The following is a 110271-nucleotide window of genomic DNA, read 5'->3' on the forward strand; positions in this document are numbered from 1 at the left end:
ACTATTTAACAATGTTCATTTCTTGGGTGTATAAATGACTTTGTTGGACCAAAGCTTAGCTATAGAAGCTCCCATACCAGTGTTCTTGGTAATACCTAGAAAACTTGTGTTCTTCATTGAGTTAACTCAGCAATTTGCTGCACTACCAAAAGGGGGAAGGAGTGAAGCTTCAGGAACACTTGGGTTTTTCCTTAAAATCTAGTCTTTATGGCAGCATAACATAGGATCAAAAGCGTAGGTTAAATGTGATGATATAATTTGAGAATGGATAAGTGTGATGGCTGGACAATACAATGAACATAACATCACTGAGCTGTACATGTAAAGATTGTTGAAATGTCACATGTTTTGTTACATATATATTTACAACAATAAAAATTGTATGTTAAAAAAAAGCGAAGACTCTAGTCAGACTGGATGGTTAATCCTAACCCCTTGTGCCTGAGTTTCCTCATCTGTAAAATGGGGATAATAACAATACCTACCTCATTTGGGATGCTAAAAGGATTAAATGGGCATACGTTAAGTTCTTAGAACTGTGCCAGCAAGGAGTATGCTCGAAATAGATTTCAGTTCTGTTGTGGAGAAGAAATCCACTCACTCAGTCCTTGAAATAAGCTTAAGAGGATTAGGTAAAAAAAAAAAAAAAAAGGAAACATTTGAATGCAGAGAGGCACCAGTTTGCAAAAGTGAAAATGAATGGCTCCTGCAAGAGAGCTTCTAACTGGAACAGATAATAGTCCAAAGAACAAAGGAATTATAATACAATCATTTGATTAGTTAGTCTTTGGTTGAGATCACAAGAAGGGTGGTTTAGAAAGTGGGCAATGGGCTTCTTTTGGGTAATGGGATACAGGAGGAAGGCTCTCACAGTGTTGGGTTTCAGGAATTAATTACAGAGTTCTTCAGTCATAGTCTCAAATGCTTACATTACATATCCTTCAGGAGGGGTCTTAAAAAAAAAATCACAGTTTGAAATAAAACGGTTCTAACCAAATGGCTCAGAAATTTATGAGAACTACTTGGTACTGAGGCCTCATTTCCCAGAAACAGCTTGTTAAAATCTTTTTAAGTTGTCCGGGAAACTTCATGAAACTAATTCCATGACTTTTTGAAACAACTTTTATTACACCACTGTCATAAAGAAAACATCTCTCAGCCCACTTTAAACAAAAGACACCTGTGTAAAGGTTGCTTTCCTTAGATTATATTTCTTTTGCATCCTCACTTTATGGCAGAGATAGAAACTCTTCTTCAGTTACTAGCAATTAGGGAAAAAAATGGCAAGTGTTTGTCCAAAAGCCTGCGCTGTCTCTATTGAAATACAGCTAGGCAATTAAAGTGTTCTAGGTAGGAATGTGAAGTAGTTTAATCTAGCAAAAACTGAATTTTAAGACTTGCATGAGCTTCTCTTTTGAGTGTACTATTTTCTTCTTCCATTTTCCTGACATGATCATACAGAAAAGGCAAAATATATTTTTCCTTGATTCCTATGGTAGCTAATTTAGGGAACTCAGTGACAAAAAATTGTGAAAATTTTGAGCTAATGCCATTGTCAGAAAGATCAGTTAATACGACTATTATTCAAATTTACACACCAACCACTAAGGCCAAAGATGAAGAAACTGAAGATTTTTATCAGCATCTACTGTCTGAAATTGATTGAACATGCAACCAGGATGCATTGATAATTACTGGTGATTGGAATGCGAAAGTTGGAAACAAAGAAGAAGGATTGGTAGTTGGGAAATATGGTGTTGGTGAGAGAAGTGATCAAGTGATAGAACTTTGCAAGACCAATGACTTCTTCATTGCAGATACCTTTTTTCACCAACATAAATAGCAACTATACACATGGACCTCCCCAGACGGCACACACAGGAATCAAATTGAATACATCTGTGGAAAAAGATGATGAAAATACTCAATATCATTAGTCAGAACAAGGCCAGGGGCTGATTGTAGAACAGACCATCAATTGCTCACATGCAAGTTCAAGCTGAAACTGAAGAAAATCAGAGCAAGTCCATGAGAGCCAAAATACAGCCTTGAATATATCCCACCTGAATTTAGAGACCGTGTCAAGAATAGATTTGACACATTGAACACTAATGACTGAAGAACAGACCACTTGTGGAATGACATCAAGGACGTCAAACATGAAGAAAGCAAGAGGTCATTGAAAAGACAGGAAAGAAAGAAAAGACCAAGGTGGATGTCACAGGAGATTCTGAAACTTGCTCTCGAACATCGAGCAGCTAAAACAAAAGGAAGAAATGATGAAGTAAAAAACTGAACAGAAGATTTCAAAGGGCAGCTCAAGAAGACAAAGTAAAGTATTATAATGATATGTGCAAAGAGCTGGAGATAGAAAACTGAAAGGGAAGAACACGCTCAGTATTTCTTAAGCTGAAAGAACTGAAGAAAAAATTCAAGCCTTGAGTTGCAATAGTGAAGGATTCTATGGGGAAAATATTAAACAACACCAGAAGCATCAAAAGAAGATGGAAGGAACACAGAGTCATTATACCAAAAAGAATTTATTGACATTCAGCCATTTCAAGAGGTAGCACATGATCAAGAACCGATGGGACTGAAGGAAGAAGTCCAAGCTGCACTGAAGGCATTGATGAAAAACAAGGCTCCAGGAATTGACAAAATATCAGTTGAGATGTTTCAACAAAGGGATGCAGTGCTGGAGGTGCTCACTTGTCTATGTCAAGAAATATGGAAGACAGCTTCCTGGCCAACTGAATGGAAGAAATCCATATTTATGTCTATTCCCAAGAAATGTGATCCAACCAAATGTGGAAATTATAGAATGAAATCATTAATATCACACGCAAGCAAAATTTTGCTGAAGATCATTCAAAAATGGCTGCGGCAGTATATCAACAGAGAACTTCCAGAAATTCAGTCTGGTTTCAGAAGAGGATTTGGAACCAGGGATATCACCACTGATGTCAGATGAATCCTGGCTGAAAGCAGAGAATACCAGAGGATGTTTACCTGTGTTTTATTGGCTATGCAAAGACGTTTGACTGTGTGGATCATAACAAATTATGGGTAACATTGCGAAGAATGAGAATTCCAGAACACTTAATTGTGCTTGTGAGGAACCTTTACATAGATCAAGCGGCAGTTGTTCAGACAGAACAAGGGGATACTGATCAAGGAAGCAAGTCAAAGGAAATCACAGCCCAAATACCCATATAAGCTGTGGGAGACTATCCACTCTGTAAGTCTCTGGAGCAGCTGGGACTGAGAATGCCAGGTATGAAGGAAGGCAGGAGTGACATGAGCCTGACACACTAGTTGCAAGTCTGTGCATTAACAGTCTACCCCTACTCCATGATCAGAATACTTGACAGACAGGTGTTAACTCTGAGGCTAAAAAATTAGAGAATTCTTCTCTAAAAATGTTGAATAACTTGTTTTTAAGAGACATAGAACAGCTAATGTGGGCATTGTTATTAGGTGCAGTTCAGTCAATTCTGACTCATAGTGACCCTATATGACAGAGTAGAACTGCCCTATAGGGTTTCCTTGGTTGTAATCTTCACGGGTTTGAACTGAAGATCTTTCAGTTAGCAGCCAAGAGCTTAACTGCTCACTGCATCATCAACACTCCTCAATGTGGGCCTTGGCATACCCAAACAGAGTCCTTCAAGAACTAGCTATTTTCCACAAAGCAACCCTCAACAAACCCCAAAGCACTGAGATAATACAAAGCATCTGTTCTGATCACAGAACCAAAAAAGTAGAAATTAATAACAGAAAGAAAACCAAAAAAACCAAACCCACTGCGGTCAAGTCTATTCCTACTCATAGTGACCCTATAGGACAGAGTAGAACTGCCCCGTAGAGTTTCCAAGGAGCGCCTGGTGGATTCGAACTGCCGACCTTTTGGTTAGCAGCCATAGCACTTAACGACTACACCACCAGTGTTTCTAATAACAGAAAGAGCAAGGAAAAAAAAAATCAAATACATGAAACCAAATAACACCCAGCTTAAAAACCACTGGGTAATAGAAGAAATCAAAGATGGAATAAAAAAATTTCTAGAGTCAAATGAGAATGAAAACACATCATACCAAAATCTGTGGAACACAGTAAGGCAATGCTCAGAGGTCAATTTATTGCAATAGGTGCACACATCAAAAAAGAAGAAAGGGACAAAATCAAAGTTAGTTGTACAACTTGAACAAATAGAGAACAGCAAAAGGAGCTCACAGACACCAGAAGAAAGGAAACAAATATCAGAGTAGAAATAAAAGAGAATAGAAAAACAATAGAAAGAATCAACAAAACCAAAAGTTGTTTCTTTGAAAGGATGAACAAAATCGCCAAACCCATTGGCCAGACTGACAAAAGAAGAACAGGAGAGGAAGCAAATAACCAAAATAAGAAATTAAATTGGGGGCATTAAAACAGACCCAACAGAAATAAAAAAAGATCATAACAGAGAACTATGAAAGACTATACTTCAACAAATTTGAAAACCTAGAGGAAATGGACAAATTTCTAAAAACACACTACCTACCTAAACTAACACAAACTGAGATACAAAATCTGAACAGATCCATAACAAGATAAGAGACTGAAAAGGTAAAAAAAAAAAAAAACACTCCCAACAAAAAATAGTCCTGGCCCAGATGGCTTCACTGGAGAATTCTACCAAACATTCAGAGAAGAGTTTGCAACAGTACTACTCAAACTATTTCAGAACATAGAAAAGGAAGGGATAATTGTGAATTCATTCTATGAAGCCAGCAAATCCTGATACCAAAACCAAGCAAAGATACCACAAAAAAAGAAAATTACAGACCAATATCTCTCGTGAATATAGATGCAAAACTTCTTAATAAATTTCTTGTCAATAGAATTCAGCACCATACGAAAAAAAAAATACACCATGATCAGGTGTGCAAGAATGGTTCAACATTAGAAAATCAATCAACATAATCTACCACATAAATAAATGCGTGATCATCTCAATTGACACAGAAAAGGCATTCAATAAAGTCCAACACCCATTCCTGCTAAAAACTCTCAATAAGATAGGAATAGGATGGAAATTCTCCAACATAATAAAGAACATCTATACAAAACCAAAAGCCAATATTCTCAAGGGAGAGAGGCTGAAAATATTCCCCTTGAGAACAGGAACAAGACAAGGATGACCTTTATCACCACTTCTATTTAACAATATTCTGGAAGTCCTAGCTAGAGCAATAAGGCAAGAAAAAGAAATAAAGGGCATCCAAATTGGTAAGTGTCTTAGTTATCTAGTACTGCTATAACTGAAATACCACAAGTTGATAGCTTTAACAAAGAGAAATTTATTTCCTCACAGTAAAGTAGGCTAGAAGTCCAGATTCAGGGTTTCAGCTCCAGGGGGAGGCTTTGTCTCTCTGTTGGCTCCGGAGGAAGGTCCTTCTCATCAACCTTCCCCTGAACTAGGAGCTTCTCTGTGCAAGAACCCTGGATCCAAAGGACGTGCTCTGTGCCCAGCATTGCTTTCTTGGTGGTATGAGGTCCCACTGTATCTTTGCTCACTTCTCTCTTTTATATCCCAAAATAAACTGGCTCAAGACACAATCCAATCCCATAGATTAAGTCCTGCCTGACCAACACAACTGCTGCCCATTCCCCCTCATTAAGATCATAGAGGCAGGATTTACAACACACAGGAAAATCACATCAGATGACAAACTGGTGGAAAATCACACAATACCAGGAATCATGGCCCAGCCAAATTGACACACATTTTTGGGGGACACAGTTCAATCCATGACATCCTATTCATGGGTGATATGATACTGTATATAGAGAACCCTAAAGACTCCACAAGAAAGGTACTGGAATTAATAGAAAGATTCAGCAGAGTAGCAAGATACAAGATAAACATACAAAAATCAGTTGGATTCCTATACACCAATAAAGACAACTACAGAAAGCAAACCCAGGAAAGCAATACCACTTATAATAGCCCCTGAAAAAATAAGATAAAAAAAGGAATAAATCTAACTGGGGATGTAAAAGACCTATACAAAGAAAACTACAAAACCGTACTGCAAGAAACCAAGAGAGACCTACATAAAAGGAAAAACACCATGGTCATGGATACGTAGACTCAACATTGTGAGAAAATATCAATTCTACCCAAAGCAATCCATAAATACAATGCAACCCCGATCTGAATACCAACAGCGTTACTTAAAGAGATGGAAAAACTAATCATTAACTTTATATGGAAAAGAAAGAGGCCCGGGGTAAGTAAAGTATTATTGAAGAAAAAGAACAAAGTAAGAGGCCTCATGTTACCTAACCTCAGAACCTACTATACAGCTACAGTAGTCGTAACAGCCTGGTACTGGTACAACAACAGACACATTGACCAATGGATGATAATCAAGAACCCAGTTGTAAATCCATCTACCTACAGCCACCTGATCTTTGAGAAAAGTCTTTTCAACAAATGATGCTAGCAAAACTGGATGTCCATTTGCAAAAAAATAACAGGACCCGTACTTCACATCATACACAAAAACTAATTCAAAATGGATCAAAGACCTAAATATAAAACCAAAAACTGTAAAGATCATGGAAGAAAAAATAGGATCAACTTTAGGGGCCCTAATTTATGGCATAAGCAGAATATAAACCATAATCAACAATTTACAAATACCAGAAGATAAACTGGATAAATGGGACCTCCTAAAAATTAAACACTTCTGCACATCAAAAGACTTCACCAAAAGAGAATCTACAGACTGGGAAAAAAAATTTGGCAATGACACTGACAAAGGTCTAATCTCTGAAATGTATAGGAAAACCCAACACCTCTACAATAAAAAAAAAAATAATCCAATAAAAAATGGGCAAAGTATATAAACAGACGTGTCACCAAAGAAGACACTCAGGGGGCTAACAGACATGTGAGGAAATGCTCAAAATCATTAGCAGTTAGAGAAATGCAAATCTCGCCCCCCGATATTACTGGCATGAATTAGAAAACCAAAAAATAACAAATGTTGGTGAGGTTGAGGGGCAATTGAGCTTTTATGCACTGCTGGTGGGAATACAAAATGATTCAACCATTTTGGAAAACAATATGGCGCTTCCTTAAAAAACTAGAAATAGAAATACCATATGATCCAGCTATCACACTCCTAAGGATATATCCTAGAGAAATAAGAGCTGTCACACAAGTCGAGATATGCACACCCATGTTCATTGCAGCATTATTCACAATAGCAAAAAAATAGAAATTACCTAAGTGCCCATCAACAGATGAATGGACAAACTATGGTACATACATAAAATGGAATACTATTCAATGATAAAGAACAATGATGAATCTGTGAAACTTCTCACAACATGGATGAATCTGGAAGGGCATTATATGCTGAGTGAAATAAGTCAATTACAAAAGGACAAATACTGTATGGGACCACAATTACAAAAACACAAGAAAATGTTTTCTCACAGAAAGAAACACTCTTTGATGGTTATGATGGTTATCTACTAGATAGTAGGTAAGAGGTAACTTTGGTGAAGGGTAAGACAGTATGCAATACTGAGGAAGTCAGCACAGCTTGACTAGAGGAAAACCACAGACACATCTAAGTGCCTTGAGAGACCAAGCAACTGGGCTGAAGCCTGGGGACCGTGGTCTCTGGGGATATATAGCTCAACTGGCATAACATAGTCTATGAAGAAAACGTTCCACATCTGACAGTGATGAGTAATGACTGGGGTCTTATAAGCCTACAAGTGGCCATCTAAGATACATCTACTGGTCCCATCCCAGCTAGAGCAAAGGAGAATGAAGAAGATCAAAAACACAAGGGAAAGTTTAGTCCAAAGGACTAATGGACCTCAACTACCACAACCTCCACCAGACTGAGTCCAGAGCAACTGGATGGTGCCTGGTTACTACCACTGACTGCTCTAGCAGGGATCATAATAGAGAGTCCCAGACAAAGTGGGAGAAAAATGTAGAACAAAATTCAAATTCACTCACACACACTAAAAGACCAGGCTTTCTAGTCTGATGGAGGCTGGAGAAACCCCGAGATTATGGCCCCCAGACCCTTTTAACTCAGTATTGAAGTCACTCCTGAGGTTCACCCTTCAGCCAAATATTAGACAGGCTATAGGGCCAACCATAACATGTGAGGGTCATGCTTCATAGCTCAATCATATAGATGAGACTAATGGGCACACTAAGAAGGCAGGAAGGGACATGAAAACTGGACGAATGGGAACAGGTAACCTGGGGTGGTTGACATATTGAGGTGTTGGCAACCAGTGTCACAAAACAATTTGTATATTAACTGTTTAATGAGAAACTAATTTTGTCTATAAACTTCGACCTAAATCACAATTTAAAAAAAAAAAAAAAGAACTGGCCATTTTATCTTCAAGGAACATCCTCAAGTGAGAGCTTAGCTGCTGGCTTTGTCTTTACCTGTTGAACCTGTTGTATCCAGTCAATTCTGACCTTTAGTGACCTATTCATATATATATATTTTGTCTTTACAGGTAACTTGAAATAATTTTTTCTAAAGTGTTTTCCTGATGTAACCCTACGGGAATGGGTCCTGCCAATGCGACCCCTTGAGTCAAGTGAGAGATACCAGGCCTTTGACAAAGAGGATGTTATTGCAAGCCGGTGAAGCAAGGAGCTCGGAGACTAAGTCTCAAATCAAGCTCTCTGAATTTGGGGATTTTAGGGCAGTTACAGTGTTCTGGATAGTGGACTTATGCATAATTCATAAAGTTTCTGGGAATAGGTGGGCAATTTCAGGAACCAATTAACATGTATGGGGGTGCAGTGGAGGTGCAGTAGGACTGCTGGGGGTATGTATGACGCATGAAGTTCATCTAAGCACAGCTTTGCTTTCCAGCTTATTGCTCATGTCCGAATGGAGGGGTGGCGGGGCAGTTGGTGAGGAGTGAAGCGGCCTTAAGCAGAGAAGCAACAGTAAAGACCTTGTGTTGTTACCGAGACAACACAGAAATATCAGGAAGTCAGAGAGCCTGGCTGGGATGGGAGTAGGAGGGGGGAGCAGTTTCATCCTGTTGGTTACACTGACATTTACAACTTCTCCAGGGTAAACTCAGGCTCCCTAATCTGCTCACCATAACGTGAAGGGCCCAGGTTCCAGTCACACTCCTGTAGCTCTTAATTAGGTTTTTTTCAAACGTATTTTGACCGATCAGTCTTTAAATTGCCTCATTCTTGAACATGAATTGAAAACCAAGGATCATTAGATATTCGAGGAAAGCTGGCAATGTGAAAAACAAACACTAAAGCAAATAGTAATGATAACATTGGAGGTAACAGAGATAATTCAGAAAACAAAGAAGTTAACTATTGGTATCCCCAGAGAGATTCAGGAAGATTGTATTGGTTAAAAAAAAAAAAAAATGGATGCTATGAAAATAAGGAACAAGAAAGACCTATGGGATATTAAAAGTTTAATTGCTCAAATTAAAAAATGCTATTGGAGAGTTAGGAGCCCTGGTGGCACAGTGGTTAAAGTGCTCAGTGGTTTAACCAAAAGTTCTGCGCTGACAAAAAGGTTAGTGGTTCTAACCCACCAGCCAATCTGAGGGAGAAAATGTGGCAGTCTGCTTCTGTAAAGATTTACAGCCTGGGAGCCCTATGGAGGTAGTTCTATTCTGTCCTATAGGGTTGCTATGAGTCGAAATTGACTTGGCGGCAGTGGGTTTTTTGGGTATTAGAGAGTTGGAAAATAAAGGAGAGGAAATCTCCCAGGAAGTAGAGCAAAAATACTGAGAATATATGAGAAAACAAAAAGATAAAAGCTTCAATTGAATAATGGGAATACCAGAAAGACTGAACAGAGAATAGCAGACAGTCAGAAATGATCAAAGCAATAATAGAAGATAATTTCCCAGAGCTGATGAGATGCCCAAGTACTCATACTGAAAAGGCCCACTGAGTGCCTGGTACAATGAATGCGGAAAGACCCACCTTAGACACAGTATTTTGAAGTTTTAGAACTCCAAGAATAAAAGAACCTAAAAAATACCAGGAAGATAGAAAAGGTCACCATTAAAGAAATAAGCTTTATACTAGCAGTATAATTTCCTTGCTTAAAAACAAATCTTAAACTATTTAGAATAGAGTACTTCTGTTGTGGGACCGGGTAGGTTTTGTTACTCTATTGGGACCTGACAAAGCCCTGTTGACGAAATACCTTACATTATTTACTGGTGATTTCTCAGACAGTGTGAAATTGGCTTTGTGTTCAAGTTCCTCAAATATTTTCTTATTGCTTCTCATTAAAGGACAAACAGAGAGCATTCATTCTCCGTCCACTTGAGAGGGATTCTGGATAAACCTCCGGTAAGAAAATTACCATCTACAGCAAAGGTACTTTTCTTCCACGCCTCAGCCTATGGCCATCTTATTTCTTTTTCTTGTCTCTCTTGTTGGAGGCAGGGTGGTTTGGAGGAAGAACAGGCACAGGAGCCACACAATTGTTGTTGGGTGCCTCGAGTTGATTCTGACTCATAGCAACCCCATGTTTTACAGAGTAGAACTGCCCATAGTGTTTCTTTCCTATGCTGTAATCTTTACAGAAGCAGATCTCCAGGTCTTTCTCCCTTGGTGCTGCTGGGTAGGTTTGAACTGCCCACATTTTGGTTAGCAGCCAAGCACTTAACCACTGTACCACTAAACTTGGGTTTAAATCTCAGCTGCATGACATAGTTGCCTTGATGGCCCCCTCAGTACTTGTAAAAAGACTATTAGACCTAGAAAAAAGACCTAGAAAGGGCCTTGGAAATCATCTCTCCTACCTAGAAATGGCCTCCAAAAAATCAAACCCATTGCTCTTCGAGTCAATTCCTACTCATAGCAATCCTATAGGACAGAGTAGAACTGCCCCATAGGGTTTCCAAGGAGCGCCTGGTGGATACAAGCTGCCAACCTTTTGGTTAGCACCCAAGCTCTTAACTCTATGCCATCAGAGCTCCATTAATGGCCTCAGGACCAGCAAAATTGACCATTGAACTTTGTTATGCAAATACAGGATTGGTCTCAGCTGGGCTGTTGCAACACTGTGCTTATTTATCCCTGGGAAGGCCTGGAGCCATGCTGTTATCCCTTGGCCAAAAAACCAAAACCAAACCCATTGCTGTAGAGTCAATTCCAACTCATAGTGACCCTGTAGGACACAGTAGAACTGCCCCATAGGGTTTCCAAGGAGCGGTTGGTGGATTCAAACTGTTGACCTTTTGGTCAGTAGCTCTCTCTCTTAACCACTGTGCCACCAGGGCTCCATATATAAATTTTCTTTTTTTAAAATTAACACTCTATGGGGGAGGTAGCAAGACATAACCAAAACAAGTTGCTATTCAAAGAGCTAAGTAATCTTGTGGACTGATACAGAGAGCTTCCTGAGGAACCACTGCTGAAATGGATTTTATGCACGGGTGACAAAGAGACTGTTTTCCTTGCATTAAAGCCCACTGCCATCAGGTCAATTCTGACTCACAGTGACCCCATGTGTATCAGAGTAGAACTATGCTCCATATGATTTTCAATAGCTGTGATCTTAAGGAAGTAGATTGCCAAGACTTTTTTTTAAGTTGTGCTCTAAGTGAAAGTTTACAGTTCAAGTTAGTTTCTCATACAAAAATTTATACACACATTGTTATGTGACCCTAGTTGCTCTCCCTATAATGTGACAGCACACTCTCCCTTTCCACCCTGTGTTTCCCATGTCCATTCAACCAGCTCCTGTCCCTCTCTGCCTTCTCATTTTGCCTTGTGTAAGGCAAAATGACAGGAGCTGCCCATTTAGTCTTGTGTATCTGCTTGAGCTAAGAAGCACGCTCTTCACAAGTATCATTTTATGTCTTATAGTCCAGTCTAATCTTTGTCTAAAGAGTTGGCTTTGGGAATGGTTTTAGTTTTGGGCTAACAGAGAGTACGGGAGCCATGTCTTCTGGGATCCCTCCAGTCTCAGTCAGGCCATCAAGTCTGGTCTTTTTACTGCATTTTGGGTTCTTAACCCTACTTTTCCCCTGCTCTCTCAGGGACTCTCTGCTGTGTTCCCTGTCAGGGTGGTCATTGGTGGTAGCTGGACATCATCTAGTTCTGGTCTCAGGCTGGTGGAGTCTCTGGTTCATGTGGCCCTTTCTGTCTCTTGGGCCAATATTTTCCTTGTGTCTTTTGGTGTTCTTCATTCTTCTTTGCTCCAGGAGAGTTGAGACCAACTGATGCATCTGAGATGGCCACTCGCTAGCTTTTAATACCCCAGATGCCACTCACCAAAATTGGATGCGGAACATTTTCTTAATAAATTTTGTTCTGCCAATTGACCTAGATGTCCCCTGAAATCATGCTCACAAGACCCCTGCCCATGTTACTCTGTCCCTCAAAGTGTTTGGTTGTATTCAGGAAACTTCTTAGCTTGGTTTAGTCCCATTGTGCTGACTTCCCCTCTATTGTGTGTTGTCCTTCCCTTTACCTAAGATAATTGTTGTCTACTATCTAGTTAGTAAATACACCTCTCACTATTTCAGTCAGCGGCCAAGTGTGGTTAACAGTTTGCACCACCCAGGAACTCCACTTGACACACAGTAGGTGTTTAGTAAATATTTGTTGATTGACTAAGTGGATGAATACTGTTGCTTTATAATTTCCCACTTTTCTTTTGACTTGAAAATCCAGCCACTCCTTCAATTCCTGCCTTCTTCAGAAATGATGGGAAGTGCTCTTTATAATAAACATGTTACTATACTCAGTCAACCTACTTTTCCTTCCCTTTCCAGAAAATGGCCACCCAGGAGAAGCCTCTAAATGAGATTTCCTAGTTTGATTATGCTTTGCTGCCAGACCGTCTGCCCTTCTGGGCATAGATGCAGTTCAACTCGCAAAGAAAATAGAAGAGGAGGAGCGGAAAGACCAAGCAAAAATGCAGAAAGGCTTTAACTCAAGAATGCGCAGTGAAGCAAAGAGGTTAAAGTCTTTTGTGACTTCTGAGTCATATAGCTCTTGGACCCCTCAGAAGATGGCAGCTGCTGGGTTTTATTTAAAGGGAGTAATATCTGGGATTCGGTGCTACTGCTGTAGCTTAATCCTCTACAGTATCAGCCTCAAGAGACTCCCCGTAGAAGACCTCAAGAAGTTATATCCAGACTGTGAATTCCTTTTGGGCAAAAGATGTTGGTAACATTGCAAAGTATGATATAACGGTAAAGTATCTGGAGAAAAACTTGAGAGGGGACAAAGTAAGGTACCAAGAAGAAGAGGTCAGACTTGAATCCTTCAAGAACTGGCTGTTTTACACTCAAGGAATATCCCCAAGTGAGCTTTCAGAAGCTGGCTTTGTCTTTACGGGTAACCTGAAATCATTTTCTAAAAGTATTCCTCTGGAGTTTTAAGATCAGGTTCCATATTTCAGTTACTTTTGCAATATTTTGTGAAACTTTCTTCACGAAACGAATAATTTCTTCTAAAAGGACCAGCACCAAGCTGGTTCCTATGAGGCGGAGGTTAAAGATGTCCTAAATGTTCAACTTTTCCAAACTCCTGTACCACTCCATCATCTCTAACGTGAACTACTCCCCCTCCCCTCAGTACCCTTCCTCCCATGTTTGGGTCCCCTAACTCACTCCAACATCTCAAAGAACTCACAAATCGTATAAAGAAAATGACTCACATGGTTGTGGAGGCTGACAAGTCCCAAATTCCAAATTCGTGGGTCAGACGTAGGTTTCTCCTGACCCATGTGGCTGCAGGAGCTGACGAATCCAAACACAGCCTGCTGGCTCATAAGGCTACGGAAGCTGGCACATCAGGTCACATGATAGGCCTCAGGCCCAAGGGGCTGTAGAGGCGGGTGAACTCCAGAATCAGCAGGTCAGACAGCAAGCCTCTGGCTTGAGTCCCAAGAACTGGAGGTCAACTGATCATAAACTGGACATGGGATCCAGATGCAGAGAGAGAGCCCTGTCAGGACACACACGTATATCTTAGATGCAGGCTACATCCCAGGGAAAGGCACAACTTGAGTAAGGGTGGGACTTGGGTCACACCCTCCTAAGACACACCCTATACCAATCCTGCCTCATCAGCATGTAGGGGTCAGGATCTACAACACATAAAATGGAGGACAACCATACAATATTGGTAATCATGGCCTAGCCAAGTTGACACACGATCCCAACCATCACAGGTTCCATATACCTTATTTTCATAGTCCCACTTAATCACCACGTATGTGTCACAAAGGCCATGCTAGGAGGGCCACATTAAGTGATTCATTATGCTGCAGTCATATTAGGTATAAGATCTATTTTATTAAAATTTAACTTTAGAAATTTTGCTTTAGTTTTGCTTTGGGTTTAGTTCAATGTGTTAATTTATCAAGAATATATGCATATTATCAAGGAGCCCTGGTGGTACAAAGATTAAGCACTCAGCTACTTACTGAAAGGTTGGTGATACAAACCCATTCAGCAGCTCCGTGGGGGAAAGACTTGGTGATCTGCACCCATAAATATTACAGCCTAAAAAACCCTATGGGACAGTTCTACTCTGTCAAGTGGGATCGCTATGAGTCAAAATTGACTCAACAGCACCCAACAGCAAAATGCATATTACCAGAAAGTTATTTTTCCTGAAATTTGGGCCTTAGGAAATACTGGCTGCTTTGTTAAGGCCCTAAAAATAAGTCATGAGACCAATCTGACCCCAGTCTCCTTCTCACTCATCCTCCTTCCTCTGCTCCTACATGATCTTTGATTCTCTTAACTGCTATTTGGTATTGGAGGGTTTAGTTTAGTTTTTTTTTTTTCAATCTGAGGGCCAACTCTAATGTGCAAAGCAAGTTGCGTTTCACGAAGTTGCACTTTGAACTGTCCTAGCCACGCCACAGATGTTATGACAGATGTGGATGAGGACTGTAATAACAGCAACGATCATTTACTGAGTTCCTACTTTATGTTAGGCAGGTGATTGAGCACTAATTCTAATCCAACAAATTTGCCCCCCCCAAAGAAAAAAAAACCCTTGCTGTCGAGCAGATTCCAACTCATGGTGACCCTATAGTACAGAGTAGAACTGCCCCCATAGAGTTTCCAAGGAGCAGCTGGTGGATTTGAACTGCTGACCTTTCGGTTAGCAACCGTAGCTCACCAGGAAGGTGAGACTGGTTAGTTTCGTCTTGACCACTATGCCACCAGGGTTTCCTACAGTTTTGATCTTTCTCTATCCAAAACTGGACCACCCCAGAATTTATTCAAGCAGGAATGGTCTCAGTACAATTGTGAAAAGTTTGAATTACATAATTTTAAACAGCTTTTAAAACATTTTTTTATGACTCCCAAATACATTAAGTATGTTTTGTCAAGTGACAGCTTCAGGATCTGCCTTAATAAATGGAAATAATTAGCATGGGGTAGTATAGTGTATGAAAGAAGTTTGAAAATGTAAAAACAATGTTTAAAACATTATTTCAGATGGTTTCATGCACTGTTGAATATATCCCAAACAAAAATGTTTTACTTCAAAAACTCAGTCAGACTTTTTATTATTGCAGTGGTCTTTAGTTCCCTACTAAGAAAATGAAGTGATTAACTTTAATTCTTTTCAATAGTATATTTACTAGTATTTTCTATATGACTTTCTTTGTTTTTACTGAGTACATTGTTCTTTTAACAATTTTTAACCTTTTATTATGGCAAATTGCAAATATATACATAGAGAATATCCTAACAAATATTTATCCATATGGAACTCATACTTCATCCACCTTTTTTTCCCTTTGAAATAAAAATAATAATCAGATTATTATTTTAAAACAAATCTCAAAGAATAATTTCATTTGTGAATATTTTAGTATGTTGTTGTGTGCCATCAAGTTGATTCTGACTCATAGCGACCCTATAAGTCAGAGTAGAACTGCCACATAGGGTTTTCTCGGCTTTTATCTTTAGGGGAGCAGATCGGCAGGTCTTTTCTCCCGTGGAGCAGCTAGTAGGTTCAAACTGCCAATTTTTTGGTCAGCATCAGAGCTCTTAACCATTGCGTCACTGGGGCTCCTGCATATTTTAGTATGAAGCAAATGACTCAGTTTCCTCTGAGGATTTCTTACTTTGAAGAAATTCACACCTGTAATTATAAACATAATTAAAATTTACCCCAATACTATAATAGAAATGTCCTATATCATAGTTGTGTTTGTGGCCATACAATGAATATTTGTTAAAACTTATTGAATTATACACTTAAAATTGGTGAATTTTATTAAAGTTAAATAAAACTGTCAAAAATTTACCCCAAAATTTATTTATGAGAATTACTGCTGTTCTCATATAATTGTTCATTTCTATTAGTGACAACATGTGGTAACTTAAAATGAAATCTTCAGATTATCTTCTCTCTTGAAACAAAACGTAATACAATCAAAGACTGGATATACAGTAGCATAGAAGCTGAAGTTTTTTGCTTGTTCTTTGAATTTTGTTGTTGTTTTTTCTGTTTCTATGTGTAAAATTCTTTCTATGTTTGAAATTCTAAGTCAAGGCAAAGAGAATGATAAGGAATGCCACAAACAATCTGTGATGACTGAATCTAGTTCCTATGGTCCAATGAAAGTTACTGGCAGTAAAGAGAGCTATATAAAAATAATAATAACATGTTTTATCTAATGAACAAAGCACATCACCACACTTAAAACATGGAAATTAATCTATGAATTTTGAATTTTTTAAAGAACATATTGAATATCTTTTTAAAAATTGCATTCCTTTTCCACAAAAGAGAAGCAGCTTTTAAATTAACTTAAAAAAAAAAAAAAAAAACTTCTAATTCAAATTTAAGTTTTCTTTCTAGTGGTGGTATACTAAGGAGTGGACAGGGAGTCAAGAGGCCTGAGTGCTAGTTCCTGCTCTGCTACTAATGGAGATGTGACCACATGGACAAATGGACTTCATTAGATGATCCACGCATTTCTCCAGGATTGCCGTTCCAGCCAGACTCCCCAGTCGTCAAGTATACAAATCCTTCCAGAGATCGCCCTAAATCTGCACATATCCCATGTATCGGGGAGAGAGAAACACACACACACAGACACACAGAGGGTGGGACAGAGAGAGGGAGGGAGACACAGGAAAGAAAAGGGGGAGAAAGTTCTACAAATTAAAAACATTAAGAGACATATCAACTAAATGTAATGCATGGACCTTGTTTGGATCCTGATTCAAATTAACCAGGGGGGCGGGGGGTGGGGAAAGGGGGAGAGAAACAGAAAGAATGAGAATTGTGGACATTTGAACACTGATATTTGGTGACAGTAAGGAATTACTGTTAATCTTCTTCTAGGAGAGACAATGGTACTGTAGCTTTTTTTTTTTTTTCTTAAAGATATTCTTATATTTTAGAATGACATGGGTCTCTGAAAACAGTGACCCTGAGAAGGCCTGTTTTTTCTAGGGTCTAGGTAAATAGTCACAAATCTTTTTTTTTTTTTTTGCATTACTTAAACAGAATTCTAACATTAATGGAAATAAACGTTAAAGGAATGATTCTCCGACAATCCTGCCACTCCATCTAATGAAAGCAGTTTTTTCCACTAACGTCCTTTTTTTGTTCCAGGATCCATAAATGGAGTTTTCATCTTTGTTTTTCATTCTTTAGGTTCATTTTATTTGGTTTCATGGGTGAGTGCTAAATATACCCTCATTCCACCAAATTCCCTGGATATCCCCACCATTGCATTATAACTATTGACATTGCTATTGCTGAGAGCCACAGTTTAAACGTCTTATGTGATAATGACACTGACAGAGAGAATTACTGGAAATGTTAGTTTTATACTTAATTCTTGCCATTAAAATTCTAACAATGTGTTTAAACACCTAGTGCAAATGCTTAATTGCATAGAACTATTTTTATAACTCTTTTCTTTTCTGCATAGCTGTCAATTTCTCCAGAATATGAAGTCCTCTGCAGAAGTGGTTCCATACCTTCAGAGCCATGGTGAACTTTCTGAAATAATGGTAAAGAACAACACCATTTTGTTTATTTTAGCAGCAAGTGATCACGTGATTGAAAACTGATTTTGAACAAGAATTGCTCATCATAAATAAATATGTAAATTCTACAAATATCTATTAAGCACCTGCCATAAACATGTACCGTGTGCTAGGTGCCATCAGGGATACCATGGTAAACAAGAGAGACACCTAGATACCTAACTTCAGGAAATGTGTAGGGAATCCCTTCTACTTTGGGGTGCAGACTTCTTTACATTTAGAGTTAACATCCCAGTTACCTGGATTCCATCTGGGATCTTCTCTTGGAGGGCAGGAAGGCCTGAGTTACTACTTAGCCTTTCTCAGGACTGAGAAGATTTTTATTTTTTTGACAAAAGTAAATGACCAACCAAATTTAAACCCAGATAATAGTTTGACCCTTTAAGTTGAGAAATTCTACATAATTCTGTGAGATATAAGCCACTATCAATTTAGCACACACACACACACACCACCTTATTTTGAGGCTGTGTATTAGGAATGTTTGCCATCCCACAAAAAGAAGACAAAGCAACTTGTTTTTCACTGGATGCATCTTTTATAACTGTGAATTGGAAAATAGAATTGAAGGGGAAAAAATGGGAATATATAAAAATTAATTTTTAAAGAAAAAACATAGCCTTTCTATATCCCAGGTGTATAATATTGAAAACGTAGTTAATAACTAAGGGCAGAGGCTGTGTCTAATGATCTTTGGAGGATCCTTTTTGCCTTAGATGCTACGATTCCAATTACCTGTATAGTATCCACTGCCAGGAACACATATTCTTGCACATTTGCAGACTATTTCTTGTTTTGTATTTGCAATACCCCTCCTTTTGACAAGCATAAGTATTTGAGGGTGGGCTGCATTTAGAAGATGTTTAGCCTCCAAATATAACATGATGCCCTAGCCTCTTATTCAATTTTTTATTTAATAAAGCCTTTTATTTTTCACAGGAAACCACACGTGAAAGCAATCTTGAAGATTCAGTAGCAATTAGTTCTATAGCGCCAGGTAAGAACTGTAAAGTAGCACGTGGAATTTTATATATGTTCAAATATATTTGTATGTAGAGGATTTGAAAAGAGAGAGTATTTGTACTTGTTGGAAGAGCTGCCAGCGGAAGAGCAGTGTTGAAATGCAGTGTTGTACGTGAGAGAAAGTCAGGGTTCTTGTCACATCGCCAGAGCGAATGAAGGACCAAATTGATAGTAGCCAGTGTGTCTTGAATAAAAACCAACTGGTATTTAAAGGGACCATTCAGCAAATTTCTTTGCTGAAATTTTTAAATGGGAAATTATAGGATTCCATGTGCTCATGTGTTCATGTGTTCATGGAAAGTGGGGTACTTTGGGTACATGCTCCCCATACTCTGACTTTGTGGCTAGAACAGTGGACTCATCCCAATCTGGGAGTCATAGAAGCCTGTGAAAGATCCTAATACATCAGTAGTAGAGACAGAATCATGTAGTGAAAAGAGCATGGTATTTGGATTGGGAGAGATGTGACTTTCAGTCTCAGCTGTGCCACTTTGTTTTATCTCCACAGGGACAGCACAGGGGGAAACCCAGTGGTTTCTGGAGGCAAACGGTCTGAGTGAGCGACTAAGAGCAGTTTACACCAGCGCCAGTTTCCACCACATGTCTTTGTTTAGGGTCTCTTCCCATCTAGCTACTGACCAGTTGCTGAGTTGTGATCTGTCCATTTCTTCACAGCACATCAGCAACCACGTGCAGGAGCCCCTCGTGTTGCCTGAGGTATTTGCCAAACTGAACTGTCATGTGTGATGAAGGCGAAGCTGGTAGAGGAAAGACAACCCTTCTGAAGAAAATAGCTCTTCTCCGGGCATTGGATGCTGTCCCCTGTTAAACAGGTTCCACCTGATCTTCTCTCTCTCTCTTACCTCTGCCAGACTGGTCCAGATTGGCCAACATTGTCTGTGACCAACTCCTAGAGACAGAAGGATCTGTTACTGAACTGTGCCTGAGGAGCATCGTCCAGCAGCTACAGAATCAGGTGTTATTCCTTTTGGATGACTACAGAGGAATGTGTTCAATTCCCTGAGTCACAGAAAAACTAAAAAAAAAAAAAACCATTCATCAGAGACCTACTTACTGATTGCTGTCCGTACGAACAGGGCCCAGGACATCTGCTGATACCTAGATAAGATTCTAGAGATCAAAGAGTTTCCCTTCTATGATGCCATCTATATATTATGGAAGCTGTTTTCACACAATATGACCCGTCTGCAAAAGTTTGTGATTCACGTTAGAAAGAACGAAAACTTGCAGAGAATTCAGAAAACTCCCCTCTTTGTGGCAGCGGTCTGTGCTAACTGGTGTCGGTATCCTTTTGACCAGTACTTTGATGATGTGGGGGTTTTCAGTTCCTATATGGAATGCCTTTTCTTAAAGCACAAAACTGAAGCTGAACTTCTCAAAGCGATTGTGTCCTCCTGTGGTGAGCTGGCCTTGAAAGGGTTTTTTTCATCTTGCTTTGAGTTTAGTGATGATGACCACACAGGAGCAGGGGCTGATGAAGATGAAGATCTAACCATATGCTTGATGAGAAAATTCACAGCCCAGAGACTGAGACCAGTCTATCAGTTTTTAAATCCTGTTTTCCAAGAATTTCTTACAGGAGGAGGCTGATTGAACTCCTGGATTTGGAGAGGCAGGAAGATCAAGATTTGGGACTTTATTATTTGAAACAAATTAACTCATCTATTTTATGATGATGATGATGATGGCTATAGGTCTCTATAACAATTTTCTGAACTATGTCTCCAGCCATCCTTCAACAAAGGGAGGGCCAAAAATTGTATCTCATTTGCTTTATCTGGTTGATGATAAACAGTCATTTGAGACTGTATCTGAAAATGATGACTATCTGAAGCACTATCCAGAAATGTCACTGAAAAAAAAAAAAAACTGAAGATGGAGTTAATTAGGAGGTTGTGGCAACTACATCCTCGAGGTTACCTTTCATTGGTTTCAGAATATTTACTGGCATTTGCCCTAAATATTGCTTATCAAAGCAACGCTGCTTCTGCATGTTCTCTATTTATTTTGCGATTTCTTCAAGGGAAAACACTGGTTTTGATGTGCTTGACTTACAGTACTTTTTTGACCACCCAGAAAGCCTGTTATTGTTGAGGAGCATCCAGGTCTTCATAAAAGCAAACAAAAGACCACCCAGAGCAGATCTTTCAGTCCTGGAAACATGTTTGGACAAATCACAGGTGCCAGCTATAGATGAGGACTATGCTTCTGCCTTTGAACCTATGAAAGAATGGGAGCAGAATTTAGCTGAAAAAGAGGAGAACATGATGAGTTTTCAGAATATCCGACTCAGTGCATCACCAGACATCAGCACTGGCTACTGGAACCTTTCTTCAAAGTAGTACAAGATTCCTGTTCTGGAGGGACATGTGACTAATAGTGATGCTATTGACCCGAGGATGCTCAGGTTCTGAGGACAGTCTTCTCAGCTTCGCAGCTTCACAGCACACTGAAATCCATTTTCAAACACAGCAGGGCCTTTATTGAAAGCATCTGCCTGGCTCTTGAGCTATATAAGGCCTCTCTCACCAAGTGTTCCATCAGCCAGTTTGAGCTCAGTGCAGCAGAACAGAAGCTGCTTCTCACCCTGACGCCCCTGGAGTCTCTGGAAGCCTCAAGGATAACCAAGTTAGAAGGTATATCTCGATATATTTTGGATGAGTGTTCTGGTGTCTAATTTTACTTTCTTACTCTTATTTAGTTTTAGGCGGATAAAAGCTTCTGAAGGTATGAGACCATAAATGCTTGCTGGTAGAATAAATTTAAAATAAAATGTCACTGATTTTTTTTTTTTTTTTTTGTCAGTAGCATTTATTAGTAAAAGGCCTAAGTAATAGAATGGTTTTTAAGTAACTCGGGCAAAATTAATAAAATAGTATCTAATGAAAACCCACAATAAACAGACATAAATTACTTATTATTATTAAAAGAATGATCTACATGTGAAATGATGCTTGAAAATTATCCTTCAGTTAGTTAATGATGTAGCTGCCCATTGTTGTTGTTGTTAGGTGCCATCAAATCAGTTCCAACTGATAGTGACCATATGTACAATAGAATGAAACATTGCCCGGTCCTGCGCCATCCTCACAATCATTATGTTTCAGCCAATTGTTGCAACCACTGTGTCAGTCAATCTCATTCAGCATCTTCCTCTTTTTTGCTGACCCTCTGCTTAACCAAGTGTGATGTCCTTCTCCAGGGACTGATCCCTCCTGACAACATGTCCAAAGCATGTGAGACATAGTCTCACCATCCTTGCTTCTAAGGAGCATTCTGGTTGTACTTCTTTTTATCCGTTCTTTTTGCAGTCCATAGTATATTCAATATTGTTCTCCAACACCACAATTCAAAGGTGTCAATTCTTCTTTGGTCTTCTTTATTTATCATCCAGCTTTCACATGCATAGGAGGTGATTGAAAACACCATGGCTTGGATCAGGAGCACCGTAGTCTTCAGGTGACATCTTTGCTTTTCAAAACTTTTAAAGAGGTCTTTTGCAGCAGATTTCCCCAATGCAATGTGTCTTTTGATTTCTTGACTGCTGCTTCCATGGATGTTGATTGTGGATCCAAGTAAAATGAAATCCTTGACAACTTCAATCTTTTCCCCATTTATCATGGTGTTACTTATTGGTCCAGTTGTGAGGATTTTTGTTTTCTTTATGTTGAGGTGTAATCCATACAGAAGGCTGTGGCCTTTGATCTTCATCAATGTTTCAAGTCCTCTTTACTTTCAGCAAGCAAGGTTGTGTCATCTGCATAACGCAGGCTGTGAATAAGTCTTCCTCCAATCCTGATGCCCCATTCTCCTTCATAAAGTCCAGCTTCTGAGATTACAGATTGAATAGGCATGGTGATTCAGCATACAGATTGAATAGGCATGGTGAAATGATACTAGCCTGACACACACCTTTCCTGACTTTAAACCATGCAGTATCCCCTTGTTCTGTTCAAACTGCCTCTTGATCTATGTACAAGTTCCTCATGAGCACAGTTAAGTGTTCCCGAATTCCCATTCTTCACAATGTTATCCATAATTTGTTATGATCCACATAGCTAAATGCCTTAGTATAGTCAATAAAACACAGGTAAACATCTTTCTGGTATTCTCTGCTTTCAGCCAGGATCCATCTGGCATCAGCAATTTCATCTGTGGTTCCATGTTCTCTTCTGAATCTGGCTTGAATTTCTGGCAGTTTCCTGGTGATATACTGCTGCAGACACTTTTGAATGATCTTCAGCAAAATTTTACTTGCATGTGGTATAAATGATATTGTTCGATAATTTCCACATTCAGTGGGCTCAATTCAATTCCTGGAGCCTTGTTTTTCACCCTGGTGGCATAGTAGTTAAGTGCCATGGCTGCTAACCAAGAGGTCGGCAGTTTGAATCCACCAGGCGCTCCTTGGAAACTCTATGTGGCAGTTCTGCTCTGTCCTATAGGGTCGCTATGAGCTGGAATAGACTTGACGGCAGTGGGTTTGGTTTTTGTTTTTCACCAACGCCTTCAATGCAGCTTGGACTTCTTCCTTCAGTAGTACCATTGGTTCCTGCTCATATGGTACCTCCTGAAATGGTTGAACGTTGACCAATTCATTTTGGTATAGTGACTCCGTGTATTCCTTCCATCTTCTTTTGATGCTTCCTGTGTTGTTTAATATTTTCCCCATAGACTCCTTCAGTATTGCAATTTGAAGCTTGAATTTTTTCTTCAGCTCTTTCAGCTTGAGAAATGCAGAGCGTGTTCTTCCCTTTTGGTTTTGCATCTCCAGGTCTTTGCACATGTCATTATAATATTTTACTTTGTCTTCTTGAGCTGCCTTTTGAAATCTTCTGTTCAACTCTTTTACTTCATCATTTCTTCCTTTCGCTTTATCTACTCAATGTTCAACAGCAAGTTTCAGAGTCTCTTCTGACCTCCATTTTTGTCTTTTCTTTCTTTCCTGTCTTTTTAATGACCTCTTCCTTTCTTCATGCATGATGTCCCTGATGTCATTCCACAATTTGTCTGGTCTTTGGTCTTTAGTGTTCAATGTGTCAAATCTATTCTTGAGATGGTCTCCAAATTCAGGTGGGGTACACTCAAGATCCTACTTTGGCTCTCGTAGACTTGTTCTAATTTTCTTCAGTTTCAACTTGAACTTGCATATGAGCAATTGATGGTCTGTTCCACAGTTTTGTTTTCTTTTTTCCCACAGTTGGCCTCTGGCCCTGTTCTGACTGATGATATTGAAATTTTCCATTGTCTCTTTCCACAGATATAGTTGATTTGATTTCCGTGTATTCCATCTGGTGAGGTCCATGTATGTAGTTGCCGTTTATGTTGGTGAAAAAAGGTATGTGCAATGAAGAAGTCGTTTCTCTTGCAAAATTCTATCATGCGATCTCTGGCATTGTTCTATCACCAAGGCCATATTTTCCAACTTCTGATCCTTTTTCTTTGATTCCAGCTTTCACATTCCAATCTCCAGTAATATCAACGCATCCTGATTGCATGTTCGATCAATTTCAGACTGCAGAAGTTGGTAAAAATCTTCAATATCTTCATCTTTGGCCTTAGTGGTTGGTGTGTAAATTTGAATAATAGTCATATTAACTGGTCTGCCTTGTAGGTGCATGGATATCATCCTATCACTGACAGTACTGTACTTCAGGATAGATTTTGAAATATTCTTTTTGATAATGAATGCAACGCCATTCCTCTTCAAGCTGTCATTCTCCGCATAGTAGGCCATATGATTGTCTGATTCAAAATGGCCAATACCAGTCCATTTCAGCTCATTAATGCCTAGGATATCAATGTTTATGCATTCCATTTCATTTTTGATGACTTCCAATTTTCCTAGAGTCATACTCCGTACATTCCATGTTCTGATTATTAACGGCTGTTTATAGGTGTTTCTTTCCCATTTTGAGTCATGCTACATCAGCAAAGGAAGGTCCCGAAAGATTGACTCCATCCAAGTCATTAAGGTCCACTCCACTTTCAGAAGGCAGCTCTTCCCCAGTTGTCTCTCTCTCTCTTTTTAATATTTTTATTGTGCTTTAAGTGAAAGTTTACAAACCAAGTCAGTCTCTCATACAAAAATTTATATATACCTTACTATATACTCCTAGTTGCTCTCCCCCTAATGAGACTGCACACACCTTCTCTCCGCTCTCTATTTTCACGTCCATTCGGCCAGCTTCTGACCCCTTCTGCCCTCTCATCTCCCCTCCAGACAGGAGCTGCCCACATAGTCTCATGTGTTTACTTGATCCAAGAAGCTCACTCCTCACCAGTCCCAGTCGTCTCTTGAGTGCCTTCCAACCTGAGGGGCTCATCTTCCGGCACTATATCAAACAATGTTCCACTGCTATCCATAAGGTTTCACTGGCTAAATCTTTTCAGAAATAGACTGCCAGGTACTTCTTCCTAGTCTGTTTTAGTCTCGAAGCTCAGCTGAAACCTTTCCACCATGGGTGACCCTGCTGCTATTTGAATACTGGTGGCAAAGCTTCCACTATCACAGCAGCATGCAAGCCCCTACAGTAGGACAAACTGACAGACACGTGGGGGATCTGCCCATTAAGTCTGCCTAATTGTTCAGGACCTAGCATGGTGGCTGGCATGTGATACGCATTCCTTCAATATCTCTTTAATTTTTTAAATTTCTGCATGAAAATAATTTCTATATAGTTGGTACCTAGACTTTTGGAAGATTAGTAAAATCTCTGTTACCAAAGCATAATTGAATAGGTGTGTGTGGGGGTGGGGGATTAAGTCTGCAATTATTTTGAGATTATCAATACTATAGTATTGTAAGTATTGGTACTACTTCTAATAATAGTATCAATTCAGCCATTACTATTGACAAACACTATGGTGAGATTTATATACATTATGTCACTTAATTCTTTCAAAAAGTGTATATGAAATAGAAACAGTTTTTATCCTGCTATTTCCAAAACATATTCCAGTCTTAGACCTGGTTTTCTTAAAATAATGATAAATTCTAAATTATTTGAGCCCAGGTCACTGGTGATTTACTGTATGTGGTGCAGTGGGTTTCTCTTATGTGGCTTTTCTGGCTCTGGGTTTGTAATTCTCCCAGAATGATCAGTCAGGATGAAATCTGCCAGAGAATTGGTCAGTTTGCTATCCACCTAAGCAGTCTTGCAAGGGTTGGTTGGTTTGTTATCTGCCTAAGTGGTATGCAACCCACCCAAGAGAATTGGTTGGTTTACAGTTTGCCTAAGGGACTGGTCAGTTTATGAAAGCCACACCTTGAAATTAACAAGGAGTTTTCCAATATAACCAGCCAATCCCCCAGAGCTTTGGGGGGGGACTTCTTGATCAACAAGAGCCTGGAGCCTGTCCAACTTGGTGTCGCTGCACTGAGAACCTCCTAGATCTGAGTGAAAGGGTTGTACTGAGCTGGTAACACTGAGCTGATAACATTAAAGAGAAATGGCAGCAAGCACAGCATAGCTGAGCAGCAGAGAAACGGAGACAGCGGTGCCAACAGCATGAACCAGTGAACCAGCAGATAGCTCCAGTGGGCAAGCTGGCTCACAGAGCAGAGCTGAGCACCTCTGGGCAAGAGTTGCCAAGAGAGTTAGAGGCCTGTAACGGAAAAGCAGCCACAGTCTGGGCGCGTGCAGGTGCATGACCAAGCAGAGAATGCAGCAGAGTGGGGGCCGAGCCGGCCTGCCTTTGGGGACAGATGCACCGGCTGTGCTGAGAGCTGTAACCCTGAGGCCAAGAGGCCTGTCCAGAGGGGGCCTAGAGGAGGCCTGTCTTGAGGGTGCCAAAAGGTATTCCCACAGAGTCTTGGGCATATACACCGTACAGCAGTTGCCCGTATAACAGTTTTGCCTCAAGAGTTGTAATGCCAGTCCAAGCCTGGCACTGGCCCAGGGTTGTCCTGAAGCTGCTGGTTGCAAGCTGGACCAGTAAGCACAGGGAGCCAGAGCCAGCCAAGAAAAGCCAGAGAGAGAGAGAGGGAACAAACACAGTCTGCTGCACCTGACTACAGCAGACAACACACCAGCTGAGCAAGAGAGAAACCTGCTGACCCCTGATCCACAGCGTACCTGATCAGTGACACAGAAATGGACAAAGGTAACTTGGGAAGGGTGAGCAGGTCCCCTTTTAGACATAAGAAGATTCTTCTCCTATGATGCTAAGTGGGGTACTCATGGGAGTGGGGGGGACCAGTTCACCTCAAATCTGTTCCTGTTACTTTTTGCTTTCCGTAAGTGATTTGTTCTTGTTGTTTACTTTCTATAAGTAATAATAGCTTCCAATTGCCAACACTTTGTAAAGTGTCTGTGTGTGTGTGACCCAATCAAATTGGATAGTAGAGGCCTTATCCTAGCAGCCTCATGATTGCTTGGGATTTAGAGGTACAACATGTGTGTACACATACAAGCACACAGCTTACTGTATTAACAGAAGGGGAACTTCTGGCATCAGGGACAGCTTCGGCCCTTAGAGGTAAAACTACCCTGTACCCTATGGCTACAACCTAGTCAATCTAAGTCATACCCCCAACTCCCACAAGTTACACTAAAGCTTTACAGGTAAACAGGAGGATGAAAATATGTGATACACTGCTATCAAACATGGCAAATTGTACCGATGTTTAAAATGATTTCCTATAAGGAGGGGGAGATCATGACGGAAGAAACAAGAATTTTAGCTAGACTTCTTTGGATATACCTTGTTTGGTAAATTTTACTTTGGAGCCATGAAAATTTTTAATAATTATTTAACAAAATTAAATTTATAATGCAAAAAAATAAATAAATAAAATGAAACAAATGAATCAGAATGCATAGCCAGGTGGTGGTATAACCACATAGGAAGAAACTATTCCAAATGACTTTAAAATATGATAGTTATACTGTAGATTCTTCATAGAATAAATCTTAAGGATTTCAAAAATTTAAAAAGTAACTTTTTCAATATCATGTATATTTTTAATAGACTTTTTTTTTTAGAACAGTTTTGGGCTTACAGAAAAATTGTGCAGAAAGTACAGAGAGCTCCTGTATACCCTTCTCTCCTCTGCACAGTTTCTCCTATTGTTGTTGCTGTTAGGTGCCATCAAATTTGTTCTAACTCATAGCAACCCTATTATCTTAGTAATCTAGTGCTGCTGTAACAGAAATACCACAAGTGGATGGTTTTAACAAAGAAAACTATTCTCTCACAGTCTAGGAGGCTAGAAGTCCGAATTCAGGGTGCCAGCTCCAGAGGCAGGCTTTATCTCTGTTGGCTCTGGAGGAAAATCTTCCCTGGTTGAGGAGCTTCTCAGTACAGGGACCCAGGGTCCAAGGACGTACTATTCTCCTGGCTCTTGTTTCTTAGTGGTATGACGTCCCCGTTTCTCTGCTCACTTCTCTCTTTTATATCTCAAAAGAGATTAATTTAAAACACAGCCTAATCTTGTAGATTGAGTCCTGCCTCATTAATATGACTGCCACTAATCCCACTTCATTAACATCATAGAGGTAGGATTTACAACACATAGGAAAATCACATCAGATGACAAAATGGTGGACAATCACACAATACTGGGAATCATGGACTAGCCAAGTTGACACACATTTTTTAGGCGGACACAATTCAATCCATAACACCTATGTACAACAAGAGAAAACGCTGCCCGGACCTGCACCATCCTCACAATAGTAGGTATGTTTGAGTCCACTGTTGCAGCCACTGTATCAATCCATCTCTTTGAGAGTCTTCCTCTTTTTCCTGACCCTGTACTTTACCAAGTGTGATGTCCTTCTCCAAAGGTTGAACTCTCCTGATAATATGCCCAAAGTAAGCAAGACTAAGTCTTACCATCTTCACTTCCAGGGAGCATTCTGGCTGTACTTCCAACAGAGATTTGTTCTTTCTTCTAGTAGTCTATGGTACATTCAGTATTCTTCGCCAACATCATAATTCAAATGCATCGATTCTTCTTCAGTCTTCCTCTTTGATAGTCCAGCTTTTGCATGCATATGAGGCTACTGAAAATACCATGGCTTGGGTCAGGCGCACCTTAGTCATCAAAGTGGCATTTTTGATTTTTACACTTTAAAGAGGTCTTTTGCAGCAAATTCGCCCAGTGCAGTATGTCGTCATTTGATTTCTTGACTGCTGCTTCCATTGGCATTGATTGTTGATATGAGTAAAATGAAATTCTTGAGAACTTCAATCTTTTCTCTGTTTATCTTGATGTTGCTTATTGGTCCAGTTGTGGGGATTTCTGTTTTCTTTGTGTTGAGGTGTAATCCATACTGAAAGCTGTAGTCTTTGATCTTCTTCAGTTAGTGCTTCAAGTCCTCTTCGCTTTCAGCAAGCAAGGTTGTGTCATCTGCATATCATGGGTTGTTAATGAGTCTTTCTCCAATCCTGATGCCCTGTTCTTCTTCATATAGTCTAGCTTCTCAGATTATTTGTTCAGTATGCAAATTGAATAAGTATGGTGAAAGGATACAGTCCTGATGCACACATTTTCTGATTTTAAACCAGGCAGTATCCCCTTGTTCTGTTCAAACAACTGCCTCTTGGTCTATGTACAGGTTCTGTATGAGCACAATTAAGTGTTCCAGAATTCCCAAAATGTTATTGATAATTTGTTATGATCCACACAGTTGAGTTCCTTTGTTCAGTCAATAAAACACAGGTAAACATGTTTCTGGTGTTCTCTGATTTGGGCCAATATCCATCTGACATCGGCAATGATATCCTTTGTTTCACATCCTCTTCTGAATACAGCTTGAATTTTTGATAGTTCCTTGTTGATATATGCCTGCATCCCTTTTTTAAATTATCTTCAGCAAAATTTTGCTTGCATGTGATATTAATGATATTGTTCTATAATTCCTGCATTCTGTCGAATCACCTTTCTTTGGAATGGGCACAAATATGGGTCAGTTGCAGACCCCAAATTCTCGTAAAAATACCAGACCTAATGGCCTGACTGAGACTAGAAGGACCCCGGTGGTGATGGACCCCAGACCTTCTGTTGGCCCAGGACAGGAACCATTCCCGAAGCCAACTCTTCAGACATGGGTTGGACTGGACAATGGGTTGGAGAGTGATGCTGGTGAGGAGTGAGCTTCTTGGATCAGGTGGACACTTGAGACTATGTTGGCATCTCCTGCCTGGAGGGGAGATGAGAGGGTAAAGGGGGTTAGAAGCTGACGAAATGGACACGAAAAGAGAGAGTGGAGGGAGAGAGCAGACTGTCTCATTAAAAAGTAATTGGGAGTATGTAACAAGGTGTACATAAGTTTTTATGTGAGAGACTGACTTGATTTGTAAACTTTCATTTAAAGCACAATAAAATTATTAAAAAAAAAATATGGGTCTGTTGGACTATTAACTGTCTTTGAAATTTCTTGGCATAGTCAAGTGAGAGCTTCCAGCATTACATCCATTTGTTGAAGCATCTCAATTGGTATTCTGTCAATTCCTGAAACCTTGTTTTTCACCAATGCTTTTCAGTGCAGCTTGGACTTCTTCCTTAAGTACTATCGATTCTTGACCATATGCTACCTCTTGAAATGGTTGAATGTTGACCAATTCTTTTTGGTACAATGATTATGTGTATTCCTTCCATCTTCTTTTGATGCTTCCTGCGTCATTCAATATTTTGCCCATAGAATTCTTCAATATTGCAACTTGAGGCTTGAATTTTTTCTTCAGTTCTTTCACCTTGAAAAATGTTGAGCATGTTCTTCCCTTCTGGTTTTCTAACTCCGGGTCTTTGCACATTTCATTATAATACTTTGTCCCTTCTTGAGCTGCTCTTTAAAACCTTCCGTTCAGCTCTTTTACGTTATCATTTCTTCTGTTCACTTTAGCTACTCTACATTCTTTCAGAGTCTCTTCTGACATCCATTTTGGTATTTTCTTTCCTGTCTTTGTAATGACTTTTTGCTTTCTTCATGTATGATGGCCTTGATGTTATCCCACAATTCTTTTGATCTTAGGCCATTTGTGTTCAGTATGTCAAAGTTGTTCTTGTGATTATCTCTAAATTCAGGCAGGCTATATTCAAGGTCATATGTTGATGCTTGTGGACTTGCTTTAATTTTCTTTAGCTTCAATTTGAACTTGCATATGAGCAGTTGATGGTCTGTTCCACAGTTGACCCTGGGCCTGTTCTGACTGATAATATTGAGCTTCTCCATCATCTCTTTCCACAAATGTAGTTGATTTGATTCCTGTGTATTCCATCTGGCTAGGTCCATGTATAGTTGTATCTTATCATTAATATCTTGTATTAGTGTGGTACATTTGTTATGATTGATGAACCAATATTGATACATTATTATTAATTAAAATCACAGTTTAAATTAGGGTTCATTTTGTGTTATACAGTCCTCTGAGATTTGACAAATGCATAATGTCATGCATCTACAATTACAGTGTGATGAAGACTAGTTTCACTGCCCTTTGAATGTCCTGTACTTCACCTGTTCATCCCTCCCCTTTTCCCCTGACCAGATGACAAACACTGATCTTTTTACTCTATAGTTGTGCATTTTCCAGAATATCATGTAGTTGGACTCATACATCATGGAGCTTTTCAGACTGACTTCTTTCACTTAGCAATATGCATTTAAGGTTCCTCCATGTCTTTTCTTGGTTTGATAGCTCATTTCTTTTTATCACTGAATAATACTCCTTTGTATGGATATACCACCATTTGTTTATCCATTCACCTATAGAAGGATGTTTTGGTTACTTCTAATTTTTGGTAATTGTGAGTGAAGCTGCTATAAACATTGGTGTGCAAGTTTATATGTGGACATGTGTTTTCAACTCATTTGGGTAAATACCTAGGAACATGATTGTTGGATTGTATGATAATCCTATGCTTAGCTTTGTAAGAAATTGCCAGACTGTCTTCTAGAGTGGCTATACCATTTTGCATTCCCACCAGCAATGAATGAGAGTTCCCGTTACTCTATATCCTCGCCAACATTTGGTGTTGTCAAGTATCATATTTTTCATTGTACTGTTCATATCATTATTCTGACACCATTTGGGGTGTAACGTGGATGGAGGAAATGAGTAATAAAGGGATATGCTAATTCTATCATCTCCAATGACCTTGAAAACTAGGACACTTGATGTGGGAAAAGGGACATACAAAGATAGTTAAGTAACACCCTCTAATTCTGAATTTGAATTGGAAATATCGGTATAAATCATGAGATATTTATCTTTAAATATAAATATATGTATTTCTTATCTCTGTTCACTGAAAATATGCCTAAAATCAATACCTAAAAGTATCAATAAGCATCCTAGTGCTGTCTTCAAATAGCCATTCTCCATTAAGAGATATTAAGGCTTTGTGGAGAGATGGTTGATTTAAAGTCTAGGGCAGGAAATGATTAGCATGAGCTTAGAACATTTTGTTTTAACAGAAAGCAAGGAAGTATAAAAGATTACTAGGGTTGTATCAAAAGGACTCACTCATCAGCCAAGTTGAAGAGGGTCCTACTGGCCTAAGACAGAACTATCTAAACAATAATAATGATAATAACTGTAAGTAAATATTCATGTACCACATACCATATGCAAAAATTATTTTGAGATGGATCATAGACTAAATATAAATGCTGAAACTATAAAGCTTCTAGAAGAAAACACAGAAGAATATCTTCATGATTTGTGGATAGGCCAAGATTTCTTGGATGGGACACAAAAGTCACTAATCATAAAAGAAAAATGGATAAATTGGATTTCATCAAAATTCAAATTTCCACTTTGCAAAAGATACCATGAAAAAAATGAAGCTAAGCAAAAGAACCTAGACTTAAAAAATACATCCTGTGTGATTCCATTTATAAGTCCATGACAAGCAAAACTAAGCCTGGTGCTAGAAATCAAAGTGATTGAATGGGCAGGGCAAGATTGACTAGAAAGAGACAGGTGGGAACTTTCGGATGATGGGAAATTCATTCTCTTGACTTGAATGTTGGTTTCATGGGCGTACACATTTGTCAAAACTCATTGAACTGTACATTTATGAATGCTAACCTATTGCCGTAGAGTCGATTCCAACTCATAGTGACCCTGTAGGACAGAGCAAAGCTGCCCCATAGGGTTTCCAAGGAGCAGCCAGTGGATTCGAACAGCCAACATTTAGGTTAGCAGTCGAGCTCTTAACCACCACACCACCATTATTCCTCCATACAACTGAGAGAAAAAAAAAAAAAAAAAGAGAAATCTCTATGTGTATTTTTATCACAGCACTTGGTACATTCCATAATTATCTATCTGCAAGTCTATCTTCCTGGCTAGACTGTGAGCAGCTTGCAAGGCAAAGCCAGTGTCTTATTTATTTTTGTGAGTTAAGAGAGTAGCACAAACTTTCCATATAATAAAAAAACCAAAAAACCAAACCCAGTGCCGTCGAGTCGATTCTGACTCATAGTGACCCTATAGGACAGAGTAGAACTGCCCCATAGAGTTTCCAAGGAGTGCCTGGGGGATTCCAACTGCTGACCTTTTGGTCAGCAGCCGTAGCACTTAACCACTATGCCACCAGGGTTTCCTTCCATATAAAAAAAATATATATATATAATAAAAAAGAAAAAAAATTTTTTTTTTTAAATAGGTATCAATAAATGCTGCAAAAAAGTGTCTTCATATATGAAGTTCTGAATATATTTTATGGTAAATGGAAGGTTTTCCTTTTAAAATATGAAAACAGCTTTATGAATTAAAGTGACAGCTTAAAAATTATTTATCTAGAATGCTTTAGATTAATGATGGGAAACTGCTGCTTTCCAGACCAAATCTTTCCTAATTTGGACAAGTTCCTGTGCCTGAAAGAACTGTCTGTGAAACTCAATGACAAGCTAAATGTTTTTTCAATCATTCCTGAAGAATTCCAAAATTTCCACACTATGGAGAAATTACTGATCCAAATTTCAGCTGAATGTGATTCTCCCAAACTAGTTAAGAATGGCGCTTTGATTTACATGAGTACAGCTACTTGACCTATAATTTATTTACAAGTTAAAGCCTCTGTGGATTTGAGGCTGTAGTCTGCATGGTACATTATGGAAATAGCACTCTTTCTCATTAAGGAAACAGATATTTGTAATTATAGAAGTGTGAGACTTCAGAAATAAAGGACTTTCTAGTAATCAACAGTGTGCTGTGCTAAGAAGGGGTCAAAGGTTATGAGAGTGGTGGCTTGTGAGGCTGAGGGCTGTGAGGCAGATGTTGAAATCACTGAGCACAGCAGCATGAAGCAGGTTGGAAAAAGGTTGGAAAGGAAGGCTGCTGAAGGCATTGAGGAGTGAGGGGAATGTCCTGGGGGCCTGTAGCAGCTTCAATCTTAAAGAGGAAATGGAGCTACAGTAGGCGGTCTGGACTTCAGTGCAGGAGAGGTTGGTCAGGGGAAGTTGGAGGAATGGTTGTCTGGAGGCAGCAATGCCTTTGGAGAGGAAGAGGAACGGCCTGCATGCTACATGGGGCCTAGGGTCTCCTGGGCTGCGCATGACTTTGAGGCTATAGGTTACCATTGTTGTGGGAACAAAATAGCACAAAGAGAGTAGATTTTTTTGTCTCTTCTGATAGCCTACACTTTAGGTTCTCTCAGTAACTTCGAAGAACTGATCCTTCCTACTGGGGATGGGATTTATCAAGCGGGTAAGCTGATCATCCAGCAATGACAGCAGCTTCGATGTCTCTGAGTTCTCTCATTTTTCCAGACTTTGAATGATGACAGCGTGATGGAAACTGGTGAGTTATCCTTAAATTAAAGCATTTCAGCTTGCTTGTCGGTGGTGTTATCCAAGCTTTCTACTACAGATGCTGAGGTCTACAAAATGTCTACTAAAAAACATATTCCCTTTAAAACATTTTTCAACTCAGTTCGTTTTCTCTGTCGTATTGTTCCCTCTAGTGCCCATCTGTAGATTTAGGTTCATTCTGGTAAGATTTGGAAGTGCAATATGGCTTCCCGTTTGAGGTTATACAAGACCTCAAGCCTGTGTTCTTGACATCCACCTAATGTTTCAGTTAGTGGGCCACATATCCTCCAAACACTCATTACAGAAATTTTTTTTTTTAAAGTTCAAGATTAATATACGTAAAGTGCACAAATCATAAGGGTACAACACAACTAGTTTTCAGGTGAACATACATTTGTAACAATCACCCAGATTAGAAGACAGAACATTACCAACAGCTCAGAAGCTTCCCCGTGTGTCCCCTCTCTGACACTGCTTTCCCAAGGTGGCCATTATATTGCTTCTTAGCATCATAGATCGCTTCTGCCTGCTTTAAAACTTTATGTAATGGAATCCTACACAGTATGTACTCTTTTGTGTCTGGCTTTTTTTTTTTTTTTTGCTCAACATTATATTTGTGATATTCATTCATATTGATTTATGTAGCTATAGTCCATTGATTTTCATTGCTATATATCATTTCACTCTATGATGATATATACTCCAATTTACTTATCTTTTGATGGACCTTTGGGTTATTTCCAATATTTGGCTACTATTAATAATGCTGATATGAACATTCTTATACATGAATTTTGGTGCCTGTATGGAGATATTTCTAGGGGTGGAATTTCTGAGTCATATGGTATACACGTTGCTGTCGAGTCGATTCTGACTCATAGAGGCCCTATAGGACAGAGTATAACTGCCCCCACAGGGTTTCCAAGGAGCGGTTGGTAGCTTCGACCTTTTGGTTAGCAGCCATAGCTCTTAACAACTGTGGTTTTTTTTCACTTGTCTAAAGTTTCCCATAATATAGTTTTATGATCTTTTTAAAGATCTGTAGTAATATCTCCCTTTTTTAATTCTTGATAATATTCATACTTTTTCTCTTTTTCCTTGATTGGTTTATACATTAGTTTTTTTTTTTTTCCCCCAAAAAACCAACTTTTGGCTTTGTTTTCTCTACTGTCCATGTTTTCATTCATTTCAGCTCTTACCTCTATTATTTCCTTCTACTTTCCTTGGATATAATTTGTTCTTTTTTCCTAACTTCTTGAGATGGATAGTTAGATCACTGACTTTGGCTTTAGCTGCCTCTCAAATGTTTTATATGTTACATTTCATTCTCAGTTAAAAATATTTTCTGTCATTGCTTTGACACATCAGTTATTTAGAAATGCACTGCTTAATTTCCACATATTTGGGGATTGTCTAATTATCTTTTTGCTAATGATTTTCAGCTTTCTTTCACTGTTCTCATAGAACATAGACTGTATAATTTTTGAAATTTGTTGAGATTTGTATTACGGCCCAACATATGGTCAATCTTAATGTTCCATTTGTACTCAAATGTGTTTTCTGCAGTCAAATCAAGTGTGTTAAAGGTATTGTTTGAATCTTCCATAACTTTACTGATTTTTTTGGGGGGGGTCTGCTTGTTCTATCAGTAATTGGGAAAAATATGTTAAAATCTCTCATTATGATTGCTGATTTGTCTTCCTTTTAGTTATAATTTTGCTTTATATATTTTGAAGCTAAGTACATTCAAATTTAGAATTGTTAGATCTTCCTGGTAGATTGATCCCCTTATCTCTAGTGATGCTTCTTGCCTTAAAGGGTTACTTTGTCATATACTAACGTAGCCACAGCAGTGTTCTTTTGCTATTCGCATCTTATGTCTTTTTCCTTCCTTTTACTTCAGTCTATGTCCTTATATTTAAGGTATGTCTCTTGGAAAGAACATATAGTTAGGTTTTTTAAAATCCATTCTGTTAATCTTTTAGTTCTAATTGCAGTATTAATCTGTTTATATTTATTTAATGATATAAATTTGTATCTTTTTTATTTGCTATGTTTCCCATTTATACTTTTTCTCTCCTTTCTTGCCTTCATTATTCTATTTTTTCCCATCTGTTAGCTTATTAGTTATACATTCTTAAACTATTTTTTAGTGGCATCCTCGAGACTACAACTTGCATCTTTCAGTTATTAGATACTAATATAAATTAGTACTTTTACCACATCATGAATAAGGACTTCAGAACATTTTAACTGCATTTACCTCCATCTAGACCTTTTTGTTGTTCCTGTCATTTAATTCTGCATAAATTTAAATCCAACAAGACGTTATCATTGTTTCATACAATTATTTAGATATACCACATATTTACTGTTTTCTGTTGCTCCTTAGTCTCTTCTGCATTTCCATTCATCAGGAATCATTCATTCCACCTGAAAAACTGCTTTAGCATTTCCTTTTGTGTGGGTCTGCTGAAATTCTCACTTTTTGTCTGAAAATGTCTTTTCTTTTGCCTTCATTATAGAAATATATTTTCAGTGAATACAGAATTCTATTTTGGCACTTTTTTTTTTTTTGAATTAATTTTTATTAAGCTTCAAGTGAACATTTACCATTCCAGTCTGTCACATGTAGGTTTACATACATCTTACTCCCTTCTCTCACTTGCTCTCCCCCTATTGTGTCAGCCCTTTCAGTCTCTCGTTTCGTGCCAATTTTGCCATCTTCCCTCTCTATCTTCCCATCCCCCCTCCAGTCAAGAGATGCCAACACACTCTCCAGTGTCCACCTGATTTAATTAGCTCACTCTTCATCAGCATCTCTCCCCCCCCACTGACCAGTCCTTTTACGTGTTTTTTTTTCACGTTTCTAATTTCCATCATTTATTTTGTTTAGTTGGCAGTCAACCTTTGTTGGTCCTTTGAAGATGTCTTTTTCTCCCCCTGAACCCCGCCCTGTGGCCTTTAGATTTTTGCTTTGCTTTTTTTTTTTTTTAACTAGTTTTAGTATAATCTGCCTGGGTGGGGTTCGCTTTGTATTTATTCTGCATGGCGTTTTTAGAATCTGTGGCTTAATGTCTTTTTATCCATCTTGGGAAGTTCTTGACCAATATGCATACAGCTTCTGTCCAATTCTTTTTCATTCTTTTTCTCCTTTCCTTCTGCATATAGCAGAAAGACTCAAGCTATATAGGATATATTTAAGGAGATTTTTAAAATATTATACTGGGTATTTCCTATATTCAGTGGTGGTGGTGGCGGAGGTTGGACAGGAGATTGGTTGAAATAACCTAGTCTGCCATTATTGATACAGATGTACTTATGATTCTAATTTCATAAATATTTTGTTTTCATAGCCAAGGTAGCAATCAGTGGAGGTTTCCAGAAACTTGAGAACCTAAATCTTTCAATCAATAACAAGATTACAGAGGAAGGATATAGAAATTTCTTTCAAGAACTTGGTAACCTGCCCGACTTGCAAGAATTGAGTTATCTCAAGGCATTTCACAGAGTGTATCAAAGCTCAGGCCTCAACAGTCAAGTCTTTGGGTCAGTGTGTGTCACGGCTGCCACGCTTGACCAAGTTTAACATGTTCAGCTGGCTCCTGGATGCAGAAGACATCACATTGCTTAATGCCATGAAAAAAAGACACCCTCAATCTAAATACTTAACTATTCACTGGAAATGGGTACTGCCATTCTCCCCAATCATTCAGAAATAGAAGATTCAGCTAAAAACTGCTGAATCAAGAAGTTTTTTCTGTCAACAGTTCCAAAAACTTGTCTGAAAACATTTCAATAAGTATTACATACAGACAAAATTAATGAAATGTGTAAGGCATGTGATTAAAAAAAAAAAAAAAACCCTGCATACTCAATCACTCAGCTTAATAGATCATTACCAGTACCTCTAAAGTTTCTGAATCATCCTCCCCGAGTAAAGATTAGCCCTTCAATGAAGTTTATGTAGCTAACCCTCCATTATTCAGGGTCAAGTATCAGGTTTCCAGGTTAACTATGGTAAAGACAGTAACAAAGTCGCCGAGGAGGGGTCGGGGAGAGGTGCACTGACCTATCTCAAAGGAACAATGTGGAAGAAGTGCTCAAGTTATACATGAGATGACTGACTTAAGGAGCGAATTAGTTTCACATACAGATGAATGAACAGCTGACTTGAACACGCGGTCCAGACGAACCTTCTGTGGACTAAGAGACATTTCTTAGTCCTTTTAAGACTAGTCATATATTTAATATACACATACACTAGACTTTACTTACACTTTCCCTTTATCTGATGCCAATGTGAAAAAGAAATAGGGCTTAGGGAAAAACGCCTTTTTCCAGAAGCTTTTGAGTCAACATTTATTACACACTAAAACCTGTGAAAGCCGTAATCTGTATAAGGTGAAAACCTGTCAGAGAAGGAAAACTAAAATATTTTCCACTAAAAGGACAGAAGAGTGGTTAAGACTGCACCCTGTCAAAGGTGGAAAATTTGCGAGATCAGGAAACACAAGGTGGTCCCATCAAGTTCAAGCTGTCAGTTTCACTGTATACATGTAAAATACAGAATAGAATTTAGCATTACTGAAGATCAGCTGCTTTCCAGAAAACTGACTATTAATGCTTTTTTACATAACCATGTTTGAGAGTTCACCATATGCTATAATGGCTTTATAATTTTCTTATGAATCCACTCTACTCATAGAAAACACACTTTAGTGACTTCGTATTACTCCAGGTAGTCCGTTTGAATGAGTGCCTAAATCTACGTCTGTGTCCAGAATTTCAACAGCAGTTTCCTGGATGGCCAGAAGACAATTCTAAATTCATGATGCTACTGTAAGTTGCAAAGCAGTGACTATTTTATCCTCATTTTTATTCTTACCAGAGAAAAAGCCAATTTTACTCCCCTATTCCCTAAGTACGAAACATAAAGACTGTATGTCTGGTATGATCCCACTTCTTAAAATAAGTACTCTCATGTTTGTAGATGCATTAGGATTTTCTAGAAGGATATGTAAGAAAATTTTAATAGTGGTTACTGGAAGACATTTTTACCTTTCACTTTCTCCCTTTTCTACTGTTTTTGATCTTACAAGTACCTGTATTATTTTTATCTTTAAAATTAAAAATAAAACCAGTTACACTAAAACATTAATGGGCTACTTCTGGAAGATGGGATTACGAGGAGGAGATGGGGTTATCTTCCTGCTCGTCTGATTAAATATGCAATACTTCTGTAATCAGAAATGTTTTTAGTATTGTATATCAGAGTCCAATCAGGAGACAGAAACCACAAAGTAATTTGACCAGCGAAGATTTAATATAAAGAATGAACTATAACAAAGGGTTGGCATAATGGAGATTGGATAAGGAACAGAGACCTCTAAGCAGATACAGAGAACAGCCACCAGCCCTTAGCTGAGACAGAGCACCCAAGAAAAGAACAACAAGTCTCCCCCAGGGCTGAGGTCCAGACCTCACTGGAGCCACAGCCCTGACTCACTGGATGACAGAGGGGCTCGCTGAGGCTGCAAGGTTTGACCTGAGGAGGTGCTAGGCTGGTGGAACTTTGCTGAGAAGGTGCTTCAGGGAAATTATTCACGGAAGGTGCGGCGTGCTGCTGGTCATCAGGTACTGCTGAAACCAGACACTACACAAGATGTGTGCTGGTGGAGCCACACTGCAGAGCTGGGTGCTATGGAAGGCGGGTACACGTGTGGAGGGATCTGCCTAGAATAGCTCACTGGAACCAGGAAAAGAAGCCTCTTGCTGCTCCAGCAGCTACCAGCACCCTCTACTGACAAAGTGTTACACTCTGCCTGCTGACAAGGGTCCAGATCCATTACTGCAGAGTAGGCATGAAGGATGGATTTGGAGATGAGACTCAGTAAACTGAAAACTGGCACAAGTATAACGTTAAATTCGACAGTGTGAACCTAAAGAAAAAAGAACCTAGTTAAATTTCTTAAAACTGAATGACAGGATGTACACATGCATGTTACACATTCATAGAAAACTTTTCAAGTGATATACAAGAAAACATCTAACAGTGATTGACTTCAGAGAGGGGAACAGGACAGCCGGAGGACAAAGGTAAAAGGCAGGCTACTTTTAAAGGCTACCAATTAAAAATAATAATTTGAAAACAAACAGGACTCCATGAAAATTATTTGTTCAGAGCTTCTGTTAAGAGCCTCTTAGTATAGTGCAGTGTCATCAAAGTATGGCCCCTGGACTGTTTTTATACGGCCCTTGAGCTGAGTCATTTTTACATTTTTAAAGGGTTAAAAAAAAAATTGCAACAGAGACTATGCTGCCCACAGAGCTAAATACCCTCTTTTTCTTTACTGGATCGTCCCTCATTGTCCAGCACTCACTCTTCTGGTTCTAAACTCCCCCTCTGTGATCACATTTCCCAAGCCTCTCAGCTCCCTAAATCCTCCCACTGTGCCCACTTTGGGTAAAATCCCACATATACTCAACCTCTTCCTTGAACATTGATTCCCTGCACTTTCTTGCTTTAACTCCATATTTTTTAAATAACTTGCTTATTTTTTTGTGGTTGATGAGAATATACACAGCAGAACATACACTAATTCAATTTCTGCATGTACAATTCAGTGACATTGATTACATTCAAGTTATGCAATCATTCTCACCCTCTTTTTCTGAAGTGTTCCTCCTCCGTTAACATAAACTCACTGCCCCCGAGTTGCCTACCTAGTCTTTCATAACTCCATATTTTTCAAACTTTTTTACCATGACCCACAATAAAAAATATATTTAATATTACAATGCAGTACACATACACACACCACCAACATCAAATACATATCACATACACAGGTACGTAACTGAAACAAGTTGCACAAAATAACACCCTTACTAAAATAAAGCTGTATCAAATATGATTTTATTAATATCCAAATATAACAAAAACTCAGAAGTAAACAATACAAAATTCATCTACATGCACTATCTTCAACTGTTCTCTCATTCTTTCACTCCCTCCCTTCAGGCTTTCACCTACATTATTCCACCAGAACAGCCCCCAAGGTCACCAATGACCTCCCATTGCCAAATTCAATGGGCACTTCTCAGTCCTCATCTTACTGGGCCCATTAGCAGCATGTGACCTATTGGTAGCATATGACATTCCCACCTCCTCAAAGTTTGTTCTTCACTTGGCTTCCAGGACATCACATCCCTCCTCATTTTCCTAACTCACTGGGGGCTCCCTTCTTGGTTTCCTTTGCTGTTTCTGCTCATATCTCTGATCTCTAAACACTGGGAGTACTCCTGGAGTTTTTTCCTGACAACATCTTCATTTAAATTCACTCTTTGCCTATCTCATCCTGTTGAATGGCTTTAAATTCCGCCTCTGGGTTGACTTCTAAATTTTCATCTCTAGCCCAGACTTTCCCCCGAACTCCTTACTCATATGCAACTCCTACTGATGGGCATCTCAAATTTTTATGTCCAAAAGCCAACTCTTAACCATTCCTCTCCAAAAAAGTACTCTTTATGTAGACTTTTCCAGCTCAGTAAATTCCAACTTTATTCTTCCAGTTGCTTAGGCCAAAAAGCTTGGAGTTATCCTTGACTCTTCTCTCTCATACTCCACATCCCATCTATTGACAAATCCTGAAGGCTCTACCTCAATATACATTCAGATGCAAACAGTACTACCCACTGGTCCTAACTAGTCTGCCTGCTTCCTCCCTATGGTCTATTTGCAACATAGCAGTCAGAAGGCACTTTTTATGTCTCATCATGCTACATCTCTAGCTCAAAACTTTCCAATAGATTCCCAGCTCAAAGTAAATACTGAAGACCTTACAATGGCCTACACGTGACCTGGTCCCTGGTTGCCCCTCTTAACCCCATCTCAATTTCTTCCCCCATGTTCATTCTACTTGAGTCACACAGGTCTCCCTGCTGTTCCCTGAACATGTGAGGCTGAGTCTTCCTTAGAGTCTTTCATTCCTTCAAGCCTTCACCTGTCATCTCCTTTGCCTAGAAGGTTCTTTCTAGTTATCTGAATGGCTCTCACTCTCATTTCATTCCGATCTCTGCTCAAATGTCATGCCAACAAGGATTCCCCTGATTTCTTTTTTTATTCATGGTAAATAATTTTTAAATTATGGTAAATAATAAGCCTCTGCCATTTCAACCATCTCTACTTGTACAGTTCAGTGACATTAATATGTTCATCATGTTGTTCAACCATCACCATTAACTGCTCCCAAATTTTCCCATCCCTGACCATTTTTTTTTAAAAAGCACCCCCCGCAATCTCACTTTCCCTGCTTCTCTTTTATCTATAGCCTTTATAACCATCTGTCACCTTAGACATTTAACTTGTTTACTGTCTGGTTCCCACCACTACAAATTTCATGAGGGCAGACTTTCATCTGTTGTGTTCAGTGTTGTCTTCCAAGCACCTAGAACGGTGCTAGCACAGACACAAAATTCAATAAATATTCACTGAAATGAATAACTTGGTTGAACTTAAAACCATTTTCCAATTGTATTATGTATTTAAAGCAGTAAAAATTACTTAAAAGCAAATAAGCTACCTTCATAACTAAAATTAAACTCAGACAACTGTGCTGAATCTTCTTTGAGGAAATGGGCCAGGCACAGTTGAGAGAGGAAGCAGTTGGGAGAGAGGAAGTAGGGAAGAGAGCGAGGGAGAGGGAGAGGGAAGGGAAAACGGAGGCGGGGAGTCAAACAGAGAGACAAGGACAGAGACAAAGACAAGAAAGAGAAGGTACAGAGAGGAAAATGACAACAAGACTCCCAAGAAGCAGACAGAGTCTTGGTTCCTGACTGGGCAAATCCAGTCCTTGTGACACTCAGCTAGCCTTTGTTTCTTAACTTTGGATTATCAGTGAGAGTGCTTTACAACTGGTTGTACCTTTTCAATACTATTTTACCCAATTAGTCCAAGTAGTTTCCTTCCTACATCTTCAGACAGATTTAACCTCACCATATATATTCCAAAGAAAAATATTCATGTATTTCAGGTTTAAAAAAAAAAAAAGATTTATCACATTTATTTTTAAAAGTATCAATAAAAAGTTTAACATACAAAGGAAGTGACAATATAAAAGCATGCTCAACTGTAATTTGACAGATGACTTTTATGCACTATATGCAACCCAGAGAATCTTTTAACCACCCATATTTGCACTGTCCAGTTATTCAAACTGATTATTCCCTAAAAACACTTCCTTGGTTATTAAAGCATGGAACACATGCGACAACTGAAAAAATGCAGAGGACTGTGCTATCCAACCAAGTGTTCATGAAGAAAATGATGAAGCTTTTTTCACACTGACAAGGGAACATCAAAATACCATTCTCCGTGGGAGAGAGCTGTACCTAAATTTGAAAGAAAAAAGTCTAGATATAATTATATTTTAAAACCTATCATCTTATAAAATGATAAAGACATGGTAAAACCAGAATAAAAATATGCTAATATAAAGATTTAATGTAATATTAATTTCAGTCTTCATGGGATACTTAAATAATTAGGTAAACTATCTGCAAAATTCATTTGGAAGAGTAAATGAGCAAAAATATATTTTAAAAACTTTTAAGGCATACTAGTATTTGATCTGCCCTACCTGATTTTAAAACATATTACAAAGCAGCAATTATCAAAATCATGTGTTAAGTTGGCATATGTATATACAAGTTTGTGTGTGCTGCATACATATCCACATATATAACAAAGCACATAGGGGGCAGAGAGACAGAGGCTTCCTAGACATATCCAAACAACTCCTGGGATCTGTTACTGGGACGAGGGTCTCTGGGAACAACTTAGTTGAATTTTCTCCAACTCAAGAACTGATTTATTTCTAAGGACAAAAAGGAAACATGGTATTCTCATCTAGTTACAGTCATTCAACATGAAGGACTTCATCATACAGTATTTTGTGATAAAGACCTGAACAAACCTGTTTTGTTACAAGGACATATGACAACATTCTTTCATCTTTTATGATACATATGCACCAAAATTTACTTGACAGAGTTTAAGCAGACAAATGTTAAAGACAGCTGTGAACATAAGGTACCCGGAAGATGATACAGAAATGGAAAAAATGGACGATCATTGTAACTGGTGTTTATAAATATAAAAATGAAAATCTTTGCAGTTATGAACGAAGATAGCCATCATATATATCTAGTCAACAAAATTATGAGCCATCAAAGTCTTCCAAAGTATTATGTTTTAATGAAGCAAGTGCAAGAAGAATCAGAAGCAATGATAAATTAGAACACATTAAAGATGCATTTGAAATCTGGAATCAGTATTTAAAAGATAGCTATGTTCCAGGTTCATACATAACAGCTGATGAACAGTTGCCTATTTTGGATACATATATAAATAAACTTAAAACTGAAAAAATATGCAAAATCTGAGTTTGTTGTATTTGAATTCTCATTAAAATTGCTAATAGTTTTCACTATCCCTTTATTTTTACTTCTGTAAATTGTAAAATGACTTAAAAAGAAACAGATGAAGCTTTATAAGCAAAAAAATTAAAAATAGTTTAAGCACAAATACCTAAAATAAAAAATGGTAATAAGAAAATAACCATAAACACAGGGAAAATAATTTTTTATAAATAGAAGCATTAGAAGAAAACTCAAAAGCCATAAAAAGGACTGTGAGAATTAAACAATTTAGCCGCATAAAAATAAAACATTTCTGTCAAAACAACCACTACCACCATAAGCACACTCAAAAGAAATGACATGCTAGAAAAAAAGAAACTCATATCACACAGAGATGGTTTCTCATATAAAAAATTCTTACAAATCAAAAAGGACAAAAAAAAAAAAAGTTAAAAAAGCGCTTAAAGGTAATGTTCATAAGGTTTTCCAAAAAAGGAGATAGATAGCTTTTAAAAATAAACAGAAAGACAAATAAAACATAACCATTTTTCAAGTTTTAGATTGACAAAGACCCAAAGGTTTGATAAACTGTCAGCTAGATGGTGGGAAACAGGAACTCTCAAACAATGTTGGTGGAAATATATATGAACACAACCACTACTGAGAGCAATTTGGTAAAAATCTATCAAAATTTCAATGCATACACTCTTCAATCCAGCAGTTTTACTTCTAAATACTTAATCTATATTCCTAATTTCTACAAAAAGAACTACATAAAAGAAAACTCATTGTAGTATTAAATAGCAAACAGTTGTAAACAACCTAAATTTTCACCTACAAAGGATCAATAAATATGGTATACTATACATAAGAACGTGGAAACCCTGGTAGTACAATGGTTAAGAGCTACGGCTGCTAACCAAAAGGCTGGCAGTTCGAATCCACCAGGTGCTCCTTGGAAACCCTATGGGGCAGTTCTACTCTGTCCTATACGGTTGCTATAAGTTGGAATCGACTCAATGGCAATGGGTTATACATAAGAATACTCTGAAGCTGTTAAAAAAAGAAAACGAGATAGCTTTACATAGCAATACGGAGTGCTCTCCAACATACAGTAAGAGGAAAAAGCACTTACCCATAAAAGTACACTGTACGAGTAACCTATGAAAATAGAATTTTAAAAAGGTTTAAAGAAATAATGAAGATAGATACATTTTAACCAGATTATTTTAATTACATGTTAGTTTTTTTGTTGGTGATAAATGTACCCGGCACAAAAATTATAAAATTAAAAAAGTCTCTCTCACATTCTTCTGTTTTCTAGTCCCCTTTTAGAAGTAACTTACCATGAGTATTGTTCTTGATAACCAATTCTCATACAATCATACACATGATTTATATTAAATACATATTTGTACAAACAACAGGAAGCATAATATACACAGTTTTCGATTTTTTTCATTCAAACATAAATCCTATCAGATTCCTATACATATAATGAGGCAATAATGACTAAAACCATGTTTTTAATAAACAAACAAAAAATGGTCAAAAAACTTTGTGGGCATCTCCTGTCTGGAGAAAAGATGAGAGGGCAGAGGGGGTCAGAAGCTGGCCGAACGCACATGAAAACAGAGTGGAGGGAAGGAGTGTGCTGTCTCATTAGAGGGAGGGAAACTAGGAGTATATAGCAAGGTGTATGTAAGTTTTTGTATTGAGAGACTGACTTGGTTTGTAAACCTTCACTTAAAGCACAATAAAAATTAAAAATAAATGATCAAAAGAATAAACTGGATGTTTCAAAAACTAAATTGAAACTATTTTGCAACTTTTACATAACCAAGAATAACAACAGAGAATGAAATAATTCTTAAGTAAACTATAATAAATAAGTGTGAAGAATGGGGGCATTAACTCGTTTATTTTTGGGAGGGAGCATATGACAACATGTGATGATCTACAGAACTAAGTAGAATCTGTGACCCGGTACATGAAATTAATCATCAATACACAAAAATACTTCTATGAAATTATGTTAAGTAAAAAAGCCCAGAATAGATTCCTCATTGCTATGTAAAAATATGTATCAACAATCCCAACTCTGACATTTAACTCTTACGTACTTGAAAGGTAGAGTGTACTGTTGTCATTCAGTGTGTTTTAATCACCACAGTGGACAAATCTTTCATGAAACACGCAACTGAATACTGTTCCAAAAATGGGAAAGGTGATGTAATGAATTGTGCCATTCAGCCAAGTGTTCATGAAGAAAATGCAAACATTTGTTTACACCAATTAGGATTTTAATAAAAAACAGGGGAAGTAGCTAGTAGTGGACTTGCTCTCCTGCCATAAACTATAAAGGTGGCCAGGATATATGATACAACTGTTTTCAGGCACTGGACAACAGATAGCACAGGGCTATGACTCTTGAAAACGGTGAACACATTACGTGAGCTTCATATTCACCCCTTTCTGGTGGCAGGATGGAAGGTGGAGCGTGAGCAGAGCAGTGGTCTTCCTGAGTGGAAGAAGCAGAGATTGGAGTATGGGCACTGGAATAAGGCAGCTGGAATTTGAGGAGGCACGGTCAGGAGAGGAGGGATTTGCAGAGAAAGAGCTCCAGAAATCTGTGTAGGAGTTCCACTTGAGTCCTTGTCCAAATCCTAAGTTATGCATGTGCAGGACAAGACTCCAAGGGGCCTGGCAGACACAGCTGCTAGGGGCTGAGAGCTGGACAAAGTTCAGAGGCCGTACATAGTTCCACCATTTACTATGTGGCCCAAGGCAAATCATTTCTGTGAGTCTGCTTTCTCATCTGTAAAATGGGAATAATAGTATCTAACTCAATCAGTGCTATAAAGATTAGATGAAATAACTATTAACTATGCCTACTACAAAGTCATCACTTAAAAAGTACACCTATTATAATCACTAATAAAGGGGAGATAAATATCATGTAGCAGTTTCTAGTTTCCTTTACAACAGAAAGCCAAATCTACTAACACATACCCAAGAGTCTCTTGAAACCAAGATCCATAAGATTTTGTTCATTCTTAACCAGAAGTCTGTTATCTAAAGACAAAGGCCCATTAATGCTCAGCAACACTGCTTCACATTTGTCATCTGCTACCTGGAAACCGAGAACTAGCATGTTTTATTAAAAGTGGCCTATAGCGCTACCCTAAATTACATGCCATTTTTAAATATAAAAGGTCAATTTATGTGTCATGATAACCAAAAATAAAAGGATCAAAGCTTCAAAGTTCAGACCAGAAGAACTAGTTGGTGGTCGGCTACAACCGATGACTGCCCTGACAAGAAACACAGCAGAGAACCCCTGAGGGAGTAGGACAGCAGTGGGATGCAGACCTCAAATTCTCATATAAAGACCAGACTTAATGGTCTGCCTGAGGCTAGAAGGACCCCAGAGGTCATGGTCCCCAGACCTTCTGTTAGCCCAAGATAAGAACCATTTCCAAAGCCAACTCTTCAGACAGGGATTGGACTGGACTATGGGATAGAAAATGATACTGGTGAGGAGTGAGCTTCTTAGATCAAGTAGACACATGAGACTAGGTGGGGAGCTAATGTCTGAATGGGAGATGAGGGGGTCAGAAGCTGGCCGAATGGACATGAAAATGGAGAGTGGAAAGGAGTGTGCTGTCTCATTAGGGGGAGAGCAACTAGGAGTATATAGCAAAGTGTATATAAATTTTTGTATGAGAGACTGACTTGATTTGTAAACTCTCAAAGTACAATAAAAGCAAAAAAAAATTCTCATAAAAAGACCAGACTTAATGGTCTGACTGAGACTAGAAGGACCCCAGAGGTCATGGTCCCCAGACCTTCCGTTAGCCCAAGACAGGAACCATTCCCAAAGCCACCTCTTCAGACAGGGATTGGATTGGACTGTGGGACAGAAAATGATACTGGTGAGGAGTGAGCTTCTTGGATCAAGTGGACACATGAGACTATGTGGGCAGCTCCTGCCTGGAGGGGAGATGAGAGGGTAGAGGGGGACAGAAGCTGGCTGAATGGACATGAAAATAGAGAGTGGAGGGAAGGAGTGTACTGTCTCATTAGGGGGAGAGCAACTAGGAGTATATATTAAGGTGTATGTAAGTTTTTGTATGAGAGACTGACTTGGTTTGTAAACTTTCACTTAAAGCACAATAAAAAATAAAAAATCTTCAAAGTTCAGAAACTAGTTTCTCCAACTATAATACTTGATATTTTCATAATACGCTACACATATTATCTAAGAATGTTAGCTGAACTCAAGTAACTATATCTTAAAAGTAATGCTGTACAAGAGTCCCCACAGCATGATTCCACTATATGACATTCTAAAACAGGCAAACTACTCTTTGCCCATAGAAGTCAGAAGAGTGGTTACTGGGGGTGAGAAAGGGGCACAAAGGGATTTCCTGGGTTTAGAGATATGTTCTGTATCTTGATTGAGGTGTTTGTAACAAGGGCACAGCTTTGTCAAAACTGATCAAACACTTCCCTTTAAATCTGTGCATTTTATTGTAATTTAAACCTCAAAAATGTATCAGAAAGGAACTGATTCTGTATAAGCGCTCTTGAATACTCTTCAAAAGCATGATTCATAAATAAAAGTGATCTAATGTCTAATACTTAGTGAGATAACTGAGTACTGAATGTCTTCTACTGATTGCTGTATGTAAAACACAGGCTTTTACAGAAGCAGGAGTTGTTCTTGTTGAACTTTAAGAATTTGACTTCTGGATTGAATCCACTGTTTTTCCATTGGCCAAGAGCTTCAAACTACTTATGACTTAAGTTTATAAATATTCAAAACCATTAACCCTGTAGCTTATTTCTGTTAATGGCAACCACTTAACGCCATTTAACTGACAACAACTGTCTAGACATACAGTGTGGTGGTGGCTTTGTTCTCTCTTTACTTAAGGGGAAAGGTGCTTTGTTATTCAATATTTAAGTTAAGGTAAATTGTGCCTAAAAATAACCTAGGTCAAATATGATTACATTAACTCAACTTTCAAAACCATTCACTTAAGGAAGAATTTGTTATTTAAGAAGTCTTTCTTAAAACTGACAAGAGTTAATTTGGAAATAGAGTGATGGGATATACACATGATGAACCATACATGTAAAATGCTAAAATTGTACATGTAAAAACTGTACATGTAAAATGCTGAAATGGCAAATATTTTTTTGTATATGTATTTACCACACATACACACACACACAAAGCTAGCAAAAGTGGAAAAATGGGAAATCCAATTAAAGTCTGCCATTTAATTAGTAGTATTGTACCAACGGTAATTTTAGTTTAGATAAATGTACTGTGGTTATGACAGATGTTAACATCATAGGAAGCTGGGTAAAGAGTATAAGGAAACTCTGTGTACTACCTTGGCAACCCTCTGGGTATTTACAATGATCTCAAAATAAAAAGTTTAAAAACAAATAAAACACCTTTAAAAAGAAAAGGAAAAAAAAAAGCAGCAAAAAATAGAAGTGATGCCTAACCCTCCACGATGAGTGAAAGATTTGATCTGGGAACTCTGAGGTCTCTTTCATATACCATTTTCCCTCTCATGACTTTCCCTCCTCCTCCCTTCATGCTTTAAGCACATCCTACACTTCATTCTAAAAAGTGTGCCAGATACTGAAGACACAGTGAAGACCCAGACATAGGACCTGCCCCCTCTGAGTCAGACAGATATATAAACAATAATGATAATACAGTGTGAAAAGTTACGTCTTAGAAATAAATAGAGAATACATTCAAAGAGGGCGGAAATGCCACGAATTGAGCAGGGGAGGTGGATAAGGGCGGATGGGTTGTATTAGGATTAGTGATATGACATTTATGCTACCTTATGCCTCTAAACACACTGTACTCTGATCCTTCCAGTTTTGTACGTTCTCTGCCTAGAACAGAAACCCTGGTGGCAAAGTGGTTAAGAGCTATAGCTGCTAACCAAAAGGTCTGCTGTTCGAATCCACCAGGCACTTCCTGGAAATCCTATGGGGCAGTTCTACTCTGTCCTATAGGGTTGCTACGAGTCGGAATCGACTTGACGGCAATGGGTTTTTTTGGTTTTCTGCCTGGAACACTCTAACCCATCTCATCTCCTTGGCTAAATTTTCTATTCACTCTTTTAGACTTGGTTGAATAACCCACATGAAGAACTTCAATTGAATGCAGTTTAATCAAAAAGGAATTATACTCTTAAATGTGAAAATCATACAATAAAAAAATACGCTCCTCTGCCAGGAATGCATCTCATTCTGAAAATGTGATTTTCAAAAACTTGCTTTTCAAGGCAACATGGAAACATCTACCACAAATCATTATAAATTTATAGTGATGAGTGAAAAACTTTTATCAGACAGTCACATAACAGAGATTCAACCTAAGGCTATGACAGAAAAGAATCAGATTATTACATATTTGAAGATATTTACTGTAACATTATCCAGCCTAGTAAAGCCTACTGAACTAAAGGAATAGAGGCATACCATGCAGGCAAATGATTTGACAGATATGGGCCACAAGTACAAAATGAAATGCAACAACTGGAATATTACAGACATACAATTTTTTAAAACGTAGTTTAAAAATATTGAAAATTTTTATTATGCACTTTTCAAACATACAGAAAATAGAAAAAAATGGTACAGTATATACATGGCACCTAGATTCAGTAATTAACATTTTGCCATATATGTTTCAGGCAGACACACATACACACACACACAGTTTACTAGGCCATTTTAAAAATATTAGAAACATTTTAACACTTTTAAATACTTCAGTACAAAAATTAAAAAAGACATTCTCCTATAAACTATAACGCCCTTATCACAGCTCAAAAAATTAGCAGTAATTACCTAATATCATTTAAAATCCAGTCCATGTTCAACTTTCTTCAATGTCTTTTTCTCCTTCCCCCCACGTCTTTTATAGATAAGTTTCTCAAACCAGGGTCCAGTCAAGGACCCCACACTGCATTTGGCTGTTCCTTCTCTGAAATCTCTTAATCTAGACTAGTTATCCCTCCCCCCGTTTTTTTTTTTTTTTTTCTCTTTCTTTCATGACACTGATTTTTAAGGAATGAGGGCAGTTATCTTCTGTTCCACATTCCACATTCTAGACTTGGCCAATTATTTTTGTGTTGTCACGTAACTTGATCCTTTATCCCCAGTATTTCCTGTAAATGGGAAATTAGATCTAAAGGCTTGATTAAATTCCCACACACAACCATCCAGCAAATATTTGGTGACATGATACTTCAGCACCATGACAGTTCTAATGGGGCTGGGATCAATCTCTCATCTGTGAGTTTTGGCATCAAAGCATCTTTAATACTGTTATCACATTAAATTTTCAATTTTTTAACATTTCATTTTTTAATGATTTGATTTCCACAAATCACAAAGTATGCGCCAAAAAAAATAAAACAAAAAGTGAGATTCACTTGTTTAGTGACAGCAGACTTACTCCTTAATTGAAATGCGAACACTTTCCTTCTTTTTGACTTTGTCTGTAGCCCTGTAAAAAAAAAAAAAAGTAAAGGAATTCAAAAGACAAGCATATATACTTTATACAGATGTTTAAAAGTATTTTTTTTTCATATAGCACATTCTGCTAATGTTATTTAACAAAATACCATCATAAAAAAGTTTACAGCCTTCCAATGTCCTTTAAAACTAATGCCAAAGTAAAAAACTACTAGGCTGCAATTAAGAAATTTTTTCTTCGTTCAGTAAGTCTAGGGATACGCCTGAGCTCCTTATACCTTATTTCCATCAAATAAAATATACAGTGACCTAAAACTACTTGTCACACCTATTTATCAAGACAAAGCCATTAAAGACCAGTACACAATGAAACCAGTGAAGAAGTTAAAAAAAAAAAAAATCAATACTCAAATATTTGTTACTTTTCCTGGTGAGAGCCAACCCAAATGTCCTCTCTCTTCTGAACCTCAATGTCTTTTATCTTTTTCTACATTATAGGGTCATTATGAGTAGGTATCAACTTGACAGCAATGAGTTTGGTTTCGGATTTTACATTAAACTAGCTTTTACTAAAGCAGCAGCTTTCCACTTCACTATTAATCTACACCCAACTGGCTGTAAGGTGTAGTGAAAATGATTTGTTACCAATGAGTATCAAAGTTACAGCCTATTTTATGTTATTCCAACAATATTGCTCTTAGTTATTTATATTCTGATTTTTTTTTCCTATGGTAGATAGATACACATAACAAAACAATTGCCATTTCAACATTTTTCACATGCACAAATCAGGGACATCAATTATGTTTATCATGTAATACAATCACCACCACCATCCGTTTCCAAATTTTTCTTGAAAGAAAAAATGGTAGAGGTAAGAGCTGGACCCAAAAAACAACATATTGTATGACTCCATTTATATAAAATGTCCAGAATAAGCAAATCCATACAGACTGAAAGTATATTATGGTTGCCAAGGACCGGAAAGAGAGGGGAATGGGAAATGACTGCTAATGGGTTGTGGCTGTTAGCTGCTGTCCGACTGGCTCCGACTCATGGTGGCCCCATGCATGATCAGACTGTTGTGATCCACAGGGTTTTCATTGACTGAGTTTTGGAAATAGTTCACCAGGCCTTTGATTCCGGTTGTCTTACTCTGGAAGCTCCACTGAAACCTGTTAAGCATCATGCAACACAAAAGCCTCCACTGATGGACAGGTGGTGGCTGCACTTGAGGTGCACTGGCCAAGGATCGAACCTGGGTCTCCTGCATGGAAGGTGAGAATTCTACCACTGAACCCCTGCCCTCCTGCTAAGGGGAATGAGGTTTCTTTTTGGGATGATGAAAATGTTTTGGAATTAGAAAGTAGTAATGATAGCACGACTTTGTAAATATATTAAAACCACTGAACTGTATACTTTAAAAGGGTAAACTGTATGGAATGTGAATATTTCAATGAAGCTATTAAAAAAGAAAAATAAACGTTTATAGCCACACTACTTATAATAGCCAAAAATTGGAACCCACACAATTATCTATCGACAGTAGAACAAATAGATTATGAAATGCAATACAAATACTGAACAAACACACACACACACATATATGATTCCACCCATAAGAAGTTTAAAAATGGGCAAAACTCATCTACTAAGTTAGAAATCAGAAAAATGGTTATCCTTGAAAGGGAGAAAGCTAATGACTAGAATGAGACACCAGGAGGCTTCTGCGGTTGAGATAATGTTCTTTTTCTTGATACTGACACTGATGACCCAGGTGTGATCATTTTGTGAAAAATTATCAAGCTGCAAACTTGTAATTTATGTACTTTTCTGCATGCATGCTATATTTAATAAAAATTTTACATTAACAATAATACTGATCAACCAAAAACCAGGACCTTATGCACAATATGAACCTGAATATAAGTCAACATAAGGTGCATCTAGGTGACAGAGTTATGATTTTACTCCTCTAGCTTTCCCTGTCTAAAAATTTTTTTAATGAACACAAAGTATGTTAATACCATATATGTACACATTATATGTGTTATTTTTCAAAATATTTCATAATTTAAAAAAATGAGAAAAACAAACTATTGAAAACACATACAGAAACTTAAAGTATAGAAAGGGAAAGGTTAAAGAATTAGAGTGAGATGACTGGTCTTAAATTAAAACCAAAACCATCCATTAAATAAGAATATTAAATGGGGATATGTACAGATGATATACGTAAAAAAAAAATTACAGCTTCAATTCAGTTGTTAATTTTTTTCTATTAATTAGCTACAATCACACATCATAATTTCAGATGGCACAACAGCTTCCTTTTAAAAAAATAAGAATAAATTCCCTGCTAAATTACAATAGAACATGTATGCAACAGACTGATGTATGAAATGACAAGTCTGAAGTCCAAGTCTCCAAGCTCCAGTTTGGTACCTATTACCCTAGACCTTCCTCTATGCACAAACAGAATCTAATTTTTCTTTTCTTTTACAAAATAAAAAAAAAAAAAATTACCCATTATTTTTCCATATACTACAATCTATATAACTTCAAATCATATCACAAATACTAACGAGTTTGGAAAATAAAGTGTCATTCAAAATAGAAAATGTATAATTAAAATAATCTAACAACAAAACTGGTCTAATAATGTGTTTAATGCTTCTGTTCTACCTCCTAGTTCGTTGTGTAGCGCCTACTGTTTTAAAAGATTGCCAGCAGCCATCCAAGGCACAATTGGTCTCTATTTGCCTGGAACAACAGAAGAAGAAGGACCATCAGGAATAGGAGGATATGGGAAGTATGGCTAATTGCCTCCATGAAGAACTACCTCCTTTGTCATGAAACCAGGAGAACTGGATGGTGCTCCACTATGATTACAGAACATTTTGATCAAAGATCCCATAGGATAATCCTGATCAAAACGGGGGAAAATGTAGAACAAGATTTCAAATTCTCATTAACTCCAGACTTCCTGGAGCCATGAAGGTTGGATAAACCCCTGAAACAACCATCCTGAGATAATCTTTAAACCTTAAACCAAAAATATCCCCTGAAGTCTTCTTAAAATGAAATACTAGTTAAACTTAACTAGTAAAAAACGTCTGCCTTGAGCATTATGCTCTTTTAAGAACTATCTATATGGGATAAAACTGACAATAGCAGCTTGAAAGATTAGATAGGAACCTTAGGGGGCAGTGAATTTATGGTAATGGGGGAGGAGCAACTCAGAAAAGGAGAATGAAAATGGTTGCCCAACTCGCAGAATGTAATCAATGTCACTAAATGGTACATGCAGAAACTGCTGAGTTGGTGTGTTCTGCTGTGTATATTCTCAACAACAAATAAAATTAAAAAACAATCTAACAATGCAATGAAAGATTTCTAAATGCACTACAATTACACTTAATGGGGCTGATGCAAGAGCAACTTAATATTTTTTAAACTTTCAAGTAATTTTTACCTTTGGAACTTACATGACAAATGACTTTTTTTTTAAACCGCTTTATGGGGATATAATTCACATAACACACAATTCACCTATTTAAAGTATACAATTCACTGGTTTTCAGTATATTCACAGAGTTGTGAATCCATTAAGTTTAGAACATTTTTATTACCCCAAAAAGTAACTGTATCCCTTAGCCATCACTCCCCCAATACTCCCATCCTTCTCCCTCCCCCTACCCAACCTAGATACCCACTAATCTAATTTCTGTCTCTGTAGATTTGCCAGTTCTGGACATTTCACATATGGGATCATACAATATGTAGCCCTTTGTGACTAGCTTTTTTCCCTTAGCATTAAGACAAATGACTTTTTAGTCACACAACCACAAAGAGATTGTTAAGAAAAGATGCCAAGTGATCACTTACCATATAATAGCCAGTATGATAGCCACTCATGTACCAAGAGATTAACATACTTCCCAGGGCATCTGCATCGTCAAGAGAATCTGGACATATGGGAGGTGGTGGGGGAATTATCTGGAAACGGAAAAAGATGGACTTTTAAAACCAGTACACAAAACGTGAAGTCTGATGATCCAATTCACATAAAGAACACTGGACATTAATTGTAGCTTTCCCTACATTCCATATCAGCTATTTGAAATTAAAAAAAAAATTCTGACATTTGGAGAAAGCCAAACCGATAGTTTAACCAGCAAAATTAAATTGAACAAGGATCAAATTATAATAAAAAAATTTGTTGCTGTTGAGTCGATTCTGACTCATAGTGGCCCTATGGGACAGAGTAGAACTGCCCCATAGAGTTCCTGAGGAGTGCACGGTGGATTCGAACGGCCGACCTTTCGGTTAGCAGCTGTAACACTTCACTACTATGCCACCAGGGTTTCCCAAATAGGGTACATAAAATGTTTAAACATTTTGATTAGAACTTTTTTTGTTGTTCCATTATGAAACTGGATAAAAGACCAAGAATATTTCCATATTTTTCCTCAAAAAAAAAAATTTCAAGGACAGTTTTAAATAGATCTTGGGGAGAATATCCACCTATCCCAACACCAAGACACACAGCCTGTCAAAAAGTGTCTTTGTATCTAGCCTATTTTTTTTAATTTTATTTATTTATTTATTGTGCTTTAAGTGAAAGTTTACAAATCCAGTCTCTCATACAAAAACTTATACACACTTTGCTACGGACTCCTAGCTGCTCTCCCCCTAATGAGACAGCACATTCCTCTTCTCCTCCCTGTACTCCTCGTGTCCATTCAACTACTCCTGTCCCTCTCTGCCCTTCTCATCTCGCCTCCAGACAGGAGCTGCCCATATAGTCTCATGTGTCTACCTGATCCAAGCAGTTCACTCCTCAGCAGTATCATTATCTATCTTATAGTCCAGTCCAATCCCTGTCTGAAGAGTTGGCTTTGAGAATGGTTCCAGTCTTGGGTTAACAAAGGATCTGAGGACCATGACCTCCAAGGTTCCTCTAGTCTCAGTCAAACCATTAAGCCTGGTCTTTTTATGAGAATTTGAGATCTGCATCCCACTGTTCTCCTGCTCTGTCAGGGATTCTCTGTTGTGTTCTGTGTCAGGGCAGTGATCAGTGGTAGCTGGGCACCATCTAGTTCTTCTAGCCTCATCTGGGCAATTTTTGATACTTAAAATTTTATCATTAGAAATCCAGTCCACAGAATGAGAGACTAACATCTAAGTATACCTACCAGGAAGGACAAGTCTTTACTACCCTGCAAGGTGTAATTAAATCCTTTCTAACAGGGGCTTCCTCCCTATAGAATGAGAAACAACTTCTGCCAAGAAGGAAACAGGCAACCCAGGGCTCAAGAGGTGGGGGTATAAAAGGACTGGGTCTGGGTATCAGAGAACATTAAAAAAAAAGAAACAAGAGATTTAGTGCAAATTTTTGCTCATTAGAATCTTGCCCTACGTTTGGTTTAGGATGACATTTTCCAATCACCTACACTTTGCAAAATTTCCAGCAATCACCTATATTCTGATAAATCCCAAACTGTGTAGGAAAGTAGAGTTTAACCCGCATTCTTCTACACTTACTGGTGGTCCAGAAGGAAATGGAGGTAGCCAGCATGATAGGAAGGAGGGTGGCGGTGGTGGTGGTGGGCCACTGAATTTTAGGCCTGGCTGTAAAGAGATATTTAAAAAAAAAATAAATAAATAAATAAATACTAATTTCAATATGAAACAGAAAATGATTCAATACCAAAAGAATCAAAATGATTGCCCAGAATAATATCTATATTATATAGATCAAAAAGTTTAGTCATGTACCAAATACTGAAATCAAACAGACTTGTAAGTCAAATGGCAACCTCTAGATTTTTCTCATTTCCTTTCTATACAGATATTTGGGAAGTAAAAATAAAGTAAGATTTTTAACTACCTAAGGAACCAGAGACAATGGTATTTAGCAAAATATTTCAATCGTAAGAGACTATATCCTCCCACAATTAACTGAATTGCACACTCTTTTTATAGATGCTCTTTTGGCTATACATATATTGTGAAAACGAGCAAATCCCTCATTAAACATGAATGATCGGTCCTGAGACCAATGCAGCATGATATGTATATACATATACACAGACACACACACATATATACACACACACACACATATATATTTTATGAGGCTGATCATTTTACATTTAGGAAACTGAAAAACAATGCAAGCTTCAATAAAAATCTTTTTTGTTCCGTAATTTCTATTATTTATAACAAAAGAAGCCTAAATAGAATCTATATTTACTTTTTAAGTCCGCAAAACAATCCAGGAGCTCTTCAAGATTTTATCCATATTAGGTGTAAATATTGATGCTGCCAATAGGACATCCAAATTGTGTTCTCTCCCAATTTTTATATATTTTACACAGGTGATATTGTGAGCTACAGTCTATCATCCAGCTGACGATAAAGTATTATTATATTTTCTAACTTACGTAACTTTGCTAAATTATTAGTCTAATTCTCCACAAAAGTAGCTGGGAAAGTCTTTCAGTATAAACTATTCTGCATCATTATCTTATTTCCTTTTCAAGGAATTCCCAAGTGTGAATTTGTAGCAGTTACAGACAGCTGCAAAAACTTCAGGGGAAAAGCTACCGTTAACTTAATGCCGAGGCTGAATGTCCAAACACTATGAACTACCACCTGGGAAACCTTCTGTGGGTAGCAGGTTTACCTTTCCGGGTCCCACTCCCAACCCTGGCACTGGCGGCGGTGGAGGCAGGAAAGAATTCCATGCAGCAGCTTTAGACTTGATGTTATTTGGTTTATTTCCAGGAGACCTGGAGGAGTTCTCACTTTCATCTGTTGAAATTTGACTTTCATTTTCATTCTTTAAAAAGAAAAAAAAAAAAATGTGTTTTTGTCATACAGGTATCATTAGGAAAAATTTAATGTTTTAGTGAATCAAACTGACGATTTATACTATTTAGTTTCTCATCCATTTTTGGCTTCCAAGAATTCTATTTTTTTTTTGTATTCTCACCTCTTGAGCATTCTCCTGAGTATTCTGATCTACATTATTAACTCCTCCAAAGGTTGGGAAAAGTAGATCAGACAGATTTTGCTCCTCTCTATTTCCATATCCAGTGTAAACCACAACACAGGTTTCTCTCTTTAAATCAAGTGACGCAATGGTAGCTGGATAAACGCAGCCATCTTCTGACCAAATGGCAGAACATTTATCACCAACTTTCCACTACAAAAGAAACCAAAGATACACAAACATACACTTCTTTTAAAGACTGTAAAATATAATCTCGTTTGGGCGAGGGGGATCGGGGGGCAGGGGGAGACACTCTCCAGTTATCTGATCTGGAAAACGGGATACTTTAGTGAAAAAAGACTTTGGGGCCAGAAATACATAAACTTAAATTGTAACTCTGCCATTTATATAGTTTTGAAAAAGTTTCTTAATCTCTTCAGTCTTATTTGCCCCTCATGTGTTAAATGGCAATAATATCTTCCGCCTCACATATTCGTTGTGAGGGCTAGAAAGGAGGGAAAGTGTGTAGAGTACCCAGCACTTGGGTCTGGAACGTAAGCACTCATCATACGGTAGCTTGCGTCCCCCTTGGTAGTGATGAAACTAAAGCTGACCAGTGAGACACCCCAACAGTTAGCTCCCAGGTCTATTGTTTTAACGAGCAGAAATGACTTCCCAGAGTTTTCGGTTCTCTGGTGCTAAAAGTTTTAGGGTGCCTGAAAAAAAAAAAAAGATACCCATCTCTCAGGTTAAGAAGTAAAACAGTGCCAATTGAGTTTAAGGCTCTCGGGTACCTTTCCAAAATAACATCACCTCTCTCGTCTAATCCACAAAGTAAATGCTGCCCTGAATTTATCATTCCCACTCAGTTCCTTATACTTGTATTGGCATACGTATTCCTAAACAATACAAAGTTTAATAGCAGTTTACAACTGTATGTCAACAGAAAAACAATGTACTAATCGTTTAAGTTACACCATACTAATCATTTAAGTTAAAGATGTTTTACACTAGTTAATAAGGACAGTAACAAGAAATACTTTGAAGTTAAATTTCGGTGTTTTAAATAACCTGTTTCAATGGAGTCGTGGTATTCTTTTTTTGGCTTTTATTCTTCTTAGTAGGTTTTCTTTTAGGTGTGCCTTTTGGTTTGTCTGAAGGTTCACAAATGTCACCATTCTTTAGAGCATGCTATTAAAATATGTATAGAAATGAACATGTTACAGATTGATATATTAAAGAGAAATCACAACATAGCTCAGTTACCACTATAAGCTGGTCTCAAGACCCCACCACTTCAGAAAGCCTTTATTTCCTCTTTTCACCATCCCACACTCTACCAAAACTGCTTCTGAAGGCATCATACACCTGATCATCAATTCTAAAGACGCTTTTAATCAAGACTCCTCATTCTCATCCTTTCTGTAATATTAGACCCATCTCTCTCTTGAAATTCATGATACCCAGATGGCATAGCAACATAGTGCCCTGATGCTTTTATTACTTCTCTGATCAAGCATTAAACTTGGTATTGGCATCAAGGATAGCCATCCCTATCTGCTCACAGTCATCCATTCCTATTACCACCTCTATGCAAATGGACTTCTAAAGTTATTAACCAGCTCTGACTTTTTTCCTTGGCTTGAGCCAACATTTCTAATTATCAATTTCATCTCTTCACACATACCTCAAACTCAACATGATTAAAACTAAATTATCTTTCCTCTAAATCAGTTCTTTTTCCTCCTTTACTCCGGCTACTTCCCCTTGCAATATCACCAGCCCCATCCCTAAACTGGGCATTCTACCTGTCATAACTCTAGTTCAGGCCCTCACGAACCACGGGGCACCTAACTGGTGTCAGTCTCTAGTCTCTCCCATTGCAATTTGTATTTTACAGAACCCTCTTGGTAACCCTTCATTAGTCTACTTCTACTCTAAGTGTATACTGGAAAGGGCATTATTTAAAAACCTAGAATTCAGCTGCAAGAAAATGAACAGGTCTGAAATTTACCTCACACTAAAGGAGTGACTACAGGAAAGAAAGGGACTCTATATGCTTGGTGTTCTCTATGCCTAGCCTAGTCTGGAGTGGGATGGTCCACACATGCTAATCAATAAGACTAATTACCTCAGACAGTGGGAAAAGGATGATGTTGCACAACTGGGTAAATGTCTTATCTGGGCCCTAAAACCAGACTATACTTCCTAAAACAGTTGTATTTTTCTACCATCAGCAATACTTGACTTGATACCCAACTCACAGGGTATTGAGAGGATTGCATTAATTTAATGTACATTAAGCATTTAGAATACCATAAACACTCTACAGGTATTAACTACTACCCTATTATTACTCAGCATCATCATTTTCATTTCAGTAAAGGTTTGTCAAATGTTTTAAAATTGTAATTCATACTGCCTTTCTTCTCCTGTTAATGTGAATCAAAGGACTTCTATAGTTTGATATAATGTGAAAATATTAAAAACAACAGATGTTTAAAACTCTATTTTGCACCTTCGTGGTGCAAAAGGTTGGTGGTTTGAGTCCACCCAAAGTCGCCCTGGAAGAAAGGCCTGGTGATCTAGTTCTGAAAACTCAGCCATTGAAAACTACGGAGCACAGTTCTACTCTGACACACACAGGATCGCCATGATTTGGAACTGACTGGACAGCAAATGGTTGGTTAGGTAAAGGGATGACATACAGATAGGCTATTAACTTCTAAAGTAAGATATTATCTGACTTAACTAACCCATATTTCCACTTCATCATCAAAATTAAAGCTGAATAACATGCACTTTGACACTTTACTGTATGCTGTCTAATTAAATTTTTACCAAATGAATAATACGAGGAAACAAAGGAGAGTGAGTGAACATTTCATACCTTAAATGAAGCCACAGCTTTATCATAGGCTTTTATCAACGCTGTATCATCCCAAATGTCAGAATCATCACTCTGGGAGGAATAAGGAATAAAAACAATTCATGTTTGGATGGGTTTCATGAAAAACATGTTTGACAGTAGCAAGAGACATCCAAATCCAGACATAATCAAATTACATTGAAAATGGGTGTTTTAAAACCTAAATAAAACCCCAGGAAGCCTAGCTATTTAGAGGTTATGTGACACTACCCCCAATGATGGAAATCTGCTAATGTTCCAAAACGCATGTCATAAAGTGAATGCCCTACTATCTAATACCTATCTACTGATCACAGTGGGATCTCTTCAAGGGTAATGCATGCTTCAATCTTTTCTAAGATTTGATAAAAGGTTTAATTTGGCAAGAAGAGAAATACCTGGCCACCAGGTTGACTTTATCCAAATTAGGGTAATGCTATTCTGACCACAGACCCTATGGTCCAAAGAACTTTTTTCTCTTGACATTGCAATGTGACTATAGATTATTCAAAGAACTCTCAAAATGTTTAAGGATACAAACTGTTAATGGTGATTAACCAATTAATTTTTCATTTTAAATAGTAGTGATAATAAATAATCTGGGAAAGGCCTAAAAATCATTAAGCTATTTCTGTTTTTATTTAAATTTAATTCAATTTAAAAATAAATATTTTTGAGCACTGTGCTCATCACTGGGAGGTATGGAAAATCATACTACCTGCTCTCAAGAGATTTGGTCCAACCAAGAGTTTAAGATGTTATTACCTCATAAAACAAGGAAAATATAAAACAAATATAATCAAATATTAAAATGTGAAGTACAAACAATAAACATTTTAATTAAAAGGAAAAAAATTAATGTATGCTGGGTGACCACGGAAGAAACAGGCCTAGAAAGTAAAAATCAAAAGGATTTAGATAGGTAGAGAAGAAAATATAAAGCATTCAGGGAAGACCACGAGCCAAAAAAAGCATGAAAGCAAAAATAAACACAGTATATTTGAGGGGTTAGTGAGGCAACAAATCCAACTAGAATCAAGCTCACGTTATGGAGTAGTTGGAGGTAAGTCTAGATACATAATGTCCAGCAACAGGAAGACAGGTTACAAAACACCTTCAGTTAGCAGCTTGGATTGATAGGATATTAATCAATAATTTGCAAAGAAGCTTAAAAAACTCATTTTTTAAATTATAAAACTAACTTTTGTCATCTTCTTGTGTTAACCTCCATTATATGAGAGAAATGTGTTCCAATGTAGAACAGTTATTCTCGCTATATGATAAAAAAGCACTTAAAACCATTAAGTCATTTTACAGATAAGGAAAGTAATAACTAAGAGGTTAACTGACTTGTTCAAGATTACACTGCAACTTGGAAGCGGGGGGGGAGGGGGATGCTCCTTGCAGACTTGGTGAAGGGAAAGAGAGCAAAACAGTAGAAATTAAGGGTCTTGAAGAAATAAATCACAAAATCAGAAGACACTTCAATTCCCCACAACTGCAAAAGGCACCACTGGTAAAGGAAATATCACTCCACTGTAGGAACAGAAGAGGGCTCTCCAGAGGGCTCTCTGGAAGCAAGGTACAAAGTAAGCAACACAAACTCCTCATATCTCCACTGTCTGAGCTTGCTAAACCAGCAAAATAAGGCATTTCAAAATAAACAAAAAACAAAGTCATCCAATTTCACTGATAAACATTTTAGTTGATAAAACTTCCCAAATAACAACCACGAACAGATAAGTTATATTAGATATCCCAAAGCAGCACCTGCAATAAGGAAAAAAACCACTTGGAATAAAAAAAAAAATTAATTCCAAAGAGAAAAGGCCCAAAAAGGGAAAATCTGAATCCAGAGTTAAACAAAATCAGGAAAGAAAATGGAAGAAAAAGTAAGACTGACTACAAGGTATCCAAGGAAGAATACGTATGACAGAAAACCTAAAGGGTACCACAGAAAGGCATGAAAAGAGCCAAGGGAACAAAAACAAAATAAAAAAATAAAGTGGTATATAAAGATGATTGGTGAAGAATATCTAGTGTATCAATGGAGCCTCTGCAAAATAAAAACTAAAACAAACAAACCCTAAAAAAAAAAAAAAAAAAATCCTCAGAGTTTCCAAGCAAAAACACCAAGTCATTCACAAAATAAGGAAAATTAGTTAGCATCAGACTTTTTCATAGATACTCATGGGAAAAAAGTATGAGTCAAGGAATTTATATGCAGCCTAGATGTCCTTCAAGTAGCAAGACCATAAGCTAAGTTTAAAATGGGGAAGAATACTGTACTCACTAGCCTTTCCATAGGAATCTACTGGAGATAAGCTTCATCCAACCAAGATATGACTGGAAAAACTTTGGTTAAAAAAAAAAACCTGTTAGTATCAAATACACTTAATCGTAGATCTAAGAGAAAAGCAAAGGATATTAATGTCATATGTTCAGACAAAACAGAAACAATGCAGCATAAAACAGGGAGAAGGGAGAGAGAAAGGAGAAAGAATAACTTCATTATCCTTCACAAAAACAGTAGGTGGAAGTCAAAGGATACTACTATTTAAAACTGACAAACCAGATAATAAAACTTAAAATAGAAAAAAGTGGTCAAGAGCATTACAAAAAAGGTTACAGGATAACAGAAACTACTAGACGAGAAACACACACCTGGCTAAATACCAAGAGAAATTGGAAAAAAACAAACAAACAACAACAATACAAAGAAATACACCACGCAAAGACAGGAACATAATAAATAAAACAAAGTATAAAGTAATTATGGAGTTCTGAAGGGATGGCGATTGGAATCCAACCAGAGGTGTCTCAAAAGAAAGGCCTGTCGATTTACCTCTGAAAAGTCAGCCAATGAAAACCCTGTGGAACACAGTTCTACTCTGACACACCTGAGGTTTACATGAGTCGGCATCCAGATCTGATTTCAGTCACATAAAAAATGTGAATGGACTTAACTTGCCTATCAAAAGAAATGATTTTCAAATTGGTTCACAAAGCCAAGTCTAATCTACACTACATACAAAATAGACACCTGAAACAAAGCAATTCAGAAAGGTATAAATATAAAGGTTGCCCACTATCTCCACTACAATAAACTCTGTATTGGAGATAAAGTAATTAAATAAAACAACAAGAGATATAAGAATTGGAAAAGAAAAAGTAAAACTATCTGTATTTGCAGATATAATAAACTCTGTATTGGAGATAAAGTAATTAAATAAAACAACAAGAGATGTAAGAATTGGAAAAGAAAAACTAAAACTATCTGTATTTGCAGATATAGTCACGAGATTCAATAATAAAATGAACTCAATTATCTTTAAATTTGCAACCATTAATCTCAAGTAGGAGCCCCAGTGGCACAGCAGTTAAGAGCTCCGCTACTAATCAAAAGGTCTGCAGTTGGAATCCACCAGCTGCTCCTTGGAGACCCTATGGAGCAGTTCTACTCTGTCCTACAGGGTCGCTATGAGTTGGAATTACCTCGATGGCAACAGGTTTTTTGGTTTTAATTTCAAGTAGGCCTTATATTTCTTTAGTCCAACACTCACCCATTCTCTTAGAGGGGTGCTTTCTAACTTCTCTCTCCTCAAACCTCCAACACCTTCTCCCACATATTTGCTCCTAGCTAGTGACCTTGAGTCTTTCGCTGAGAAAACAACAGGAACCAAAAGAGAACTTTCACAATCTCCCACATCTGTACCCGTATAACTGCTACCACATAAACGGTCAGCATCCTAACAAAGGCCAAATCCATTTCCTCTTACCTATGCTAGGACATCACTCCAGCAATTACCATCAATTTTTTTGTCCTTACTGGATTTTTTCTATAAGCTTACAAACATACTATTTCTCCCATCTTACAAACAAAGATATAAAAACCCATCTAAACGAGAAACTTCCCTGTGCGCCTGTCAGTTTGTCGTACTGTGGGGGCTTTTCTGTTGCTGTAATTCTGGAAGCTATGCCACTGGTATTCAGATACCAGCAGGGTCACCCATGGTGGACAGGTTTCAGCTGAGCTTCCAGACTAAGACAGACTAGGAAGAAGGACCTGGGCATCTACTTCTGAAAAGAATTAGCCAGTGAAAACCTTATGAACAGCACAGAACACTGTCTGATATAATAATGCCAGAAGATGAGCCCCGCAGGTTGGAAGGCACTGAAAAGATGACTGGGAAAGAGCTGCTGCCGCAAAGTAGAGTCGACCTCAATGACGTGGATGGAGCTAGGCTTTGGGGACCTTCATTTGCTGATGTGGCACGACTCAAAATGAGAAGAAACAGCTGCAAACATCCATTAATAATTGGACCCTAAAATGTACACCTAGGAAAATTGGAAATCGTCAAAAATGAAATGGAACACATCAAGATCGATATCATAGGCATTAGTGAGCTGAAATGGACTGGAACTGGTCATTCTGAATCAGACAATCATATGGTCTACTATGCCGGGAGTGTAAACTTGAAGAGGAATGATCTTGCAGTCATCGTCAACAAGAACATTCCCAGATCTATCCTGAAGTACAATGTCAGTGATAGGATAATAACCATACGCCTACAAGGAAGACCAGTTAATATGTCTATTATTCAAATTTACACACCAATCACTAAAACCAAAGACGAAGAAATTTCAGATTTTAACTAACTTTTGCAGTGTGAAATTGATTGAACATGCAATCAGGATGCATTGATAATTACTGGCAATTGGAATGCAAAAGTTGGAAATAAATAAGGACTGGTAGCTGGAAAATACGGCCTTGGTAATAGAAACAATGCTGGAGATCGAATGGCAGAATTTTGCAAGACCAACGCCTTCTTCATTACAAATACGTTTTTTCACTAACATAAACGGTGACTATACACTTGGACATCACCAGGTGGAATACACAGGAATCAAATCCACCACATCTGTGGAAAGACACAATGGAAAAGCTCAATATCATCAGTCAGAACAAGGCCAGGGGCTGACTGCAGATCAGACCACCAATTACTCATATGCAAGTTCAAGTTAAACTGAAGAAAATAAGAACAAGTCCAATGTATGACCTTGGGTATATTCCATCTGAATTTAGAGACCATCTTAAGAACAGATTTGATGTGTTAAACACTGACTGCCAAAGATCAGACAAGTCGTGGAATGACATCAGGGACATGATCATGAAAAACGCAAGAAGTCTATAGAAAGACAGGAAAGAAAGAAACCTAAATGGATGTCAGGAGAGACTCTGAAACTTGCTTTTGAATATCGAGTAGCTAAAGCGAAATAAAAACATTACGAAGTAAAAGATCTGAACCAAAGATTTCAAAGCATCACTCAGGAAGACAAAGTATGATGATGATATGTGCAAAGACCTGGAGATAGAAAACCAAAAGGGAAGAACATGCTCAGCATTTCTCAAGCTGAAAGAACTGAAGAAAAACTTCAAGCCTCGAGTTGCAATACTGAAGGATTCTACTGGAAAATATTAAGCGACGCAGGACGCATCAAAAGAAGATGGAAGGAATACAGACAGTCACTATACCAAAAAGACTTGGTCGATGTTCATCTATCTCAGGAGGTAACATATGATCAGGAACCAATGGTACTGAAGGAAGAAGTTCAAGCTACACTGAAGGCACTGGCAGAAACAAGGCTCCAGGAATTAACAGAATACAAATTGAGATATTTCAACAAACAAATGCAGCACTGGAAGGACTCACTTGTCCATGCCAAGAAATGTGGAAGACAGCTACCTGGCCAAGTGACTGAAAGAGATCCATATTTATGTTTATTCCCAAGAAAGGTGATCCAACCAAATTTGGTAATTATCGAACAATGTCATTAATATAACATGCAAGTAAAATTTTTCTGAAGATCATTCAAAGGTAGCTGCAGCAGTATATCAACAGGGAACTGCCGGAAATTCAAGCCCAATTCAGAAGAGGACACGGAACAAGGGATATCATTGCTGATGTCAGATGGATCCTGGCTGAAAGTAGAGAACACCAGAAAGATGTTTACCTGTGTTTATTGACTATGCTAAGACATTTAACTGTGTGTATCATAACAAATTATGGATAAAGTTTCGGACAATGGGAATTCCAGAACACTCAATTTTGCTCGTGAGGAATCTGTACATGGATCAAGAGGCAGTCGTTTGAACAGAACAAGGGGATACTGTATGGTTTAAAGTCCAGAAAGGTATGCATCAGGGTTGTATCCTTTCACCACACATTTTCAATCTGTATGCTGAACAAATAATCCAAGAAGCTGTACTATATGAAGAAGAATGGGGCATGAGGGTTGGTGAAGACTTGTTAACAACCTGCGTTACGCAGATGACACAACCGTGATTGCTGAAAGGTGAAGAGGATTTGAAGCACTTACTGATGAAGATCAAAGACCACAGCCTTCAGTGTGGATTACACCTCAACATAAAGAAAACAAGAAACCTCACAACTGAACCAATAAGCAACATCATGATAAAAAAACACTGAGGTTGTCAAGGATTTCATTTTACTTGGATCCACAATCAACATCCATGGAAGCAGCAGTCAAGAAATCAAAAGACTCACTGAGTTGGGCGAATCGGCTGCAAAAGACCTCTTTAAAGTGTCGAAAAGCAAGGATGTCACCTTGAGGGCTAAGGTGCACCTGACCCAAGCCACGATGTTTTCAATTGCCTCATATGCATGAGAAAGTTGGACAATGAATAAGGAAGACTAGAAGAATTGAAGCCTTTGAGTTGTGGTGTTGGCAAAGAATACTGAATATACCACGAACTGCCAAAAGAACGAACAAATCTGTCTTGGAAGGAGTACAATCAGAATGTTCCTTAAAAGCAAGGATGGCGAGACTACATCTACATCTCACGTACTTCGGACATGTTGTCAGGAGGGATCAGTCCCTGGAGAAGGACATCACGCTTGGTAAAGTGGAGGATCAGCGAAAAAGAGGAAGACCCTCAGGGAGATGGACTGACACAATGGCTGCAACAATGGGCTCAAGCGTGGCAACAGTTGTGAGGTTGGTGCACGACTAGATGGTGTTTGCGTTGTGCATAAGGTCACTATGAGTCGGAACCAACTTGATGGCACCTAACAACAACAAAAATGGGAAACTAATTTGCTCTGTAAACTTTTATCTAAAACACGATAAAAATAAACAAAAATAAGAAAATAAACTGGCTAGAACAACAACAACAAAAAAAACCCTTTCTACTCCACCTCACCCTCTATCTACTGGCAATTACTCTACCTCCTATTTACAATAAAACTCCTAGGTACATTTGTTTCCAACGCAATCTTGAATTTCTCCTTTCCCGCTATGGAACTCACTCCAATCAGATTTCACCCCCACCATTCCATGCGAAATCGACTCAGCGGCAACGCTTTTTTCTTTTTAGGATTGAACTCCTAATCTTCCCCCTTATAAACCGGCTCTACCTGAAGTCATCTTCATTTCAGTAAAGACAACCTCATCTTTTCAACGGTCAGGACAATCTGGGAGTTGTCCTTAACTTTCCTCTCTCTCTAACTTCCACATCGAATTCATCTGCAAGACCTGTTGCTTCTGATTTGAAGATATATCCAGAATCCAAACACTTTGCACTAACTCTAATGCTAACATCCTGATCCAGGTCTGGACCATTTCATTAGACTCCTACTTGGTTTCTCTGTTTCATCCTGGTCCTGTCCTCTCTTCCTCCCAGTCACATACAGGGGAACAAATCAAAGTTCTGTCAAGCTACGGTACGGCCTAGCTCAAAGCCATCACGGCGCCCCTAGCAGATCGAGTTTGCAGGAAGGAGAGTGGGGCATAGAGCAGGGCTGGCCAGGCCCCGCCCCGCAGCCAGGGAAAGCGCGAGGCCAGGAGAAGCGCACTCAGAGCGCGCACCGGTAGCCCGGAGGGAGACAGCGCCGGCCGTGACCTCACCTGGCCTGTGCCACGCCGGAACAGCACCGCATCTTCCTGCTCTGGGACACCACCGCTACCGCCCATTGCCATGGCGAGTCTACTGCGGGATCCGCGGCGTGAGGCTCGGGCTCTTCTGAGTGACGACTTCCGCTGCCCGGGGCTTCTGGGAGCGGAAGAGCACGGTGGTCTGGAGGGTGGCTGGGTAATGGAAGGACTGTGCGTCCTCTCTAGTGAGTACTACCAATCTCCGATTTTGGCCGCTTTGCTTTTTTCCACCTCATATCCCCCTCAATCTTTCAATTTCACATTTTCGTTCGACCACAGTGTTTTTATGTTAAACAATTTTTTTATTGGAAAATAATGTTCATTGCGGGTAATTTAGAAAATAGGGGTAAGCAATAGAGTAATAGTCAGTGCAACTTAGTAACCAGTAATAATATAGCTACTATTTTTAATGTGCTTTTAAGACTTTTACCTATTTGTTTATGTATACCTCACGACAACACTATGAATTAGGGGCTGTTGCTTATCATGCAGGAGCCCTGGTGGTGCAGTGGCTAAAGCGTTCTGCTGCTAACCAAAAGGTCCGGTGGTTCAACCCACCAGCTGCTCTGTGGGAGAAAGATGTGGCCATTCTGCTTCCATGAAGATTTACAGCCTTGGAAACCCTATAGGGAAGTTCTGCTCTACCCCACAGTGTCCCTATGAGTCCGAATCGACTTGATGGCAGTGGGTTTGGTGGTTTCTGCCTTCCATGCAGAGTCCCTGAGGGAGCGCGACAATTTAAGCACTTGACCACTAACCGAAAAGTTGGCAGTTCAGATCTACTACCTTGGAAGAAAAACCTAGTTATCTACTCCTGAAAGGATACAGCCATTGAAAACCCCGTTGAGTGCAGTCCTACTCTGATACACACAGTTGCCTTGAGTTCACATCCACTTAAGGGCAACTGGTTAATGGAGTTCCATGCAAAGAGACCTAAGTTGGATTCTAGCCTATTCACCTTATTTACAGCCACGACCGCCCCATCAGTGGAGATTTACATGTTGCTATGATTCTGAATGAATGGAAACCTTGGTGGCATAGTGGTTAAGTGCTATGGCTGCTAACCAAAGGGTTGGCAGTTCGAATTCGCCAGGTGCTCCTTGGAAACTCTGTGGGGCAGTTCTACTCTGTCCTATAGGGTCGCTATGAGTCGGAATCAACTCGATGGCACTGGGTGGGTTTTTTTATGATTCTGAATGGGTGTCAGTGGAGCTTTCAGAATAAGATGGACCAGGAAGAAAGGTGTGACCATCTACTTTTGAAAATCAACCAATGAAAACCCAATGAATCCAAAAGTCTGATCCCCAACCAAACATGGGGATGGAGCAGGACTGTGCAGTATTTAGTTCAGTTGTGCATGTGGTTGCCGTGAGTTAGGGCCAACTGAACTACAGCTAACAACATTCCCATTTTAAAGATGGAAGAAACTGAAGCACAGAGCATTTACAGAGCTGCCTGGAATCCAAGCAACAAAGGTCATGAGAAGATGCTCAACATCACTACTCTTGTTGTTAGATGAGCTCCTTGTTGCAGCCACTGTGTCAATCCATCTCATTGAGGGTCTCCCTCTTTTTCAATGACGCTCTACCAAGCACGCCCTTCTCCAGGGACTGGTCCCTCCTCATAACATGTCCAAAGTACATGAGACATCCTCTTTTCTAAGGAGTGTTCTGGCTGTACTTCTTCCAAGAAAGATTTATTCATTCTCTGGCAATCTATGGTATACAGTATTAAATGTTCATCACCAACACCATGATTCCAAGACATCAGTTCCTTCTTTGGGCTCGTCTACGCCAAGAAATTTGCAAGACAGCTACCTGGCCAACCGACTGGAAGAGATCCGTGTTTATGCCTAGTTCCAAGAAAGATGATCCAACCAAATTAAGAAATTATCAAACAATGTCATTAATATCACACGCAAGCAAAATTTTGCTGAAGATCATTCAAAAGCAGCTGCAGCAGTATATCAACAGGGAACCAACAGAAATTCAGGCTGGATTCATAAGAGGATGTGGAACCAAGGATATCACTGCTGATGTCAGATGGATCCTGGCTGAAAGCGGAGAATACCAGAAGGATGTTTACCTGTGTTTTATTGACTATGCAAAGGCATTGGACTGTGTGGATCATATGGTGAGGTGTAATCCATACTAAAGTCTGTATTCTTTGATCTTCATTGGTAAGAGCTTTAAGTCTTGTTCACTTTCAACAAGCAAACATGTGACTCTTAGGGATATGCAAATTTAAACCATGATATCACTGCCACCCACCAACGTGACTAAAGATAGAAGGACTGACAATACCTGGCGAAGCTGTGGAGCAATGGAACTTTCCTATATCGCCAGTAAGAAAAATAAAATAAAAAAAGAGCCATTGCTGTCAAGTTGATTCCAACTCATAGCGACCCTGTAGAACAGAGCAGAACTGCCCCATAGGGTTTCCAAGGAGCGGTTGGTGGGTTCAAACTGCTGACTGCTGACCTTTTGATTAGCAGCCTGAACTCTTAACCACTTCGCCACCAGGGCTCCTATATTACTGGTAGGAGTGTAAAATAGTATAGCCATTTGTTATGGATTGAATTGTGCCCCCCTCTCCAAAACATGTGTTGAAACTCTAAACCCTAGGCCAATGGATGTAATTCTATTTGGAAATAGGGGTTTCTTGGTTAATTGGGCCAAACCTATGCAGGGTGAGTCCCAAACCCAGCAATTTCTGAGTTATAAAAAGAACAGATTAGACAGAGATATGTGCACATACTGGGGAAGACAGATGTCATGTGAGGATACCCAAGAACCAGGGAACCCCGGGCCTACCAAGGAAGGAATCAATATAGCTGACACCCTCATTTAGGCTTTTAGCCTCCTGAACTTTGAGAAAATAAATTTCTGTTCTTTAAAACCACCTACTTGTGATATTTATTACAGCAGCACTAGGAAACTAAAAAAAAAAAAAAAAAAGTTGTCACTAAGTCAACTGTGACTCATGGAACAGAGAGCAGGTGTGTTAGATGAGAACTGTGCTCCATAGGATTTACAATGGCTGATTTTTAGATGTAAAGCACCAGGCCTTTTCTGAGGCACCTCTGGGTGTATAGTCAAACCTCCAGCGTTTTGGTTAGCAGCTGAGTTGAGTATGGTAACCTTTTGCACCACCCAGAGCCTCCCCTTCTATTTTTTTCTAATGGACTCTTACTGATAAATTAGAGCTTTTCATAGATTAGAGACATAAAAACTTAAGCAGATGATGGAGTTTTAAAACATTTTTTTCTTTCGTTCTAATGAATGCAATTTTTGTTTTTTTCCTGTGTAAATACATTCTGTTTTGACTTTTCACACCTCTGTGTCTGAGAGGTCTTTTTCTTTCCCAGTAAGTCTTGACCTGAAAGGAAAAAATCACAGGTTTTTTTTTTTTTTCCTTTCTCCATCTCTCAGGAACATAGAATATGGATTTATGTGACTAAGTACTTTCTGCACTAGCAAGTGTACTTTTTTTTCTTTTTTTGAAATAATTAAAGATTCACAGGAACTTGAAAAGATAGTACAGAGGTCCTAGTGTATCCTTCGCCTGGTTTCCACCAATGGTTACATTTTACATGACTATAGTACAGTATTAAAACCAGGAAATTGACTTTGGTACAGTGGCTGTGTATCTTCCACTAATTGTCATCACCACAGCAATGAAGATACAGAACCATCAACACCACAAAGATCTCCCTGGTGCTCCCCCTTTATAGTTATGCCCACCCCCGGCCCCCACCATCTCATCTATATAACCTTGAAAATGTTTGTTACATTTATTACTGAAGCAGATCACCAGGCCTTTTTTCGAGGTGCCTCTGGGTGGACTTGAACCTCCAACCTTTTAATTAGCAGCTGAGTTGTGTTATTGTTTATACCACCTAGGGACTATTAGCCATTCATAAAGATAATATCTTTTAAAATGTGATTATATAGCAAATACTTTATGAGATAAAGTTGTATGAGGTAGTATAATCAACATTCTTACTCAGTTTTGACCTAGTGAATAAATTTAACCACAATTTCATAAAAATAATACATCAAGTATTTTTCAGTTTAATTTTGGTGGTTCTCATCAGTGCTTATCACTAAAGGCAACTAGGAACTTATCTTAAGAAGCTAACACTTGAAGACATTATGCTGAGCAAAATAAGCCAATCACAAAAGATCAAATATTGTATGAGATCACTTATATAAAAAAACAAGAAAAGGCAAAGGTATAGAAACCAAAGTTTATTAGTGGTTACGGGGCATGGGGGAGGGGAAAAAGGGGAGTTAACAGTGATGGAAAAGTTGCATTAAGGTTAGGGTTGCACAGCCAATTATTGTAATTGCTGCCAATAAGTTGTACACCTGTAAAAAGTTGAATTGGCAACGTTGTGTGACATATTTACAACAACAGAAAAAGCTGCTGAGGCTGCTTATGAACACCTCATGGGATTTAGTTCCTTGATTGGAGGTTTAGGGTCACGGTTTCATGGGACATCCCCGTTAATTGCCCTAATAGCGTGTTTAATGCTTCCGTTCTATCTCCCAGTGCATTGCGTAGTGCCTGGGATCTTAAAAGCTTGCAGAGCTTCCAAGGCACAATTGGTCTCTATTCACCTGGAGCAATAGAGCAAGAAGGGCAGTCAGGAACAGGAGGAGGATATGGAATGTGTGGGTTATTGTTTCTGTGAACAACTGCCTCCTTTGTCATGAGACCAGAAAAACTGGATGGTAATCAGCTACCATTACTGAACATTTTTATCAAAGATTCCAAAGAAGAATCCTGATGCAAAGGGAGAAAATGTGGAACAGAATTTCAAATTCTCATTGATTCCAGACTTCTGGAGCCATGGAGGGAGAATAAACCCCTGAAACAATTGTCCTGAGATAATCTTTAAACCTTAAACCAAAACTATCCCCTGAAGTCTTCTTAAAACTGAGTAACGGTTTAGCTTAACCAGTTAAAAAAAGAGTCTGCCTTGAGCATTATCCTCTTTTAAGAACTATCTATATAGAATAAAATTGACAATATCAACTACAATGATTAGATAGGAACCTTGGGGCAGTGAGTTTATGTTAATGAGAGGAACAACTCCAGAAAGGAGGGTGAGAATGGTTGCACCAACTTAAAAAATATAATCAACGTCATTAAATTGTATATGTAGAAACTGTTCAAAAAAAGTTAATGTTGACATATTGTGATAAATGTAATATCACTGAACAATTTATATGGAAATTATCAAATGGAAACCTAACTTGCTGTGTAAACTTTCAACAAAAACGCAATAAAATACTATTTAAAAAAAAGGAAGCTAAGATGCTCTCTGTTTAACCATCACCAGTTGCTGTCCAGTCAATTCTGCCTCATGGTGCCCCCACGTCTTTCATAGTAAAACTGCACATAGGGTTTTCAAGGCTGTGACCTTTTGGAAGCAGATCCTGAGGCCTCTCTTCGCAGTTGCCTCTGGATGCGTTCCAACCACCGACCTTTCAGTAAGCAGTCAAGCACTTAACCATTATGTTTATTTTACATCATGCTAAACCTCTGACAAAGACGGTAAAGTATACAAATCTCATAAACTGACTGCCAAAGTCAATTTTATATTAGGTTTGCACTTTAGGGTTATATTTTTGAAAAGTTCAATAGTTTTTAAATGGATTGTAGACCCAAAGCTAAAGGTAGTAGTACGACCCTAGCCTTGAACAGAAAAGCTCTCTTTACAAAGTGGAACTTGAAAAGAATCCTATACAAAAGAGATTAAGCAGTTTCCTGGAAATGGGTAAAAACCTCATGTATAAAAACATGGAAAACCCTCCAGCAAAATATATGATATATAAAGTTAGGAGAATGATTTCAATAACCATTATTCCTTTTTAGCATATTTTTCAGTAACAGGTTAGAGTTTGATAAGTCAATCACAGTTTCTTACACAAGCCACTGATAGAAAAGGCATTCGGAAAGGACCAATAACTGCTGGAATCGACCTCAGTAGGTCACCTTGGGCAGGAGAAGCTGCTACCTCATATCTTCAGCAGGACTTACGAAAATTGCTAGTAATACACTACCTCCTCTTGAGGATGATCCAAGATAGTTATTTCTAATTATGCCTAGAAAGTTGTTTCCATGAGTTTGACATTTTCCAAATTTATACCGTAAAGTTGGTACTACTTCACCTAAATAATTTCCTCTTGCTTTGCTATAGTCAGTAAATGCATTAACTTTACCAATTAAAATTATTCTTGCACATTTTCCCTTACTGTCTTGTAACTGGCCAATTTCCCTCTTTAAAAGTTTAGCTATTAACCTTCCTTAAATATACAGCATAAGAAACTAAAGTGTCACTATACTCTGATAACAACGTTTTAAATTGTGTTCCTCTCAGATAACCTTTTCTATTTGCCTTGAGGAAATGCCTGATCATGTTGAAGTTAAAGTTCAAACCCATTATCTTAACAATAGATTCATTCAAGTAAATGCCACAAAAAATCAATCACAAATACTCAGTTTTGGATTTAAGTCTTAATGATAAATTATAGTCTAGAGATCTTTCTTATCCTATTATCCATGTTCTTTTAGAAACTGAAGTTTTCCCTTTGTAAGAATTGTTTTAAGTTCTGAAGTCTTAAGTTCTTCAACCGGATAGGAAACTTTAAATTACGCAGATTATTCTTTTTTTAATTCTGTAACGTAAAGCAAATAAGATATGTCCTAAGCATGAAAAGTTCTTTGTACTCATGGTTTATCATTCTGTGTAGGAATTCTGGAGATAGAATTACAGATATCAGATCCATAAAAATCTTTGTGCTACAGTCTTCTTCCTTATCCCTTTAATTAGAATGTAACTTAAGCTGTTGTAATTCTTCTGTCCTTGTGATTGCCATCATAGAAAGTTAGATTGTAGTTAACCCAAAAAATAAAGTTTTACTTTAAGCAAGAATCTGTGCTAATTGAAGATAAAACCACAGGCTAAGAAACTTTGTCTCATTTGATATCCTAAAGAGACACTTAAATTCTATCCTGGTATCATTGTTAAGTGACTACCACAAGATAATCAGAACCCTCATCAAGATAATTAAGTGACCTCTTGAACTGTCAGTTCAGATGGTGGTTGACACATTAGGTGATCAGTAAAAATTTGTTAAATTGCATTATGTGAAAAATCAAGTATTTGAATATTTACTTTGTTGTTGTTGGTTGCTGCTGAGCCTATTCTAGACTCATAGTAACCCCAAGTGACAGAGTATAACTACCCCCTAGGATTTTCTAGGCTGTAATCTTTATGGGAACAAATCACCAGGTCTGTCTCCAGGGAGCCACTGGGTGGGGTTGAACTGCCAACCTTTCTGTTAGCAACTGAGTGCTTAAAGTTTCCTTATTTACTACTTCAACGGCATTTATATTCTCTTGACGTAATGATGCATATATGATCTCAAGCCTTCCTTTCTTTAGATTAACGTATTTCCTTATTTTTAACTACCATCAAGTCACAAATTTTGGAAGAGGTTCAAGAAGACTTAAAATGGCATTCAAAAAAAAAAGGCACTCATTCCAAAAAATGTTAAAGATATAAGTAGCTCATTTAGTTGCTATTCCAGGTGGTTTGTAGTATCTATTGTAAATTCAAGCAAACCTGCTGATTACAAGCAAGAGTATACAAATGGATTTTAAATTCTATTATACAATAAAATTGATTTTAAAGATCTAGTTTAACAAAGTTTATGACAAAGACTCTAGATTTATATGAGATCTTATCTGGTTACATTATCTACATAATAAAAGGTATAAATGTTCACTGCTGATAAAAAATAATGTTCACCAATATGTTACATGCATGGTTAGTGTTTTATTTTTCAAAGAATGGTTCTAAAACATTACACTAAGTCAGGCTGAAAGGTCAAGTTTAAAATAGACTGTTTTAGAAGGATAAGCTATAACATATGTAGTGACTGTTCACTCTATAAAATCTTGATCTTAGAGTGTATGATACACCTAGTTGGCAGTAGCACCCAGGTTTTCCAAATTAGCCAGTCATCATTTTTCTCTTGTCTGCAGAGACTTCTTCTCATTAGCTGCCTTCTGCTTTTGTTGCATGATCTCAGAATCCCTATAATGGGAGAAAAGGCTGTTAAATTGTTACAGAAAAATTTATTTCATTTCCTCACTTGTTTTCTACATAACCCACTCAGCGTATTAGTAAGCAAGTAAAAAGCAGAAATAAACATTCATGTCTTTCCAATGGAAAAGCAAAAAATATTGGCTTTGAAGTCAGATCTTATGATAAATACCATGTCTACTACTACCATGACCTTGGACTAATAACCTCAAAGCCCTTTCAAAATGGGAGCGATACATATCAAGGTTGTTCTGAGGAACAGCTATGAATATTTATAAAAGTTTCTGATATTAAGTAGCTATATGATTTAAGGTATAATAAAATCTGTTGATTTTTAACACCCAACCCCCAGAAAAATGAGAACTGGGTGTAGGGCCCAGACTTGGGTAGCTTTCAAAGTTTCTCAGGTGATTCTAACGTGCATCCAGGATTAAGAAGCACTGATAAGCCAGAATGAAGCATAAGTAAATTATTCACACAACCTCCAGGTTACACATGGACAATAAAAGTTAACTCTGGTTAGCCTTTTTAGAGGAAACGCTGGTGGCATAGCGGTTAACTGCTACAGCTGCTAACCAAAGGCTCAGCAGTGTGAATCTGCCAGGCACTCCTTGGAAACTCTGTGGGGCAGTTCTACTCTGTCCTCTAGGGTTGCTATGAGTCGGAATCAACTCGATGGCACTGGGTTTGGTTTTTTTGGTTCTAGCCTTTTTAGAACCAGGAATACATTTATTTTTTACTTAAGATGCAGTCTCACTTAAGTATTTCCGTAGCACTTTTGTATTGTCAGATATAGTCTCACATCAAGCTGTGTAAATGCATTCTTTCCAAACTGATGGAGCTTCAGAAGTCCGTATGGCTACACATACTTCTTTATTATATCTCCTTCCAAACAGTCCAACTATAATCAAGTCACTTGTTTGTCACCTGGGCTAGTTTGGCTAGGTTTTCCACTTTGACAATGTTGTATCCCTAGCACCTAATGGTGCCGTGCATATGGAAGATGTTCTATTATTTTTCTGAATCAAATTCTTATGGTTGCATTGGAGTTGCATGAGATTCTCTGCAAGACAGCTTCAGAGCTTTAAATTCTTCATCCATGGATAGGCTAATGTGTATCCAATGTGGTTTTAGTGTCCAGCACACAAAAGATATCAGTAGCTATTACCCCTTTCTGTAGGTTAGGCCCAGTTCTACAAAGGGTTTACAAAATGCTTTTCACTCTCCAAAATGTGCTTCAATCAAAACTTCAGAGAATTGTGAAATCCATTAAGTACCACTTACCTCTGCTTTCTCTGAGAGGTAGTCAAGCTATCCTCTTTTCTTTTTCCCTTGCTAATTTCCTGGGTTTTCTTCATGTTTTTCTGGCGGGCAAGTTCTCTTTGATTTCCACCTACAAAGAGAAACAGTCGTGTTCTTTTTCCACTTCCAGAATTATTAATAATTCCATTAAAGGGCTCTTGTTCAAGTGCATCTCAAGTTTGCTTTTTAATAGATAAGCCGGCCAAGTACTGCCACTGCATGGGGTTCCCAGATCTGACAGGGAGTAAGCTTAACTGTAAACACTTACGGGCTTAAGGGTATTATCACACCAGTCAAGGTATTCACGGGCTATAAATATCAAACCTTTTAAAACGGGCATTCCAACCGTCTAAGGGAGCCAGTATTCCTAAATAAGTTCTGGCTTTTGACGGGTGTGGGTGGGGAGAAAAAGGTAGACACAAAGAGATCACACACCGCACAAGTTCAGCTCTTCACAATTCGACCTTTTAGCTAGCAAACGCAGATGTTTGTAAAACATTACCTGTGACCGCCAAACAAAAGAACCAGGCAAGAGGCGCAGTCGGAGCCCCTAGTCCTCATTAGGCCTTACGACTTTAGGTACCATCTATAGACCGCCTCCAGACAAGGCCCGGGCTGCCCCTCCACATCTCCCGGAGAGAGGGGAGGGGGTGTTCTTTAAACGTGTCTTACAGTGCAAACCTGCACCTGAGGGGCAAGCAGACCGGCCTTTCGGGCCGGACCCAAGAGCTCCTTCGAGCAGGCGGCGAAACCCCGGAGGAAAAGCGTCCCTTCTCCTCTGCAGAGTGACGGCAGGGTTCCCATCCCGCCCGACAGAAGGGGATCACCAGGTGGCCCCCAATTCTCCCTCCAGCCGCGCCCCGGGGCGGCCTCGGGACAGTGCTGGGTTCCGGGCGTGGCGGGGCGGGAGGCTTCCCCGCGGCTTCCCCACCCCTGCGCACACTCACGGGCCATGCCGACCACTGAACAGAGCCTGGAAGAGAGAGACTCAGAAAAACAACGGTTCCCTCCCACGCACAGCCGCGGTCACCACCAGTCGATCTGGAAGGCTAAGCGCGAGCCGACCCTTTGCGGGGCGACGCCACGGCACCGTCAGCAGCCCCGCCCACGGCGACCTGACAACAGACACCAGCGTGGCCCGCGAGCGACTGCGCGTGCGCGGGCGGGTGAGCGGTCCCTGGCTGGGGCGCGTGAGCCGCAGCGCGTGGAGAATTGGCCACGCCCCTGGCAGAGTCCAGAAACCAGGTCTGAGAGAGACGCGTGCGGGTTTTCGTCATTGTGTACCGGGCACTGGGGCTTGACCAGCTTCCCTTTTTTAACAAACGACAATAAGCAGTACAGTGTCTCACTCTTCGACGAAGAACTTTCATTCATTGCCTTCCAGAGGCAGGAAGGAGGGGAAGGGCCTTGAACAGATTGCGGGTTAACTCTGCGAAAGAAACTGTCAGCCCTTTGCATGTCTTCTTATTTTCTCAACAACCCTGCAAAGTAGTCCTCATTGTTCTCATTTTACAGAAGAGGAAACTGAGCCTCTGAGATCATAAGCGACTAGCTCTAACAGGTAGGAGGAATCGGTGGAAGCGAGACTCAAGTTTAAGACTGACTCTAAAGCCTATGCATTTCCCATTTTTCCCGAGGGCCGCCGTCACCGTCGACAGTTGTTTAGGAATTCCAGGTTACTGAACCTGTGTTTGGGTTGTGTGAACGCAGCCTTAGGGTTGATTCAGAATAGCCCAGAATAACCTCTCTCGGCGGAACCTACATAAACGCGGTGGAGCACCTGCCATTGCTAGAAGTATGAATAGGTTCTAATTGTTTAGTGGATACTTATTTTCTTCACTTACTCCATTAATGATTATAAATTGAGAAGTGTGTACAGATGGTCTGAACACCCTAAAATTGCCTTAAAAAAACTTCTATTTTGGAAGATTTCTAACATATACAAAAGTATAGAAAATACTGTAGTGGACCCTTAAGTATATATAACAAGCTTCAACAGTTATTACCTCATAAAATCGCCTATTTTAGGGAAGGTGGGAGAAAGTGGTGAAGACTATGGGCTCTGGAAATGGAATGTCTGGGTTGAAAGCCCAAGTCGAACAATAAGCAGCAGTGTGAGACTTGGACAAGTTATTTGTGGTAGTTTCCTTACCTGTAAAATGGAGAGATAATTGTAACTTCCTCATTAATTGAATTAATATATTTGAAGTACTAAGTGTCCAATATATGGTAGCACTCAATGTAAGCAATTGTCATTATTCTTTCAACCTTAGAGAGCCTTGGGTAGCAGCACACATGATCAGTCTCCCCACACCTCACCCCTCCTCCTCAATACTGCTCACAGGTCAGGTCAGGTATCTGTTTCCACTTTGTGAGCCTTTTCTTGAGTAACTTGAGCAGAGGGAAAAGACTGACTTTTTGACACGGTTCTTTTCAGAGACAGAGAGACCATTTTAAGAGGCAGGGGAGTGAAAGAATTTGGAATTGGAAGGTAAGTGTTGTTACGTGTTCTCAACTTACACTCTAGTTGCACTTTTTCTTTTAGCTGAAAATAAAATTTTTGAGTTGTAGGAGTATAGCCATGTACACAAGATGTATTGTGTGTCTGCCAGAGAAAACTGGAGACTTAAAATTACTATAATGCCACTAAGAATTTTACTCCATAAACTCAGATGTGTAACAAATGCCTTGTGACCTTATATTTAATAACAAAATTAAATCTGACTCTGCCCCATATGTTTACTAGTGGGAAATTAAACCTTCATCATTCTTCGACTTCCTTACAGAGTTGCGTGAATGTTTAGGACTCACAGGTGAAGCAGACCATTTGAGGAGAGGCCCTGGTCTTCAGTTTATACTAGAACGTGTTAAGGCTGTATGGTCCTGGTCAGTGGCTCCAAGATTTCTGAGAAATCTTTGGCAGGGGTTTCTTTGTTGAGTTCTTAAGCATCTCTAGGTATGTCTGAAATCTTATTGCCTTTCCAGAGTACAGGAGGGAGCTACTCTAAGAACCCACATATCTCCATTTTCTTCTCAGCTTTGCTTTTCTGCTCTCAAAAGCACATGCCGTCCTTAAATGGAAAGATATTCCATGTTCATGGATTGGAAGACTTATTATTAGGATGTCAGTACTACCCAAAGTGATCTGTAGATTCAACATAATTCCAAATAAAATTCCAACACCTTTCTTTACAGAAATGGAAAAACCAATCCTTACCTTTAAATGGAATGGCAAGAGGCCCAGAATACCTAAAACCATGTTAAAAGAGAACAAAGTAGGAAGACTCACGCTTCCTGATTTTAAAACAATGAGTTGGAATCGACTCAACAGCGATGGGTTTTTATGGATACTGCTACAGTAATCAAAACAGCCTGGCATTGGTATAACAATAGAAAGATAGACCAACAGAATAGAATTGAGAGTCCAGAAATAAACCCACATACATCTATGGTCAACTGATATTTTACAAGGGTGCTAAGTCCATTAGATGGGCAAAGAAGAGTCTCTTCAATAAATGGTCCTGGGAAAATTGAATTTCCACATGTAGAAAAATGAAACAGGATCCATGCCTCACACCACACAAAAGCAAATTTAAACTGGATTAAAGACCTAAACCGTGCAAACTAAAACTGTAAAATTCTGAGGAAAAAAAGCAGGACCAACACTGTCAGGCCTAGCTTTTAACAATGGATAATCAAATATAATAACAAATATGCAACCAGCAAAACACAAAATAAATAAATGGGACTTCATAAAAATTAAAATTTTTTTGTTCCTAAAAAGACTATACCAAAAAAGTTAAAAGACAAGCTACCAATTGGAAGAATATCTTTGGAAACCACATATCCAACAAGAATCTAATAACCAAGGTATATATAAAATGTCAACAACTTAACAACAAAAAGACAACACAATCAAATGGGCAAAGGCCTTGAATAGACATTTCACCAAAAAGGTCATTCAAATGGCCACCAACCACAGGAACCGATGCTCAGTGTCATTAGCCATTTAAAAAAAAAAACCAAACCTGTTGCCATCGAGTCGCTTCTGACTCATAGTGACCGTATACAGGACAGAGTGGGACTGCCTCGTAGGGTTTCCAAGGAGTGCCTGGTGGATTTGAACTGCCAACCTTTCGATTAGCAGACATACTCTTAACCATTATGCCATCAGGGTTTCTAGCATTAGCCATTACCGCATTAGCCATTACTGCATTAGCCATTAAAAAAAGCTGCAAATCAAAGCCACAGTGAGATATCATTTCACTCTCACTAGGATGTTCGTGTTGTTAGGTGCCATCAAATGGATTCTGACTCATAGTGACCCTATGCACAATACAATGAAACATCGCCCAGTCCTGCACTATCCTCACAAATTGTTGCTATGTTTGAGCCCATTGTTGGCAGCCGTTGTGTCAATCCATCTCATTGACGGTCTTCCTCTTTTTCAATGATCCCTGTTTTACCAAGTATGATGTCCTTCTCCAGGGACTAGGCCCTCCTGATAACATCTTCAAAGTATGTGAGATGAAGTCTCACCGTCCTTGCTTCTAAGGAGCATTCTGGCTGTACTTCTCCCAAGATGGATTTGTTCCTTCCTCTGGCATCCATAGTATATTCACTATTCGTCACCAACACCATAACTCAAAGGCATCAATTCCTCTTCCATCTTCCTTATGCATTGTCCAGCTTTCACATGCACATGAGGCGATTGAAAACACCATGGCTTGGGCAGGCGCTCCTTAGTCCTTAAAGTGACATCTTTGCTTTTTAACACTTTAAAGAGATCTCTTGCAGCATATTTGCCCAATGCAATGAGTCCTTTGATTTCTTGACTGCTGCTTCCAGGAGCATTGATTGTGGTTAGAAGCAAAATGAAATCCTTCACAACCTCAATCTTATCTCCATTTATCTTTATGTTGCTTATTGGTCCAGTTGTGAGGATTTTTGTTTTCTTTATGTTGAGGTGTAATCCATACTGAAGGCTGTGGTCTTTGATCATGAATAAGTGCTTCAAGTCCTCTTCACTTTCAGCAAGCAAGGTTGGGTCATCTGCATAACGCAGATTGTTAATGAGTCTTCCTCCAATCCTGATGCAATGTTCTGCTTCATATAGTCTGGTTTCTCAGATTATTTGCTCAGCATAGACACTAAATAGGTGTAGTGAAAGGATACAACACTGACCCACACTTTCTCTGACTTAAAACCAAGTATCCCCTTGTTCTGTTTAAACGACTACCTCTTGGTCTATGTACAGTTTCCTCATGAGCACAATTAAGTGTTCTGGAATTCCCATTCTTCCCAGTGTTAACCATAATTATGATCCACACAGTCAAATGCCTTTGCATAGTCAGTAAAGGTAAACATCTTTCTGGTATTCCCTGCTTTCAGCCATGATCCATCTGACATCAGCAATGATATCCCTTTTTCCACATCCTCTTCAGAATCCAGCTTGGATTACTGGCAGGTCCCTGCTGATGTATTATAACTGCTTTTGAATGATCTTCAACAAAACTTTACTTGGGCGTGGTATTAAAGATATTGTTCAATAAATAATTTCCCCATTCCGTTGAATCTCCTTTCTTTGGAATGGGTACACCTATGGAGCACTTCCAGTCATTTGCCCAGGTAGCTGTCTCCCAAGTTTCTTGGCATAGATGAGTGAGTGCTTCCAGCACTGCATCCATTTGTTGAAACATCTCAATTGGTATTCCATCAAATCCTGGAGCCTTGTTTTTCGCCAGTGCCTTCAGTGCAGCTTGGACTTCTTCCTTCAGTACATTGATTCTTGGGCATATGCTACCTCCTAAAATGAACATAGACAAATTATTTTTGGTCCAGTGACTCTGTGCATTTCTTCCATCTTCTTTTGATGCTTCCTGCATCATTTAATATTTTCTCCATAGAATCCTTCAATATCGCTACTTGAGGCTTGAACTTTTTCTTCAGTTCTTTCAGCTTGAGAGATGCCAAGCATGCTCTTCCCTCTAGGTTTTCTATCTCCAGGTCTTTGCACATGTCATCATAATGCATTGCCTTCTCTAGCTGAGCTTTGAAATCTTCTTTTCAGCTCTTCTGCTTTCTTCATGATTTCTTCCATTTGCTTTGGCTACTCTACATTCAAGAGCAAGTTTTCGAGTCCCTTCTGACATCCATTTTGGTCTTTTCTTTCTTTCCTGTCTTTTTAATGACCTCGTGCGTTCTTCATGTATGATGTCCTTGATGCTATTCCACAACTCACCTGGTCTTCAGTCATTAGTGTTCAATGCATCAAATCTATCCTTGAGATGGTCTCTAAGTTCAGGTGGTGTATAGTCAAAGTCCTACTTTGGTTCTCGTGGACTTGTTCTAATTTTCTTTCAGCTTCAACTTACATATGAGCAATTGATAGTCTGTTCCACAATCAGCCCCTGGCGTTGTTCTGACTGATGATATTGAGCTTTTCCATCATCTCTTTCCACAGACATAGTTGATTTCGATTCTGTATATTCCATCTGGCGAGGTCTCGTGTATAGTTGCTGTTATGTTGTAGAGGAAAGGTATTTGCAATGAACCTGTTGGTCTTGCAAAATTTTATCATGTGATCTCTAGCATCACTTCTGTCACCAAGGCCATAGTTTCCAACTACCAACCCTTCTTTTTTGTTTCGAACTTTTGCATTTCAATCACCAGTAATTATCAATGCATGTTGATGATGCATTTGATCAATTTCAGACTGTAGAAGTTGGTAAAAATCTTCCATTTCTTCACCTTTGGCCTTAGTGGTTGGTGTATAAATTTGAATAATAGTTGTATTAACTGGTCTTCCTTGTAGGTATATGGATATTATCCTGTCACTGACAGTGTTGTACTTCAGGATACATCTTGAAATGTTCTTTTTTTACGATAAACACTAGTATGGCTAAGATAAAAATCAAACAAACAAATATGGGCAAGGATGTGGGGAAATTGGAACCCTTATCCATTAATGATGAGAATGCAAAATGCTTCAGCCCTTGTGGAAAACAGTATGGCACTTCCTCAAAAAACTAAAAATTGAACTACCATATGACCCGGAAATTCCACTCCTAGGTATACACTCAAAGGACTTGAAAGCAAAGACTCGGAGACTTGTACAACAATGTGTATACAGCACTATTCACAATAGCCAAAAGGTGGAAACAGCCTAAATGCTCATCAACAGATGAATGGATAAACAAAATGTACATAAGTACAGTGGAATACTACTCAGCTAGTACGAAAATCGAAGTCTTGATACATGCTACAATATGGAAGGAGCTGGAATATATTATGCTGAGCGAAATAAGTCAATCACAAAAGGAAATATATTGTATGACTTCACTTATAAAAATTAAGACAAGAAAAGGTTGCTATGGATTGTCTTGTGTGTCAATGTGTGTCAATGTGGCTAGGCTGTGATTCTCAGTATTGTGGATTGTCCACCATTTTGTCATCTAATGTGATTTTCCTGTGTGTTATAAATTCTACCTCTATGATGTTAATGAGGTAGGATTAGTGGCAGTTATGTTAATGAGGTAGGATTCAATCTACTAGATTAGGTTGTATCTTGAGTCAATCTCTTTTTAGATATAAAAGAGAGAAGCAAGCAGAGAGTCAGAGGGACCTCATGCCACCAAGAATGAAGAACCAGGAGGGTGCATGTCTTTTGGACCTGGGATCCCTGCCCTGAGAAGCTCCTCAACTGGGGAAGATTGATGACAAGAACGTTCCCCCAAAACTAACAGAGAACGAAAGTCTTCCCCTGGAGGTAGCACCCTGAATTTGGACTTCTAGTCTCCTAGACTGTGAGAGAACAAATTTCTCTTTGTGAAAGCCATCCACTTGTGGAATTTCTGTTATAGCAGTACTAGATAACTAAGACAAAGGTAGATGTATAGAGAAGAACAAAGTTTATCAGTGGTTACTAGGGATGGAAGTGAGGGGGGAAAGGGGAGCCTGATGATTAAGTTTGTGTGTCAACTTGGCTGGGCCATGATTCTCAGAGGTTTGGCAGTTATGATGTAGCTTGGCAGTTATGTAATGATGTAATCGCTTTCATGATGAGATCTGCTAAGAACAGCCAATCAGTGGAAAGGGAGTTTCCTTGGGAGTGTGGCCTGTATACAATATATATGGACTTTAATCTGGCAAAGCTTGTTGGCTTTTGCTCTGCTCTGAATCGTGCATTCGGCTCGTCATCATCTGACTTCTGGTTCTTGGGACTTAAGCCAGCAGCCTGCCATCTGACCTGCTGATTGTGGGTTCGGTCAGCCCCTGAAGGTATGTGAGGTGAGTCAGGAGAACCCTCCAACCTGACACCTGACCCATGGACTTGGGACTTTCCAGCTTTTACAATCGTGTGAGCCATTTCCATTTCCTTGATATAAATCTCTCTTTGTACATATACATGTGTAGTATATGTACATATATATATTTATACATATGTCTTATTCATTTTGCTGCTGTAGAAAATTCAGCCTAAGACATTTGGTACCAAGAATGGTTCTAGAGAAACAAAATTGTAAGGATGAGTTTTCTAAGTTGGTTTTCCAGTCTGATGAGTCTTAAAGATGTAGATGACTCTGCTTTCAGTAGTAAAGAGGGCACTGCTAATCCATGGTGTGAGGTGGCAATAGGAAGACAGAAAATATCACCACCAATACATCAGGTATTGGTGAGAGGTGATGTCTGGGTAATTACATGCTTCATACTTTTCTATAATTTTGTCAGAATGAGAAGTATAAGGAAGCTGGTTGGTTGGTCCTACTTTGCTAGACAAAGTGATGAAAGAAAGAAATGAGCTCAGGGCTTCAGAGTCAAAGCTCAAGTGCCACATAAACAACCTCAAAGATGCCACCTGTGCCCTGCAAGAAAGCCTTATTTTTTTTTTAATCTTTATTGTGCTTTAAGTGAAAATTTACAAATCAAGTCAGTCTCGCATACAAAAATCTATATACACCCTGCTATATACTCCTAGGTGCTCTCCCCCTAAAGAGACAGCACACTCCTTTCCACTCTCTATTTTCATGTTCATTCAGCCAGCTTCTGACTCCCTCTGCCCTCTCATTTCCTTTCCAGAAGAAGCTGCCCACATAGTTTCATGTGTCTACTCGATCCAAGAAGCTCACTCTTCACCAGTATCATTTTCTGTCCCATAGTCCTGTCCAATCCCTGTCTGAAGAGTTGGCTTTGGGAATGGTTCCTTTCTTGGGCTAACAGAAGGTCTGGGGACCATGACCTCTGGGGTCCTTCTAGTCTCAGTCAGACCATTAAGTCTGGTCTTTTAATGAGAATTTGAGGTCTGCATCCCACTGCTCTCCTGCTCCCTCAAGGGTTCTCTGTTGTGTTCCCTGTCAGGGCAGTCATCAATTGTAGCCAGGCACCATTTAGTTCTTCTGGTCTCAGGCTGATGTAGTCTCTGGTTTATGTGGCCCTTTCCTTATTTCTTGTAGTAACAAAGTCAGTATTGCTGATAAACCAAACCCAGAGTCTTATCGTAAGAGTGGTTGAATAACAATGCCAATTTAATTCCCAACCTCACTGAAAAAGTGAGGGCATTGTTTGGGGAGAAATGGGACACTGAAACTTCAGATGGGCCATATGTGCAGATAATCAGGAAGCTGGGGACACTGACTCCCTGAATTCCATTGAATCACTCCGGCCAACAAAACCATTACCCCCTTCACAAACATCTGATGAGATTTACCCAGCTGCATCTGACGAGGCTTTGTCTGAGATAGTGCTTGGGGTGGTATCTGAAGTCATTGCCTGGGGAAGCGTCTGAATCATTGCCTGGGGCATCATCTGAGGCAAATGCCTTACAAGACATTGCTGAATGTTCTCAAAACACATCCCCACCACCCATTTTGCTTCTAGACCTATAAATAGACTTAAGTTCCAGTGATCCCCAAAAAGTGAAGTGCAAAGTGTGACCCAAGAGGAGGTTGACTTTTCTAATATGTACAAACAGAAACCTGGGGGATATGTGTAGGAATGGCTATTAAGGGTGTGGGATAATGGTGCAAGGCACAAAAAAGTTGGAACAGCCTGAGTTTATTGATACGGGCAACTAAGCACAGACTCTCCATTCAGTGTTTCAGCTTGAGAGGTTAGGAAGGGATCTAATTTATTGGGTTGGGTCACTGAAGCATGGATTACATGGTGGCTTATACTAAATCAAGTTGAAGTACCAGACCTGTCTTGGTATACTGTAAAAGAAGGTATCCAAAAGCTTAAAGAAATCGTCATGTTAGAATGGATTTATCAGGTTAGACCCACAGACCCACACAGAGTGCCCAGAGAACACACCTTTTACCACCATGGTGAGGAACAAATTTGTGAATGGAGTCCCAGCATACTTGAAGTCTGATGTGGTTTTTATTTCACGTAAAATTTGACAGTGGGAGCAGACCTAACTGAATTAAGACCCTTAATTACAGTGGGGTTGACTGCACCCATGTAGTAGAGCAAAGTGATGGAGCTCAATTGACAAAGACAGGATGGGTGTGGTTACTGTAATGAACAGCAGAGTCAAAGCAGTAATCAGAATAGTCTGACTTGTATTGACTTAAGGCATTGGCGACTTAATCGTGGTGTCCGTAAAAGTGAAATAGATGGGAAATCTACTAAGTATTTACTTGACTTGTAGAAGTGAAAGAATTCAAGGTCAAGCGAACAGCAGTCTAATTTGAATTGCCAGAATAGAGAGTTACGGCCCCTCAATCAATTCCCAAACTTGAGTGAAGTTACAGATCCACAACCCCCTGAATGAAGGGGAGGCCAGGTCCACTTGAAGAAGGACCCCACAACACTACCAAAAATTTATACTGTTGATCTTCCTCCCAGCCTGCCCCAAAGGGATCTATGGCTCTTTACAAAAATGACTGTTCACTGGGGAAAAAGAAATGATCAGACTTCTAGGGGATTACTTGATACTGGCTCTGAACTGACAGTAATTCCAGGAGACCCAACATGTCACTATGACCCACCAGTCAGAGTGGCAGTGTGTGGAGGTCAGATTATTAATTGTGTATTAGCTCAGGCTTGTCTCACAGTGGATCCACTGGGTCCTCAAACCTGTCCTGTAGTGATTTCCCCAGTTCCGGAATGCATAATTGGAATAGATAATACTCAGCAACTGCTAGAACCTCCACATTGGACCCCTGACAAGTGGAATAAGGGCTATTATGGTAAGAAAAGCCAAGCGGAAGCCATTAGAATTGACCATACCTAGGAAAATAGTAAACCAAAAGTAATACCACATTCCTGGAGGGATGGCAGAGATTACTGCCACTATCAAGGACTTGAAGGGTGTAGGGGTGGTGATTTCCACCATATCCCCATTCAACTTGCCTATTTGGCCTGTACAAAAAAGTAGGTGGATCTTGGAGAATAACACTGGATTGTTGTAAACATAAACAGGTGATTCCAATTTCGGTGGCTATTCCAGCTGTGGTTTCACTGCTTGAGCAATTTAATATATCTCCTGGTACCAGGTATGCAGTTATTGATCTGGCTAATGCCTTTTTATCTGTATCTGTTTTGAAGGACCACCAGAAGCTGTTTGCCTATAGCTGGCAAGGCCAGCAGTACACGTTCACCGTCCTACCTCAAAGGTATATAAACTCTCCTGCCGTATGTCATAATTTTGTCTGAAGGGACCTTAATCACCTTTCCCTTTCACAAGACATCACATTGGTCTATTTCATTGGTGACATTATGTTGACTGGACATAGTAATGAAGAACTGTCAGTGACTCTGGACTTGTTGGTAAAACATTTGCTTGCTAAAAAATGGGAAATTAATCTCACAAAAATTCAGGTGCCTTCCACCTCAGTGAAGTTTCTAGGAGTCCAGTGGTGTGGGGCATGTCGAGATATTCCTTCTAGAGTGAAGGATAAGTTCTCGCATCTGGCCCTCCCACAACTAAAAAGGAGGCACACGCCTCGTGGTTCTTTGGATTTGGTGGCAACATATCCTTCATTTGGGTGTGCTTCTATGGGCTAGTTATCAAGTGACTCGAAAAGCTGCTAGTTTTGAGTGGGACCCAGAACAAGAAAAGGTTCTGCAACAGGTTCAGGCTGCTGTGCAAGCCACTCTACCACTTGGGTCACATGATCTGGCTGATCCAATGGTGCTTGAAGTGTCTGTGGCAGATAGAGTTTACATTTGGAGTCTTTAGCAGGCCCTTATTGGTGAATCACAGTGCAGACCATTAGAATTTTGGAGCAAAGCCCCGCCATTCTCTGCAGATAACTATGCTTCTTTTGAGAAACAGCTTTTGGCCTTGTTACTGGGCCTTAGAAGAAACTGAATGCTTGATCATGGGCCACCAAGTCATTATGCAGCCCGAGCTGTACATCATGAACTGGGTGTTGTCTGACCCACAGAGTCATAAAGTTGGACATGCACAGCAGCACTCCATCATTAAATGGAAGTGGTATATATAAGATCACACCCAAGCAGAACCTGAAGGTACAAATAATTTGCATGAGGAAATGGCCCAAATACACATGGCCTTCACTCCCGTCACATTACCTTCCATTTCCCGGTCTGCACGTATGGCCTTATGGGCAGTTCCTTATGATCAGTTGACTGAAGAAGGGAAACTTGTGCCTGGTTTACAGACGGTTCTGCGCAATATGCAGACACCACATGAAAGTGGACAGCAGCTGCACTACAACTCTATTCTGAGACCTCCCTGAAGGACAGTGGTGAAGGGACATCCTCCCAATGGGCAGACCTTTGAGCAGTGCCTGTGGTTGTTCACTTTGCTTGGAAGGAGAAATGGTCAGATGTGTGATTATATACTAATTCATGTGCTGTGGCCATTGGTTTGACTGGATGGTCTTGGACTTGAAAGGAACATGATTGGAAAGTTAGAGACAAGGAGGTATGGGTAAGAGGTATGTAGATAGACCCCTCTGAATAGGTCAAAGAAATGAAGATACTTATGTCTTATGTGAATGCTCACCAATGGGTAACATTGGTAGAGGAGTGTTTTTAACAACCAAGTGGATAGTATGACACATTCTGTGCAAACCAGTCATCCTCTTTCCCCAGCCAGTCCTGTTATTGCTCAATGGGCTCATGAACAGGTGGTCATGGTGGCAGGGACAAAGGTTATGAATGGTCACAGCAACATGGACTTGCACTCACCAAGGGCAACTTGGCTATAGCCACTGCTGAGTACGCAATCTGCCAGCAGCTGAGACCACCACTGAGTACCCAGTATGGCACCATTCCTTGAGGTGATCATCCAGCAACCTGGTGGCAGGTTGATTACATTGGACTGCTTCCATCATAGAAAGGGGAATGTTTTGTTTTTACTGGAATAGACATTTATTCTGGATACAGATTTGCCTTCCATGCACACAATGTTCCTGCCAAAACTACCAAACATGAACTTACAGAGTGCCTTATCTTCTTTCATGGTATCCCACACAGCATTGCCTCAGGTCAAGGGACTCATTTCACAGCAAATGAAGGGCGGCAATGGGCCCATGCTCATGAAATTCACTGGTCTTACCATGTTCCTCATCACCCTGAAGCTGCTTGCTTGACTGAATGATGGAATGGCCTTCTAAAGACACAATTTTGGCACCAGCTAGGTAGGAATACCTTGCAGGGTTGGGGCAGTGTTCTCCAGGAGGCTGTATATACTCTAAACCAGCGTTCAATATATGGTGCTGTGTCTTCCATAGCCAGGTTTCATGGGTCCAGGAATCAAGGGGTGGAAAGGGGAGTGGCACTACTCATTATTACCCCTAGTGATCCACTCAAAAATTTTTACTTCTTGTCCCCACAATCTTATGCTTTGTCTTGTGATGTCTTAGTTCCAAAGGAAGGGATGTTCATACCTGGACACACATCACAGATTCCATTGAATACCACCTAGCCACTCTGGATTCCTTATGCCTCTGGATCTGGCTGGTGTGATTAATCCTGATTACCAAGAGGAAATTGGAAAGGTATTACAAAATGGAGGTAAAGAAGGGTATGTGGGGGGGGGAGGCAGAGCCAAGATGGCAGAATAGACAGATGCTTCCAGCAAGCCCTCTTTACAACAAAGACCCAAAAAAACAAGTGAAATGAGTATATTTATGACAAGCTAGGAGCCCTGGGCATCAAAGAGAAGCTTAGAAAATGAACTGAGGGGCAGGGGAAGGAAGAGGTGGTTCAGAAGCAGAGAGAAGTTACCAGACCTGAATTGTGGGGAGCCCTCAGGCACCATTCCCAGGAGTGGCGGCAGGCTGGTACTAGCATTCAGCCACAGTTTCAGGGAGAAGCAGCCAGCCACATAGCCAACTCACACCTCTGGAACCAGAGAAGAACAGCACTCTCAGCAAAAGCTAAGGACTTGTGTATATTTTACTGTGCCCACCCCCCACCCCGCTCCCAAGCTGGCTTCAGCGGCTGACTTCCCTGGGCCTGAGATAGGCCCTGTTGAGCACCTAGAGCCATCCTCCCGGCCTTGGAGGAGGGATAAATTTGCAACTGGGGGAAAAGATAATTTGCCAGCTCCACTAACTGGGGGAGCTCAGGACAGAAGTGGCTCCTCTCTAGATATAAACAGTCTGTGGACTTTGAGTGCCTTTCGCCTCTGCATGGTCCTGTGTGGGCCAATCTCAGGAGAATAGGCCCGTGTTGGCAGACTACAACTGCTTCAGCTGTGAGACTCCAACTGTTTCAGCTGTGCAGCAGAGAGGTGGGTGTTTGATGTTTGACATTGCTTTGCCTATTAAACAGGGTCCTCACCTACCCACATCAGGGGCCTAAAGACTAGTAGCTCCACTCAGGTCACTCAGCCACCTGCAACAGCAGTCCAAGATAACTGGTACCTCCCAGTCCTTACAGCCAAAAACATTGGGTACCCATGGTCCATCTGCAGAACCCACCCACCTGTACGCTCTAGGGAACAGGGACACGCTTTCCTCAGAGACATTCAGAGTGTGACCCCGTGCTGCAACCAGATACCAGTACCTACACCAGTCACCCCGCCCCTCTAAGACTGTAGGACAGAGCCTGTACCACGCACTTGATGATCAGCTACCTGGACACCTGAACTTAATTCATACAAGAAAAGTGAATGGACTCCTAGACTGATACACCTGATAACAGCTCTAGCCATCTGGGGACAAGACATCAGAGCTCCAAAGGTGAAAATAATCAAGCTAGCTCACTCAAGCAACCCATTTGGGAATATCAAAACAAAACAAAGCAAGAAGCTATGACACAGTAAGCAAACATAAAATAAACTAATACAATAACTTATAGATGGCTCAGAGACAACAGTCAATATCAAGTCACATAAAGAAACAGACCATGATCACCTCAGCAAGCTCTCAAAACAAAGAATCAAGGGATCGTCTAGATGAAAGTGCTTTCCTGGAATTACCAGAGCCAGAATACAAAAGATTAATATAAAGAACCCTTCAAGACATCAGGAAGGAAATGAGGCAATACACAGAATAAGCCAAGGAACACACAGATAAAGCAATTGAAGAAATTAAAAAGATTATTCTGGAACATAATGAAAAAATTAAGCTGGAAAAATCCATAGACAGCAATCAGAAATTCAGAAGATTAGTAATAAAATTACGGAAGTAGACAACTCAGTAGAAACTCAGAGGAGCAGAATTGAGCAAGTGGAAGGCAGAATTTCTGAACTTGAAGATAAAGCACTTGGCACTAATATATTTGAAGAAAAATGGGATAAAAGAATTTTTAAAAAATGAAGAAACCTTAAGAATCATGTGGGACTCTATCAAGAGAAATAACCTATGAGTGATTGGAGTACCAGAACAGGGAGGGATAACAAAATACAGAGAGAATTGTTGAAGATTTGTTGGCAGAAAACTTCCCTGATATCGTGAAAGATAAGAAGATATGTATCCAAGATGCTCATTGAGCTCCACATAAGGTAGATGTTAAAAGAAAGTAACCAAGACATATTACAATCAAACTTGCCAAAACCGAAGATAAAGAGAGAATTTTAAAAGCAGCTAGGGATAAACAAAAAGTCACCTACAAAGGACAGCCAATAAGAATAAGCTCGTACTACTCGGCAGAAACCATACAGGCAAGAAGGCAGTGGGATGTCTTATATAAAAAATGGAAGGGAAAAAATTGCCAGCCAAGAATCATATATCCAGCAAAACTGTCTCTCAAATATGAAGGCGAAGGTAGGACATTTCTAGATAAACAGAAGTTTAGGGAATTCGTAAAAACCAAACCTACAAGAAATACTAAAGGGAGTTCTTTGGTTAGAAAATCAATAATATCAGGTATCAACCCAAGACTAGAACACTAGGCAGAGCAATCAGAAGTCAACCCAGACAGGGAAAAAAAAAAAAAAAAAACGCTCAAAACAGGGTAACAGTGATGTTATTATGTAAAAGAAGACAACATTAAAACAATAAAGAGGAACTAAGAAATGTAGTCTTAGATCTTCCATATGGAGAGGAACATAAGGCGATACAAGGAAGAGTATGTGTGGAGTGCAAGATCCCTCAGGATGTCTTTTAGTACTACCACGCCCTGTGATTAATGGAAAGCTACAGCAACCCAATTCCGACATGACTACTAATGGCCCAGACCCTTTGGGAATGAAGGATTGGGTCACCCCACCAGGAAGAGAACCATGATCAGGTGAGATGCTTGCTGAGGTAGAGGAAATACAGAATGGGTGGTGGAAGAAGGTAGTACTAGATACCAGCTATGACCAAGTGACCATTTGCAAAAAAAAAGGACTGTAATTGTTACGAGTATTTCTTCCTTGTACATGTACAGTAAATATTTTGGTTGTCTTCACTTATATAAGATGTAAACAGGGGTAGTGAATTTTCTGTTGTATGTGTGTCAGTTGTATAATAGAGGTGCAAGTATGGCTTTATAATTGCCTTTATTGAAAGATTACACATGGATTAAGGAGCTGTGTACAGTGGCCAAGTTGACAAGGAGTGGATTGTGATAGTTGTGTGCCAACCTGACTGGGCCATGATTCTCAGTAGCTTGGCAGTTATGATGTAGTTTGACAATTATGTAATGATGTAATCATCTTCATGATGAGATCTGCTATGAATAGCCAATAAGTTTAAGGGAAGTTACCTTGGGGGTGTGGCCTGTACATATGGTCTTTCTGGCACTGTTCACTGGCTTTTGCTCTGCTCTGGATCCTGCATTTAGCTTGTCATAATCTGACCTCTGGTTCTTGGGACCTGAGTCAGCAGCTTGCCGTCTGACCTGCTGGTCTTGGGTTCATCAGCCCCTGCAGCTAGAAGCCTCCAGCCTGATGCCTGACCCACAGACTTGGGACTTGCCTTGCTCTGCAATTGCATGAGCCATTTCCTTGATATAAATCTGTTTTTCTATCTCTGTGTGTATCTCTGTGTGTATATACGTGTGTGTGTGTATATAAACATGCTTCTCTGGAGGTCCCAGCCTAAGAAAGAAAGTTAAGGGTGATGGAAATATCACACTGATTAAGGATAGGGTTGTACAACTAATTATTGTAATTGCTGTCAATAAGTTGTACACCTGTAAAAAATTGAATTAGGAAAGGTTGTATGATAGTTATATTTACAGCAACAACAGCAAAGAGTAGCTGCTGTGTCTGCTTAACCCAAAACCAAACCCACTGCCATCAAGTCAATTCCGAGTCATTGTGACCCTGTAAGACAGAGTAGAACTGCCCCATAAGGTTTTCAAGGCTGTAAACCTTTACAGAAGCAGACCGTCACATCTTTCTCCCACAGAATGGCGGGTAGGTTTGAACCCCCAACCTTTCAGTTAGCAGCCAAGTGTTTTAATCATTGTGCTATGAGGACTTCTTGAACCTGCTTATGTACAACTAAAATCTCAGGGAATTTGATTCCTTGGTTTGGAGATTTTGGTCATGGTTTCATGGGACATCCCAGTTAATTGGTCTAATAGCATTTTTGTTGCTTCTGTTCTACCTCCTAGTTCATTGCATAGTGCTTGGGGTCTTAAAAGCCTGCAAGCAGCTATCCAAAGCACTACAACTGGTCTCTGTTTACCTGGAACAACAGAGGACAATGAAGAGTCAGGAATAGTAGGAAAATGTGGAATGTGTGGCTAATTGCCTGCATGAACAACTGCCTCCTTTCCCATGAGACTGGAAGAACTGGATGGTGCTCAGCTACCATTACTGAACACTTTGTTCAAAGATTCTATAGAATAATCCTGATGAACAAGGGGAAAACACAGAACAGAATTTTAAATTCTCATGAATGCCAGACTTCCTGGAGCCATGAAGGTTGGATGAACCCCTGAAACCATTTGCCCTGAGATAATCTTTAAACCTTAAGCCAAAAACATCATGCAGAGTCTTCTTGAAACCAAAGAACAGTTTAGCTTAGCTAGTAAAAAGGTCTGCTGTAAGTATTATGGTCTTTTAAAATTATCTATATGGGATCAAAGCGACAAGAGCAACTTGAAAGAGTAGATAGGAAGCTTAGGAGGCAGTGAGTTTATATTAATGCGTGAGGAACAACTCAGAAAAGGAGGGTGAGAATGGTTACACAACTCAAAGAATGTAATCAGTTTTGTTAAATGATACGTATAGAACCTGCTGAATTGGCATATGTTTAGTTGTGTATATTCTCAACAACAACAACAGCAAAAGAATATCAGAAGGAAAAAAAAAAAACTTTCTTCTCTTCCCCTTCTAGATGACCTAACAATTTTTTCAATCAGTTCAGAATTTTATTCCTTTCCCATTTTGTTTTAATGTAGTAAGATGTTCTTATAGAATCCTCTTCTACTTCCAGGAAGTTAGTTAAGACTTTGTGTTTCCATGAGTCAGAAGATTTGTATTGCAGGTTCAAACATGGACCCATTCCAACAGAGCCAACCTGGTCTCTGGAGATTTTTCTTCTCATCACAGAGCCCTTTGTAACCACTCTACCTAAAATAAGACAGCTTCCCATTACTGTCATATCATCCTTTAAATTTCTTTCACAGCATTTAATACATTCTTAAATTATCTTGTTCATTTGTTGTATTTTCTTCTCCCCCACCTGGAATGTCTTGTTTGTCACTTTATCACTATCTCCTGGAACCAGTTAAGAATATGCATATTAATTTACAAATTTTTAAGGATGATAATATTTGAATGGATAGTACATGAGTATTAAAAAGTATACAAGGGCACACTGACATTTTGTTAATGGTAATAGAATAATTTGGAAGCAGAGAGTGGTGATGACTGCATCATATGACAAAAGTAACCAATGTCATTGAATTGTACATGTAAAAAATGTTGAATTGGCAAATGTTTTGTTATATATATATTTTTAACCATAAATTTAAAAAGTATATGAGGGTGTACAGTGAATGGTCTTCTCGCCATGACCTCTTTTCCACAAATCCAGTTCCATTTCTAGGAAATAACCACTATCAGTTTTTTCAGACCTGAATTTCTACACTATGTTCTATTCAACTTATAATTTCTAAACCTTGGGGATACTGGGGGGCAGACATTGCTCTTAGGGTATTTCTACTCATCAAGACCCTCTAAAAACAAAATCAGCCAGCAATGTTAATACTTCTTGTAACAGTTTGGGTTGAGAGGTTGACTGTTTTCTTTCCTTTTTTTCGATAACTCCTAAGAACACCTGTTGGGGGAGGCGTATTAGTGTTTCAGTGGTAGAATTCTCCCTTTCCATGCCAGAGAATCTTGAGATGTTCTTGAAAACATCTTGAAATGTTCCTGAAATAGACTTCAAGATCGCTCCAGAAGTACAGTGCTTCAGTGATAGGATAATATTCATACACCTACAAAGAAGACTGGTTAATACAAGTATTATTCAAATTTACACACCAACCACTATTGAAAAAGATGAAGAAATTGAAGACTTCTGCCAACTTCTGCAGTCTGAAACTGATCAGATACACAAGCAAGATGCATTGACGATTAATGGTGATTGGAATGTGAATGTTGGAAATGAAGAAGGATCAGTAGTTGGAAAATATGGCTTTGGTGATAGAAACGATGCTAGGGATTGCTTGATAGAATTTTACGTGACAAATGAGCTGTTGGTTGCAAATAATGTTTTTCAACAACATAAACAGCAACTTTACCTGAGGACCTCACCAGATGGAATGCACAGGAATCAAATTGACTACATCTGTGGAAAAAGAAGATGGAGAAGCTCAATATCATCCGGCAGAACAAGGCTAAGGGCTGACTGCAGAACAAACCATCTATTGCTCATATGGAACTTGAAGCTGAAAAAAATTTTTTAAAGTTCATGAGAGCCAAAGTACAACATTGACTATATCCCACTTGAATTTAGAGACCATCTCAAGAAGAGATTTCATGCATTGAACACTAATGACTGAAGACCATATAATTTGTGGGATGACATCAAGGACATCATATATGAAGAAAGCAAAAGTTCATTAAAAATACAGGAGAGAAACAAAAGACAAAATTGTATGTCAGAAGAGACTTTGAAACTTTCCTGTGAATGTAGAGTAGCTAAAGCAAATGGAAAAAATGATGAAGTAAAAGAACTGGACAGAAGATTTCAAAGGGCAGCTCAAGATGACAAAGCAAAATATTATGAAAATGTGAAAGGTCCTGGATTTAGGAAATCAAAAGGGAAGAACACACTCAGCATTCCTTAAGCTTAAAGAACTGAAGAAAAATTTCAAGCCTTGAGTTGCCTTACTTAGAGATCCTATGGGCCAAAGGTGGAGCCCTGGTGGCACAATGGTTAAGAGCTCGGTTGCTAACCAAAAGGTCAGCAGTTCCAATCCGCCAGCCACTATTTGGAAGACCTATGGTCCTATAGGGTCGGTATGAGTTGGATGGTGTCTTAGGCTAGGTTCTCTAGAGAAGCAAAACCAGTATAGCATATATATATCAAACAAAAAACCCGTTGCCTTTGAGTTTATTCCAACTCATAGCAACCCTACAGAACAGAGTAGAACTGCACCATAGGGTTTCCAAGGAGTACCTGGTGGATTCAAACTGTTGACCTTTTGGTTGGCAGCCAAATTCTTAACCACGAAGCCACCAGGTTTTCCTATATGTATAAACGTATACATATATATCAAGGAAATGGCTCACACGGTTTTTAGAGGCTGTTATGTCCCAACTTTCCTGATTCACTTAGCCTCGGGAGCTGACGAACCCAAGATCAGCAGGCCAGAGAGCAGGGCTATTGCAGGCTGTAAAAATCAACGAATCTCAAGATTGGCAGGCAAGACTGCAGGTAAGCTGCTAGCTCAAGTCCCAAGAACTGGAAGTCAGATGAACAGGAGCCAGCTGCAGGATCTAGAGCAAACAAAAGTCCTGGCAAGGAGAGCAGGAAAACTAGGTGGTGGAGGGCAGAGAGATAAAGGCTGAGATGGTGGTGAACTGCCACAGGCCCTGCCCCTGCCGTTAATACTCACAGCACATCCCATCATGGGGGATATCACATATCAAATCTCAACAGGGAAGTGTCCACAACATTATATGACTTCCAAAACACTGAAAATCATGGCCCAGCCAAGTTTGCACACAATCTTTTTTTAAATTGTGCTTTAGGTGAAAGTTTACAGCTCAAATTAATTTCTCATACAAAAATTTATACACATATTGTTGTGTGACACTAGTTGCAATCCCTGTAATGTTAACACATTTTTAACCATCACAGATGGCAACGGGTTTGGTTTTTAGTTTTGGTTATGGGTCATGTATTGAATGATGCAGTAAGCATCAAAAGAAGATGGAAGTAATAAACAGAGTCACTGTACCAAAAAGAATTGTTGAACGTTCAGCCATTTCAGGAGGTAGCATATGATCAAGGAAGAAGTCCAAGCTGCACTGAAGGCTTTGGCAAAAAGCAAGGCTCCAGGAATTGATAGAATGCCAACTGAAGTGTTTCAACAAATGGATGCACATTATAAGCTCTCGTCTATGCCAAGAAATTTGGAAGACAGCTACCTGGCCAACTGACTTGAAGAGATCTATATTTGTGCCTATTCCAAAGAAAGGTGATCCAAAAGAATGTGGAAATTATTGAACAAATATCATTAATATCACATGAAAGTAAAATTTTGCTGAAAATAATTCAAAAGTGGTTGCAGCAGTACATAGAGAACTACCAGAAATTGAAGCCGGATTTAGAAGAGGACATGGAAGGAAGGGTGTCATTGCTGATGTCAGGTGGATCTTGGCTGAAACAGAGAGTACCAGAAATATGTTTATCTTTGTTTTATTGAGTAGATTTTATTGAACAGATTTGATGCATGGAACGCTAATGACTGAAGACCAGACAAGTTGTGGGAAGACATCAAAGACATCATACATGAAGAAAGCAAAAGGTCATTAAAAAGACAAAAAAGAAAGAAGAGACAAAAATGGATGTCAGAAAAGACTCTGAAAATTACTCTTGAATGTACAGTAGCTAAAGCAAATGGAAGAAATGATGAAGAAACAGAGCTAAAAAAAAGATTTCAACGGGCAGCTCGGGAAGACAAAGTTAAATATTATAATGAAATGTGCAACAACCTGCAGTTAGAAAACCAAAAGAGAAGAACATGCTCAGTATTTCTCAAGCTGAAAGAACTGAAGAAAAAATTTAAGCTGGAGTTGCAATTTTAAAGGATTCTATGGGCAAAATAGAATCCTTCAAAATTGGCAAAATGGAGCCCTGTGGCACAGTGGTTAAGAGCTCGGCTGCTAACTAAAAGGTAGGCAGTTCAAATTCACCAGCCACTCCTTGGAAACCCTATGGGGCAGTCCTACTCTGTCCTATAGGGTCACTATAAGTCTGAATCAACTTGATGGCAACAAGTTTGTTTTTTTTTTTTTTTATGGGCAAAATATTGAACGAGGCAGGAAGCATCAAAAGCAGATTAAAGAATACACGGAGTCACTATAACAAAAAGAATTTGTCGACATTCAGCTATTTCAGGAGGTAGCATATGATCAAGAACTGATGGTTTTAAAGGGAGAAGTTCGAGCTACACTGAAGGCTTTGACGAAAAACAAGGCTACAGGAACTGATGGAATACCAAATGAGATATTTTAACAAATGGATGCAGCACTGAAGTCCTCACTTGTCTCTGTTGAGAAATTTGGAAGACGGCTTCCAGGCCAACTTACTTGAAGAGATCCATCTTTGCGCTCGTTCTGAAGAAAGGTGATCCAACAGAATGTGGAAATTATTGAACAGTGTCAATACAACATGCAAGTAAAATTTTGCTGAAGATAATTCATAAGTGGTTGTAACAGTACATGGACAGGGAACTGCCAGAAATTCAAGTTAGATTCAGAAGAGGACATGGAATAAGAGATATCATTGCTGATGTTGGATGGATCTTGGCTGAAAGCAGAGAATGCCAGAAATACGTTTATCTGTTTTTTATCGACTATGCAAAGGCATGCAACTGTGTGGACCGTAACAAACTGTGGCTGATATTGGGAAGAATGAGAATTTCAGGACACTTAATTGTGCTCATGCAGCACCTGTACATAGACCAAGAGGCAGTTGTTCGAACAGAAGAAGGGGACACTGCATGCTTTAAAATCAAGAAAGTTGTACATCAGGGTTGTATCCTTTAACTATACTTACTCAATTTGTGGAAACCCTGGTGGCATGTCGGTTAAGAGCTATGGTCGCTAACCAAAAGGACAGCAGTTCAAATCCACCAGCTGCTCCATGGAAATTGTATGGAGCAGTTCTCCTCTGTCCTACAGGGTTTCTATGAATCAGAATCAACTCGATGGCAAAATGGGTTTGGTTGGGTTTTTATTCAATCTGTATGCTGAGCAAATAATCCGAGATGTTAGACTGTGTGAAGCAGAACGTGGCATCAGGATTGGAGGAAGACTCATTAACAACCTGCGATACGCAGATGAGAAAACCTCGCTTGCTGAAAGTGAAGAGGTCTTGAAGCACCTACTGATGAAGGTCAAAGGCTCCAGCCCTGTGTGTGGATTACACCTCAACATAAAGAAAACAAAAATCCCCACAACTGGACCAGTATGAAACATGATAAATGAAGATTAGATTGAAGTTGTCAAGGATGTAATTTTATTTGGATCCACAATCAACGCCCGTGGAAGCAGCAATCAAGAAACCAAATAATACATTGCATTGTGCAAATCTTCTGCAAAAGACCTCTTTTTTTTTCCTAATCTTTTTTTCTCATTAACTGTTATTGAGCTTCAAGTGAACGTTTACAAATCGAGTCAGTCTGTCACATATAAGTTTATATACAACTTACTCCTTACTCCCACTTGCTCTCCCCCTAATGAGTCAGCCCTTTCAGTCTCTCGTTTTGTGACAATTTTGCCAGCTTCCAACTCTCTCTATCCTCCCATCCCCCCTCCAGACAGGAGATGCCAACACAGTCTCAAGTGTCCACCTGATATAATTAGCTCACTCTTCTTCACCCTTTCTCTCCTACCCACGGTCCAGTCCGTTTCATGTCTGATGAGTTGTCTTCGGGAATGGTTCCTGTCCTGTGCCCACAGAAGGTTTGGGGACCATGACCGCCGGGATTCCTCTAGTCACGGTCAGACCATTAAGTATGGTCTTTTTATGAGAATTTCGGGTCTGCATCCCACTGATCTCCTGCTCCCTCAGGGGTTCTCTATTGTGCTCCCTGTCAGGGCAGTCATCGATTGTGGCCGGGTTCCAACTAGTTCTTCTGGTCTCAGGATAATGTAGGTCTCTGGTTCATGTGGCCCTTTCTGTCTCTTGGGCTCTTAGTTGTCATGTGACCTTGGTGTTCTTCATTCTCCTTTGCTCCAGGTGGGTTGAGACCAATTGATGCTTGTTAGCATTTAAGACCCCAGATGCCACATTTCAAAGTGGGATGCAGAATGTTTTCATAATAGAATTATTTTGCCAATTGACTTAGAAGTCCCCTTAAAGCATGGTTCCCAAACCCCCGCCCTTGCTCCGCTGACCTTTGAAGCATTCATTTTATCCAGGAAACTTCTTTGCTTTTGGTCCAGTCCAATTGGGCTGACCTTCCATGTATTGAGTGTTGTCCTTCCCTTCACCTAAAGCAGTTCTTATCTACTAATTAATCAGTAAAAAACCCTCTCCCTCCCTCCCTCCCTCCCTCCCTCCCTCCCTCCCCCCCTCGTAACCACAAAAGTATGTATTCTTCTCAGTTTATACTATTTCTCAAGATCTTATAATAGTGGTCTTATACAATATTTGTCCTTTTGCCTCTGACTGATTTCGCTCAGCATAACGCCTTCCAGGTTCCTCCATGTTATGAAATGTTTCACAGATTCATCACTGTTCTTTATCGATGCGTAGTATTCCATTGTGTGAATATACCACAATTTATTTACCCATTCATCCGTTGACGGACACCTTGGTTGCTTCCAGCTTTTTGCTATTGTAAACAGTGCTGCAATAAACATGGGTGTGCATATATCTGTTTGTGTGAAGGCTCTTGTTTCTCTAGGGTATATTTCGAGGAGTGGGATTTCTGGGTTGTATGGTAGTTCTATTTCTAACTGTTTAAGATAACGCCAGATAGATTTCCAAAGTGGTTGTACCATTTGACATTCCCACCAGCAGTGTATGAGAGTTCCAATCTCTCCACAGCCTCTCCAACATTTATTATTTTGTGTTTTTTGGATTAATGCCAGCCTTGTTGGAGTGAGATGGAATCTCATCGTAGTTTTAATTTGCATTTCTCTAATGGCTAATGATCGAGAACATTTTCTCATGTATCTGTTAGCTGCCTGAATATCTTCTTTAGTGAAGCATGTGTTCATTTCCTTTGCCCACTTCTTGATTGGGTTGTTTGTCTTTTTGTGGTTGAGTTTTGACAGAATCATGTAGATTTTAGAGATCAGGCGCTGGTCGGAGATGTCATAGCTGAAAATTCTTTCCTAGTCTGTAGGTGGTCTTTTTACTCTTTTGGTGAAGTCTTTAGATGAGCATAGGTGTTTGCTTTTAAGGAGCTCCCAGTTATCTGGTTTCTCTTCGTCATTTTTGGTAATGTTTTGTGTTCTGTTTATGCCTTGTATTAGGGCTCCTAGGGTTGTCCCTATTTTTTCTTCCATGATCTTTATCGTTTTAGTCTTTATGTTTAGGTCTTTGATCCACTTGGAGTTAGTTTTTGTGCATGGTGTGAGGTATGGGTCCTGTTTCATTTTTTTGGCAAATGGATATCCAATTATGCCAGCACCATTTGTTAAAAAGACTATCTTTTCCCCAATTAACTGACACTGGGCCTTTGTCAAATATCAGGTGCTCATATGTGGTTGGATTTATATCTGGGTTCTCAATTCTGTTCCACTGGTCTATGTGCCTGTTGTCGTACCAACACCAGGCTGTTTTGACTACTGTGGCTGTATAATAGGTTCTGAAATCAGGTAGAGTGAGGCCTCCCACTTTCTTCTTTTTCAGTAATGCTTTGCTTATCCGAGGCTTCTTTCCCTTCCATATGAAGTTGGTGATTTGTTTCTCTGTCACCTTAAAAAATGATATTGGAATTTGGATCGGAAGTGCATTGTATGTATAGATGGCTTTTGGTAGAATAGACATTTTTACTATGTTAAGTCTTCCTATCCATGAGCAAGGTATGTTTTTCCACTTAAGTAGGTCCTTTTTAATTTCTTGTAGTAGAGCTTTGTAGTTTTCTTTGTATAGGTCTTTTACATCCTTGGTAAGATTTATTCATAAGTATTTTATCTTCTTGGGGGCTACTGTGAATGGTATTGATTTGGTTATTTCCTCTTCGATGTTCTTTTTGTTGATGTAGAGGAATCCAAGTGATTTTTCTATGTTTCTCTTATAACCTGAGACTCTGCCAAACTCTTCTATTAGTTTCAGTAGTTTTCTGGAGGATTCCTTAGGGTTTTCTGTGTATAAGATCATGTCATCTGCAAATAGAGATAATTTTACTTCCTCCTTGCCAATCCGGATGCCCTTTATTTCTTTGTCTAGCCTAATTGCCCTGGCTAGGACTTCTAGCACAATGTTGAATAAGAGCGGTGATAAAGGGCATCCTTGTCTGGTTCCTGTTCTCAAGGGAAATGCTTTCAGGTTCTCTCCATTTAGAGTGATGTTGGCTGTTGGCTTTGCATAGATGCCCTTTATTATGTTGAGGAATTTTCCTTCAATTCCTATCTTGGTGAGAGTTTTTATCATAAAAGGGTGTTGGACTTTGTCAAATGCCTTTTCTGCATCAATTGATAAGATCATGTGGTTTTTGTCTTTTGTTTTATTTATGTGGTGGATTACATTAATGGTTTTTCTGATATTAAACCAGCCTTGCATACCTGGTATAAATCCCACTTGATGGTGGTGAATTATTTTTTTGATATATTGTTGAATTCTATTGGCTAGAATTTTGTTGAGGATTTTTGCATCTATGTTCAGGAGGGATATAGGTCTGTAATTTTCTTTTTTTGTAATGTCTTTACCTGGTTTTGGTATGAGGGAGATGGTGAAAAGACCTCTTGAAAGTGTTAAAAAGTAAAGATGTCACTTTAAGGACTAAGGTGTGCCTGACCCAAACCATGGTGTTTTCAATCACCTCATATGCATGTGAAAGCTGGACAATGCATAAGAAAGACTGAAGAAGAATTAATGCTTTGAATTATGGTGTTAATGAAGAATAGTGAATATAACCTGAATTACCAGAAAACGAACAAGTTTGTCTTGGAAGAAATACAGCCAGAATGCTCTTTGGAATCGAGAATGGTGAGACTTTGTCTCACGTACTTTGTACATGTTATCAGGAGGGACCAATCCCTGGAGAAGTATGTCTTGCTTGGTAAAGTGGAGGGTCAGTGACAAAGAGGAAGCCTCTCAATGAGATGATTGACACAGTGGCTGAAACAATGGGCTCAAGAATAACAAGGATTGTGAGGATGGTGCAGGACCAGGCAGCGTTTTGTTCTGTTGTACATGGGGTTGCTATTCCAACTCGACCACACCTAACAACATCATTGAGTATGCAAAGGCATTCGACTGTGTAGAGCATAACAAATTATGGATAATGTTGCTGTCTTAGTTATCTAGTGCTGCTATTACAGAAATACTACAATTGGCTTTAACAAAGAGAAATTTATTTCTCTCCTAGGAGGCTAGAAGTTAAAATTTAGGGTGCCAGGTCTAGGACAAGGCTTTCTCTCTTTGTTGCCCTTGGGAAGGTCCTTGTCCCTTCACCTTCTGTTTCCTGGTTCCTTGGAGAGCTCCATTGGGATTGATGTCTATCTTCCCACTTCTTTGCTTGCTCCTTTTATATTTTTTAGGAGATTGACTCCAGATATACCCTACATGAATCCTGCCTCATTAACATAACAAAGACAACTTATTGCCAAATGGGATTATGACCACAGGATTCCAAAAACCAAAACCAAACCTGTTGCTTTCTGTTTTTTTTTTTTTAATCATCCCCAAAGTCTTAAATCAACCCCAAGTCCAAAATCTCATCTTCTGAATCATCTTTATCAAATATGGTTGAGACAAGGCATATCCTATCCTAGGGCAAAATTCCTCTTCATCTGTGATTCTGTGAAATCTAGACTACAAGTTACATGTTTACAAAAAACAATGGCGGAAAAGTACAAGGTAAAAATTCCATTACAAATGGGAAAATTTAAAGGGAAAGAAGGGATAATAGGCACCAAGAAAGTCCAAAATCCAGGAAAACAAGTTACATTAGCTGTTAAGGATTGAGGAGCCTTGGTGGTACAGTGGTTAAGGGCTCAGCTGCTAACCAAAAGATCAGTGGTTTGAATCTACCAACCTCTCTTTGAAACCCTATGGGGCAGTTCTATTCTGTCTGGTCTTCTTTATTCATTGTCTAGCTTTCTCATGCATATGAGGTGACTGAAAACACCATGGCTTGGCTCAGGCGCACCTTAGTCATCAACGTGACATCTTTGCTTTTCAACACTTTAAAGAGGTCTTTTATAGCAGATTTTCCAAATGTAATGTGTCTACTGATTTCTTGATTGCTGCTTCCATGGGTGTTGATTGTGGACCCAAGTAAAATGAAATCTTTGGCAACCTCAATCTTTTCTCCTTTTATCATGATGTTCCTTATTGGTCCAGTTGTGAGGATTTTTGTTTTCTTTATGTTGAGGTATAATCCATACTGAAGGCTGTGGTCTTTGATTTTCATCAGTAAGTTCTTCAAGTCCCCTTCACTTTCAGCAAGCAAGGTTGTGTCATCTGCATAATGCAGGTTGTTAATGAGTCTTTCTCCCATCCTGATGCCCCGTTCTTCTTCATATAGTCCAGCTTCTTGGATTATTTGCTCAGCATAGAGACTGAATAGGTATGGTGAAAGGATACAACCCTGATACACACCTTTCCTGACTTTAAACCATGCAGTGTGCCCTTGTTCTGTTCAAATAACTGCCTCTTGATCCATGTACAGATTCCTCACGAGCACAATGAAGTGTTCCAGAATTCCCATTCTCTGAAATGTTATCCATAATTTGTTATGATCCACACAGTCAAATGGCTTAGCATAGTCAATAAAATACAGGTAAACATCTTTCTGGTATTCTCTGCTTTCAGCCAGGGTCCGTCTGACATCAGCAATGATGTCTCTGGCTCCACATCCTCTTCTGAATCTGGCTTGAATTTCTGGCAGTTCCCTGGGGATATTCTGCTGTAGCTGCTTTTGAATGATCTTCAGCAAAGTTTTGCTTACATGTGATATTAGTGATATATATATTTTAAAAATATATAAATATATGTATTAAAAATATCTGTAAATATATTAAAATTTGTAAAAAGAAAAATAAAAACAATGTTTAAAAATATGTATACAGAGAGATTTATACCAAGGAAATGTAGATTGTAGAGACTGGAACATTTAAAGTCTGTGGGTCAGGATGGGGCCTATGCTAATTTACGTAGCCGCAGAGGCTGGTGAGCCTAAGATCGGTGGGTCAGACAGCAGGGCTCTTGCTCACAGGCTGCGAAGATTGACAAATCCCAAGATAGGCAGGGAAGACTTTAGGCAAGCTGGTATCTCAAGTCCCAAAAACCAGAGGTCAGGTGAACAGGAGCCAGCTGCAGGATCCAGAGTGAGCAAAAGCTTTTGAGCCTTGTCTGAAAGTCCACTTATATTCCATGCCATCTATACCCCCAAGGAAATTTCAGCTGCTACTTCCAGCAGATCCGAC

The 110271-nt window shown here is 39.1% G+C and overlaps 3 protein-coding genes across 6 annotated transcripts; 1 reads left to right on the plus strand and 2 right to left on the minus strand.

Annotated features, from left to right (window-relative positions):
- Positions 1-12822: 12822 nt before the first annotated feature.
- On the plus strand, positions 12823-38768 carry NAIP (NLR family apoptosis inhibitory protein). The gene is given in 20 exon segments (XM_064279692.1): positions 12823-12883; positions 12886-13205; positions 13207-13424; positions 17970-18051; positions 19027-19084; positions 19619-19844; positions 19846-19916; positions 19919-19991; positions 19993-20149; positions 20152-20710; positions 20713-20795; positions 20798-20983; positions 20986-21169; positions 21172-21534; positions 21537-21767; positions 24392-24423; positions 32559-32679; positions 34726-34890; positions 38258-38391; positions 38393-38768. Coding segments are annotated over 20 exon segments (3555 nt in total). The 3' UTR covers positions 38624-38768.
- A 1429-nt stretch (positions 38769-40197) lies between these two features.
- LOC100657812 (survival of motor neuron protein) lies at positions 40198-70815 on the minus strand. 4 transcript variants are annotated; one of them, XM_010588202.3, is made up of 10 exons: positions 70682-70815; positions 62735-62806; positions 60916-61035; positions 59845-60057; positions 59536-59691; positions 58392-58478; positions 56733-56843; positions 52825-52875; positions 46459-46484; positions 40198-40843 (listed from the first exon to the last, which is right to left on the minus strand). In XM_010588202.3, the coding sequence occupies exons 1-8, from the start codon at positions 70751-70753 to the stop codon at positions 52828-52830; spliced, it is 879 nt and encodes a 292-aa protein (XP_010586504.1). In that variant the 5' UTR covers positions 70754-70815; the 3' UTR covers positions 40198-40843; positions 46459-46484; positions 52825-52827. The 4 variants fall into 4 exon arrangements, with proteins under 4 accessions (XP_010586504.1, XP_064129024.1, XP_010586501.1 ...); XM_010588199.3 differs by lacking the exon at positions 40198-40843 and adding an exon at positions 40856-44294; XM_064272954.1 differs by lacking the exon at positions 46459-46484 and having other exon boundaries at positions 40199-40843.
- Positions 70816-78537: 7722 nt separating this feature from the next.
- SERF1B (small EDRK-rich factor 1B) lies at positions 78538-81245 on the minus strand. The gene is made up of 3 exons (XM_003408088.4): positions 81077-81245; positions 80112-80220; positions 78538-78818 (listed from the first exon to the last, which is right to left on the minus strand). The coding sequence occupies exons 1-3, from the start codon at positions 81081-81083 to the stop codon at positions 78746-78748; spliced, it is 189 nt and encodes a 62-aa protein (XP_003408136.1). The 5' UTR covers positions 81084-81245; the 3' UTR covers positions 78538-78745.
- Positions 81246-110271: the final 29026 nt, after the last annotated feature.

This window comes from Loxodonta africana, chromosome 2 (genome assembly GCF_030014295.1).
Source record: "Loxodonta africana isolate mLoxAfr1 chromosome 2, mLoxAfr1.hap2, whole genome shotgun sequence".
In the NCBI taxonomy this organism is placed as follows: domain Eukaryota; kingdom Metazoa; phylum Chordata; class Mammalia; order Proboscidea; family Elephantidae; genus Loxodonta; species Loxodonta africana.

What these genes read in the sequence shown, in the direction of transcription:
- SERF1B (XM_003408088.4), bottom strand. An exon ending in ACCTCTCAGAGAAAGCAGAG is followed by an intron (nt 78,819 to 80,111) that starts GTAAGTGGTACT and finishes CTCCCATTATAG; the next exon opens with GGATTCTGAGATCATGCAAC.
- LOC100657812 (XM_010588202.3), bottom strand. Translation starts at nt 70,753, where the DNA reads ATGGCAATGGGCGGTAGCGGTGGTGTCCCAGAGCAGGAAGATGCGGTG. An exon ending in CTCAGGAGAATGCTCAAGAG is followed by an intron (nt 59,692 to 59,844) that starts GTGAGAATACAA and finishes TTCTTTTTAAAG; the next exon opens with AATGAAAATGAAAGTCAAAT. An exon ending in CATTTCCTTCTGGACCACCA is followed by an intron (nt 56,844 to 58,391) that starts GTAAGTGTAGAA and finishes TTCCGTTTCCAG; the next exon opens with ATAATTCCCCCACCACCTCC.